This window comes from Trachypithecus francoisi, unplaced genomic scaffold (assembly GCF_009764315.1).
Source record: "Trachypithecus francoisi isolate TF-2019V2 unplaced genomic scaffold, Tfra_2.0 Lachesis_group13, whole genome shotgun sequence".
NCBI classification, from domain to species: Eukaryota; Metazoa; Chordata; class Mammalia; order Primates; family Cercopithecidae; genus Trachypithecus; species Trachypithecus francoisi.
The window spans coordinates 3,940,038-4,064,382 of record NW_022681458.1 but is presented as its reverse complement, the minus strand read 5'-3'; the positions used below and the strand labels follow the sequence as shown (position 1 = coordinate 4,064,382).

At 45.9% G+C, this 124,345-nt stretch overlaps 1 protein-coding gene and 2 non-coding genes across 9 annotated transcripts; 1 reads left to right on the top strand and 2 right to left on the bottom strand.

The window, feature by feature from the left end:
* The first annotated feature begins 32,092 nt into the window (after positions 1–32,092).
* UBE2F (ubiquitin conjugating enzyme E2 F (putative)) lies at positions 32,093–112,219 on the top strand. Of its 7 annotated transcripts, none has more exons than XM_033229699.1 (10): positions 32,103–32,275; positions 38,523–38,656; positions 54,534–54,563; positions 61,564–61,629; positions 84,302–84,369; positions 93,268–93,338; positions 99,497–99,554; positions 101,155–101,187; positions 105,487–105,549; positions 110,915–112,219. In XM_033229699.1, exons 2-10 carry the CDS (start codon positions 38,539–38,541, stop codon positions 110,963–110,965), a joined length of 558 nt encoding a protein of 185 aa, XP_033085590.1. In that variant the 5' UTR covers positions 32,103–32,275; positions 38,523–38,538; the 3' UTR covers positions 110,966–112,219. The 7 variants fall into 7 exon arrangements, with proteins under 7 accessions (XP_033085592.1, XP_033085593.1, XP_033085590.1 ...); XM_033229694.1 differs by having other exon boundaries at positions 110,892–112,219; XM_033229697.1 differs by having other exon boundaries at positions 32,118–32,311; positions 110,892–112,219.
* LOC117095473 lies at positions 96,908–97,010 on the bottom strand. Its single transcript, XR_004442013.1, has one exon. It is a non-coding gene; the product is annotated as a U6 spliceosomal RNA (small nuclear RNA).
* Positions 98,207–98,309, bottom strand: LOC117095472. Its single transcript, XR_004442012.1, has one exon. It is a non-coding gene; the product is annotated as a U6 spliceosomal RNA (small nuclear RNA).
* Positions 112,220–124,345: the final 12,126 nt, after the last annotated feature.

The following is a 124,345-nucleotide window of genomic DNA, read 5'->3' as shown; positions in this document are numbered from 1 at the left end:
CTGATCAATACCTGATGGATTCTTTGTTCTAGAATGGGCAGGTGGCACCAGGAAGATGACGGGTCCTGACCCCTGGAGCTGCACCAGAGCTCAGCCTATGGCAACCTATGAGCACCCTGTACTCTTCCTAGGAGGGATCAGGAGGAACACCAGGACCCCAAACCCCCAGAGCTAAAAGATGGTACCAGTCTCTAAGTGGAAACCCATGGCATGAGGACCAGAGCCATTGATACCTCTGGCTCTCCCCAGGGTACTCCATGGTTACAGGTGTGCACCCCACACCTGATCCCGCTAGGGGCTGGAACAGGAAAGGGGCTGGATAGGGGCTAGGGGAAATAGGCAGGAAGGGCAGGGCAGTCCATCTTTTGCAAGTAGCAGTGGATCTCTCTCCAGGAAGCAGAGAACTAGCTCTGGGGCAGCCTCTTTCTGTGCTTTGGGAGATTCACTTTGAGGGTTACAAACCCTCAAAGCTGCTCCTACAAGTCTTCTTGGGCAAACTGGGACTTTGGCATGGCTGGCAGTGTTACCGAAACAACAGGAATTTGGCCTAGGTTCTAGTGCTTGCCATGCCAATTCCTGAAGCCACTATTATTGTCAAGGAAGAAGGCTTTAATTGGGTGCTGCAGCCAAGGAGATGGGACTATGTCTCAAATCCTTCTTGACTGATTACAATTAGGGGTTGATATAGCAGAAACGTAACCACATGCAGGAAAGCAGGAATTAGGGAGGGGTAAGGAAGAGGAGTCGGTTAACAGGGAGCAGGTGGCCACTTAGGCAGTCATCAGAGGTGAAGGATTTGGCTTCTCATTGTCCAAATGCAGTGACTGATGAGTTTCAGCTTCTTGATACTATCTGGGAGACCAGCTGGTTGGTCTCCTGAGAAAGGAGCTCAGAAAAAACAAACATAACTTTCTCAAATTTCACAACTGGGAGGGGCAATTTCTATGTTTACTCAAAATAAACTATAAACATCAGTCTTGTTTTGTTTTGTTTTGAGACAGAGTTTCACTCTGTTGTTCAGTGACACCATCTTGGCTCGCTGCAACCTGGGTTCAAGTGATTCTCATGCCTCAGTCTCCCAAGTAGCTGGGATTACAGGCAGGCACCACCACACCCGGCTAATTTTTTTTATTTTTGTGCACTTTTAGTAGAGACGGAGTTTTGCCAAGTTGGCCAGGCTGTTCTCAAATTCCTGGCCTCAAGCCTACCTCAGCCTCCCAAAGTGCTGGGATTACAGGTGTGAGCCATTGCACCTGGCCTATAAACATCAGTTCTATGGGACAATTGGGCAGCTTTCAGCAGGAGCCTTCCAGGTTCTGGGGTGTGATTGACAGGGACTTGGCTTTGTCACCACAGAAAGTGAGGGTCAATAGCTTCAGCTCTGCATGAATTGAGACCATCTTGACCTTGAACCGAGGCTTGTTCTGGAAGATCATTTGAATGTTTTGCTGGGGCAGGCGAGGCAGGGAACCACGCGTCCACCAGTACAAAAGACAATCACGTAGCCACTAACAAGAACAGTGCAGATCTGTAAATACTGATGTGGAATTAACCCTGCAAAATTCTGTTAGGTGAAAGGAACATAAAAATAATCGAATTTGTCCACTGTAATTTTCGAGCAGGTCAAACCAGAAACAATGTTGGTTGACTCAGAGGAAAGTTACTGGGGTACTGGTTAGGAAGGAAATTTGTGTACCCTCTTAAGTATTGAAGTTTTACTTTGTGTATCATGTAACATTACATTATACTTTTTGTTTTCTTTTTTGAGACAGTCTCATTCTATCACCTAGGCTGGAGTGCACTGGCACAATCTCAGTTCACTGCAACCTCTGCCTCCTGGGTTCAAGTGATTCTCGTGCCTCAGCCTTCTGAGTAGCTGGAATTACCGGCACACACCACCACACCCACCTAATTTTTGTATTTTTTAGTAAAGATAGGGTTTTGCCATGTTGGCCAGGCTGGTTTCGAGCTCCTGGCCTCAAGTCACCCACCCACCTTGGCCTCCCAAAAGTGTTGGGATTATAGGCATGAACCACCATGCCCGGCCATGTAATGATTTTTAAAGTCTAACCTAACCAAACTATGTCAGAAAGTTAAAATGACAACCCTTTCATTCCAATTGATTGTACTAGAATGTTCCGAGCAAATATCCCCTTCCTTCCCCAGGCCAGGTCCCAGCCCTGCCTCCCACTCCTCCAGGCTACTGGGCTAGTTGCTGGGTCCTCGGGTGGCCCACAGGGACTTTGCCTACTGTAATTTCCACCAGCACCCCCAAGCCACCCCAAATAAACACAGAATTGAAGTACAAATTGCATGTTCACCATCTGAAGACAAGTCCTCTATTTTCTGCTTCCAACTGGACTGTTTTCTCAAGACCCTCTGCATTCATTTCTATTGCTGGGTAATATATTTCCTGGCTGGTGAAAAGTCCCGGCATAGTACAGCTATGTCCTCCGAGACGGCAGGGTCTCATGAGGCTGTCATCAGGTGTCCGCTGGGTCACATCCTCCTCTTGATAGATGCAGAAGGCAGATAAATGCCTAGGCAGATGGGGCGGAACCCCAGTGAAACCCTATCTCCAAGACAAAGACAGTTTAAAACCTGAAAGCCAAGCTACAAGTCAAATCTGCAGACTGGATTGAGAACCTGTCTTCCCGTTTGGTGCACTTTCCTCTGATTGATCCCCACCCTTTACCTATTTTACAGAAACCTACCCTACCCTAATTGGTTTTTTACACCGTCATGCCCACCTTTGAGCGGTGCCTTTGTTTTAACCTTTCTTGCATACTCACAAACCAATCAGCACACACTCCCCATTCTGAGCCTGTAAAAGCCTCAGATCCAGCCACACTGAGGGAGAGACTACCCAACTTAGAGTGGAGGACAACCCTTGCATCCCCTCTCCACTAAGAACTTTTCCATCACTCAATAAAGTTATTATCTGCCCTCCTCACCCTTCGATGGTCAGGGTAACCTCATTCTTCCTGGACATGAGACAAGAGCTCAGGAACACTGAACACGGGTAGGAGCTGTAACACAGGCAGGCTGAGGCACACACAGCCCAGCTATGGGCTGAGCTGGTGCACAAGCTCAGTGCAGCCCAGTGGACTGAATGGGTGGGACATGTGACCAAGGGGTCCTGGCTTTTGCTGCCTGCTGACTCAAGGTCCCCCTCGGGTCCTTGTTAGTGTTTTTTTTGTTAGGTGAACTTATAACATAACATGGTCCTTATTTCATCAAGCCAGGAAGGAAAATCTCCAATGTGTGCTGGTAAGATGGAGGCTTGTCTAGGTATCTACAGTAACTAAGTCATGGAGTGACATCCTGTCACCTGTGCTATATTCTACTGGTTATAAGCAAGTCACAGGTCCCATTCACACTCAAGAGGAAGGGATTATACAGGGCATGAAACTGGAGGCTACCCTTGGGTCTGTCTGCCATACCCTCCCACAGGGAGATTTTTGAGCTGGCACTGGCATGGCCCTGGGGAGGATTTATGGGATGCCACACTGCCAGGAGCAGAGGAACTGTGCAGGGTTTGTGCCCTCACAGACACTCAGATTCACAGTGGCTGGCCCAGAAAGCTGAAAGGCATTTAACATGGTAAAGCCACAGGGCTATAACTAGCCAGAGCTTTTGTCATGTGCCATTGTGTGTGATGTTAACACCGGCCCTGAGTTGTGCAGTGCACACCTGCACAACTGTTCCCAGCAGCCCTGACCTCCGCCTGTGGATGAGAGGCTTCTTCAGAGCACTCCCTCGCTGATGATCATTATCTGGTCAGACTCCAGTTCCACCAACAGACCATATGTCTGTGCAGCTGAGTTTACTTTACACTACATCCTCTTTTCCAGCCATTCTGTGACTTCTCAGTTCCTCAAACACACCCAAAGCTTGAAATATTTTCTCTGGAACTTTTGGCTCTATGCAATTCAAAACTCACAGCTTCTCGGAGTTTGTTTATTTTTTTACACTGCTGGGTGGGTCTCTAGAAGCGAAATATCAAAGCCAGCTGGAATCTCAAATGAGAAACCTGATTCTTCCAGAGCAATGATTGTCAAAGTTGTCAGGTAAGTGGGACAGCCCATCCCCCACAATGCATTGCAGTTGCAGTGCCACAATTACAGGTTAGGTATACATTCCAAACAGTTCAGTTCATCCCCAAGCATCCTTGGCACAGCTCAAGACTGTTTTACAATTAACAATAAATGTAGAAGGTGCTTGCCGGGTGCAGTGGCTCATGTGTATTCCCAGCACTTCGGGAGGCTGAGGTGGGCAGACCATCTGAAGTCAGAAGTTCGAGACCAGCCTGGCCAACATGGCGAAACCCCGTCACTTCTAAAAATACAAAAATTAGCCAGGTGTGGTGGCACGCACCTGTAGTCCTAGCTACCCAGGAGGCTGAGGCAAGAGAATTGCTTGAACCCAGGAAGCAGAGGTTGCAGTGAGCCAAAATTGTGCCACTGCACTCCAGCATGGGCAACAGAGGGACACTGTCTCAAACAATAAACAAACAAACAAAGAAGGTGCAGAATTTCAGAACAGCAATTGCTGAACTTGTATCTGGACCCATTTACAGAGGTAGACCACATTGTAGGCCAAGTTCATCCAATCCGCAGCCTGTGGGCCACATGTGGCCCAAGATGGCTTTGAATGTAGCCCAATGCAAATTCATAAACGTTCTTAAAACATTATGAGACACTTTGGGAGGCCAAGGTGGGTGGACCACTTGAGGTCAGGAGTTCGAGACCAGCCTGGCCAACATGGCAAAACCCTGTCTCTGCTAAAAACACAAAAATTAACTGGGCATGGTGACTGGGGCCTGTAGTCCCAGCTACTTGGGAGGCTGAGACACAAATATCAATTGAACCCGGGAGGTGGAGGTTGCAGTGAACTGAAATCATGCGACTGCACTCCAGCCTGGGTGACAGAGTGAGATTCTGTCTCAAAAATAATAATAGTGATAATAATATGTTTATTGCATTTTTTTTTTTTTTTAGCTCATCAGCTATTGTTAGTGTTAGTGTATTTTATGTGTGGCCCAAGACAATTCTCCTTCTTCCAAAGTGGCCCAGGGAAGCCAAAAGATTAGACACCCCTGTGTCCTAGAATGCAGCTCATAAAGCAAGTCTCAAAAATGTCTTTGAAGAATGCAAGCTGTACTAAGTATGTTTTCTGACCCAGTGGAATCAAATGATAAACCAGAAACAGAAAGATCTCTGGAAAATCCCCAAGTTTTTGAAACTGGATATCACACATCTAAATAATTTATGAGTCAATCAAAAATAAAATAAGAAAATATTTTGAACTGAATAAAAACGAAAATGCAACATACCAGGCCGGGCGCGGTGGCTCACGCTTGTAATCCCAGCACTTTGGGAGGCCAAGGTGGGCGGATCACGAGGTCAGGAGTTCCAGACCAGCTTGGCCAACACAGTGAAACCCCATCTCTACCAAAAATACAAAAAATTAGCTGGACTTGGTGGCAGGCACCTGTAATCCCAGCTACTTGGGAGGCTGAGGCACAAGAATTGCTTGAACCCTAGGAGGTAGAGGTTGCAGTGAGCTGTGATCATGCCACTGCACTCCAGTCTGGGCAACAGAGCCAGACTCAGTTTCAAAAAAACAAAAAAAAAACAAAAATAAAAACAAAAAAAATGGCAAACAAGTGGGGACAGATTCCCAGGGCCACCAGATGCTCTGCGTGGGCCCCAATGTGCTTGGCACCCCTGGAATCCTGAGTCATTCTGGGACCCAGTGGCAGTAGGGGCATGTTAATTAGTTGCCATCCCTTCAAATTAATATTCTCTAAATTTGTCAGAATTTAGGTGACAGAGAGCCGGGCATGGTGGCTCATGCCTATAATCCTAGCATTTTGGGAGGCTGAGGCAGGTGGATCACCTGAGGTCAGGAGTTCGACACCATCCTGGACAACATGGTGAAACCCTGTATCTACTAAAAATACAAAAATTAGCTGGGTGGCATGTGCCTCTAGTCCCAGCTACTCAGTAGGCTGAGGCAGGAGAATTGTTTGAACCCAGGAGGCAGAGGTTGCAGTGAGCCATGATCGTGCTACTGCACTCCAGCCCGGGCAACAGAGTGAGACTCCATCTCAAAAAAAAAAGAAAGAAAGAAAGAAAAAAATGGCCAGGTGCGGTGGCTCACGCCTGTAATCCCAGCACTTTGGGAGGCCGAGGCGGGCAGATCATGTGGTCAGGAGATTGAGACCATCCTGGCTAACACAGTGAAACCCTGTCTCTACTAAAAATACAAAAAATTAGCTGGGCATGGTGGCAGGCGCCTGTAGTTCTGGCTACTCGGGAGGCTGAGGCAGGAGAATGGCTTGCACTTGGGAGGTGGAGCTTGCAGTGAGCCGAGATCGTGCCACTGCACTCCAGCCTGAGCGACAGAGCGAGACTCCATCTCAAAAAAAAAAAAAAAATACAAAGATTAGCTGGGCATGGTGGCTCGCACCTGTAATCCCAGCTACTCAGGATGCTGAGGCAGGAGAATTGCTTGAACCTGGGAGGCAGCAGTTGCAGTGAGCCAAGATTGTGCCATTGCACTCCAGCCTGGGTGACAGAGGAAGGCTCCATTTCAAGAAAAAAAAAAAAAAAAAGAAATATATTCGGGGGCCGGGCCCAGTGGCTCACGCCTGTAATCCCAGCACTTTGGGAGGCTGAGGCAGGTGGATCACCTGAAGTCAGGAATTCAAGCCCAGCCTGAGCAACATGGTGAAACTCCATGTCTACTAAAAATACAAAAATTAGCCAGGTGTGGTGGTGGATGCCTGTAATCCCAGCTACTCGGGAGGCTGAGACAGGAGAATCACTTGAACCCAGGAGGTGGAGGCTGCAGTGAGCCGAGATTGTGCCACTGCACTCTAGTCTGGATGGCACAGTGAAACTCTGTCTCAAAATATATATATATGTGTGTGTGTGTATATATATATATGGATAAATATTTTGATTTCTTTCAGGGCACACTATATGTCAAGTGATGTTATACTAGAGTCAGGTTGGAATCTGGTATCTTATTACTATAAAGAGTCTTGTTTTGTCAATCTTAAGACCTCTGTTTTAATGTTAATGTTGGTCAGTTGTACCTGAACTCCAAAGGGAGGAGAATATAATGAGGCATGTCTGACCTCTCTTTCCTGTCATCACATGAAGTAGTTTTTCAGGTTTCTTTGGAATCCCGTGGTAGACAGGAGGGGTCTATTCAGTCAGTTGGGGGGCTTAGAATTGTATTTTTGGTTTACACAACAAACTGTATTACAAATGCATGCAACAACTTTGCTGGAGGGGATGGAGGTGTGAGGGGTGGAGGGGATGGGAAGTTGCTGAGCTAAGTAACTTGGAAATGAGTTGCACCTCTAAGACTAAAGACAGAAAGAATTGCACATGAGCACTGTACTCTACTTAATAAAGTTGTTTGCTATGGAGGTATGAGCTAATAATTCAGATACTGCTATACATATATACTGGAATAGAGCAATTATGTAAATAGCGGCAGATGGCAGAAGGTACATTTCTCAGTGTGTTTACACAAAAGCAAGGAGAGGAAGCTAGAATGATCCATGTGGTGATGGATTAAACATCAGTATGAATTCATTCTTAGCTTACTGTAGATGCAGATGGTTACATATAGAAATAGTTGTCGGCCGGGCGCGGTGGCTCAAGCCTGTAATCCCAGCACTTTGGGAGGCCGAGACGGGCGGATCATGAGGTCAGGAGATCGAGACCATCCTGGCTAACATGGTGAAACCCCGTCTCTACTAAAAATACAAAAAAAACTAGCTGGGCGAGGTGGCAGGCGCCTGTAGTCCCAGCTACTCGGGAGGCTGAGGCAGGAGAATGGCGTAAACCCGGGAGGCGGAGCTTGCAGTGAGCTGAGATCCGGCCACTGCACTCCAGTCCGGGCGACAGAGCGAGACTCCGCCTCAAAAAAAAAAAAAAAAAAAGAAATAGTTGTCGATACATGCTGCTGGTTACATATGTGACATGAGTTAGTATGAACACATATACAGGTATGTGTCACTTAATGGTGTTACAGTCTCGTCAATGCACCACAATGGAGCAGTCTCTCACTGTGAAGTATCACCTGGAGTTCTTTGTCTCGCAACCAAGAGAATTAAGGAGTGTGGACACAAAGGATGAAGTTGGAGCAAAAGTTTAACAAGTGAGAGAAAAAAGCTTTCTGCTGCAGAGAGGGGGCCTGAAGAGCGTTGCCATTTTCACAGCTGAATGCAAAGGCTTTCATAAGAAACCGGAGAGGGCTGGGTGTCTCATTTGCTTAAGGTGCAAACTTCTGGTAGCTCTACCCCGTCCTCCTAATGTGCATCTGTGCCCTTGGCTTGAGTTACTCCACATTGCTTTGTAACCCTTACTGTGCATGTGTCAGGGCACGGAATTTTCCACTGTGGGCATGTCTGGGAAAGTCACCTATGTAGTCTTTTTTTTTTTGAGACGGCGTTTCACTCTTGTTCCCCAGGCTGGAGTGCAATGGTGAGTGTTCCGTGTGTTCATGTGAAGAGTCCACCAAACAGGCTCTGTGTGAGCAACAAGGCTGTTTATTTCACCTGGGTGCAGGCGGGCTGAGTCTGAAAAAACAGTCAGCAAAGGGTGGTGGATTATCATTGGATTATCATTAAATCTTACAGGTTTTGGGATAGGCAGTGGAGTTAGGAGCAATGTTTTGTGGGCAGGGGGTGGATCTCTCAAAGTACATTCTCAAGGGTGGGGGAGATTACAAAGAACCTTCTTAAGGGTGGGGTAGATTACAAAGAACTTTCTTAAGGGTGGGAAAGATTACAAAGTACATTGATCAGTTAGGGTGGGGCAGAAACAAATCACAACAGTGGAATGTCATCGGTTAAGACTATTTTCACTTCTTTTGTGGATCCTCAGTTGCTTCAGGCCATCTGGATGTATATGTGCAGGTCACAGGGGATACGATGGCTTAGCTTGGGCTCAGAGGCCTGACAGTGAGATCTCTGCTCACTGCAACCTCCGCCTCCTGGGTTCAAGCAATTCTCCTGCCTCAGCCTCCCGAGTAGCTGGTTTTAAAAGAACGCGCCACCATGCCCAGCTAATTTTGTATTTTTAGTAGAGATGGAGTTTCTCCATGTTGATTAGCCTGGTCTCAAATTCCCAACCTCAGGTGATCCGCTGGCCTTTCTTATCTGTGCAGCTGTGGGCGTGTCTTAGGCAAACTCCCTTGTGTAAGTTCCCTTATCTATGCCTGCAGGCTGTTCTTTTGTTTGAAAGAATTCAACCAAGGACCCACCCTAACTGCCTGCCTGATCTGTTTCTTTCTCCTGTCTCAACATCAGGGACACCTTTTAAGAAATGTGTCTGGTGATTTTGTCACTGTGCGAATATCATAGAGTGTGCTCACACAAACATAGATGGTGTAGCCCACTACACAACCGATTGTGCCTAGGCTACAAATCTGTACAGCATGTTATTGTACTGAAGAGTGCAGGCCATTGTAACACAGTGGTATTCATGTATCTAAACATATCTTAACATAAAAAAGTACAGTAAAAACATGGTATTTGCTCCATAGCAGGCCAGTCTATGCAAACCTACCCCCAAAGTCCAAGGAAGCTGAGGGCTAAAGAAGAGGCTGACAAATCCAGCTCCTCAGAAACAAGCATTTAATAAAGACTTAGGAACAGAAGCCATGTCTCAGGTGGCCAAAAGATGGTGGACCCTCACACCATTCCTACCACAGGGAAGGAATCCGTAGGACAAGTGAAGCTGATCCCCTAGGGAAAGGCAAGAATGCTACAGGAATCTGCCTAAGGGCAGGATTTATGGTCAAGGTTGTTTTTGACCCAGGGCCAGGGTTTATGGTAATAGCAGATGAAATAGAAATCTTAGAGGCCTCCCTGAACCAGGGTTAATGAGAAGTCACCATGGTGGATTAGAATCCAAGATGAAATTGCTTTAGCCTCCACAGTCTTATAATCTTATGGGACCACCATCATATATATCATCCGTCATTGACCCGAACGTTGTCATGTGGTGCATGACTATTTTTTACCCTGCAGGCTGAAAGGGCATTTAAAAACCAATACCGGCCGGGCGCGGTGGCTCAAGCCTGTAATCCCAGCACTTTGGGAGGCCGAGACGGGCGGATCACGAGGTCAGGAGATCGAGACCATCCTGGCTAATACGGTGAAACCCCGTCTCTACTTAAAAAACTAGCCGGGCGACGAGGCGGCGCCTGTAGTCCCAGCTACTCGGGAGGCTGAGGCAGGAGAATGGCGTAAACCCGGGAGGCGGAGCTTGCGTGAGCTGAGATCTGGCCACTGCACTCCAGCCTGGGTGGCAGAGCAAGACTCCGTCTCAAACAAAAAAAAAAAAAACAAAACAAAACAAAAAAAAAAAAAAAAAAAAAAAACAATACCGTGAGCTGGGAATGGTGCATGAGTCTGTAATCCTAGCTACCTGGTCAGAGGATCACTTGAGTCCAGGAGTTCAAGACCAGCCTGGGCAACATAAAAAGACTCCCATCTCAAACACAAACACACACACACACACACAAACACCTTAGTGGCAATAAGCACACTGAGCACTCGGAAATTGGTTTTGAACACCATTTCCAATTAATGGAACAATTTCAATTAATTATTGTTTTTCTCAACTGTTATCTATTGCCTCAGGCAGCAACAACTAAAGCCTTTGGCTGTGTTTTTGACGAACATTCCCTGCATAAGTCTTCAACACTGGCAAAGTTCTGGGTCAAAAAAAATAAAGACAAGTGTTTTGAGCTGGTCTTCCAGGGAAGACAGGTCAAATAATGACAGTTCTTTGAGAATGAGGTCTGTTCTGCTCTCTCTGGTGCTGGGGATGTGTGCTGTTACCTGTACGGAAATAAAGAGAGAAGCAGAGGCTATTTATCTACTCAGAGGTTGCTTTAACAAGGGAGGAAGCCACTATCCTGTGTTTCAGCAGAGACTCAAAAGCAGGCAGGGGATTGGGGAAGCTTCATGGCGGAAAAAAGGGAAGTCTCAGGTGTGTGCAGACTGGAGGCTATTGACCTAGGGAAGCTGGAGGGCCCACAAGAAATGGGGCTCCTATATGATCGCTTAGGGGAGCAAATTGACTTTCTCTGTTTGGTCCTAAGCTGGAAGCAGGCACAAAAATTAGGCAAGTGGCTAGTTATTAATCAGTCAACTGGCTACTTGGGGCCAATTGTCACAGAAGTAATTGTTTTTACTTTGTGATTTGTTTCTAGAGAGAGCGATTGGACCTCCAGCAAGTCTGACTTGTAGCATGCTGGCTTCCTGAGTTGTTATGCAGATAAGGGTTTGGCTTCCTTCCTGGGCTTGTTGTTACCGGTTGTGGGTTAGAGTTCTGTTTGTATATATGGCCTGGCCATTGTCTGTATATTTGGTCTCTCTCTTTTTTTTTGAGATGGAGTCTCACTCTGTCATCCAGGCTGGAGTGCAGTGGTGTGATAGCTCACTGCAACCTCCACCTCCCAGATTCACGCAATTCTTGTACCTCAGCCTCCTGAGTAGCTGGGATAGCTGGGATTACAGGCACATGCCATCAGGCTAACTTTTGTATTTTTAGTAGAGCCGGGATTTCACCATGTTGGCCAGGATGGTCTCAAACTCCTGACCTCAGGTGATCCACCCATGTCGAACTTCCAAAGTGCTGGGATTACAGGCGTGAGCCACTGTGCCTGAACTGGCCTCTCATTTTCAAGTTTCCTGCTTTGCTGGGGAGCCAGGGAGAGGAATAGAGTTAACTGCCACAACGCCTACTGCTCTTACGGAGACCCCAGCCCTTCCTTCAGCTGTTCCTCTTATCAAGTGCTTCCTGACTTCTTACAAGTCTTTGTTTAATTTCCAGAGTTCCAAGAAGTTAACTCCAGCAGTTTGGGCCAATGTTTTGTGGCTTCTTAGAATGCACAAGATTTCAGGGTTCCTTATTGTAGTTTCACTAACATCACTTGCCGTATTAATTTTTTTCTTTTTTTTTCTTTTATTATATTAGAAATGGGGTGTCTCACTATATTGTCCAGGCTGGTCTCGAACTCCTGGGTTCAAGTGATCCTCCTGCCTCAGCCTCCCAAAGTGCTGGCATTGTAGGCATGAGCCACCACACCTGGCTATAAGTAGATTGTTCTTCAGAAGTTATTTTCAGCTGACTTTTGGTTTCCTATCTAATTTTGTAATGGTAGGTAACGAAGTCCCTCTGAACCAAGAAGTTTGTATGCAGCCCATTCTTGTCTTCTGTGATTTTCCTTTTTTTTCTCTCTGTCTTTCTTAAGTATAATTAGAGAGTTTATTTGGGCCAACTTGGAGGACTGCAACCCAGGAGACACATAGTCAAGTTGCCCTGAATCTATGTTCCCCTCTTTGATTTTCATCTGCCCTGCCCAGCTCCTATTAAGTACATAAACTGCCTGTCCCATGGTTTTACTTAAGGGGAGGTACATTTAATATCTTGTCTTTTCTAATCAAGACATCGGCCAGTGCTAGTACAGGGCCTGGCATAGGGTATTAAGCCTCCTCTTGGTTGACATATTTTTTTTCTAGAGACACAGCAAACACCAGTCATGTGGACAGGGAGCAAGTAGACATCATTGGCTTTGATGACAACATCCCATCTGGAGAGCCACTGTGAAAATGCTAGCTGCAGAGGGGGAGGTGCGGACAGGGCGGCAGGGTCCGCATAACAGGCGGGAGCCCTGGCCCCTACAGAGTTGGCAGCACGGAAGCTCCATGCTCCCAGGCGCAGCTGCAGCCGCTCAGCCTCAGCTCCAGACCCCAGGCATCCGTGTACTCTTGGGGACCCAGGAAGCCCCTTACCCCTGCAGGCTTGAAAGTGTCTGCTCCTGTTGCCTGGCTTCTCCCTGCTCCCAGTACCCACTCTGGGGTACAGCAAAGTTGTGGCCAAGCCTGGGCACTGTCATGACCTGGCTGAGTGATTGCGTTTGGGATGCTGCTGACATGCCAGCCCCCTGACACCTTGCCCCCTCTGGACTTTGGGTGTCAGCCAGCATGAGAGGGAAGCCAAAGGGGTGCTGAGGGCAGCTCAGTGTGGGCCTGCAGGTGCCCCTCAACATGAACAGCTTGGGGACCATGGGTGGCACGTTGATGGCAGCAGGAAGAAGACAGGCTCCTGAATGGGAAAAGGAGGGTCCCCAGTGAAGTCCCACATTCAAGCAAGAGACACCTGAAGCCTAGGGGCTGGATTGTCAGTTACAGATGGAGTCCACAGTCTCGAGTGAGAACTTACGGCACTTTTTCCAGGCCCACCTATGGCTGCCCATGGTCAGCACACACTTCCTCCCTTCTAAGCCCATAAAAACCCCAGACTCCCACAGACATCAGGACTACCAGCTGCAGGAAGGGATGACCTACTTTGGGTCTCCTTAACGCGTCAGGACAACCTGCCTGTGCACAGCAGCTACCCACTCTGGGTGTCCTCTCCACTGATAGCCGGACACTCATCAGGATGCCCTGCCTTCAGAAAGGAGCTACCCACTCTGGATCTCCCCTCTGCTGAGGCCTGCATTCATCAGGACTACCTCCCTGTGGAAACAAACTACCCACTTTGGGTCTCCTGAGAGCTGTTCTGTCACTCAGTAAAACTCCTGTCCATCTTGCTCACCCTCCAGTCGTCCATGTACCACATTCTTCCTGGACGTGGGACAAGAACTCACCACATGGTGTGACTGAAAGAGCTGTAACACAAACAGGGCTGAAACATGCCCCCCAACCCCCCACTCACCATGTTGTGGGCAACAAGAAGGAGAGAAGAGCTGTGGCCCTTCAGGAAGCCCAGACCCAGGGGCTCCCTGAGCCAGGGCTGTGACATCTTCTTTGGGGCTCTGTGGTTCCTGGCATCTCCAAGCTTCCAGATACCACCATGCTCCCCTTGTCCAGACACAGGTAATCACAGAGGAAGCTGCTTGCAGTACATCTGATCCAGGTGCAGCCTTGCATGGAGTCGGTGCCTGTGCCAGCGCCTGGAGCTGCCTGTCCCATAGCAGCAGCCAGTTCGCTTGGCTGTGCACAGTGGTCAGACCCCACGCTCACTCCACTTTGCTACTGGCTCACCCTTGGCAGGTATGAGATCCAGGCAAGTAGCATGAGCTGAGTGTAGCCTGCCAGGCCAAGTGGGCAGAATGAGCCAAGCAGGTCCAAGCAAAAACTCGGGCAAAGGCACCAGCAGCCACAGAGGTTTCCAACTGCAAAAGCAACACCCTAAGGATCCTGAGGTAGCTTCAGAGACAATGGAGAGTAAGACAGCAATAGACAGAGGCAGGGCTGTGGAGCAATGCAGACCTCCAAAGAACAGAGAAGTTTCTATTCCTGAAGCCTTCTGGAATCTGAAGTTTGCTGCCTGGCCTGCCCACTTTTAGCAGAAGTAAGCTTGCATGGGTCTCTGTTGCTACCAAAGACTCTTGGCTAGAGCAACGTGGCTCAAGGAAGGTTGAACCAAAGACATGACAGTGGTTCCGAGGGGCTGGGCAGCCTTTGTGGCCTCCCACCACCACCTCAATTAAGCCAAGTGATGGATGAAAAGACTCTTCTGGGTTCTCAAGTGTCTGCTTCTTACAATCACTTCGGAGAGCCCAGGGAGTGCAGGAGGCAAAGCAGTGCCCCCTACATGAGTCATCCCCATTTGAGCCACCTTCCCACCCAGAACTGAGATACAAGGCCACACTTAGCATTGAGGGAGACCAAGTGATGTGCCCAGCTTCAAGCTAGAGCTTTGTTACAGAGAAGAAAGGGAAGGGTAGATGTTGGCATAGCAACCAGCATTGTCTGCCACTCTCCTCTGTCTGCTGCGTGTCTCCCCATGAGATGCCCCCCTGGGAACAGGGTGCCTGAGTGCGACTCTTAGGACTGGATGATGAAACTGGACTTCTAATTCCCTCTTTCACGTAAATCAGAACCAGTCATATCATTTCTGCTCACAAGCCAACAGCCATAGCTAGGCATGGGGCCCTACCTGACTGCAGACGGCTGGATGCATAGGGAGCAGAAGGAAGGTAGTGAGCAACACCACCTCCAACAGCCTTTAACAGGAGTGACGTGGCTCCACACGCACTTACAAAAAAGGGCTTCAAGACCTGCTGTTAACTGGAAAAATAAGAAGAGCAAGCTACAAAACTCATGTAGAATATGATCCCACTTGGGTAGGAAATGGTTCAATTAACCCTTAATAGGCCAGGCATAGTGGCTCTTGCATGTAATTGCAGCACTTTGGGAGGCCAAGGTGGTGGACTGCTTGAGCTGAGGAGTTTGAGACCAGCCTGAGCAACATGGCAAAACCCATGTCTACAAAAAATACAAAAACAAGCCAGGGTTGGTGGCACATGCCTGTGGTCCAGCTACTCAGGAAGCTGAAGTGGGAGGATCACTTGAGCCCAGGAGGTGGAGGTTGCAGTGAGTCAAGAATGTGTCACCTCACTCCAGCCTGGGTAACAGAGCCAGACCCTGTCAAGAAAGGAAGGAAGGAAGGAAGGGAGGAAGGAAGGAAGGAAGGAAGGAAGGAAGGAAGGAAGAAAGAAGGGAGGGAGGGAGGGAGGAAGGAAGGAAGGAAGGAAGGAAGGAGAAAGAGAGAGAGAGATAGAAAGGAGGGAGGGAGGGAGGAAGGAAAAAGAAAGAGAGAGAAAGGAGGGAGGAAGGGAAGGAAGGAAGAAGGGAGGGAGGGAGAGGGGAAGGAAGGAAGGAAGGAAGGAAGGAGAGAGAGGAAGAAAGAAAGGAAGAAAGAAAAGAAAGAAAGAAAGAAAGAAAGAAAGAAAGAAAGAAAAAGAAAGAAAGAAAGAAAGAAAAAGAGAAAGAAAGAGAGCAAAAGGAAAGAACAAGAAAAAGAAAGAGAGAAAGAGAGAAAGGGTTCAAGATGCAGCTATGAACACATGGCTATATTAGCTTCCAATTGCTGCTGTGACAGATTACCACAAACCTGGTGAAAACAGCACACATTTGTTATCTTACAATTCTGGAGGTGAAACTTCTAAAATCGAGGTGTCACCAGGGTTGCATTCCTTCTGGAGGCTTCAGGGGAATCTGTTTCCTATGTTTTTCAGCCTCCAGAGGCTGCCCGAGTTCTTTGGCTTGTGGCCACTTCCTCCATCTTCACTAGCAGAGGGGCATCTTCAGAGTACCCACCCACCCTCCCTCCCTCCCTTTCTCTCTCTCTCTCTCGACAGGGTCTCACTCTGTCACCCAGACTATTATAGCACACTGCAATATGAATCCACTGGGCTCAAGTGATCCCTATCTCAGGGGATCACTACCTTCCGAGTAGCCAGAACTTCAGGTGTATGTCACCATGCCCAGCTAATTTTTCAATTTTTGGTAGAGATGGGAGTCTTGCTATGTTACCCAAGCTGTTCTCAAAATTCTGGGTTCAATCAGTCCTCCCACCTTGGGTTCCCAAAGTGCTGGGATTACAGGTGTGAGCCACCACGCCCAGCCTTCACATCTCTTTCTTTCTGACTCTGATTTCCTGTGTAGCTCATAGGAATATGCCACCCCAAAATACGCTATGTTGGTATAATGCTTAATTTGAGTTAGAGGCAAATGATAATCAGTAGATGCAGAAAACCATCTTCTTGGTGCTTTTCTTACCTGACAAAAAAGCAGAAACTTCTGGGGAATGAGGATTGCTATAAATTCCCTCTCCCAGGGAAGCTTTATGGCCGTGTAGAAGACGGAAAGTCAGCATCCAGATGGACCTGCCCAGGTAGCCCTACTCTTCTGTTAGCTTCCCTCATCTGGTCACCTTCTCACAGTTTGTCACCCTTGGAAACCTAAAACCCTTTCCCTGTGTTTCATCGCTTCTCTAAAAATGTATTGTTTCTTTGCTAAAATGCTACATAAACCCAGTTCTTCTTTTTTTTTTTTTTTTGAGATAAGAGTCTTGATCTGTCACCCAGGCTGGACTGCAGTGGCACAATCTCGTCTCACTGCAAACTCCACCTCCTGGGTTCAAGTGATTCTCCTGCCTCAGTCTCTCGAGTAGCTGGGATTACAGGCCCATGCCACCATACCCAGCTAATTTTTGTATTTTTAGTAGAGACGGGGTTTCACCATGTTGGACAGGCTGGTCTCAAACTCCTGACCTCAAATAATCCACCCACCTCGGCCTCCCAAGTGCTTGGATTACAGGCATGAGCCATCCTGCCCCGCCTACACAAACTCAGTTCTAAATATCCCCCTGAGTTACTCATCACCAAGGTTTCTCCCAAGTGATGTGTGCTGCACTTTCTAACAATTTGTTTGTTTTTTCTCTTGTTAGTCTGTCTTTTGTTAGCCCAATATTCAGGACCCCAGCTGGAAAACTTAAGATGAGCAGAAGAAAAAGATGTCCTCACACACCTGCCTCACTCTTTTTTTTTTTTTTTTCTTTTTGAGTCCGAGTCTTGCTCTGTAACCCAGGCTGGAGTGCAGTGGTGTGATCTCAGCTCACTGCAAGCTCCGCCTCCTGGGTTCTCACTATTCTCCTGCCTCAGCCTCCCGAGTAGCTGGGACTACAGGCGCCTGCCACCATGCCCAGCTAATTTTTTGTATTTTTGTAGAGATGGAGTTTCACCGTGTTAGCCAGGATGGTCTCAATCTCCTGACCTCATGATCTGCCCACCTCAGCCTCCCAAAGTGCTGGGATTACAGGCGTGAGCCACCATGCCTGGCCTGCCTCACTCTTATAAGGACCCTTGTGATGACATTGGACCCACCAGATAACACAAGATAATCTCCCAGCTCAAGGTCTTTAAGTTCATCACATCTGCCAAGTCCCTTTTGCATTGTGAGGTAACATATTCACAGGTTCCAGGGATCAGGATGTGGGCATTTGGGAGGAGGGCATTATTCTGCCCACGACAACGGTCAGTGGTCATAGAAAATTCTGGAGAGGTTTGTTATACAGCTTTGGGGTGGGGAGAGTTCCTTTAAGAAAAAGTACACTCAGCCGGGCGCGGTGGCTCAAGCCTGTAATCCCAGCACTTTGGGAGGCTGAGACGGGCGGATCATGAGGTCAGGAGTTTGAGACCATCCTGGCTAACACGGTGAAACCCCGTCTCTACTAAAAAATACAAAAAACTAGCCGGGCGAGGTGGCGGGCGCCTGCAGTCCCAGCTACTCGGGAGGCTGAGGCAGGAGAATGGCATAAACTTACCGGGAGGCGGAGCTTGCAGTGAGCTGAGATCTGGCCACTGCACTCCAGCCCGGGCGACAGAGCGAGACTCCGTCTCAAAAAAAAAAAAAGTACACTCAATTTTGACAAGTTAAGGATGAAAGTAAATATTACTGGTGGTGAGAAAGCAAATCACAAATACTACAAACTGGCAGGGGTGGTGGCTCACGTCTGTAACCCAGCACTTTGAGAGGCTGAGGTGGGCAAATCACCTGAGGTTAGGAGTTCAAGACCAGCCTGGCCAACATGGTAAAACCCCGTCTCGTGCCACGCGCGGACTTCCCAGCTTCCCCACTGCGGTCGGGACTGTCGGAACTCCGTCCGAGGGCAGCACGGAGAACTCTGTGGGCCTCATTTGCCGGAGGCCAACAGACCTCTCCTTACCCACCTTCTTCCCCTGAAGCTAGGTGACCAAAATAAACTTGCAGTTTTGCTCCTAAAAAAAAAAAAAAAAAAAAAAAACCCGTCTCTACTAAAAATACAAAAATTAGCCAGGCATGGTGGCACACACCTGCAGTCCCAGCTACTTGGGAGGCTGAGACAGGAGAATCGCTTGAACCCAGAAGGCGGAGGTTGCAGTGAGTCAAGATTGCACCACTGCACACCAGCCTGGGTGACAGAACAAGATTCTGTCTCAAGAAAAAAAAAAGAAAAAAGGATAATATTGTATATGTCACATTGTATCTATGATATGGTTTGGCATTGTGTCTCTCCTCCAAATCTCACCTCGAATTGCAATAATCCCCACCTGTCAAGAGTGGGGCCAGGTGGAGATAATTGAATCATGGAGACAGTTTCCCCCATACTGTTCTCGTGATAGTAAGTGAGTTTTGATGAGATCCGATGGTTTTATAAGGGGCTTCTCCCTTCACTGGGTTCTAATTCTCTCTACTGCCGCCCTGGGAAGAGGTGCCTCCATCACGATTATAAGTTTCCTTAGGCCTCCCAGCCATGCTGAACTGTGAGTAATTAAACCTCTTCCCTTTCTAAATTTCCCAGTCTCAGGTATGTCTTTATTAGCAGTACGAAAACAGACTAATATAATTTTTATTTTGTAAATAATATTACATATCATATATAATGTGATTATATTTTTCTGTATTTTGTCATTTTTGTGCTATTATTTTCTCACTGTAAATATTGACTTTCATCCCTGACTGTGCATTCTTTGAATATACAGCACTTGGTTTTGGTTTTGGTTTTGGTTTTGGTTTGGTTTGGTTTTTGAGACCGGGTCTCACTCTGTCGCCCAGGCTGGAGTGCAGCGGCACGACTTCGGCTCACTGCAACCTCCACCTCCTGCGTCCAAGCGATTCTCATGCCTCAGCCTCCTGAGTGGCTAGGACTACAGGCACATGCCACCACGCCCAGCTAAGTTTTGTATTTTTTGGTTGAGATGGGGTTTCATCATGTGGGCCAGGCTGGTCTCAAACTCCTCAAGTGATCTGCCTGCCTTGGCCTCCCAAAATGCTGGGATTACAGGAGTGAGCCACGGCACCCAGCCAAGTATATAGCACTTTGTATAATAACTTTATATAATTACGTTCTTTCTTTTTTTTTTTTTTTGAGACGGAGTCTTGCTCTGCCGCCCAGGCTGGAGTGCAGTGGCCGGATCTCAGCTCACTGCAAGCTCCGCCTCCCGGGTTGACGCCATTCTCCTGTCTCAGCCTCCCGAGTAGCTGGGACTACAGGCGCCCGCCTCGTCGCCCGGCTGGTTTTTTGTATTTTTTAGTAGAGACGGGGTTTCACCGTGTTAGCCAGGATGGTCTCGATTTCCTGACCTCGTGATCCGCCCGTCTTGGCCTCCCAAAGTGCTGGGATTACAGGCTTGAGCCACCGCGCCCGGCCTAATTATGTTCTTTCTTAAAGAGGACTCCTCATCTATGTATCAAGACAGAGACCCCACAAAACTGGATCTGTCCTGGAGTAGAAGAGCTTTTTTCCAAAGAAAATATGACTGTTTATTTGTCAGAGATTGACTTGAAAAAAACAAAAGGCTGAGCACAGTGGCTCATGCCTGTAATCCCAACACTTTGGGAGGCTGAGCCAGGTGGATCACTTGAGGTCAGGAGTTCGAGAAGAGCCTGGGAAACATGGCAAAACCCCATCTCTACCAAAAAAAAAAAATAGAAAAATTAGCCGGGCATGGTGGTGCACACCTGTAGCACCAGCTAACTGGGGGACTGAGGTGGAAAGATCACTTGAGCCTAGAAGGTCAAAGCTGCAGTGAGCCAAGATCATGCCACTGCACTCCAGCCTGGGAGACAGAGCCAATTAAACTTCTTTCCTTTATAAATTACCCAGTCTCCAGTAGTTCTTTATAGCAATGTGGGAATGAACTAATAAAAACACATAGGCCAGGTTGGGGGTCATGGCTCGCCCCTATAATTCCAGCACTTTGGGAGGTTAAGTGGGCAGATTGCTTGAACTCAGAAGTTCGAGACCAGCCTGGGCAAGATGGTGAAACCCCATCTCTACCAAAAATACAAAAGCTTAGTCAGGTGTGTTAGTGTATGTCTGTGGTCCCAGCTACTTGGAGGCTGAGGTGGGAGGATTGCTTAAGCCTGGGAGGCAGAGATTGCAGTGAGCCAAGATTGCACCACTGCACTCCCATGTGGGTGACAGAGTGAGACTCCATCTCAAAAAACAAAAACAAAAACAAAACAAAACAAAACAAAAAACTATAGGCCGGGTCCAGTGGCTCACAGCTGTAATCCTAACACTTTGGGAGGCCAAGGCAGGAGGATGGCTTGAGCCCAGGAATTCGAGACCAGCCTGGGCAACATGGTGAAACCCCTTCTCTACAAAAAATACAAAGAATTAGCTGGGCATTTTGGAGCATGCCTGTAATCCCAGCTACTTAGGAGGCTGAGGTGGGAGGATCACTTGAGCCCATGAGGTCAAGACTGTAGTGAGCTGAGATTGTGCCACTGCACTCCACCCTGGCTGTGGCTGACAGAGCAAGACACTGTCTCAAAAAAACAAACAAAAAACAAAAAAAACAACTGGGAGGCCAAGGTGAGCAGATTGCTTGAACCCAGGAGTTCAAGGCCAGCATGGGCAACATGGCAAAACTTCATCTCTACAAAACTACAACAATTAGCTGGGCGTAGTGGTTAGTGCCTGTGGTCCCAGCTACTGGGGAGGCTGAGGTGAATTTGAGACCAGCCTGGCCAACCTGGTGAAACCCTGTCTCTACTAAAAATACAAAAAATAGTTGGGTGTGGTGGCGCGCGCCTGTAATCCCAGCTACTCAGGAGGCTGAGGTAGGAGAATCACTTGAACCTGGGAGGCTGAGGTTGCAGTGAGCCGAGATCACACCACTGTACTCCAGCCTGGGCAACAGAGTGAGACTGTCTCAAAATAAAACAAAACAAAACAAAAAAACAAAGCTAAGGAACCAGCCACTGAATAGAAGATTTTGTACTACCTACACTATGTCTTATGTATTAGACACAGGATTTATTCCGGAATGCATACAGGACTTTTACAGATCAATAAGAGAAAGATAACAGAAAAAATGGGCAAAGAATATGAAGAGGCCATTTGCAGAAGGAAAACTGTGAATGGCCCATAGACAAGAGGAAAGCTGCACACACTCGCCGTTGAGGGATATGCAAAGGAGACCCACAGGGAGATATAATTTCATCCCCATCACATTGCCAGAATCAGCCTGTCAGTGCCAGGAGGTTACAGGGAAATGCAAATCCTCACATACTGCTTGTAGGCATGTTAAGTAATATGGCCACTCTAAAGACCAATGTGGCAATTCTAGCGAAGCTGCAATGTGTATACTCTCTCATCTAGCTATTTCACTTCTTGGGGCAGGCTTTAGAGAAACTCCTTACCTTATGTCAGGCGAGGTGTCAGAGGCCAGGCAAAGGAAAGTGATTGGCTCTTAGTAAGAAGAATTTACCAACAGTATAGGCTTGAAAAGGAGGCCAGGCGCGGTGGCGCACGCCTGTAATCCCAGCACTTTGGGAGGCTGAGGTGGGTGGATCACCTGAGGTCAGGAGTTTGAGACCAGCCTGACCAATATGGTGAAACTCCATCTCTACTAAAAATACAAAAATTAGTCGGGCGTGGTGGTAGATGCCTGTAATCCCAGCTACATGGGAGGCTGAGGCAGGAGAATTGCTTGAACCCGGAAGGCAGAGGTTGCAGTGAGCTGCAGTCCAGCCTGGGCAACAAGTGAGATTCCGAAAAGAAAGAGAGAAAGAAAGAAGGAAGGAAGGGAAGGAGGGAGGGAGGGAGGGAGGGAGGGAAAGAGAAAGTTTTATTAGATAAAAAATATGCTGCGGAAGAGTGCAGTGGGCGCTTCAGCAAGACAGGACAGCACACTGCAGTGGATTTTCCTTAGGGCTATTTACGGACCGTAAAGTGGGAGCTTAAGGGTAATTTGGACCATATTAGCCACGTAAGACATGACAGATAAATGATTACCTTTGTAGACATTTTGATGCTTTAATGCCAGCAAAGGTTGCACATTCTGCAGATGTATAGAAATTTGAATTACGTATACATTTTTGGGAAAAAAGCCTGGAACCAGATGCTGGCTTTAGATAACAAGGAAGTCTAATTTACTTCTAAGCTTCTCAGATAAGGAGTTTTTCCTCTGGGCCTTACTCCAGGTTACTTTCACCAGGCAGCGTGTTTGCTGCAGCACTGTTTATGATGGCAAATAATTGGAAGCAATGAAATGGAAATAGGAAACTGGACAAACAATCATGAAATATTCTTTGTTTAAAAAATTATTTTTTTATTTTTTATATATATTATATATATATGTAATTTTTTTGAGATGGTGTCTCACTCTGTGGCCCAGGCTGGAGTGCAGTGGCCAGATCTCAGCTCACTGCAAGCTCCGCCTCCCAGGTTTACGCCATTCTCCTACCTCAGCCTCCCGAGTAGCTGGGACTACAGGCGCCCGCTACCTCACCCGGCTAGTTTTTTGTACTTTTTTAGTAGAGACGGTTTCACCGTGTGAGTCAGGCTGGTCTCCATCTCCTGACCTCGCGATCCGCCCGTCTCGGCCTCCCAAAGTGCTGGGATTACAGGCTTGAGCCACCGCGCCCGGCCTTAGTTTTTGTATTTTTGATAGAGACGGGATTTCACTATGTTACCCAGGTTGATCTCAAACTCCTGAGCTCAAGTAATCCACCCACCTACCTCGGCCTCCCAAAGTGCTGGGATTACAGGTGTGAGCCACCACATGTGGCCAATTGTGAAATATTCTTATGAATGAATAATATATGCACTTATTAAAAGGAATAATATGGCCAAACACAGGGACTTACACCTGTAATCCTAGCACTTTGGAGATTGAGGTGGGAGAATTGCTTGAATCCGGGAGTTAGAGACCACATCTCTACAAAAAGTTTAAAAATTAGCTCGGTGTGGTGGCTCACCCGTGTAACCCCAGCACTTTGGGAGGCCGAGGCAGACAGATCACTTGAGGTCAGGAGCTCGAGACCAGCCTGACCAACATGGTGAAACCCCATCTCTACTAAAAATACAAAATTAACCAGGCGTGGTGGTGCATGCCTGTAATCCCAGCTACTCAGGAGGCTGAGGCAGGAGAATCACTTGAACCCGGGAGGCAGAGGTTGCGGTGAGCTGAGATCGCGCCATTGCACTCCAGCCTGGGCAGCAAGAGTGAAACTCTGTCTAATAAATAAATTAATTAATTAATTAAAAAAAATTAACCAGGTGGCACATGCCTGTAGTCCAAGCTACTTTGGAGGCTGAGTCAGAAGGATTGCTTGGGCCGGAAGATCAAGGCTGCAGTGAGCTGTGATTGCACCACTGCACTCCAACCTGAGTGACAGAGTAAAACTCAGTCTCAAAAAAAAAAAAAAAAAAAGATGAATAATACGGATTTCTATATATCAATATGAATAGATTTCAAAGCCATAGTATTAAGTTAAAGAACTAAGTTGTGGAATAAGTACTTTTTCTGGTGAATATATGTATATATACCTAAGAGTGAAATTGCTGGGTTGTAAACATTTCTTCAACTTTAGTGGATGCCACCTATTTTCCATAGCCAATGTGTAAAATATTCACTCCCATCTGCAGTGTATAAGAGTTGCATTTGCTCCACATCCTTACCTTCTTCTTCCTTGTAGCCATCCTGACAGGTGTGAAGCAATGTTGGATGGTTTCTTTTCCTGCTGACTAGAGAGCGGCCAATGACTGGCTGACGCCTGGAACTCCTGGTCTCAAGAGACCCTCCGGCCTGAGCCTCCAGGTAGATGGGACTTCAGGCGCCACCCCTCCCACGTTCACAGGCTTCTTGCCATTCGGCGAACCTCATTTGTGAAGTGCCCGATCAAATCACTGGATGATTTTTCTTGGGGAATTTCTGCCTTTTCTTGTTGACTTATAGAGTACGGTTCTGGCTATGAATTCTTTGTGAGATATGAGTGCCAAATATCTCCTCCCACCCTGCGGCTTGTCTTTTGATTGTCTTGATGGTGTCCTTTGATCAAGAGAGGTCCTGAGTTATGGTGTACTCTAATGTATCCTTTTTGTCCTTTATGACTAGTCCTTTTTTTGTGTTCTGCCTAAAGAAGCTTTGCCTTCTCCAAGGAACCATTTTCCTGTAAGCGCTAATAGAAGTGTAGTCTTACCTTTTACATTTAGAGCTACAATTCATCTGGAATCTGAATTCCTTTGTAATCTCTCCTTTAAGGTGGTGCGCAGTGGTGGAAGGGGACTGGGAGGGGGTAGCAGGCCACTCCGTGCAAAGGCAGCCCTGACCCCCAGTGTACCAAGCGTCTCCCCTCATTAATTTCTCCTGCTTTGCTCTGACCTTGGCTCCTTGAGATGCTCCCCCTCGGAGGCTGGCCCTACCCTGCAGTCAGCTCTTCGGGCTTCCTCGAAGGCCGGGCACTGTCCCGCTGCCGGTGCTCAGCCCTCCGGGGGCCCAGCGAGTTCCAGGGACTGCCAGGACCACCTGCCTGCGGGACCCGTGGAGCCAGGACCCCTGCAGGGGGAGCCTCACTCGCAGCCCAATGCCCGGGTGTCGCCCCCACCCAACTCTCCTGCCCCAGGACACCCAGGCTTCGGGCTTTGGGGAACCTGCGGCGCCTGGGCCACCCCCTGCGTGGACCCCTAGACCCCGGGCGAGGCCACGAGCTCCCACAATCCAAAGGGCGACAGGGAGTGGTCCCCCCAGCCCCAGCAGCGATGTCCCCTGCGTCCTGACTAACCACATGCCCTGGACCCCCGCACCCTCTGTAGCCCCACGCCGGGTGTAACCGCGCCCCGTGTCCTGGGATCCCGCGCGCTGGGTAATCTGGTCCCGTGTAACCGCAGCCTGGTGAAGCTGTGCGCCCTGGGCACGGCCACCTGGCCCTCCTGGCAAGGCGGAGATGTGAGGCCTCAGGATTCAGCCCCGCAGCACCGCTGAGTCCAAGGACCAAGTTGGGAGTGGGGGCGGAGCAACATCCCAGAAGCAAGCTAAGTAGTCCCCGTAGGGCCCTGGGGAATAGGTGATGGGGCATTAGTGAGAGTCTACACAGCTGCTCCAAAAACAAGGTAAACACACATTCCCTGCTGGAAAAGTATTCATCACACATGATAAAATGAGGACAGCAGTCTGTATTGGGTTAGGGCCTTTTCTAACGACCTCTTTTTAACTTAATTACGTTTTTATTTACCTTTTACATTTCAAATTTTTTCTCGCATACCAGCCTTCATGGATCACTTAATTACCTTTAAGGGCCCTCTCTTTAGATAAAGTCACATTCCAAGCTCCTGGGGTTAGAGCTTCAATGTATACACTTGGGGAAGGATACAGTTTAGCCCATAATGACAGGGCTGCATTCCTTCCGAAGGCTTCAAGGGAGCACCCGCTTCCCTGCTTTCTGTAGCCTCTAGAAGCCACCTGCATTCTGTGGCTTGCGCCCCTTCCTCGAATGCCCCCAACCTCTGCTTCCATCCTCACATCTCCTGTTGACAGATCTCTGACCTTCCTGGCATAAGGACCTTTGTGATTACCTTGGCCCCACCTGGATAATCTATGATAATCTCATCTCAAGATCCTGGATTTACTCACATCTGCAAAGTCCCTTTTACCATGTAAAGCCATATATTCACTGATTCCAGAAATCAGGATGAGGGCATCTTTGGGGGCCATTATTCAGCCCTCTGCATATGGTTATGACCTGTCATACCACACACACCTCCCACATAAGGCCTCTCCAGTGCTAAACCATAAAAGGCGGCACTTTTCTTTAGCTGCGTAGAAACACCTGAAAACTTAGCTGGGCGCAGTGGCTCACGCCTGTCACCCCAGCACTTTGGAAGGCCGAGGTGGACGGATCACTTGAGGTCTCTCTCTCTCTCTCTCTGTCTCTCTCTCTCTCTCTCTCTCTCTCTGCCCCAGCACATAGAGGCTGTGTGAGCACAGCCAGATGGTGGCTGCTTACAAGCAAGAGGAGGCCTCAGAATGAACCCTACCTTGCCAGACCTTGATCTTGAACTTCCCAGCCTCCAGGCTGTGAGATAATAAACATCTGTTGTGTAAGCCACCCAGTCTACGGTATTTTATGGCAGCCTAAGCACAATAAGATGCTGGCAGAGGCCACTTTTCCTGCCTAGGAGACCCTTCCCTCACCCAGCAGGTTCCCAGGTCCCTGCACCAGTCCAGGCCGAAGTGCCCACGGCCCTGGACCAGGCTGGAAAGACAGATAGCCCAGGCCATCTCCCCTTCCACATCCTAGCTGGAAGCCTCTGGGGTTGAACTTAAAGGGGTAAGGGAGGAAAGGATGCGAAGGACATCGTCTCCCCCTGCCCTTCCTTGGGCAACAAGATCCCTCTGTGGGGCTCACGGTTGAACCTCCACCCCACCCCCACCCCACTCCCATCCCACTCCCAACCTCCACCCCACCCCCACCCCACTCCCATCCCACTCCCACCCCACCCCACTCCCAACCTCCACCCCACTCCCACCCCAATCCCACCCCACTCCCAGCCTCCACCCCACTCCCACCCTCCACCCCACTCCCACCTCACTCCTACCCCACTCCCAACCTCCACCCCACTCCCACCCCACTCCCAACCTCCACCCCACTCCCATCCCACTCCCAATCTCCACCCCACTCCCACTCCACTCCCACCCCACTCCCACCCCACTCCTACCCCACTTTCACCCCATGCTCAACTTCCACCCCACTCCCACCCCACTCCCACATACACACACAGTGACTGTGACTCAAGTAGAGCCAGTCTCTCCCAGAGAACAGGAAATTCAGAGTTAGGGACACCAGCCTCCTCTATGTCCTGGATTGTGAAGATGTCTGAGCCCAGGTCCAAGATTCCTGGAGGCACCTGGGAGGGCAAGGCCAGCCCACAGAGGCCAGGACTCAGGTGACAGGCCTGCAGACAATATACTCATGGCACCATCTCCACCTTCCCAGAGCTAACCTCAAGTTCTTTGTATCGGCTGCCTCAAGGTGTGCTGGCTGAGGGCAAATATCAGAGTCAGACTGCCTGGTTTTAAATCCTAGCTCTGCCATTGTTGGAAATGGGTGTTTGCTGTGGGAAAATCAACACTGAGACACAGGATCCCTTGGTAAGGCTAATTTGCTTTCTGCAGAAAGGGTGCTGCTTGCTAGCAGTGTTGCCATGAAAGCACAACCAAACAAAGGAGATGGGGATATTTATCCTCTTTGTAACCTGATGCAATCGTCCTATGGCTGTGTCCCATTTCCATTGGCCAGAATGGGGCCTCACATTCTAAGCTTGACCTGATTGGCTAACAGCTTGAAACTTTTCTAAATAAGTAAAGGGGAAAGAGGACAAAGAAAAGAGGAAGCTAGTCATGAGAGGGTCAGGAGGGTTTCCAAACAAGGAGTGGCATGCACTATGGTCCGGGGCTCGCTCAACCCTGTCCAGGCATGCCAGGCCAAGTCAGAGCAGCTGCATTGGAACATATATAGATACGCATAAACCAAATAAATGACAAGCTCTTTATGGTTTTAAGAAACTTTGAAGAAGAACTTCTCTATTCCTCACAGTCATGTTGGACATGTAAACCAAAAATAAAATTCTAAACCCCCTAATCGACCGAATGGACCCCTCCTCTTGACCAAAGGGATTCCAAAGAAACCTGAAAAATTAGTTCAGGCCATTATGGGAAAGAGGGGTCAGACATGCCTCATTATGCCCCCCTCCCTTTGGCATTCAAACACAACTCACCAGCATTAACATTAAAACAGAGATCATAAGACTGACAAAACAGGCTCTTTGTACTAATAAGATCCCAAATTCCAACTGACTGTATGTAGTACAGCATCACATGACAGCAGGCCCTGAAAGAAAGAGAAATATTTTACCCCAAAATATATTTCTTTGACATATATATATATAGAGAGAGAGAGACGGAGTCTTGCTCTGTCGCACAGGCTGGACTGCAATGGCGCAATCTCAGCTCACTGCAACCTCTGCCTCTGGGGTTCAAGTGATTCTCCTGCCTCAGCCTCCTGAGTAGCTGAGATTACAGGCACCCGCCACCACACCAGTTAATTTTTGTATTTTAGTAGAGACAGGGTTTCACCATGTTGGCCAGGCTGGTCTTGAACTCCTGACCTCGTGATCCCAAAGTGCTGGGATTACAGGCGTGAGCCACCGTGCCCGGACTTCTTTGACATATTTTGAAATGGTCCTGCAAAGCTGTCTCTTGTGGGGAAAATCTACGTTCTGTAGATTTCCCTTTCCAGGTCTTTTCCTGATCCAAGGAGAGATTAACCAAGAGTCTGGCATCTTTTTAAGTCTGATAAGAAATACTTACCATCTATTCGGAGGCTTCATCTACATAAGAACGTTGGTCTACACAACACCTTTTCTTATCCCAGACACTCCTTTCTATTCATTCCAGTTCGTTAGACAATAACTATTTCAACCAATTGCCAATCAGAAAACCTTTGAATCTACCTATGACCTAGAAACCCCTACCTACTCTTCCCTGCTTCCAGTTGTCCTGCCCTTCTAGATTGAACTAATGTACATGTATTGATTGGTGTCTCCCTGTAACTTCTGTCCCCGTTACCGAAAAGGGGTCCCGATCCAGACCCCAAGAGAGGGTTACTGGATCACAAACAAGAAAGAATTCAAGGCGAATCCATAAAGTGAAAGCAAGTGTATTAGAGAAATAAGGAAGTAAAAGAATGGCTACTACACAGGCAGAGCAGCCCCAAGGGTTACTGACTGGTCACTTTTATGATCATTTCCTGATTGTATGCTAAACAAGGGGTTGATTATTCATGAGTTTTCCAGGAAAGGGCTGGGCAATTCCTGGAACTGAGGGCTCCTCCCATTTTTAGATCACATAGGATAACTTGCTGTCTTTGCCATGACATTTGTAAACTGTCATGGCACTGGTGAGAGTGTCTTTTAGCACACAGATGTATAGATGTATTATAATTAGTACATAATAGGCAGTGAGGATGAGCAGAGAACACTTTCGTCACTCTCTTGGTTTTGGCTGGCTTCTTTATGGCATCCTTTTATCAGCAAGGTCTTTGTGACCTGTACCTGTGCCAATCTCCTGTCTCATCCTGTGACTTAGAATGCCTAACCTCCTGTGAATGTAGCCCAGTAGGTCTTAGCCTTATTTTACCCAGCCCCCATTCAAGATGGAGTTGCTCTGGTTCAAACGCCTCTGACACCCTTAAAATTTATAAACATCGAGCTGCAATCCAACTACCTTGGGCACATGTTCTCAGGACCTCTTAAGGCTGTGACTCAGGCCTTCGTCACTCGTATTTGGCCCTGAATAAAATCTCTTCAAATATTTTACAGTTTGACCTTTTTTGTCAATAGACTACTTAACTTCTGTGTCAGTTTCCTCATCTATAAAATGGGGATAATACCTGTTTCATGGGGTTATTGTTTGGATTCATTGAGTTAATAAACTAGGAAGTCCTAAATAAGTCTTAGTGAAAGAATTAGGCAGCCTCATGAAATGGAGCTAGAAATGACTTCATTCATCCACGGCGGTGGAATTTGGGCCTATGTGGGCCAATGTGTGGTGCAATCCATTCTGCAGACAGTGATGCTTATGAGTAAGACAAGTGCTCACTCCTTTCCGGCTGCACCTTCGCACACTGCAATCTTCAAGCCCTTATCTCCTCTCACCAGGACTCATGCCGCCAGCTCATACAATCTCTATCCAGCAGATGTGTTTTCATCACCTGCATGTCCCAGGATAGGAAAGGGGGTGGCAGGAGGTGAGGCTGGAGGAAGAAGGAAGAGGCGGGCTGAGGAGCTGAGCTTAGTCAGGGAAACAGGCCATGACAATAAGGAAAAGGGAAGTGCAGGGCTCCAAGGAAGACACAGAGGGCATCTGCACTGCCCCACCCCACCCTCAGACTTTGAGGCCTCTGAGGAGGTGGTATCTTAGCTTAGAAAAACTTGTTAGCCGGGCAAGGAAGGGAGAGACATGGTCCCAAACACAAGAAATAACACGAGTTGTGTTCGTTCGTTCTTTTCTTTTTCTGGAAACAGAGTCTTGCTGTGTCACCCAGACTGGAGTGCAGTGTCGGGATCTCAGTTCACTGCAACCTCCGCCTCCCAGGTTCAAGCAAATCTGCCTCAGCCTCCCAAATAGCTGGGATTACAGGGGCACACCACCAAACCCGGCTTTTTTGTATTTTTAGTAGAGACGGGGTTTTGTCATGTTGGCCAGGCTGGTCTCGAACTCCTGACCTCAAGTGATCTGTCCGCCTTGGCCTCCCAAAATGCTAGGATTACAGGCCTGAGCCACTGTGCCTGGCCAAGTTGTGTTCTTGACCAGTTTTCCTGACTCCCCTCCCACTGACTCTCTTAGAGCCAAAGCCTTTATTATTATTATGGGGACAGGGTCTGGCCCTGTCACCCAAACTGAAGTGCAGTGATGCGATCACGGCTAACTGCAGCCTCAACCTCCTGGGCTCAGGTGATCCTCCCATCTCAGCCTCCTGAGTAGCTGGGACTACAGGCGCGCTCCACCATGCGGCTATTTTTTTTTTTTTTTGTAGCGATGGGGTCTTGCCACCATCAGGAGGCTGGTCTTGAATTCTTGGGCTCAAGGGATCTTCCCACTTTGGCCTCCCAAAGTGCCGGGATTACAGGCATGAGCCACCGGGCCCGCCAGCCTCTTTTAGGAAGAAAACCTGATACTGTCACTCCACTGTTAGAAACCTCTCAGTGGGGTTTTTGGAAAAAGTCTAACTTCTTGTCTCCTTCTTACCGTCTCCATGCTGAACCTCTTCTTTCCGATGGTCCACTCCTCCAGGGGCCTGCCTGACGCCCAGGGCGGCCCCTCGTCAATCACACAGGATGCACATGAGAGCGGGATGAATCTGGGCTCCTAAAAGAGGACAAGTTGAAATGGATTTTTAAGGCATTTTAAACACATTTAAGAGAGAAAATAAGGAATAGAAGGGACATGACAAGAACAGTGGGGCCTGCGGGCGCAGCACACGGTTTGGGGTTGGTCGTGGTTTGCGCGTCTGACCGCCCGGTCTCCCTCACCGCCCGCACTGCAGGCTGCGGGGCCGGGTCCAGTCCTTTGCACTCCAGGTGCGGTGCTGGACAGCGGGAGCTCCAGCCACGGAGGCCGCTTCTTAAGGAAGGATAACCCGGGCTCCTCCGAGCCCCTAAATCCTGAAGACCAATAAGTTAACTCCGGTTGGAACCAGGCGCAAAATCCCCAGCCCTCGGGCGCTCGGACTCTAGAGCCAACTGGGAAGCCCCGCCCCTAACGCTACTCGCCAATCAGCGGCGGTCGCGAAATCCGTGCCCGCCCCCCGGCCGCATCCTCTGCCAATGAGCGAGGTCCGAGCGGCCGGTCGCCCAGCCCAGTCCGGACCGGCGCACGCCGCTGTTCGCGTGTCTGGTTCCAATAAAGTTTTTCGCCACTTTGAATTTTTTTTTTAAAGCGCCCGCTGCAGTCTCTGCAGCCGCGGGCGAGAGCGGCCGACTCCCCGCCTCTCCACTTCCGGTCCCGCCGCCGGGAGCCGGTGCGGCTGTGAGGGGCCGCGTCTCGCAGCAGCCGCCCGGGCCGGGCATGGTGTTGGGCGCCGGACCCGCCTCGCCTGTCTCGGGGAGCCCAGGTGAGGAGCGACCGCGCGGCTCTGCGGCGGGGCGAAGTGCGGAAGCCGGTGCACGGGCTGGCCTGCGGGCCGGCGGTGGCGGGGCCGCCTCAGGCCCACCGGGTTCCTCACGCCGGGGGCCGGGCGGGCGCGGGCACCTGGACGCAAGGCCGAGCGGCGTGAATGGGAAGGGACTGCGGGCCGCGGGCAGCGAGCCGGGGGTCGGAGGCGGCGTCAGTGGCCAGGGCGCTGGCCTCGCCCGGCAGTGAGTGACCGCGGCGGCGCCTGGGGACGGCCCGCGCCGAGCACCTAGTGTGAACCAGGCCCCGGGTCGAGCGTGGCACAGACCTGGCCACACTCACGCCCCACTCGCGGGATCGGTTGCCTGCCTTGTAGGGAGGAAGCGGGGCGTCCAGCGCCTGGCCAAGGTCACCGGCCCGACGTGGCCGCAGAAAGCGGGACCGGACTCCCGATCGCGGCAGGAGTCACGCTAGGCCGTGAGGAGCGGGGGAGGTGAGGGGAGTGACAGCTCGCGCCCCGTCCGTGTACCTGCAGCGCGAAGAGTAAGTATGGGCGCTTACCTACAATTGGGGGCGGCCAGGCTAGTTTGGAAAATTTTTACCCCAGCAAAGGAGACGAGGAGGGAAGGGCATCTTGGAGCAATTAGTGCTGCAGAATCTTGGTTCCAGACCTGGTTCTGCTGGTGTGTCATCTTGGGTGTGACCTTCCCCTCCCTGGGCTCAGTTTCCTCATCTGTCCCAGGAGAGAATTGGGCCCCCCACCCTGCATTCCCGACCGCCTGAAAGTGGGGGCAGGATGGATTGGAACAGCCAGAGAAAGCTTCTTGGAGGAGGAGACGTTGGAATCTAGGTAGGAATCTTCCCCTTAAGGAGGGGGTAGGATTCGTTTGTGAAGGAAGGAGGGCATTCCAGACCTGGGTATCAGATTGAATAGAAGCTTCTGGAAATGAGCAGGGTGTTGTGAAGGAACAAAGAGGAAATTGGCCTGCCTGGTGCAGAGGAATCCTGGCTGAGGAGTGAGATGAAGGTAAGGGGGAGCATAGAGGTGGGAGAGAGATTGAGAGACAGAACCACACCAAGTGTAGTGCTGTCCCCCAACCTGGACATACCTGCCTTTCAGGTAGTAGGCAGTGCAGGAAGGGGCAGGTTCACTGCTGAAAATAGAAGGGGCTGGGCTCCAAAGATGGTCAATCAACCAGCGTACTCCTTTGCCAAGCAGGAGGTTCTTGGGCACTGGCATTCTGTGGAAGAGTAGGATATGGACTTTGTTGTGCCCTGATCTGGGCCCGTTTGACTGGGGAAGTTGAGTGTCCCCTAGTGACCTGCAGTCCCATCCTTGATGCTTGGATTGCGATGTCTCCATTAGGAAGGAATTGTAAATAAGTAGCCCCCTCACCTTGAGCTGACTGGCCCCTGGCGTCCCTGCACAAAGTGACATGGCCTGGTTTTGCCATTGCTTGCAGGGATGCTGAGTAAATATCACTTGATGGCACTAATACATTGCACACCAGATACTCTTTGGGCCGTCAGAAAGCAGGTCCCATCCAGAGGAAGAACCTAACTGGGCCAATTACAACTTGTGGAATTTAGAGACTGAGAATGCTGTTCAGAACAGCTGATCTGTTACCGGAATGCTGCCTTAGAGTGTAATTTGCAGGAAAGAGGAAGTTTTGTTTTAAACCAGATCTTCAAGAGTTGAAACATATTGAAGAAGGAAAAGAATTCTGAAGCAACTGCAGGTATTCAGCTAGCCGCTTGACAGTTTGAATACTTATTTTTTGTTAGAATCCTTTGGTATAGATTTAATTTTATAGCTATGGAAACATTCCCAAATTAGGCCTTGGGTTTATCCTTAAAGTGGCATGTGAAAATGATACACATGACAGAAAAATAGATGGTCACTGTATTAGATTTCTTAGAATGTTAGGGAAGTACATTTTTTATTACTTTCTATGGAAAACAAAACACCAGTGTTGAACATTCTTTTATATCTCGCAAGTCACAGACTTGAAGATAGTAAACCAGCAATCTGACTCTTCCAGTGGAATTGAATATTGGAGCATCTTCTGCCCACAGAGAGGATTTCGTCGTGGCATGATTGGGGGTATAAAAGCATTAAGCATAGCCTGCAGACTGTAGTGGTACAGAAGAGTTTCTTGGTGGTGAGCCTTTCAGTATGTGAGGGATCAGTCTCCCCAGGCACCCCTGAGCCTCCTTCAGTGCAGGTTCTCGGGGAGCTGGGTGTGGTCCCAGTGCTTGCTGTTCTATGGGACTCTTCATTCTTGGTTACTGCCTGCTGAACTCATGTTCAAGCATGTTGTGCTTTTATTTTTTACTCTTTGCTTCATTTGCATTCCCAAGGTCAGCCAGAGACCTGGTAGTCCTTGTGTAGGGCCTCTGGTGCATCCAGCTGACCCCCAGGTGATGGATGGATGCACGTCTTGGTCCATAATTGGGTGACCCTGATGATGTGGCAGGACTGATGTGATCGAGTCTGCACACGTGGCAGCAGACTTGGCTGGGAAGGGAAACACTGTTCCATGACAAGGAATCCTTGTGAGGGATTTTTGACAAGATCATTCCAGGTAGGGGCTGAAGCAGGAGAGCTTGGCTCTAGATGGTGCTAATGTCTGTGGTAGCTGAAGCCCCTACAGGTGTTTGTGACTTTTTCCCTATGAAGTAACTTCATCAGCTGAACCCAGCTGCTTTGCCCTGGGCGAAGCTGTGAAGATGTGCTCTTATGGAGGTCCACCTGAGGAGATGGCACAGTAGCGTAACAATGAAGAAAGTAATGTTGGCTTATTTTCACATTTTTGTCAACTTTATTGAGGCATAATTGAAATACACTAAACTGCCCATATTTAAATTGTGTAATTGATTAGTCTGAAACCATGACCACAATCGAGATAAAAACATGTCCTGCTGGGCGTGGTGGCTCACATCTGTAGTCCCAGCACTTTGGGAGGCTGAGGCAGGTGGATTGCTTCAGCTCAGGAGTTCAAGACCAGCCTGGGTAAATGGTGAAGCCCTGTCTCTACAAAAAAATTTAAAATTAACTGGGTGTAATGGTGCGTGCCTGTAATCCTAGCTGCTTTAGGGGGTCGGGGGTGCTGAGGTGGGAGGATCTCTTGAACCTAGCAGTTAGAGGCTGCACTGAGCTCAAGTCACGCCACTGCACTCCAGCCTGGGCTACAGAGCAAGACCTGTCTCAAAAAACAAAAAACATTTCTGTCATCCATGAGAGGGAAACTAGTGTGTCTTTGGTGACTGCTTCTAGCAGCTGAGTGGCTTTCGGCAGCCTGCCTTCTGGGCCCCTGTTGTCCTGGGGTCCACATGTTAAAATGGAATGGGAGTAGGAGAAGTCCATTCCAACTTTGCAATTCTAAGAGCTTATGACTGTGGAAGCGCAGAGCTGTCTCGGAAGCCTTTAGACCAGTGCTTCTTAAGGGGTTTACGGTATGTGTATGTCCGTGTCCTCTGAGTGGAAAAGACTGTGCAGTTCAGAAGATCGTATTCTATGAATTGTTTTCATTTTTTAAAAATTCTTTAATTTTGTTTTATTTTTTGAGATGCAGTTTCACTCTTGTTGCCCAGGCTGGAGTGCAATGGCACCATCACTTCAACCTCCACCTCGTGGGTTCAACCTGTTCTCCTGCCTCAGCCTCCTGAGTAGCTGGTACAGGCACCCGCCACCAGGCCCAGCTGATTTTTTTGGTATTTTTAGTAGAGATGGGGTTTCACCATGTTGGCCAGGCTGGTTTAGAACTCCCGACCTCAGGTGACCCACGCGCCTTGGCCTCCCAAAGTGCTGGGATTACAGGCATGAGCTACCATGCCCGGCCTATACTGTTTTCATGATACAAACAATAAAAAATAAAATCTGACAGCCTTTAGGAGATAGGCAGAAGATGATGTGAGAAACTGTGTAAGAGACCTGGGTGAAAAATGGTTTAAAATGCCAATGAGGAAAGGAATATTCTTATTTGACTTTCAGGATCTTAGTCTCAACCTAAAATTTCTGTGCTTATGTCAGGCTTTTCACATGGAATTTTTAGATCGTTTTCTGTTGAAATGATCAGAGTGCTATTGAAATAAAATGATATGAAAGCAATAAAGGAAATTATGGAAATATTGAACTGGTGACAATTTATTTTATTTTATTTTATTTTTGAGTCTCGCTCTGTTGCCAGGCTGGAGTGCAGTGGTACAGTCTCAGCTCACTGTAACCTCTGCCTCCCGGGTTCAAGCGATTCTCCTGCCTCAGCCTCCCCAGTAGCTGGGACTACAGGTGTGCGCCACCACACCCAGCTAATTTTTTGTATTTTAGTAGAGACAGGGTTTCGCCATGTTGGCCAGGATGGTCTCAATCTCCTAACCTCGTGATCCTCCTGCCTCATTCTCCTGAAGTGCTGGGATTACAGGCGTGAGCCACAGCGCCCGGCCCTAGTGACAAATATTTGTCCTCAGTCAAAAGAAGTTCCAGAGACTCTCTCTGACCATGGCAAAGTAAGTAAGAGTTAGGAGGAAGATTAATATCAGTTTGTGTTAGAAATAGAAGGCAGAGTCTAGAGGATAGTTACCCTTATAATTAGTGGGATCATAATGTAAGCTGTGGACTTTGAGTTATCATGTGTTGATGTGGGTTCATTAATTGTAACAAATGTACCCTCTGGTGGGAGATGTTGGTAATAGGGGAGGATGTCCATGTGTTGGGGCAGGGAGCATATGGGGAATCTCTGTACCTTCCTCTTAATTTTACTGTGTACTTAAAACTGCCCTTAAAAAATAAAATCTTAAACAAATTGTGGCATTTCTTCAACTGTCTCCCAGGCAGCAAGTGGCATCACCTGTGTTTGGTCTTTGTTGTCCCTCCCAGTGAGCTTACAGCAGGGGAACCTGCAACACAGATGGGGTGGAAGCCACCAATGAACATAATCTACTTTGGGACATTAATTTTAATTCAGTCTTGATGTTGAAATTGCCAAAAAATATAAATAAAACACAAACGTAAGTAAATGCAACACAGCATGAATAAAGGAGAAGATGCTTGTTAAGGCTCTAGCCACACCTTTATTAAAGGAGGAAGGAGAGCAAAGAGTGGTGCTCCTCTTCCACCAGAGGCTGTGCTGCTTCAGTTGGTGATGGGCCAGACCCTGGGACCATACCATGTGTATGCATGATCCCCTGCAGCAGGGCAGGGCAGACTTACTAGTGGACAGTAATGGACCCATGTGGAACCCGTTGGTGAGGGCATGCTGGTTGAGAAGCTGTGGAGGCACCCTAGACGTTGTGTTCCACGGGAGCTTCGTCACAACCACATCTCAGGGCCTGGCACCTAGTGGGTAACCAGTGAGTGTGAAATGCATGACTTTTTAATTTTAATTTTTTTTTTTTTTTTTTTTTTTGGAGACAGGGTCTCGCTCTGTCACCCAGGCCGGAGTGCAGTAGCACAATCACGGCTCACTGCATCCCCAGCCTCCCAGGCCCAAGGGATCCTCCCACCTCAGCTTCCCGAGTAGCTGGGACTACAGGCGCACGCCACCCCCCTGGTTCATTTTTTTGTATTTTTTGTAGAGACAGGGTTTTGCCATATTGCCCAGGCTGGTCTTGAGCTTTTAGGCTCAAGCGATCCTCCTACCTTGGCCTCCCAAAGTGCTGGGATTGTATTTTTGAGCCACTGTGCCCAGCCGTGACTCTCTTTTTAAAAAACTGTTTTAATTCATGGCCGGGCACGGTGGCTCATGCCTGTAATCCCAGCACTTTGGGAGGCCAAGGCGGGCGGATCACCTGAGGTCAGGAGTTTGAGACCAACCTCAACATGGAGAAACCCTGTCTCTGCTAAAAATACAAAATTAGCCAGGCATGGTGCTGCATGCCTGTAATCCCAGCTACTCAGGAGGCTGAGGCAGGAGAATTGCTTGAACCTGGGAGGTGGAGGTTTCGGTGAGCTGAGATTTCACCATTGCACTCCAGCCTGGGCGACAAGAGCAAAACTCCGTCTCAAGAAATAAAAAATAAAAATAAATAAATAAAGTTAATTCATAATTTTAAGTTAGGCTTATAGAGGATGGCATAGAGCTTTTCAAATGTATTATGAAGGAATCCAATCTTATTAATGTGTGCAAATTTTTTCCATAACTAAATTATGGGAAAAAATCAAAATACAAAAGCACCTGTACATTTTCCTCAATGTCTAATTAGTCTCTGGAGACCTGGTCCTTAACCCTGCTTTCATTGCTGTCTTTCAGGGTAAAGGCAGCAGTAATGCTAACGCTAGCAAGCAAACTGAAGCGTGACGATGGTCTCAAAGGGTCCCGGACGGCAGCCACAGCGTCCGACTCGACTCGGAGGGTTTCTGTGAGAGACAAATTGCTTGTTAAAGGTAATGATCATTCGTGTGAACTGTTTTTGTATCCTGTAACAAACGGAAGTTTGACTGGAGAGTCTTTGGGGATATAAAGCAACCCACTGCTGAATAGAAATACCTGTTTAAAAAGATTTTAAAATATAATTGGTTATCTCTTATGGTGGAAGGACATTGTACCATGCAGATGATGTGAGCACGCTGTTGCAGGGAGATGGTATGGGATGTTCTTTGTCACGTCTGCCAAAATGCTAGCAGAAAGAATAAGGTGCTGAGAGTTGGCAAGGCCTAAGACTGGTTTCAGAGCTGCCATTATCTTCCTTTCTTTCTGATTCTCAGCACTATAGTTTCTGCTCTGTAAAGGGGAAGGAGTCAAATTTTGTAGTCTCTTAGGATCTTTTCCTGTTTTATTCAGGTCAAAGCCTACGGCGAGTCTTGTGAAAAATTAGTTCTCTTCACGGAATTATTAACATGTAGTATTCTACAGTTTTAGTTGACTACTGCTATCCATGTTGGTGAGGAGAAACTTTATCCTGGAGAAGGGTTGGTAAAATGTGTGAGAGTATGTGTGCATGCAAATATGCATTCATTTGTATGTTTGAGCGTAAATTTTGCATTTATTCATTTAGCAAACTCTTAACATTTTCAAGTGCTTTGAAGTCGGTTTCTTGGGGGGGTCATAAGACCTATAAAAGATGAAGAAACAGTTGCAGCCTTTAAGGAGATTATAATTTGCTTGATTATAAAAAAGTTAACTTTGTATTTTATTTACTTATTTTTTTGAGACAGAGTCTCACTCTCACCCAGGCTGGAGTGCGGTGGAGCAATCTTGGCTCACTGCAACCTCCACCTCCCGGGTTCAAGTAGTTCTCCTGCCTCAGCCTCCTGAGTAGCTGAAATTACAGGCACCTGCCACCACGCCCAGCTTATTTTTTTTTTTTAAACAGAATTTTGCTCTTTTTGTCCAGGCTGGAGTGCAGTGGCACGATCTCGGCTCACCACAACCTCTGCCTCCCAGGTTCAAGCAATTCTGCCTCAGCCTCAAGTAGCTGGGATTACAGGCATGCGCTACTACGCCTGGCTAATTTTGTCTTTTCAGTAGAGACGGGGTTTCTCCATGTTGGTCAGGCTGGTCTTGAACTCCCGACCTCAGGTGATTTGCTTGCCTGGGCCTCCCAAAGTGCTGGGATTACAAGCATGAGCCCCTACGCCTGGCCAAATTTTTGTATTCTTTTTTTTTTTTGGGGGGGGGATGGAGGCTCTCCCTTGTCGCCCAGACTGGAGTACAGTGGTGCAGTCTTGGCTCACTGCAGCCTCTGCCCCCGGGGTTCAAGTGATTCTCCTGCCTTAGCCTCCCTAGTAGCTGGGATTACAGGCGCCTGCCACCACGCCCAGCTAATTTGTTGTATTTTTAGTAGAGATGAGGTTTTGCCAAGTTGGCCAGGCTGGTCTCAAACTCCTGACCTCAGGTGATCTGCCTGCCTCAGCTTCCCAAAGTGCTAGGATTACAAGCATGAGCCACTGTGCCTGGCCATTTTTGTATGCTTAATAGAGATGGAGTTTCACCATGTTAGCCAGGCTAGTCTTGAACTCCTGACCTCAGGTGATCCACCTGCCTTGGCCTCCCAAAGTGCTAGGATTACAAGCCTGAGCCACTGCGCCCAGCCATTAATAGAGACGAGGTTTCACCATGTTAGCCAGGCTAATCTCAGACTCCTGACCTCAGGTGATCCACCTGCTTTGGCCTCCCAAAGTGCTGGGATTACAGACGTGAGCCACTGTGCCCAGCTTTACTTTATAACAAGTGTTTACATTTCTTTAATTTTTTTTTTTTTTGAGACAGGGTCTTACTCTGTCACCAGGCTGGAGTGCAGTGGCACAATCATGGCTCACTGCAGCCTCAACCTCCTGGGCTCAGATGATCCTGTCACCTCAGCCTCCTGAGTAGCTGGGACTACAGGCGTGCACCACCATGCCCAGCTAATTTTTTTGTTTTTTATTTTTATTTTTAGCAGAGACGGGGTTTCATTATGTTTTCCAGGCTAGTCTTGAACTCCTGGGCTCAAGTGATCCACCCACCTCGGTTCTCCCAAAGTGTTGGGATTACAAGTGTGAGCCACCGCACCTGACAAGTGTTTACATTTCCTACATATAGAGCAGCTAGAAAGCAAATGGTTGATTAGTGTATTTGCACTCCCTGTTTTCATGTTGTATTAGGTTGAAAACATGGAGATTACAGGCATTTACATGTCCTGAAGGAATCTAACAGCAGAAAAGCTGCTGTATATAAATGTGCTGTGCTTGGCCTTCCCAGACACAATCACTGTTAAACTGGGATAGGAATGGGAACTGTGAGGGCACAGGGTTTGTGGGGACTTAACAATGCCCTCTTTTTCTTTTTCTTTTTTTTTTTTTTTTTTTTGAGGCGGAGTCTCGCTCTGTCGCCCAGGCTGGAGTGCAGTGGCGCGATCTCGGCTCACTGCAAGCTCCGCCTCCTGGGTTCGCGCCATTCTCCTGCCTCAGCCTCCCAAGTAGCTGGGACTACAGGCGCCCGCCACCTCGCCCGGCTAGTTTTTTGTATTTTTTAGTAGAGACGGGGTTTCACCGTGTAGACCAGGATGGTCTCGATCTCCTGACCTCATGATCCACCCGTCTCGGCCTCCCAAAGTGCTGGGATTACAGGCTTGAGCCACCGCGCCCGGCCTTTTTCTTTTTCTTTTTTGAGACAGAATGCAGTGGCACTATATCGGCCCACTGCAACTTTCACCTCCCAGGTTCGAGCGATTCTCATGCCTCAGCCTCCTGAGTAGCTGGAATTACAGGCATGCGCCACCACGCCCAGCTAATTTTTTTATTTTTAGTAGAGACAGGGTTTCAACATGTTGACCAGGCTGGTCTCAAACTCCTGACCTCAAGTGATTGCCTGCCTCGACCTCCCAAAGTGCTGGGGTAACAGGCATGAGCCACTGTTCCTGGCCTGTACTCTTTTTCTTATTCTCCCTCTGCCCCTGAGTTTGGACTTAGTTTTGGATTATCCAGCCTGTTGGATGATTGGTTGAAAGTGGAGTGAGGATGGTATTTCACATTTTGGCCTTACCTACTAAGCCTGTATTCAGCGTCTGTTGTGCTGGAGGCTTTACCCTAAGAGGCCCAGAGGGCGGGGCAAGAGCTGGAGCACCTTACTTGAGTGTGCCTGATAGGACTTGAGTGTCTTCTCAGATTCTGGGCTCCATTTGCAGCATAAGCCAGGAAAATGGTGTGTTGTTGCCGTACTTGGAGTAGACAGTGAGTGCTTCGGTGACTAAGGAGTTGCAGCTAGGAGGGCCTGGATGTTAGCTGAGGAGGAGTGGGTAGAAGCTGACAAATAGACTGTCCCATCTTTACCCAATCATCGTCATGGTTAATAGTAGCTAATAGTAGCTTTTGTATACTGAGCACTTAGGGCCAGGCCCTCTGTTGGGCACCTTCTTAGTTCATTTGTGCTGCTGTAACAAAATGCCACAAATTGGGTAATTTATAAACAATAGAGGTTTACTTCTCACAGTTTTGGAGGCTGGGAAGTCCAGGATCCTAGTAGGATTGGTATCTGGTACAGGTAGTACTCTGCTTCAAAGATAGCACCTTGTTGCTGTGTCTTCACATGGCAGAAGAGATCGAAGGGCAAAAAGGGCCTAAGCTCGTTTCCTCCTGCCCTTTTCTAAGGCACTAATCCATTCATAAGGCAGAGCCCTGGTGACCATCACTTCCCTGGAGGCCCCACCTCTTAATACTACCACAGTGGAGATTGAGCTTCAACAGGAATTTCCCCATTCAAGTCATAGTAGGCACTTAAGGGGTCATTCTTGTTTGACTTTTCAAAGCCTTACCAGATGGATGCTTCATTTTACCCATGAACTGCTGAGACTCAGGTTAAGAAACTTGCCCAGTTTGCGGCTTTATTGCAGCAAGACAGCCAGAACTACATACTGGGGTAGGACAGGCTCCGGGGGAGCAGATGCAAACAGCAGAAACCAAAGTAGCAGAGTAGAAGTGCAAGTCCACAGAAAAGAGAGTTCAAGGAGGCTCTGCGTCTCCATGTCTCCTGCCCTGCTCAGGAACTCACCCTGGAGCTCTCTGCTGGCTCCGGGGCCTGACAGAGCCCACTAAGACCCACCAACCTGGGCTCCCCTCCAGCTCCAAGGAAGGAAATATCTTTGTCTGGGTTGACAGGGCCCAGCTGAGGTTCTTTGACTTTGTGCGACCCATCAAGAACAAGAAGGGTCTCACAAGGAAAGGTGCAGAGCCAACTCTTGAGGCCACCATTTCCATCCTCCCCAGGCACTGGTGGCGATTAAGTTTCAGAGTCCAAAGCACTGGCCATAAATGGCAGTAGAACTCAGTGTAACCCCCCCTCTCATGGCCTTTCCCTCCACCTGCCTCAGGGGCTGCAGGCCAGGCTGAGTGGTGAGTAGTTTGGGCTTGTGGTGGAGGTTGGGTAGAGAAGGGTGTGCCTGATCTGAGAGAGGTGGCTGTATACACAGAGTGCAGCAAGAGTGCCTGACGGTTCATGCTTGTGGAGTCCGCACCTAGAGTGCTCCCTTGTTTAGCTTGCCCTGTGGGTGGCTTGTTGACCCTGGTGGCAGTCTGGCCTTCTGTCCTCTGGGAAGTTGTGGTGGAAGTGGTGCTGTGGAAGCTGGCGGAGTCTGTGGCTGTTGGAGGGCATGGCAAGGCACTTTGAGGGCTGATAAAGTAAGAATCCTTTCCAGGTGAAATCCACACTCCCTTTTGGGACCTTGAGAAAAGTGGGGTGTTGGAGTTCAGAAAGATTACTATAGTCAGAACTGTCATCTGGTACTGTGGCTTGTGTAAGGGTGTTATTCATGAGCATTCATAGGTGGTAGAAAGTTGTGTCAATATGTCTTTGGGACTTGATGCCATAGGCTGGGTTTCCTGAAGAGGAGGTAGCGAGTTTGTCATGCAGGATCCTTACTAAGGGGTACTTTTGGGCCAACACCTGTGGGGTAGGCACGGGAAGCAAGCGTGGGCAGAGGGAGGCTCAAGTGGCGAGGAAGGCCCCACGATAGCCTCTGCTATGGAGCAAGAGCAAGCACCAGCACAGCCCTTCAGAGCCGTCCCCAGTCTGGTGAGACAGTCAGGTCTTCCTGCTCTGCACCCTTCAGTGGTTAGATGAGGGTTGCCTGGGACGGGTGTCGTGTGGAGTGCAGATCTGTGCAGCCACCAAATCCCTGAAAGGGCTGATTGCTGAAGGCTGCCTGCCCACAGCCCTCACGGAGGGGATCTGGGTGCTGCTGTGTCACAGCACCTGGCTCATTGCCTTGCTCACCTGTGATGTGGGCTCTGGTGTGGTGCAGATGGCAGTAGGGCTGAGCTTGTGGGAGGCAGGAGCTTGTCCCTGGTGGGGGAGGTCCAATGGTATCTGCACAACAGAGGCCTCTTCTTTTTCTTGGAAGTGTGGGCCTGGTTCTGAACAGTGATGGGAGGCCAGAGTCAGCTGTCCTGGCTCGATTCCAGGTCTCTGGAAACGTGTGGCCTGCTTTGGAATGGCTGGCCATGGGGAGGCCTCCAGATGCCCACAAGGGCTCCCCCTCAGCCACACCCATATTTCCTCAGCATCCTCAGTCCAGTTCTGAGGGCACCCTCCAGGCTGGTGCTGGAGTGATGCTTGTAGCTGCATTACCTGGAGGGTGTGGAACGATGAGTATTTTGGGCTGCTGTCTGTCCTGACTCCAGAAGCTGGGGTCACTGAGGAGAGGGAGTCAGATCTGCATTTGAGCTGGCCCTGACTTGGGTCCAGGCCTGACTGGAGGGCTGGCCATTGTCAGTGTTGTCGGCATTCCCTGTGAACCTGTGTGTGACTGAGTCCATCAGGGTCTGAGTCCATGGTGCTCCCTACCTCCCAAACACCCCTCAGGGCAGAATTAGTTACTTTCTTGTCTGTCCGAAGTTTGGCACTGTTTCCATCTGATAGCCGAATGCCTGTCTGTCTCCCTGTTCTTTAACTTGTTCACCCAACACACATCATAGTTTCAGCATACAGTTAGTGACCCCCAAAGATCTCAAGGGACTCCAGGAGGTCTGACAGGACCCTTTGCCTGTGTCAGTCTTTGTTAAATGTGGGGATTTGGAATTGAGCCATTTCAGGGTCAAGTCTGGAGTTAGGGAAGCTAAACAGGGTTGATTCTGTGTGTACCCCTTGTCCCAATCAACCCCTGAGTCCCAGGTGGTTTCTAACCTTCTCTTGTTTTGGCTGATGGGGGCTGGGGCTGGGACCACTGCAGAGTGGGAGGGTCTGGCTGCCCATCTACCTGAGCTTCCCAGTGTCTAGGGGTGCAGGGGCCTCCCTCTGTGAGGGCGTCTGTGTCTGCCTGAGCAGTCCAGTCACAGGTGGGACCCCTTACCTTCCTATATGAGGTCTGCCACATGTTCCCATTTCAGTGTTGGGGGAGAAAGAGAAGCATTTACTATTTTCTGGAACCGCTGTCTCCAGCGTGTCCTGGCACGGGACTCTAGCAGGGCGGGCTCAGGGTGTGGCATGCCACATTGTCAGGATAGTCACAGCATTTAGCAGCGTGTGCAGCTGGGGGGTTCTATGCTACAATACATATTTTAAAAACTAGAGCAGGCTGGGCGCGGTGGCTCAAGCCTGTAATCCCAGCACTTTGGGAGGCCGAGACGGGCGGATCACGAGGTCAGGAGATCGAGACCATCCTGGCTAACACGGTGAAACCCCGTCTCTACTAAAAAATACAAAAAACTAGCCGGGCGAGGTGGCGGGCGCTTGTAGTCCCAGCTACTCGGGAGGCTGAGGCAGGAGAATGGCATAAACCCGGGAGGCGGAGCTTGCAGTGAGCTGAGATCCGGCCACTGCACTCCAGCCTGGGCAACAGAGCGAGACTCCGTCTCAAAAAAAAAAAAAAACTAGAGCAGTGGCCCAAGGGGAGGAATCCAGCTAGTGTGGATGTAAGGCAGTTGGCCACAGGCTGACCTTTACATGCTTTGTTGGAGGGTTAAATGCCAGTGGAGCTGCCCCGGGAAACTTGGCAGCCCCTCAGGTGTACACATAGCCCAGTGGGCAGGGAGGACCCTATGGAAGCGTAGGTGAGGGCTGAAGTTGACGTCATCTGCATTTGTGTTCAAAGTAAGTGGTAAGGGGCCTGTGGGCTCCATTCTTAGTGATACCAGACTCTGCTAGAGGGGCTGTGACTGCTTTTCAGGATTACAGCCTTGCTCCTCTGGAGTGTGGAGGGGACCATGAGCACTGTGGACCTGCGCTCTGTAGAGTGAGGCCTCAGCCGTGGTGGTGCTCTCTCTGGAGGGGCTGAAACCCTGTGTGTAAGTCGTCTCCCAGATGTGAGGCATGCAGAAAAGGTGGATTTGAGGATTTTAATGCATAGAGGCAGTGGGAAGCTAAGAAATAAAGTTCTAGTTCTAGAAATCTGTGAGGCAGTGATTCAGGTTTAAGGAAGTAATCAGGTCACCTGGAAAATGGCAGCTGTCTCTACCTAGGTTGAAGGGCTTGGCAGCTCTGCCTGGTGTTGTCTGATGGGGCTTGGAGCTGGCTTTTGCCAAGAGTCATCTGCCTGTGTGACCAGCCTTTTGTCGTTGTCAGCTTGGGCCGCTGTAACAAAGGACCATAGATGGTTTGGCCTAAACAATAGGCGTGTGTTTCTCTTCTGGAGGCTGGAAGGCTACAATCAAGTTCCTAGTGAGGGCTATCTTCCTGACTTGCAGATGGCCTCTTCCTGGCTGTGTCTTCACATGGAGGAGAGAAGGGGAGCTCTGGTCCCTCTTTGTTTTTTGTTTTTTTAAAATAATGGCATGAATCCCATCACAAGGCCTTCACCTCCATGACCTGATCTACACCTAATTACCTCCAAATACTATCACATTGGGGGTTAGGACTTCAGCATGAATTTAGGGGTGGAGCATAAATTCCGTCCACAGCGCCTTTGGAATGCCTCCTCAGTTCCCAGCTATGTGAAGAGAAACATTCTTGGGTCTTAGAGGAAACTCACAGCAGGGGCACTGCCACCCGGTAGGCAAGTATGCTTATGTGTCCCCCTTTTCCCGAGCACCCCATGTGTGCCCAGCCCCAGTGCCAGGTACTGAGCTCATAGGGCTGGGGCAGGTTACATAGTCCCTGCCCACAGGTGTGCAGTGTCAGGGAGCAGGTGGCAAGGAGCCAGCAGGAGCCCAGTGTTGTGAGGGTCAGGGCAGGAGGTGAGTACGTGCTGTGCGGGGGCCTTTGTGGTGATCAGGTGGATTTTGCAATCTGATATTTCAGTGTAGTCATGCTTCAAATGGGTCCTGTGGTTTGATCTTTAGTTAGAAAGGAAAAGAGTCTAATTTATCAGAAGGAAGTTATGCAGCCACAGAATTGTGCAAGGTGTCAGCCAGGTGCCTCCCAGAAATGCCGGGCCACTGAGTGGTAGACGTGTTAGCATCTTGGGATAGGCAAGACTTGAGCAATTTTAAAAGTATCTTCATTTCTCATTACCTTGTAGGTGGGTGGCGTTCTTCAGGTGGTAAGGGTGTGCAGAGAAGGGCCGCTGCTTTGCCCAGAGGCTGCCAAGCTTTGCTTATAGTCTTACTGTACCTTGACTCTAAGGTGATAACTGTTGATGTTAGTGAATTCTGATTTGCCCTCATTGGAAGTGCAGCAAAACTTCTTTCCATTTGTGACAACTCCCTGAGAGGAGCACTGTGGGAGTGTGCCTGGCTTATGTTATAGTCTGCCCCGGTGGAACTAAAATGCCAAGCATCTGTATTGAAATCCTCTGCCCCAGGATTGTAGTCCTTGCTTGCACTGTCTCTTGGAGCAGAAGCCTGCAGGGACTCTGACTGTGGTGGAGTCATTGGTAGGCTGGGTCCAAGAGCTCCCTCAGCCTGCCCTCCTTCTGTGACTGAATTGCACCAAACGTGCAAATGTGAGCCTGATGCTCATCTTGGAATTTGATTTTTTTTTTTTTTTTTTTTTTTTTTGGAGACAGGGCCTTACGCTGTCACCCAGGCTGGAGTGCAGTGGCATGAACTCAGCACACTGTAACCTCTGCCTCTCTGGCTCAAGTGATCCTCCCACTTCAGCCTCCTGAGTAGCTGGTGCTACAGATGCATGCCACCACACCTGGCTAATTTTTGTATCTTTTGTAGAGACAAGGTTTCACCATGTTGCCCAGGCTGGTCTCAAACTCCTGAGCTCATGCAATCTGGCCCCCTCGGCCTCCCAAAGTGCTGGCATTATAGGCATGAGCCACCGCGCCCAGTGCTGGGAGAGAATTTTAAAAATTCAGAGGTATAAGTTCTACCTGAAACTCTTGATATAATTGGTCAAAGTTAGGGATGGGGCATTAGGATTTTTAAAAGCTCAGCAGGTACTAGATTGTGGTGATGGATACATAGCTCCAAAATTTACTACAATTCACTGAATCATTTACTTAAAATGGGTCTATTTTACAGTATGTAAATTGGTCCCTGACAAAGTTGTCAAATGTCAAACCAGCAAAACACTCCCCAAATGACGAATGTGCAGCCAGGGCTTCCATTCCTTTCTTCGTCAGATGTTGTCTGGCATCTCTCTGGCTGTGACTTTGCTAACCCCTGAGTGCCTCTTGCTCCCGCACCCCTATCCCCATAGGAGAAGGGGCCTGGTTCTGTTGCCCATTTCTTCCCACTCCTCCGTCCTACCACATCACAGTGTTTAGCACTGGTCAGTGGCCTCACTCCTCATTGTCCCTCTGTGTCCAGACCTCGCCTCTTCCCTTGTCACTAGACTGTCCTCTTGAACCTTTTGCTTCTGTCATGCTGGCCCCTCTGCTTGCAATCCACAGTCGCTTACCATGCCCTCTGGACACATTTCTAAATTCCCTCAGGAAAAGCTGGATGACAGGAGTTATGACTCTCTACTGAGGTGGCTTGGGCCACTGCCACAGAGTCACACCGGGGAAAGCTGGATTCCAGTGGCCAGCATCAGTCTCTCAAAAGAAGGGCCCTTAAGAACAGTTTCTTGTAAATTCTAATCAACAAAATATAAATAATACAGAATAAAATATCTTAGTATTTGCTTTAAGATCAAGTTTAATTATATAGGTAGCCCTTATTTAAAAGTGATCACTATGAACAACTCATTTGGTCTTCACCTCTGTAGGTCACACCTGTCAGATGTGACCAGCGTTGGGTGGTGTGGTCCGAGGCTCTGTTGTCTTCCTCTGCCCTCTGCCTTTCCCACACATTGCTCTAAGGAAGGGCAAAATCTGGCCCATTGGAAAGGCAGCTATGTATCAGTGTGGGCATGAGAAGAATAATGGTGAACCTTTCCTAGGATCACCATCATTATATTTTGTTAATATACGTATATATTTTAAGTTTTTGTAGCGACAGTCTCACTATATTACCCAAGCTGGTTTGAAACTCCTGACCTCAGGCGATCCTCCTGCCTTAGCCTCCCAAAGTGCTGGGATTATAGATGTGAGCCACCGCACCCAGTCAAGGGAATATTTTTTAATGTAGGGGCCACTACATAAGACTGCCAGGAAGATAGACTCCCAGGATTGTATTTAGTCACAGAACTTGCTCAATTTCTTTTCTTTTTCTTTTTCTTTTTTTTGAGACAGAGTCTCACTCTGTTGCCCAGGCTGGAGTGCAGTGGTGCGATCTCGGCTCACTGCAAGCTCCGCTTCCGGGTTCACACCATTCTCCTGCCTCAGCCTCCCGAGTAACTGGGACTACAGGTGCCTGCCACCATGCCCGGCTAATTTTTTGTATTTTTAGTAGAGACGGGGTTTCACCGTGTTAGCCAGGATGGTCTGTATCTCCTGACTTCATGATCTGCTCGCCTCAGCCTCCCAAAGTGCTGGGATTACAGGCGTGAGCCACCGCGCCCTGCCGGAACTTGCTCTATTTCTAATCATGGCAAGTGGGTGATGAACTGTTTCTCCTCTTCTCCCCACACTCAGCTCCACTGAGGAGATCTGCCCTTTTTCTCAGTGTGAGAAGGCTTGCCCTGGCCAGAACATGTCCTGGCCCTGAGAGGGAGCAACTGTGGGTGGGCCTCTCCCTTTCTCTAGCTCCTCCACTGTCTTCACCTTTGGTGCCCCTTCCACATACCTGGGCCCTAGAACGAGTGCATTTAATGGGCCACTTGCCTCTATACAGGTGCTTAGTTGTTGCATGCTGGTCTCCTGAACCCCGAGCCTCGGAGTAGAGCCCTCAGCCAGCCTTCTCACTCCTCCTCTCAGTGGTCAGCTTTGCAAGCATTCTGGCCTCCATTGCCCCTTCCCCTTGCTGCCTTTCCCCACTTCATTTCTTGAAGGAATTGTTGTGCTGCAGCTATGTTGACCACACATTTGGTTCTTCATTTCATACTCTGGGTTCCATCTCTCTTCCTGCTTTCCTGCTATTTTGAATGCCAGTCAGCAAGGTCTGATCCACTTCCGATGGCCTTTCCCCTTGGAAGCCCTGTGCTGTTTCACTGAATCACCACGTTCCTGATGGCTCTCCTGCTTTTCGGCATGTTTCTCATCTGTAACTTCCACCGTTCCTTGGCCATTGCTTTCTCCAAGGTTCTTTTTTCTCCCTTTTGTTGACCTTACCCAGTCTCATGATGACAGGTGGCATCACTTTGCAGGTACCCCTCACCTTTGCCCTTTTTGTGCCCGCAGCCTTGTTCTCCTCCTCTTCCTCCCCCTGCCGTACTCCTCTTCCTCCCCCTCCCCTACTCCTCCTCTTTGTCTCTAGTGGCTTTCTGGCACTCCCACATCCCAGCTCATCACCCCTGGGTGCCATCTTTGACACCCTCCACCCACTTACGGTTGCCAGAACCTCTCCATTGTGTTTGCTCTGAATTCCCCCAAGCTTTTCTGCCTTTGCCAGGTGCTTGCTGCCCGTCTCTTAGGTCACCTGGCCTGCACTTTGCCCTTTCTAAGGTTGTCCTCTTTAGGCAAAGGTTAGCAACTTCTGTTCAGAAATCTCCAATGGCTCTCTCCATGCTCCTGTTTCTATCTTTCTACTTTGTTTCCCAGTGCTCTCCTGTTGTTTTGGGACCTTTCTTCTGGCCACACTGGATGCTGTCTGGTTTCTGTGCTTTTCTGTGCGCTGTGCTTTCTCACATTGCTAATTTGTCTGCTTGGAATACTCCTCTCTTCCCCTAACTCTGCAGGACTAAATTTTATTAACTTGCCGAAGCCCAACCCAGAAACCTCCTCCTTCCTTAGTCCCCACAGCTGGAGAGAATCTCCCTGGCCCAAAGACCCCAGAGCACACTACTTTCTGTCTGAGGCACAGAGGACTTTGCCAGCTCAGTTATTTCAGAGTGTACCCTTCCCCATGCCCTGCTAAACTGCAGGTTTTTATTTTTAATTAATTGGTTGTTTATTATAAATATTTAAGGTATACAACAAGAAGACCTTTTTTTTTTTGAGGTGATCTCACTTTGTTGCCCAGGCTGGAGCACAGTGGGGCGATGATTGCTCATTATAACCTCAAACTCGTGGATTCAAGTGATCTTCCCACCTCAGACTCCTGAGTAGTTGGGACTACAGGCATGTGCCACCATGCCTCACTCTTTGTTTGTTTTTTTTGTTTTAAGAGATTAGGAGGTTGTGGAAAAAGGCTAAAAAAAAAAAAAAAAAAAAATAGATCATGGTCTCACTGTGTTGCCCAGGCTGGTCTCAAACTCCTGGCCTGAAGCAATCGTCCTGCCTCGGCCTCCCAAATCACTGGGATTAGAGGCATTAGCCACAGTGCCTGGTCCAGTATGCTGCTTTGATAAACATAGTAGGTTGTTTACTACAGTCAATTAATATATTCATCTTCTCATATAGTTTACCTTTTTAAAAATGATAGCACCTGAATCTACTCTGTTGGCAAATTTCCAGCATATAAAACAATAATATGAACTATAGTCATCATGCTGTACTTCAGGTCTCTAGACTTACTCATCCTATATAACTATAACTTTGTATCCCCCCATTCTGCCCCCTTGCCCGCTCCCATGCCCTAGTCACCACCGTTTTCTGTTTCTTCGTTTTGACTTTAGAGTCTACATATACGTAAGATCATGTAGTATTTGTCTTTGTATGTCTGGCTTATTTTATATATCATAATGTCTAGATTTACCCATGTTGTTGCAAATGGCAGGATCTCTTTTTAAAGGCTGAACAGTGTTCCAACATATATACAGTGTATACCACAATTTCTTTATCCAGTTGTCAGTGACACTTAGGTTATTTCAGTATTTTGCCTATTGTGAGTAATGCTCCAATGAACATGGAAGCGCAGATATTTGTTCGACATACTGATTTTGTTTTCTTTGGGTAGATAACCACAGTGGGATTGCTGGGTGATATGGTAGTTCTATTTTTAATTTTTTGAGGAACTTCCATACTGTTTTCCCTTTTTTTTTTTTTTTTTTTTGAGACGGAATCTCGCTGTGTCGCCCAGGCTGGAGTGCAGTGGCGCGATCTGGGCTCACTGCAAGCTCCGCCTCCCGGGTTCCCGCCATTCTCCCGCCTCAGCCTCTGAGTAGCTGGGACTATAGGCGCCCGCCACCTCGCCCGGCTAGTTTTTTTTTTTTGTATTTTTAGTAGAGACAGGGTTTCATCGTGTTAGCCAGGAGGGTCTCGATCTCCTGACCTCATGATCCACCCGCCTCGGCCTCCCAAAGTGCTGGGATTACAGGCTTGAGCCACCGCGCCCGGCCGATACTGTTTTCCATAATGGCTATACCAAGTATACAGTCCTGCTATCAGTATACAAGGGTTCCCTTTTTTCCACCTTCTTGCCAACATTTGTCACTCTTTTTGATAGTAGCCATTCTAACAGGTGTGAGGTGATTTCTTATGATTTTGATTTGTGTTTCCCTGATGTTCAGTGATGTTGAGCACCTTTGCATATATCTGTTGGCCATTTTTATTTCTTCTTTGGATATGTGTCTATTCATGCTTTTTGCCCGTTTAAAAAAAATTTTTTTTTTTGCTATTGAGTTGTGTGATTTCCTTATATATTTTAGATATTAATCTCATTGAATATATGATTTGTAAATATTTTCTCCCAATTCATAGACTACCTTTTCTTTCTTTTTTTTTTTTTTTTTTTGAAACAGGGTCTCACTTTGTCACCCAGAGTGAGTGGTGTAGAGTGCAGTGGTGTGGTCCCAGCTCACTGCAGCCTCGACCTCCCAGGCTCAGGTGATCTTCCCACTTCATATCTTGAGCAGTTGGGACTATAGGTGTGTGCCACCACGCCCCATTAATTTTTGTATATTTTATTAAATACAAAAAAATTTTGCCGTGTTGCCCAGATGGGTCTTAAACTCCTGGGCTCAAGCTGTCTACCCACCTGACCTCGCAAAGTATTGGGAATACAGGTGTGAGCCACCGTGCCTGGCACATAGGCCACCTTTTTATTTTGCTGAGTGTTTCCTTTACTGTACAGAAGCTTTTTAGTTTGATGTAATCCCACTTGCTTATTTTTGCTTTTGTTCCCTGAGCTTTTGGTGTGATATCAAAAAAATCATTGCCAAGGCCCATGTCAAGGAACTTATTCCCTATCTTTTCTTCTAGGAGTTATATACTGTCAGGTCTTACATTTAAGTCTTTAATTCATTTTGAGTTGATTTTTTGTGTATGGTATAAGATAAGAAGCCAGTTTTATCCCCTTGCATGTGAATATCCACTTTTCCCAACACCATTTATTCAAGGAGCTATCCTTTCCCCGTGGTGTTTTCTTGGTACCTGTGTCGTAAATTAGTTGACTTGCATATGCTTAGGTTTACTTCTGGACTCTCTTTTCTGTTCTGTGTGTCTGTTTCTATGCCAGTACTGTGCTGTTTTGATTTCTATAGCTTGAAATCAGAAAGTATGATGCTTACAACTTTGTTCTTTCTCAAGTTGCTTTGGTTTTTCAGGGTGTTTTGTGATTCCAGACAAATTTTAGAATTTTTTTTTAATTTCTGTGAAAAATGCCATTGAAATTTTGATAGGGATTGCATTGAATCTGTAGATTGCTTTAGGTAGTACGGACATTTCAACAATATTAATTCTTCCAATATATGAACATGGTATATCTTTCCATATATTTATTTGTGTCTTCTTTAATGTCTTTCATTAATGTTTTAGAGTTTTCAGTATACATATCTTTTATCTCCTTAAATTTATTCCTAAGCGTTTTATTCTAAAGTGTGTGTGTGTCTGTGTGTGTGTGTGCGGGGGGGGGGGTCTTTAGGGCTTTCTGCATATAGGATCATGTCACCTGAAATTGGGATAATTTTCTTTCTTTCTAGTTTGAATGCCTTTTATTTCTTTTTCTTGTCTGATTGCTCTGGTTTAGACTTCTAGTACCGTGTTGAATAGAAGTGGTGAGCAGGATTGTGGTGGGGGTTTGCAGTTTTGTCCTGCAGAGGGGTGCTGGGCTTAAACACCAAATGAGTGGCTGGTGGAAGAGGGACTGCGATGTCTGAGGCACTTGGGCAGAGGACTGGGGCCAAGAAATGCAGCTATGAGGGGTAACTAGAAGATAGCATTGGGGACAGACATAGACACAAGGTGCATGTAGATCGGATTTTGAGAGGACTCGTTCCAGTGCTTGGAACCACTTTTAAAAACATTGTAGTAACTGGCTACCTGTAGGTCATTTCTGTGTTAATTTAAAATTTTTTTATTTTATATTAAAGTGAATATTCAAGGACTTTTGACTGAATTTGTTGGCCTTCTGCAGGTCACTTTGTATATTGAAAGCAACTAAATGGCTTAAAGTCTAAACTTTAGACTAGGTTTTATTCAGTTCATTCAGTTTATTTTTTTCTCTTCAGTGTTCTAGAGGAAATTGCCAATTTCGAACTGGTGATTTTATGTGGAGTAATCGACTAATATTAATAATAATAATTTCTTTGTTTCTACAGAGGTTGCAGAACTTGAAGCTAATTTACCTTGTAAGTATAGCATCCCCAAACGCTAAGTACTGTGAAATAATTGCATGAAGAAAACTTTTTATGTCTTAATAACCTTGTATAGTAAAAAGCCTGTTCTTCATGTATGTTAGGAATGAATTTTAATTTTCTGTGAAAAGGTAGGATTTTTTCAAATATCTAATAAGAACAAGGTAGGCCAGGCATGGTGGCTCACGCCGCTAATATCAGCACTTTGGGAGGTAGAGGCAGCTGGATCACTTGAGGTCAGGAGTTCGAAAACAGCCTGGCCAACATGGTGAAACCCTGTCTCTACTAAAGATACAGAAATTAGCTGAGCATGGTGGTGCATGCCTGTAGTCCCAGCTACTAGGGAGGCTGAGGCACTAGAGTCGCTTGAACCCAAGAGGCGGAGGTTGCAATGAGCCAAGATTGCGCCGTTGCACTCCAGCCTGGGTGACAGAACGAGACTCTGTCTTTAAAAAAAAAAAAAAGAAAAAGAGCAAGGTTCTGCCATCTTTTTGAGTGCTTTGTATCTCTCCTTAGCATAGCAGAGGTGTATTTGTTTAGGTTTTTGCCTCTTATGCATTCTGTCCCACATCCACTTTGAGTGAAAAAGTGTATAAATCAATAACCATTCCATTTTTGTTAGGGATGATACCAGTTTTTTGGCAAAGTGCTCATTTGTAACTCGTCTGCATGTTTGAGGGGTGGCTGCACTGCCTTGCTGTCAGTGGATGTCCATCTTGCTTGATTGTTTCTGCCCCAGACACACAGGGTCAGCATGCAGTCTTCACTCATGAGCACAGTACATTTGGAAAGCCCATTTATCAGGCAGTTCACTTTTGTAATATATGTCATATTTTATTTTTTTCCCTATCATTAATCTTCTTCCAAACCCTTGATTGTTTCAGAAGATCATTAGAGCCTGAAAGATTTGATCATTTTAGTATTTTTTGAAATACAACTTTTTATCATCATACTTCCTGTAAAATTCTGAGGCTGAGGATGTCTGTGGATGATGGTGAAGCATTTTATAAGTGGGTCTGCTGGTTTGGGTGAGTGCTAGAGAGAACTTAGGGTTGAATGTGGAGGTATCTCTGACATGGGGCAGGGCAGAGCCCATTCCAGTCTCCATCTGAAGTTGGAAAGATAATGGTGGGTTGCAACCTCTACATGGTTGTGAAATCAGTTTGAGAGGGTAAGTATGTAATGTTTCTTAAAAAATTATTATTATTTTCAAGGCAGAGTCTCACTCGGTCACCAAGGCTGGAGTCTGCTTCCTAGGTTCAAGCAATTCTTGTGCCTCAGCCTCCCGAGTAGCTGGGACCACAAGCACGCACCACCATGCCAGGCTAATTTTTGTATTTTTAGCACAGATGGGTTTTTGCCATGTTGGGCAGGCTGGTCTCAAACTCTGGGCTCAAGTGATCTGCCTGCCTCGGCCTCCCAAAGTGCTGGGATTACAGGCGTGAGCCACCGCGCCCAGCCAAAAGATTATTTTCAACATGGAACTTACGGGTAGGTATAGTGAGTTGTGGTATAAAATATGTTTCTTACTATGGATCTCAGTTGAAAGTGTTTTGAAAGACATTGGATTGCTGGACCTCAAAGTTTTCTTCAACTCAGAAATGAGGCAATATCTTGAGATTCTGTTAAAAGGTTATCTTTCTGGCTGGGTGCAGTGGCTCACACCTGTATTCCTAGCACTTTGGGAGGCTAAAGCGAGTGGATCATTTGAGGTCAGGAGTTTGAAACCAGGTTGGCTAACATGATGAAACCCTGTCTCTACTAAAAGTACAAATTTAGCTGGTCGTGGTGGTGTGCACCTGTAATCCCAGCTGCTTGGGAGGCTGAGGCAAGAGAATTGCTTGAACCCAGGAGGTGGAGGTTGCAGTGAGCTGAGATTGCGCCACTGCACTCCAGCCTGGGCAATGGAGTGAGACTGTCTCAAAAAAACAAAACAAAACAACCACAAAACACAAAAAGGTTATCTTTGTACACACTGAAATATTTACAGATGAAGTGGTTTGCTTTAAAATGCTACAGGAAGACAAACAAGTAAACTGTGTGGGGGCAGGATAGACAAGCAAGATTGGCAGAATGTTGAAGCTGGGGGATGGGTTCATTATACTCTTCTCTTTTATTAGGACATTTTCCTCATAAAAATAAAATAACTCCTCTGCTTTCCACTCCCATCTTATCTTCCCACAGACCCCCAGCTTGAGCCTGTATGTGTATGTAAACTTTTTTTTGTTTGTTTTTTTTGGTTTTTTTTTTGAGACGGAGTCTCGCTCTGTCGCCCAGGCGGAGTGCAGTGGCCGGATCTCAGCTCACTCTAAGCTCCGCCTCCCGGGTTTACACCATTCTCCTGCCTCAGCCTCCTGAGTAGCTGGAACTACAAGCGCCCGCCACCTCGCCCGGCTAGTTTTTTATATTTTTTTAGTAGAGACGGGGTTTCACCGGATTAGCCCGGATGGTCTCGATCTCCTGACCTTGTGATCCGCCCGTCTCGGCCTCCCAGAGTGCTGGGATTACAGGCTTGAGCCACCGCGCCCGGCCTTTTTTTTGTTTTTTTTATAGACAGGATCTCTCTTTGTTGCCCAAGTTGGAGTACAATGGCATGAGTGTGGCTCACTGCAGCCTCAACCTCCTGGGCTCAAGTGATCTTCCCACCTCAGTCTCCTGAGCAGCTGAGACATCAGACCTCAAGTGCATGCTACCACACCTAGCTAATTTTTTAAAATTATTATTATTTTTTTTGTAGAGATGGAGTCTCCTGTGTTGCCCAGGCTGATCTCAAACTCCTGGGCTCAAGTGATCCTTCCACCTTGGCCTCCCAAAGTGCTGAGATTACAGGCACGAGCCACTGTGCATGAACACATACAGACATTTAATCAAAATCACAGAAAAGGTCTCACTTATAAATGGTTCATTCATCCTTGTATGTATCTTACAGAGATTGTTGATTTTTAACTCATAGAGTATACTTTAAAAACCAGAAAATTTTATGACTGGCTTTCAAATCAGGATTGTAACTGCATACCTTAGGTTTTAAAGAACCATGGCACATCTTCCTAGCCCTATGGCTGTGGTGTCAGATAAAAAGACAGCATGTTCCCTGCTTCTTCTTTCGTTCTTTCTCCCTACCTTCTCTCCTAATCAAAGAAGGGGGAAATTATATCATTTTAAAAGCCATGATTTCCAAAAGTATGTCTCATTATTCTAAAGAGAAAAACAAGAAGCCACCAATGCATAACCCTTTACTATCTGTTTAATTATCTTTCTAACATATTTACAAAGGCTAACAAAATAACTTGCCTTGTATTAGTGCCACTTAGTAACTATTCATAACTAGTTTAGAGCTCTGTATGTGCAATTTTGTAGAGGTTTCTCTGCAAAAAGATTTAAAATGTTTCTTCCAGATAGACTGAAATATTATTAGAGGCTCAGATAGTGCATGCCTACATGTAGATAAAAAGCTTAATTCTAGTGAATTTAACTAGAACAAAAACCTGTTAACATTTTTTTTTTTTTAGAACTTAACCTTTCTTTTCTTTCTTTTTTTTTGAGATGGAGTCTTTCTCTGTCACCCAGGCTGGAATGCAGTGGTGTGGTCTCGGCTCACTGCGACCTCCACTTCCTGAATTCAAGTGACTCTCCTGCCTCAGCCTCCTGAGTAGCTGGGATTACAGATGCCTGCTACCACGCCTAGCCAATTTTTGTATTTTTAGTGGAGATAGGGTTTTGCCAGAATTACAGGCATGAGCCACTGCACCTGGCATAGTTTTATTGCTTTTTAATCCACTTTGGTAATTTCTTTTTTTTTTTTTTTTTTTTTGAGACAGAGTCACGCTCTTTCACCCAGGCTGGAGTGAAGTGGCGCAATCTCGGCTCACTGCAACCTCTGTCCCCCAGGTTCAAGCAGTTCTCCCACCTCAGCCTCCTGAGTAACTGGGATTACAGGCATGCACCATCACACCTGGCTAATTTTTTGTATTTTTAGTAGAGAGGGGGTTTTTACCATGTTGGGCAGGCTGGGCTTGAACTCTTAACCTCAGGTGATCCAACTGCCTTGGCCTCCCAAAGTGCTAGGATTACAGGCATGAGCCATCGCGCCCGGCCGATAATTTCTTTATTCTTGGTGGGCCAGCTTTTTCGGAGCTATTGATTTCCTCATCTGTCTATTAAAAAAAAGGAGAATGCTAGATATTAAAAACAAATACATGATGCCAACTTCAGTTAATCGTTGAAACATGACTAACATGATTAACATCCCAAGTCATAATCATATGTTTTTGTTACTTAGAACTCACTAGAAGGATGGCATTTATCTTTGCAAGTTAAGATTAGAAGAATAAAGCCCATTTTAAGTATTTCACACATAGTTCTAAATGTGTAATTTTGGGGAAAGTCTTGAACTCTTTGGCTCCAGTTTCTTTATTTCTAAAGTTATGACTGTGACATTGCCATCTCTAAGACTGCTTTTTGCTTTTCTTTTCTTTCTTTTTTTTTTTGAGACGGAGTCTTGCTTGTTGCCCAGGCTAGAGTGCAGTGGCGTGATCTCAGCTCACTGCAAGCTCTGCTGCCAGGTTCACGCCATTCTTCTGCCTCGGCCTCCCGAGTAGCTGGGACTACAGGCGCCCGCCAGTACGCCCAGCTAATTTTTTATGTTTTTAGTAGAGACGGGGTTTCACCGTGTTAGTTAACCGGAATAGTCTCGATCTCCGGATCTCGTGATCGGCCTGCCTCGGCCTCCCAAAGTGCTGGGATTACAGGCATGAGCCACTGCGCCCGGCCTGCTTCTTGCTTTTCTAGGCAGTTTTCACTCTGGAAAGGAAACCCTACTAACAGTCCTGTATTATTTGTTGTTTGTATGTACAGGTGTCCCATGTCTTAACATGTTCATTACGTATTGAAAGGAAATGAGGCATGCAGTAGGAGAAGGAGTCGTGAACTAGTTATTAATGTAGGAATTAACCTTGCTTCTGTTAATAACCTGTATGATCTTGGGCTAGTCACCAAACCTCTCTGGACCTTCTACTTATGTCTCCTAGTTGAGGACGTTGGACTAGATCGTCTCTAAGGTCACCTCTGATAGAAATTTGAATTATCCTGTTTTTGATAAAAATTTTTATCATTGTCAAACTAAACAAATACTTTTGGTGGAACTTGTAAGAAAACTTTAAAAAAACTTTTAAAAAGTCTTCTAAAAAAACTTTAAAAACTTAAAAAGACAAAATATCGTAGTAAACTCTGGGTGGGAGCTAACTCCTGGGCAGCACTCTTTTTTTTTTTTTTAAGATGGAGTCTCGCTTTGTTGCCCAGGCTGGAGTGCAGTGGCACAATCTCAGCTCATGGCAACCTCCACCTCCCAGGTTCAGGCAATTCTCCTGCCTCAGCCTCCCAAGTAGCTGGGACTACAGGCACCTACCACCTTGCCCAGCTAGTTTTTGTATTTTTAGTAGAGACGGGGTTTCACCTTGTTGGCCAGGCTGGTCTCGAACTACTGACCTCATGAACTGCACACCTTGGCCTCCCAAAGTTCTGGGATTACAGGCGTGAGCCACCGCGCCTGGCCAGCACTCTTCTTTTTAACTTCCATTTGCCATGGTGACTATGAATGTCTATGGTGCTAGGAGAACGGAGTAGAAATTTGACCTGGGTTCTTTCCTGGTTTTTCCATGTTTAGTTCACCACCAGTGGTGAACTGAGAAGTTTAGCATAGGCCTGGTGTGGTGGCCCACACCTGTAATCCTAACACTTTCAGAGGCCAAGGTGAGTGGATCACTTGCGCAAGGGAGTTTGAGACTAGCCTGGGTAACATGGCGAAAACCTGTCTCTACAAAAGATACAAAAATTAGCCAGGTGTGGTGGTGTGCACCTGTAGTCCCTGCTACTCAGGAGGCTGAGGTGGGAGGATCACCTGAGCCTTGGAGGCAAAGGTTGCGGTGAGCTGGAATCATGCCACTGTCCTCCAGCCCAGGCAACAGAGTGAGACCCTGTCTAAAAAAAAGTTTAGCATAGTATTTTCTGATTTTATAGATGTAGAAAATTTCTATATATATTCCTTCCAGATTCCTTGGGTATTTTTTCCATGGGTAATTAGCCATGTACCATTCATTTGAATGAGACGGGTGGGATGCAATCAACTTCCCTGGCCTGCACCAGCAGCCAGTAGCCCCTCTCCCAGGGGAACATTTTGTCCTGATTTAGGCCTCTTGTGACTTGGACCAGTGGGCACAGAACATTGGCACCTGGGTCAGTAGAGCATTATTTTACCAACAAAGCAAGCTGCTTTACCACTTAGGTAGTAAAGGTATTTTTTAAAAAGACAAAATATCATGGTAAACTCTAGCTGGGTGGGAGCTAAGTCCTGGGCGCACTCTTCCTTTTTTTTTTTTTTTTGAGACGGGGTTTCGCTCTTGTTGCCCAAGCTGGAGTGCAATGGCGCGATCTCGGCTCACTGCAACCTCCGTCTCCCCCATTCAAGTGGTTCTCCTGCCTCAGCCTCCCGAGTAGCTGGGATTACAGGCATAAGCCACCACACCCAGCCAGCACCCTTCTTTATAAAGAACTTCCATTTACCATGGTGACTGAATGTCTGTGGTGCCAGGGGAACAGAGTTGACCTGGGCTCTTTCCTGGTTTTTCCGTGTTTAGTTAGCCTTTGCCTGCATATATTAATCTCCCTGAGATATGGTTTCTTCTTGTCAAAGTACAGTAGCATAATTCTTTTGAAATAAATGGTTTAGTGACCACTTAAAGGTTGAAAGAAAACATCTCTATTTGGGATTAACTAGTAAAAGACTAAGGAGAAAAACACATGACAAAAACCACTGGTTTGCAGTTTTAGTGTATTGGCACCGTTATTATTAGACAAATAGGGAGGGAGATCTACCAGCTTTCCGTAAACCATACGGATCCCTCTAGCACCGCTAACTTTACATGTGTTCAAAAGTTAGCCTCATCATATGGACTGTTGCTCACTGCCAGGCCTTCCTGATGTGCTGTTTCTTTTACAGGTACATGTAAAGTGCATTTTCCTGATCCAAACAAGCTTCATTGTTTTCAGCTAACAGTAACCCCAGGTAACATTCTTACATACTTAAGTATTAAAGTTATTTCAAACAGCAAATTATAAAGGCTGCCCAAACCTGTATTCTTTGCCTTCGTTTGTCCTCTAGCTTTTAAAAAATTAACACATTAATAACAATTTCATATGAAGATAAGATATATACTTCATAGTGAATGAAATAAAGCATAGTAAAGTGAATTTGAGGCATTCAGTGTACACTCTCGATGATGTGTAAATGTAACTAAAGTTAATGACAGCTGAAGCAGTTGGTGTATAGTGAAGAGTGTGGGCTTTGAAGTCGTAAGTGGGTTCCAATCCTTTTCCCCCACAAAGCAATAGTGTGACCTTGGTTAAGTTGCTTGACCTTTTAGCCACAGCCTGCCTATCTATAAAGTGGGGTCAAATAGGACCTATCTCATAGGACAGTTGTGAGGATTAAACAGATAGTGTGGGTAAAGCACTTAAGCCCAGGGTCTGGCACACAGAAGCAGATTACCAGCTGACCTCGGAAAGACTGATAAGTGTCTAATCCCTAAGCTGCCCCAGCATGGCAACATATTTCTTCTTGGTTAAAGTAGACAGCAAGAGGAGGACTTGTATATTTTCTAGTTACAATGCAGCTCCAAGAGCTGCAGATTCCCACACTTCACAACCCACTGGTGTTTGTGTTGGACAGTGAGTAGCAACCAGTCGATGCTGCTGTGGGGAATTAACAAGAGGGAAGGATGTTTGGTGGTGGAAATATAGGGTATTATTTTATTTGGGGTATGGAAAGGTAGTGAGAAACTGAGAATTATTAGTCACTAGTTAATTAAAATGTGGAAAAGAATACAGGATTTTGGTAGGTGGCAATGAACCCACTAATAAGTCCTGGCCTTGTCTCTCTGTAGGTAGGATGGGCTTTTTCTGTGGAAGATGTTTGATAATAATAGCACAAGAAATCCTGGTTTCAAAGCACACCTGAAAACTTTAAAAAATTCCATTTTGTCTATGTGATGGTTCTACAAGGGGCTCTGGAAGTGTAAATCAATCTGATACTGATTCTTCTAAGATAAGGAGAGTACTTGGGTATAGTAGTTAATACTAGAGCATCATCATTATATATATATTTTTTTTCTTTTCTTTCTTGTTTTTTCTGTTAGCCGTACTTTATGCCAAATAGAACACCATCATTAGAAAGCAGAGTGTTCCGAGGCCGGGCGCGGTGGCTCAAGCCTGTAATCCCAGCACTTTGGGAGGCCGAGACGGGCGGATCACGAGGTCAGGAGATCGAGACCATCCTGGCTAATACGGTGAAACCCCATCTCTACTAAAAAATACAAAAAACTAGCCGGGCGACGAGGCGGGCACCTGTAGTCCCAGCTACTCGGGAGGCTGAGACAGGAGAATGGCGTGAACCCGGAGGCGGAGCTTGCAGTGAGCTGAGAGCCGGCCACTGCACTCCAGCCTGGGCGGCAGAGCAAGACTCCGTCTCAAAAAAAAAAAAAAAAAAAAAAAAGAAAGCAGAGTGTTCCACATGCCTGACATCTATAGATAAATGTAGTGAAGGACTTTAAACTGTGAAATGATGAAAACTCTCATGATCCTTTGGCTGCCTTCCTAAAGCACATTGCATATTGTGCTGTTGTTGATGAGAGGTATTGAGCACACTCTAATGCTTTCTTGGTGACTCAAGGTCACTGTTATGGACATCATTTACTATTCTGTTAAGTAATGTAGAATATTCTCAGAAATTATTGTAGTGATTAAGATTGGTTCTCTGTTTACTAATTTCAGACTTGTGTGTTAATAGTAAAATATTTTCTTTTTTTTTTTGAGACGGAATCTCGCTCTGTCACCCAAGCTGGAGTGCACTGGCCAGATCTCAGCTCACTGCAAGCTCGCCTCCCGGGTTCACGCTATTCTCCTGCCTCAGCCTCCCGAGTAGCTGGGACTACAGGCGCCCGCCACCTCGCCCGGCTAGTTTTTTGTATTTTTTAGTAGAGACGGGGTTTCACCATGTTAGCCAGGGTGGTCTCGATCTCCTGACCTTGTGATCCGCCCGCCTCGACCTCCCAAAGTGCTGGGATTACAGGCTTGAGCCACCGCGCCCGGCCAATAGTAAAATATTTTCTTTCATCTGCCTTTCTAGGGCATTTTCAATGGCTATCAGGGATTCTGTGGCTCTGCCCATCCCAAGCATGGGCTTTGTGGTCCTTGGCCACTCAAAGATGTTTGTTGATTTTTTCCAGGCTCTTTACTGTCACATGATTGGGTTTCTGGCAAGTCTAACTGCTGGATAAATGTTTCTTCCCCGCCTCTCCTCCACCTTTTTTTCTTTTTTTTTTTTCTGAGACGGAGTCTCACTCTGCCACCTAGGCTGGAGTGCCGTGGCACGATCTCAGCTCACTGCAACCTTCACCTTCCAGGTTCAAGTGATTCTCCTGCCTCAGCCTCCCAAGTAGCTGGGATTACAGGCATGCGCCACCAGGCCCAGCTCATTTTTGTACTTTTAGTAAAGATGGAATTTCACTCTTGGCCAGGCTGGTCTCAAACTCCTAACCTCAGGTGATCTGTCTTCCTCAGCTTTTCAAAGTGCTGGGATTACAGGTGTGAGCCACTGCGCCCAGCCCCCCTTATTTTTTAACTGAAATTTTTTACTGAATCACATTAATGTTGTGATTATTGAGATTATATATATGATAGCATCTTTGATATTGGTCTTATAATTGTCCTTGAAAATGGAGCATAATTGTTAGTTTTTCTATTCACTGTTCCATCAGATTAAAAAGTAACTTGTGGCTGGGCACGGTGGCTCATGCCTGTAATTCCAGCACTTTGGGAGGCTCAGGTGGGTGGATCACTTGAGGTCAGGAGTTCGAGACCAGCCTGGCCAATATAGTGAAACCTCGTTTCTACTAAACATACAAAAAAATTAGCCCGGCATGGTGGTCGCGCATGCCTGTGATCCCAGCTACTCAGGAGGCTGAGACAGGAGAATCGCTTGAACCCAGGAGGTGGAGGTTACAGTGAGCTGAGATCAGCCCAGTGCACTCTAGCCTGGGCGACAGAGCTGTCTCAAAAAAAAAAAAAAATAACAAATAACAAATAAAAAGTAACTTGTGTCTTGATACCTGTAAATACTTAATGCCTGAACATTCATATTTTTAATAAGTGTACTTCAGGGACATTAACATTGAGCTGTGCACAGCATGCTTTTTAGATACTGTGTATATGCCCTATTTTGTGATGTCTGTGAATTCGAAAGCTGTGGTGATGCCTGCTCTTTAATTATTAAGAGAAGTGTAGCCAAGGCATGCTAACCCTAAAAACTTGCCACATATCATGGTTTTTAAAAAATTTTTTGGAATCATGCTCCTCTTCATATTGAAAACAAATTACACTGATATGTCTAAGTTGTGAAGTTTTAACAGTATATGAAATAAAAATTTTGAAATGAACTTATTTATAGCCAGTAATCCTGGGACTAGGGCTGAAAACTCACTAATATCTATGATCTGGGGGTTAGAATGGTCAAGAGTGGAAGAATTGTATCTGCATTTTCAGCTCACACCTCTTTATCTGGCTCCTGTTCACACTTGCTAACATTTTCATAGTTTTGTTTGTTTTTGGAATGGTTACTCATGCTTGGGAATAAATACACTCTTTAGAGACAAACATGGAAATGTAATGTGGTGATGGGGAAAAGAAAGGGACCGAATTTAGAAAAAAAGTGTCCATGTCATCTCACAAAACAAGAAAAAGTAGTAATAAGTGAAGTGAAACAAAACAAAAACTTAGAAGATGGCCTGAAATATCCCATGGAGTCTTCTGTGAAGTTAGTGGGACAGTTTGAAAAACTGCACCTGTTCAGTGAGTGGCCTGGCTGACATGTTGATGGAGGTCACCTTAGCTTGCCTTGCTGTGATGGTGGTGATGGTTTTAGGCTGAAGGGAACATGGGTTTAAATAACAATGACAATTTTTTAAATTTAAATTTAAATTTTTTTTTTTTTTGAGAGGGAGTCTCACTCTGTTGCCCAGGCTGGAGTGCAGCGGTGCTATCTCAGCTCACTGCAAGCTCTGCCTCCTGGGTTCACGCCATTCTCCTGCCTCAACCTCCTGAGTAACTGGGACAACAGGCGCCTGCCACCACGCCTGGCTAATTTTTTGTATTTTTAGTAGAGACAGGGTTTCACCATATTAACCAGGATGGTCTCTATCTCCTGACCTTGTGATCCGCCCACCTCGGCCTCCCAAAGTACTGGGATTATAGGCGTGAGCCACCACGCCCAGCCTTAAATTTAAATTTTTAAAATCAGTTTTACTGAAGTATAAAAGTATAAACAATAAAATGTACTAATTTGAAATGTATAGCTTACATTTGGAAAATGTATACACGTATGTAACCATAACCCCAATAAATATGAAAAACATTTCCATCATTCCCAAAGTTTCCTTCTGCCTCTTTGTAGCCAGTTCCTTGCCCCCCACACCACCATCTAAAATTACTTGCTGATTTTTGTTTCCGTAGATTAGTTTTGCTTGTTCTTGAATTTTTTATATTTAAATGGAATGCTATATATGTACTCTTTGTCTCTGACTTCTTTCACTTAACATAGTTTAAAATTTACACGTGTGAATCAGTTTATTCCCCTTTTATGGAATTTTAATGAATATGCCATAATTTATCTTCCTAGTGATAGACATTTGAGTAGTTTCTAGTTTTTGGCTAATATTAGTAAACCAAAAGCAATGAGGTTTGACTGCTGTGAGCTTTTGTTTTACAAGCTTTTCGTGTTCTTAGTTTTCCTTTCTCTTTAATTCTACCTAAGAGTGGAATTTCTGAGTCATAGGAAAGATAACATGTTTAACTTTTTAAGAAACTTTCCACTGTGGTTGTGCCATACCCTGACCAGCACTGTATGAGAAGTTTCCGTTGTTCTACATATATATCAACATTTGGGTGTGAAGTGGTATGTCACTGGGGTTTTTATTTGCATTTTCCAGTGACAGATGATGTAGAGTATCTTTTCATGTATTTACCAGCCATTTATACGGCCGGGCGCGGTGGCTCAAGCCTGTAATCCCAGCACTTTGGGAGGCCGAGACGGGCGGATCACGAGGTCAGGAGATCGAGACCATCCTGGCTAACACGGTGAAACCCCGTCTCTACTAAAAATACAAAAACTAGCCGGGCGAGGTGGCGGGCGCCTGTAGTCTCAGCTACTCGGCAGGCTGAGGCAGGAGAATGGCGTGAACCTGGGAGGCGGAGCTTGCAGTGAGCTGAGATCTGGCCACTGCACTCCAGTCCTGGCGACAGAGCGAGACTCCGCCTCAAAAAAAAAAAAAAAAAAAAAACATGTATTTACCAGCCATTTATACATCATCCTTTCTGAAGTGCCCCAGTCTTTTGCCCTAAAAACACTTTTTATTTTATGCTGTGGTCTGAATACAAGTCCTTTGTCAGATGCACAAGCTGTGAATATTTTCTCCCATTCTGTGACTTCTCTGCTCATTTTTTAAAATGCTGTCTTTTGTTGAGGAGTAATTTTTTTTTTTTTTTTTAGACAGAGTCTTGCTCTGTCACCCAGGCTGGGAGTGCAGTGGTGCACCTTCACCTGACTGAAACCTCTGCCTCCTGGATTCTAATGATTCTCATGCCTCAGCCTCCTGAGTAGCTGGGGTTACAGGTGTGCGCCACCACACCCAGCTAATTTTTGTAATTTTAGTAGAGACAGGGTTTTGCTCTGTTGGCCAGGATGGTCTCAAACTCTTGGCCTCAAGTAATTCATCCACTCTGGCCCCCAAAGTGCTGAGATTACTGGCGTGAGCCACCACATCTGGCTGAAATTTTCATTTTTATGATGTGCAGTTTATCAATTTTTAAAATAGTTTGTGCCTTTTATGTCCTGTCCAAGAAATTTTTGCTTACCCGAAGCTTATAAATATATGCTCCTATGTTTTTTTCCTAGAAGCTTTATGATTGTAGGTTTTATGTTAAGGTCCATCATCCATCTTGAGCTGATTTTTGTATATGGAGTAAGACAGAGGTTGAGATTTACTTTATCTATATAGATATCCAACTGTTTCAATGAAAGGACTTTCCTTTCTTCATTGAATTACCTTGATACCTTGATATCTTGACCAAAAAGCATTGACTGTATATGTGTACCTCTGCTTTTTGGACTTGATTCTGTTCCATTGATCAGTGTTTACCCTTAGGCCCGTACCACACTGTTTTAATTGTCGTAGCTTTATATAGTACTTATTTGGAAATTCATAGTGTAAGTATTTTGATGTTACTCTTTTTTTTTTTTTTTTTTGAGATGGACTCTTGCTCTGTCACCTAGGCTGGAGTACAGGGGCGCGATCTCAGCTCACTGCAACCTCCACCTCCCAGGTTCAAGCGATTCTCCTGCCTCAGCCTCCTGAGTAGCTGGGATTACAGGCACACACCACTACACCCAGCTAATTTTTGTATTTTTAGCAGAAACAGGTTTCACCATGTTGGCCAGACTGGTCTCAATCTCCTGACCTTGTGATCCACCCACCTTGGCCTCCCAAAGTGCTTCGATTGCAAGTGTGAGCCACCGTGCCCAGCCCAGAATATTCTTACTAGTCTACTAATATCTGTAAGACTTATATTGATGTCTCCTTTTTCATTACTGATACAATAATTTGTGGCTTCTCATTTTTCTTGATCATGTTAGCTAAAGGTTTATGCAGTTGATTTTTGCAAAGAACTGACTTTTTTCTCAATTGTTTGCCCATTTCATTTATTTCTACTCTTTGTTATTTCCTTCCTAATGCTTTGGTTTTACTTTACTTTTTCTAGCTTCTTAAAGTAGAACCTAGATCATTGGTGTGTATATATCTATTTTAGTGTTTTTAAAAGTAAGGTTGATTGAGATATAAGTTACATTCTTTTATTTAGTGTAATGTTTTTGAGTTTCACCCATGTTGTTAATCAGTATTCTGTGTTTTGTATTGATGAGTTGTATTCTGTTGTATGGACGCAGACCAGTTTATTTACCCGTTCACCAGTGGATGAACCTTTGTGTTGTTTCCACTTTGGGGCTATTATTATACATGAAGCTGTTAAAGTATGTGCAGGTCCTCATTTGCCAGTGTGTTTTTATTTCTTCTGGATAAATACAAAGCAGTTGAATTACTGGGCCATGTGGTAAGAGTAAGTTTAACTTTATAAAACCACCACCATTAAGTTTTGCAAAGTTTTGCATTCCTACTAGCAATGAATGAGAATTCCAGTTACTCTATATTCCTACCAACAACTGGTATTGTCATTCTTTTCAATTTTAGCCATTCTAGTAAGTGTATATCTCATTATAATTTTAACTTGCATTTCCCTAATAACCAGTGATGGTGATCTTATTGTTTGCTTGTTTGCTATCTGTGTATCTTCTTTGTTCAAGCAAGTCTTCAAATATTTTGCCCACTTAAAAATATGATTGTCTTTTTTTCAAGATCAAGTTTCACTCTCCTTGCCCAGGCTGGAGTGCAGTGATGCAATCTCAGCTCACTGCAACCTCTGCCTCCTGGTTCAAGTGATTCTCCTGCCTCAGCCTCCTGAGTAGCTGGGATTACAGGCATGCGCCACCATGCCTGGCTAATTTTGTATTTTTACTAGAGACAGGGTTTCTCCATGTTGGTCAGGCAGGTCTCGAACTCCCAACCTCAGGTGATCTGCCCGCCTCAGCTTCCCAAAGTGCTGAGATTACAGGCGTGAGCCACTGCGCCCGGCCTGTGTTTCTCTAAATTTGTTTTAGAATGTATGTCATTAGATTATTGATGTTTTCTTATTTTGAAATTTTAATTTATAAAAACTCCCTGATACATGATAATAAATGTGCAGCTTACATTGAGTCATAAACATTTAATGGATTTATCTGCTATCCCCATCACTTTTGGTTTGTTTCAGAGCTTTGGAGCTATGGAAGGAGAAGTTTCTGAATGTGTAATAAAGGAATATCCCAAATTTTTTGTTTGTTTGTTTGAGATGGAGTCTTGCTCTGTCACCCAGGCTGGAGTGCAGTGGCCAGATCTCAGCTCACTGCAAGCTCCGCCTCCCAGGTTTACGCCATTCTCCTGCCTTAGCCTCCCGAGTAGCTGGGACTACAGGTGCCCGCCACCTCGCCCGGCTAGTTTCTTTTTGTATTTTTTAGTAGAGACAGGGTTTCACCGTGTTAGCCAGGATGGTATTGATCTCCTGACCTTGTGATCCGCCCGTCTCGGCCTCCCAAAGTGCTGGGATTACAGGCTTGAGCCACCGCGCCCGGCCCCAATTTTTTTTTTTTTTTTTTTTTTTGAGACAGAATCTCGCTCTGTTGCCCAGGCTGGAGTACAGTGGCGCAATCTCAGCTCACTGCAACCTCTGCCTCCCAGGTTCAAGCGATTCTCCTGCTTCAGGCTTCCCAGTAGCTGGGATTACGGGCATGTGCCACCACACCCAGCTAATTTTTATATTTTTAGTAGAGATGAGGTTTCACCATGTTGGCCAGGCTGGTCTCGAACTCCTGACCTCTGGTGATCTGCCTGCCTCAGCCTCCCAAAGTGCTGGGATTATAGGCATGAGCCACCGCACCCAGCCGGAATATCCCAATCTTTAAGCAAAGAATTACAGTTGGTGAACCTGAAACCCGAGTTCGTTCCACACATGCACATTTTGTTTTTATTGTTTGAGACGGAATCTCACTCTATCACCCAGGCTGGAGTGGAGTGGCGCGATCTTGACTCACTACAATCTCTGCCTCCTAGGTTCAAGCGATTCTTCTGCCTCAGGAGGCTGAGTAGCTGGGATTACATGTGTGTACCACCACGCCTGACTAATTTTTATTTTATTTATTTTTTTATTTTTAGTAGAGACAGGGTTTCCCCTGTTGGCCAGGCTGATCTCGAACTCCTGACCTCAAGTGATCCATCTGCCTTGGCTTCCCAATGTGCCGGAATTAAAGGCATGAGCCACCATGCCTGGCTGACACATGAATGTTTTGGAACAACATTTAAATAGTCATGGACATGTAAGAAGATAAGGAAATGGAGCAGAGCACTGGAGTAGTCCTATTGCCTTGACCAACATCCTGACCATGTAGTAGTTTATTGTTAATATGTAAAGGTTTCAGACACATAAAATTTATACTCTCATCCCTGGTTCTTTCTAGCTTGATTTTTAGTTTTAGTGTGGAAATAACCATTATAAGGGGGATAAAGTTGAAGAAGCACAAGTGTTTTTTTTTTGTTTTTTTCTTTTTGTGAAATCTTTTCTTTCAAATAATCTTAAAAATACAGATACCAATTTTCTTGTGATGTAGAATAGAAATGTGATGTGAGCTTTTAAAATGTCAGTTATCTGCCAAAGCATTCTCTTAACTTACGTCAGGAAAACATTCACTGCTGTCTCCTTGCCCCTTCCAAGAATTTGGCTGTTGTGATGCTTCTTTTTTTCCTGCGCCTACTGAGTAGGCCACCCCGTCATCTGATACAGAGACACCTGATCTGTTCTCACGCTGCTCGTCCCCTGCCTTCAACGTAACTCCAAGTCATATTCTCTCGTGGGATGCTCAGGCTTCCTGAAGCGAGTATGATAGGAATTGCTGTAAAAACCATTCACTTCCGTGGGCAAAAATAGATTCTGGTGGTCTCCAGTAAAAATGTATATAGTGTGTATAAAATCTCCAAAAATGACATAGTTTTTAAATCTTAAGTTTTTTGGCATTTAAAAAATTACCACCACTCTTTAAGTTTCCTGTTCCACCTGATGGTGTGTTTTATGTGGCACAGGCTTTTTATCTTTTTTAAGAACCATGTTTAGTGAGCTATAATTTACATACAGTAAGTTTACCATTCTTAGGTAGACAGCTCTCTGCCTTTTGACAGACCTACTCAGTCACATAACCACCACTGCAATTAAAATACAGAAAGTTTCCATCACCTCAAAAAGTTCCCTCGATCCCCTTTGTAGATCCCCTCTCCATCCCCAGCCCCTGGCAGTCATCAACCTGATTTCTTTCCCTATAGTTTTCCCTTTACCAGGATATTATTTAAATGAACCCAAACAGTATGCAACATTTTGTATGTGGCTTCTCCCACTTAGCGTAATGCCTTTGACATTCATCCATGTTGCTGCATGTATTGTTATTTCAGTTGTATGGATGTACCACAGTTTGATTATCCATTTATCAAATGACAGGCATTTGAGTTGCTCTCAGTTTTCTTAAATTATAAGAAACTACAAAATTGTTTTCTCCAAGTAGCTGTACTATTTTGCATTCCCACCAGCGCTGTATGAGAATTCTAATTGCTCTGTATTTTCACCAGCATTTAGTTTAAAAAACTTTACTCATGGTAATGGTTACATAGTGGTATTTAATTGTGGTATTAGTTTGCATATAATGACGATCTCTTTTTTGGAGATGCATCTGCTCAACTGTTTTGCTCATTAAAAAAAAATTGTTTTGCTCATTTAAAAAAAAAAAAAGTTTTTTTTTCTTATTGTGGAATTTTAAGAGTTCTTTACCCTAGATATGTCTTTTATCAGATGTGTTTTCTAAATGTTTTTTCCTAGTCTATGGCTCGTCTTTATTTCCTCAATACTGTCTTTTAAAGACCATGTATTTTAAATTCATTTGGGGATATCCAACTTACGATTTTTTTCTTTGTGGTAATGTTGTAGGCAGAATAATGGCTCTAAAAGATGTCTATGTCTTAATTCCTGGAACCTGTTGAATATGTTATGTTACATGGCAAAAGGGAATTAGAGTTACAGATAAATTAAGGTTGCTAGTCATCTGATCTTAAGGCAGGGAGATTGTCCTGGAGTTTCTAGGTGGACCCAATGTAATTACAGGGATTCTTAAAGTGGAAAGGGAGAGAGAAGCAGTTACAGCCAGAGAAGGTGATGTGACAATGGAAGCAGGAAGCAGGTGAGGTGATGCACTGGCAGAAAGACTCACCTGCCACTGCTACCTCTGGAGATGGAGGAAGGGCCCATGACCCCTGGTTGTGGGCAGCTTCTGACTGCTGGTAGTACAAGGAGACAGCCTTTTCTGGGGCATCCAGAAAGGAGTGCCCCCTTGCCAACTTCATGATCTTAGCCCAGTGGGACCCATTTTGGTATTCTGGCCTCCAGAAGATAATAAATTTGTATTGTTCAAGGCACAGAGTTTGTGAAAATTTATTATAGCAGCAATGCAAAACTAGTAAGAATAGTTTGTGTTTGTTGTGTCCTAAGAAATCTTTGTCTAAGAAATACAAAGATTTTCTCTTATTGTTAAAATTATTTTATTTTTTTGAGACAGGGTCTTGCTCTGCTGCCCCAGCTGGAATGCGGTGGCACGATCATGGCTCACTGTAACCTCCACCTCCTGGGCTCAAGTTATCCTTTCGCCTCAGTCTCCCGAGGTAGCTGGGTACATGGGAACATGCTACCACACCTGGCTGATTTTTTTATTTTTTGTAGAGACCGGGTTTCGCCATGTTGCGCAAGCTAGTCTTGAACTCCTGGGCTCAAGCAATCAGCCCACTTTGGCCTCCCAAAGTGCTGGGATTCCAGGCAGGAGCCACCATGCCTGGCTTTATTTTTTTTAAAGCAGAGGTTTTATAGCTCTAGGTTTTAGTTAGGTGTGTGATCCAGTTTGAGTTAATTTTCACATATTATACAAGAGAAGAGTGTAGGTTCTGTTATTTTGCTATCTCTTTTTGCATTGTTCGTTTCTAGCACCATTTGTTGAAAAGGTTTTTCCCATTGACTTACTTTGGCACCTTTGTTGACATTACATGACTATATGTGTGTGGGTCTGTTTCTGGACTCTGTTCCATTCCATTGTTCTGTATGTCGACACTTGTACAAATACCACTGCTTGATTATTATGGCTTTATAGCAAGTCTTGAAATCCCATCATGTGACCTCTAACTCCTTCAGCACTTTTCTGCTTTTTCAAAATTATTTTGGTAATTTTTGTTCCTTTACTTTTCCACATACACTTTAGAATCAGCCTGTCAAATTTGCCAAAAAACTTGCTGAGATTTTAATTAGGACTACACTGACTCTAATGTAAATCAATTTGGGGAGAATTGCTGTGTTCATTTATTTGCATTGCTATAAAGAAATACCTGAGGCCAGGTAATTTGTAAAGAAAAGAGGCTAATTTTGGCTTATGGCTGTGTAGGAAGTATGGTGCTGGCATCTGCCTCTAGTGAGGGCATCGGGAAGCTTATAATCCTAGTGGAAGGCAAAGTGGAGCTAGCTTGTCACATGGTGAGAGAGGGAGCAAAAGAGATGCAGACGCTTTTAAACAACCAACTCTTGCATGAACTAACGGTAAGAACTCACTAATTACCATGGCACTGAGCCATTCATAAAGGATCTGCCCCCATCACCCAGACACCTCCCACCAGGCCCCACCTCAAACATTGGGCATCACATTTCAACATGAGATTTGGAGGGGACACATGTCCAAAGCATATAATTGTCATCTTAATTATCACATCTTCTAATCCATGAACGTGGTTTATATATCTATTTTGAGTTTTCTGTTGCTAGTACATACAAATAACAGCTGATTTTCATATAGTGACCTTGTGTCCTACAACCTTGATAAACCTGCTTTTCATGGTGGTAGTTGTATTGTGGATTCTGTAGACTTTTCTATGTAAACGATCGTGCCATCTGTGCATAAAGACAATTTTTATCTCTCCCTTTCAGTCTGTATCCTTCTGTTTCCTCTTCTTGCCTTGTTTTCTTGTCTGAGACTTCCAGTACAATCGTGTATAGAAGTGGTTAGAGGGACATCCTTGGCGTGTTCCTTTTTTTTTTTTTTTTTTCTCCCGAGAACGAGTTTCGCTCTTGTTGCCAAGCTGGAGTACAGTGGCGCGATCTCGGGTCACCACAACCTCCGCCTCCCAGGTTGAAGCAATTCTCCTGCGAGTAGCTGGGATTACAGGCATGCACCACCACAACCAGCTAATTTTTGTATTTTTAGTAGAGATGAGGTTTCACCACGTTGGTCAGGCTGGTCTCAAACTCCCAACCTCAGGTGATCCGCCCGCCTCTGCCTCCCAAAGTGCTGGGATTACAGGTGTGACCCACTGCACCCAGCCGGCTTGTTTCTAATTTTATGGGGATGCTATCAGTCTTTCATCATTACGTGTATGGTTTGCTCTGTAGGGTTTTTGTTTTTGTTTTTTTTTTTGAGATGGAGTCTTGCTCTATCGCCCAGGCTGGATTGCAATGGTGTGATCTCGCTCACTGCATTCTCTGCCTCCCGGGTTCAGGCGATTCGTGTGCCTCAGCTTCCTGAGTAGCTGGGACTACAGGTACCCACCACCATGCCCAGCTAATTTTTATATTTTTAGTAGATATGGCATTTCACCATGTTGGCCAGGCTGGTCTTGAACTTCTGACCTCAGGTAATCTGCCTGCCTTGGTCTCCCAAAGTACTGGGATTACAGGCATGAGTTTTTGCCCCAAACCAAAAATGGTCAATAATGAATGGATGCTTAATTTGCCAAATGCTTTTGCTGCATCTACTGAGGTGATCATAATGGTTTTTCTATTTTGGTCTGTTGATAAGGTAAATTACATTGATAGATTGTTTTTCAAATGTTGAACCAAAGCTGCATTTGTGAGATAAACCATAATTCATCATGTATTATGTGTTAATGGTTTCATGTATCGCTCAGTTTGATATATTAGTATTTTATTAAGAATTTTTACAAATTCTTACCTGTCTGTGAGGGATATTTGTAATTTTTTTTTATAATGAGTTGCCTAATTTTGCTGTCAAGGTCATGTATTCTGGTCTTTGAATGGGGAGGTGTTCTAGTCTCTGGAAGAGCTTATGTAGAATTAATATTAATTAGTTAATTAATTATTTTTTTAGATAAGGTCTTACTCTCTTGCCCAGGCTGAATTGCAGTGGCATGATCATGCTTCACTGCAGCCTCAACCTCCTGGGCTCAAGCAGTCCTCCCGCCTCAGGCTTCCAGGTAACTGGGACTACAGATGCCCACCATCTGTAGTGGGCAGATGCACTACCATGCCCAGCTAATTATTTTTTGTAGAGACGGGGGTCTCACTTTGTTGCCCAGGCTGGTCTTGAACCTTTGGGCTCAAGCGATCCTCCCAAAGTGCTGGGATTACAGGTGTGAACCACTGTGCCTGGCCTGTTAATTCTTTATTCAGTGGTAGAATTCACCAGTGAAGCCACCTGTTTCTGGAATTTTGTTTTGTTGTGGTAAGATTTTAAGTATAAACAGATTTCTAATAGATAGAGGGCTGCCTAGGTTATTCTTGAGTGGGTTTCACTAATTTGTGTCCTTCAAGGGATTTGCTCATATCCTCTGCATTTTTCAATTTATTGATATAATGTTCTTAGTATCATCTTATCCTTTTAAGTTCTGTAGAGTCTGTGTTTTATCTCCTCTTTAATTACTGATATTGTAATTTTTGTCTTTTTTACCGTTGCAAAGAACCTACTTTTAGTTTCATTGATTTTGCTCTGTTATTTTTTGAATTTTGTTCATGTCTTTGTTATTTGCCTCCTCTTTATTTCCAGTTTAATTTGCTCTTTTTCTGATGTTTAAGATGGAAGCTTAGACAAACAGTAGTGTGTTTCCATTTCCCAGCCCAACCTTTATTCTGTAGCTCACATTTGTTTCACTTTTACATATGTTGTAACCCAGAATATATTATCTGTGCTCTACAGTCTATTTTAAAAATATGTGTCTCCACATACTTAACATTTATGACCCTCATTCCCTTTTGTAGATCTAGGTTTCTCTCTCGGTTATTTTCCTGCTGCCTAAAGAACATCCTTGAAGATTTTTCTGTAGTGCAGATTTGCTTGTGATGAATTCTGTCAGTGTTACTGAAGTTTGAATTCTTAAGTTGACAGTTTCAGCATTTTAAGGATGTCATTCTACTGCCTTCTGTATTTTTTTCCTTAGAAGAAGTTAGTAGTGGTTCCTTGTTCCACTTTATGCGATGTGCATTTTATTCTCTGGCTGCTTTTAAGATTTTCTCCTTATCACTGTTTTCAGCAGTTTGATTATAATGTGCTTTGAAGTGGTTTTTTCTTTTTTATCACATTTGGGATTTATTAAGCTTTTTGGATCTGTGAGTTATAGTTTTCATCCAATCTAGAAATAATTTGGCCAACATTTCTTTAAATATTTTTTCTGTGATCCTTTTCTGGCACTCTAGTTCATATATATATCATATATGTCTTACATATAGATTACTTCTACATGTAAATTATACCTCCATTGGGTCACAGGGCTTTGTTCGCTTTTCTTTCTGTGCCTCATTTTGGATAATTTCTTTTTCTGCAATGTCTCATTTGCTGTTAAGCGCATCCAGTGAATTTTTCATTTCAGATACTGTATTTTCTAGCTGTTGACATTCCATTTGGTGCTTTTCCCCAACCGTCCATTTCTTTCTTCATTATGTTCATGTTTTCCTCTAAGTCTCAGCATCTCTATACAATCGCTGTCATTGTGTCTTTGTCTGCAGCCCTGCATCCCAGAGTCCTGCCTGCTCCCTGTGCCCATGTCTGTCCTGCCTCCTGCCTCCTGCCTCCACTCGCACTCACTCCCTCTTCTCCACCATCTGTCTCTGTCTCTTCTCTTTCAACAGTCTGATTTGAGATGGATCAGAGCCTTTTAAGTTTAAAGTTTGCATAGGATGTAACTTCCAGTGTGCTGTAAATATTGACATTTAAAAATGAAAATATTGTATTACTCTTTGAAATGTTTCCAGTATAGAATCTAAATACCACAGATATGCCCACCACCAAGATATGCCCATCATCACACTTTTTTTTTTTATGTGTATAAGCTCTACGTCACTGGCTGGAAAACCTTTGCTACTTTTTCTCCTAGCGCTCATGTTTTCATTCCACTTGTTCCCTCGAATTGCACCATAATGTAAACATTTTTATGCTTGTAAGTATTTTATTTGTGATTTTTTTATACTCTTCTGTAACTAGATATACAGGTAGATAGATAGATTGAGCTTTTTTTAATTATTATTTTTGAGACAGAGTCTTGCTCTGTGGGCCAGGCTGGAGTGCAGTGATGCAATCTCAGCTCACTGCAACCTCTGCCTCCCGAGTTCAAGTAATTCTCCTGCCTCAGCCTCCTGAGTAGCTGGGAGTACAGGTACCCGCCACTATGCCTGGCTAATTTTTGTATTCTTAGTATTGACGGGTTTCACCATGTTGGCCAGGCTGGTCTCGAACTCTTGACCTTGTGATCCACGGGCCTCAGCCTCCCGAAGTGCTGGGATTATAGACGTGAGCCACCGCGCACAGCCCAGAACTCACTATTTGAAAAGTTCCTGTAACTAAGACTCTTAAGTGTTAAACATCTGCTTTTGAACGATTGTTGCAGTTGTTATTTGTACAGGCTCTGCTTCTGGTTTTTCTTCCGTTGTCCTGGCTGCCTATCCTTTGCCTCATCTCCCAGCCCCTCGAAGTGAGGGAGCCTCAAGGCTTTATCCTGTCTTTGGACCTGTATAGTCAGTTCCCTGGTATCCTGGTTATCTTGTGACAGAATGCTTTTATACCCCAAATGGCTCCCAAGCTGCCCTCTCTGTCCAACCTCTCCTAGCACTCAAGAATGATCTGTCAGCTGCCCACTCAACGCCTCCACTGGGATGCCAACTTGAAATCTCAAGTTAATGTGTTTGATTTGAACTTCACACAGTTGTGCCCTCTGCAGTCCTTTTATCTTCATGGTAACAACTCTGCCTTTTCCATTGCAAGGTCAAAGATCTTCTTTGACTCCTTCTCTCCTCCCCCCATGCCTAATCTGTCAGCAAATTCTGGTGTTGCTGCCTTCAAAATCTGTCCACTTCACCTGCTCCCACCCTGATCCTCACCATTACCATCTCTCACCTGGATGATTACAACGGATACCCACAACTGGGCTCCTGCTCTGTGATCCGTTTATATGCTCCTGTCCCTCCCCTACTGAGACCCCCTTTCATGGCCCCATCTCACTCTAAATCAGAGCCAGCTACATGCAGGGGTCTGCAGAGCCCAATACCCTTTGCATCTGCTCCCTCTTTGGGCTCAGATCCTCTTCCCCCACCTCACTCTCTGACTACACTGGCTTCTGCAGGATTCATGGAACATACTAGGCCTCTTACTGTACCCACCCTGTTTCATGTACGTGGAGTGTCCTTCACCCCAGTACTCTCCTCCTTCAAGTCATCATTTTCTCTGACCTCCCTGCTTAAAATTGCAGCCTCTCCCCACTTTCTACTCCTTCTGTTATGTAATTTATGTATTTTCTCTCCCTTCCACTAGAATATACGCTTCATAAGGGCGGGAATTATCTCTTATTGATGTGTCTCCAGGGCATAGAACTGTGTGTGGTACATGGTGGGCACTCATCAACTATTTGTGTAATGAATAATGAATTTAAGCAAATTCTGATGATAATTAAACATAAAATAACATTTCACCTGCAGTGTATCTCTGAAAATGATGATGGGGTTACTGTTAGCATTTTCCCTGATTAAATTGGTGCATTGGTAAATGAATATTATTTTATGCTAGAAACAAAGGTCCAATACCAGATTTCTTCCATCATTTTGTCTTTATAGATATAAACATTCAGGACTTCTTATTCATATAAATAAGTAGATGGGGATGGAAGTTGTCATGTTATGGCTGTGCCATTTTGTCTTCGGACTTCCAAGTTAAAGGCCAAAGATCATAAAGTTGTTTTTTTTTTTTTTTTGAGACAGGGTCTCACTCTGTTGCCCAGGCTGGAGTGAAGTGGTGCAGTCATGGCTCACTGCAGCCTCAAATTTCCAGGTTCAAGCAATCCTCTCACCTCAGCTTCCCAAGTAACTGGGACTGCAGGTGCATACCACCACACCCGGCTAATTTTTCTTTTTTTTGTGGAGATGGGGGTTTAGCCATGTTGCTCAGGCTGGTCTCGAACTCTTAAGCTCAAGCAAGCCACCTGCCTTGGCCTCCTAAAGTGCTGGGATTACAGGCATGAGCCACCTTGCCCGTCCTCATATAAAGTATTTTCATGATTTTTCCGCTATTAGATTAGGTTCCTTCTTCCATTTTGTTGAAAGTAGAGAATCGGAAGCCACCTGACTTGGAGAAGACTTTGTCACTCGGTCGTTGGAATCCTTTGCTTCAGTTTCTGAAATGTCCACCAGAATCACTTTACCAATCCCTGTCAGCTGCAGGGACATCATAATGCTTTTCTACCCTGAATAGTTACATCTGTCACCCCTCACTTCAGAGCAGCTTTGCAGGCTTTTGTTAGAAATGCTGAGGAAGAGTTGAGAAAAACAGCAGTATTATTAATTTCAGCATACTAATATGTATACCAGTGTAGTATTTTAAAAAATCTTATTACATTCTTCCTATTTTCACCCAAAACTTGGAGCTCCAGATTCAGCCCTTTCAGTTTATCAAAACAGTCTGCCATATACATTAATTGTCAAACTAGTCAGCGAAATCAGACTCTTTCTCTCAGGCAAAAGTCTTACTTCATTTTCATTCTAACAACATGCCTCTGACAGCCATCTCACTCTGCGCTCCTGTTCCTAGTTAGATGGGTGAGGCATGGAGCCAGTGCCCTGGGTAGAGGAAGGCAGCATGGCTGTTGGTTCTTGGCATCCTCTTTGCTTGGCTCTCAAAGGGGTGATGCCTGCTTTTACAGTGATTTAGGGTTTGAAGTTACTAGATGAAGTTTTCATCATCCATGCCATAAGACTCCACAATGTCTGAACCCAAAACACTTCAGCATTAACCAGGACATACTATTTATAATACCATGCTTTGTCCTTTACAGAAATGGGTATAGGCCAGGCGTGGTGGCTCATGCCTGTAATCCCAACACTTTGGGGAGGCCAAGATGGGCAGATCACTTGTGGTCAGGAGTTTGAACCCAGCCTGGGCAGCATGGTGAGACCCCATCTCTACAAAAAATTATCTGGGCGTGGTGGTGCACACCTGTAGTCCCAGCTACTTGGGTGGTTGAGGTGGGAAGATCACCTGAGTCCTGGAGTTCGAGGCTACAGTGAGCTGTGCATCCCAGTCTGAGCAGTGGAATGAGATGCTGTCTCAGAAGTAAATAATTTTTAAAAAGAAAGAAATGGGTACAGATAGGGAAAAGCAAATGGAGACGCAGACCCTACCTTAATGCGTCGCTTTGAGGTGGCTTTACCGTTATTAGTGTGTCACGGGTACTTTTGTCCCCTGGGAATGTCCACTCCTCGAGGCAGTTCATTCTAGTACAAGGGGAGATGGGAGGTAGGCCTTTTTTGCAGGGAGGAAGAAGGTTGTAAAAGAGGAGGTGGGATGGAGAGCTGGCATGACTCCTTGGCCTCAAGGGTGTTGTCCACAGATTTGTTACCAGACAGAGCATATGTGGATGTTGGCCATCTAGAATCTAGAAATGGATTCTGTCATGGTGATTTGTGCTGACATACCCCTTCAAAAAGTTTGTTTTCCCAGGGCTCCCAGTAGTCTTGAAGACACTGGAGTATGGTTCCTCAAAGGTAGTGGGGAGTGGGCTCTAAAGCACAAGGAAAGAGGAGGATAATTCCTCTAATTGTAACAGTGGGGCAGGGGCCAGGCTGGCTGATTGAGAGCTGAGTGCCAGGAACTTCCCTCAGTTGCATTCCATTATTGTATTTTAAAACCGAGTTGTCTGAGAAGTACAATGTTTTCAGCCCCAGCAGCCGTGGACAATAGTAACATATAATTGGCCCGTCCTGGACTTGTGTACTGTGCTCTGGGCCACGGTGCACGTGTAGTTACAGACATACTCAGTGAGTCCTCTACCTGCCAGCTCTGGAAGTAAGCAGGCCTTCCCTGAACCGTCTCCACCTTGGGCCAGGCACTCCCAGAGCCAGGTGCAGAAGGTGAATCAGAACTCTTAAGCTGGGGACATCATGAAGGAAACCTTGTAAATAAGAGATGCTCTTGCGTTTCATCACAGTCCAGTCTGCTCCCAAGCTGCTTTTTCAGTTGGACTGTGGAATTTCTGGGCAAATTCAATAATAAATAAGCAGCTTTGGATCAGGTCTCAAAGCTGTGCAACTTCAAAGAGGGAAAAAGAAGTACTGATGCGGAAGCAGATCATTTTCCTGAGAGAGATTTGTTTCATGAAAGAGAAAAAAATAGAACAGTCTGTTCTCACTTTTTAATGAGTTAAGAGAAGATATAATCCTAATAATTATTAAGTAAGAACTCGACTGGAGCAGAGGGAATAAGGTAAAGTGATCATCATCTTAGACCAAATAACATATTTGAAAGTGGTAGGCAATAGAGTTGAAACTCTGTAATCCATGAAATGGAAAGCCAACTAGAGAAAAAACATAGCATGGCAGGATGGAATGGCCAGAGCACAGCCATGTCCAAGGTGTCTCACATGGGTAGTAATCATTCCTAAGGAAAGGGAAAAGGACAGCACAGTGCAGCAGCAACGTCCAAAAGCTGTGGTAACAGGTCACAGAGTGGACTGCATGGTTTGTAACGTTAAGCTTGACGTTGGATTTCTGTGTCGTGCTACAGTGGTCAATATCAGAATACGTGTAAGACACCAACATCCACACATGCTTTGACGAACAAGGATATATACTCTGAGTATTTTATACCTAAGATGCCACTTATTTGAAAAGTTCTTATATCTGGAGTTAAAAATTTCCCCAAACAAATGTCTTTGCCAAAGACTTTATACTGCCAGTCACAAATCCAAGTGAGTTTATAAAACTTAGAAATATGTATCTCAAAGAAGTGGAGGAAGGCTAGAATAATAAATGCCATTGGGATGAGTAAGCAACTAGTTAGGAAAAAAAAATACGACCTTAGTCTGTAATCAGTTGATGAATGAATGAGCTGATTACATGTAATCTATGAAACCGTTAAATTACTAAAAGAAAATATAAGAGGGTATTGATATAATCTTCGTTGGGAAAAGCCTTTTTTAAGCATGACACCAAAGACAGAAACCCTAAAGAAAGATTAGCTTCTTAAAAATGGAAAACTAGTGTTCAGAAACCACAAAATCAAAATGCAAACAGCAGCCTAAGAAAAATTGCTTGTGGCCGGGCGCGGTGGCTCAAGCCTGTAATCCCAGCACTTTGGGAGGCCGAGACGGGCGGATCACGAGGTCAGGAGATCGAGACCATCCTGGCTAATACGGTGAAACCCCGTCTCTACTAAGAAAAATACAAAAAACTAGCCGGGCGACGAGGCGGGCGCCTGTAGTCCCAGCTACTCGGGAGGCTGAGACAGGAGAATGGCGTGAACCCGGGAGGCGGAGCTTGCAGTGAGCTGAGAGCCGGCCACTGCACTCCAGCCTGGGCGGCAGAGCAAGACTCCGTCTCAAAAAAAAAAAAAAAAAAAAAAAAAGAAAAATTGCTTGTAACATATAAAAAGCAAAGACTAATTTTCTTAAGAGATTTTTATATTAATAATTAAAAGATGAATACCTCAGTAATAAAAGGAGAGTTTCAGAACATTGATCATTCAGTTCTTAAAAGAAAAAACATAAATGACAAGTAATAATATAAATTTTAGCCTCACTGGTATTCATCAGAGAATGTAAAATAAAAGAGAACTAGTATTTCTCTTCTATCAGATTGGCAAAGAAAAAAAATGTCAGGGTCCAGGTAATGCCAGTTTTAACTGATAGATGACATAAATGTTGATACAGTCTCAACTCTTAAGGAATGGAATTTTTTTTTTAAATGTTGATTTGTTTGAGGCTAACAACTTGCTGTTATGCGTTCATTTCATATAAAAAATTGAGAAAAGTGGTAAGATGTAATATTGCTGGTTTGTTCATGATAAATATTTTAGGAGAAGTTGAATTTTAATTTTAAAATGGTGCTAATTCTGTCAAATTTGGAAATCGAGAATAATTTAATTTCTAGTGACTTTTCAAGCTCATTCATGCTGGAGTGCCCTCTGCTGGCACCAGCAGCCATTTAGTGTCCCCTGGCTGGGTACCATATGAGGAGAGGGACTGCCCCGTGGGATCTACAGGGTGTGGGGGGCAGGATAAAGAGGGAGTGGGGGTACACAGCATGTGGATGGCAATGTCAGTGATGCTCAGACCCTGGGCATCCTCCTTTGTGCCTACCAGCCCGCATTTCCAGAAGGTCTGCTCTGTTCTGAAGGCTGTGCCAAGCAATCACTGAGGCAGTGATCTATCAGGTTCACTGCTGTGTCCCCAACGCCTAGAACCATGCCCAGCAGAGGGTAGTTGCTCAGTAAGGGTTTGTTGGTCACGGTTAGTCTTGTGTCCTCCAATTGACATTCTCCTGGGGAGACCAGCAGTAAGCAGATAAAGAATTCACTTAAGGCATGAGATGTGTTCAGAGGGTTGTAGATTCCAGGAAGATGGTAGGATGCAAGGAGGCAAGGCAGATGGCCCCAGAAGGATGTCCCTTCCCTTCCCTGAGGGTGTGTTTGGCCCCATGAGAAGACAGCAGGCGGGTGACAGCATGGAGCCCATTTCTGTTCAGGCGGGGGCATGACTCCCACCAGTGTGTGTGCATTTGGTAATGGAACCGAGGAACTCCGCAGGCCTGTTTTTAAACTCCTGATTCTCTGTATTTGCCATATCCTAACAGAGTGTTTGCTTTTTGTTTCCTTTTTTTTTAATTTAAAGGATTTTTTTGTTTTGTTTTGTGTTTTTTGATAGATGAGGGTTACTACCAGGGTGGAAAATTTCAGTTTGAAACTGAAGTTCCCGATGCGTACAACATGGTGGTGAGTAGCCTGCGTTGAGCCTGTTGTTTTACTTCTCGGGCGGGGCTGCCTGTGGCTGTGGCCCGCCACTGGCACAGGGCCCTAGCACTCCTCTCTGCGTGTGTCCATGTGTGACTGAGTACTCACTTCAGTATTTTTGTGATGAATGTCACTCATCAGCAGTATTTAGAGTGTTAGTAGAGAATTTGTTTATTCAACAAATACTTATGAGTACTATGTGCCAGGCAGCCTGCCTGTGTATTTTCTATAACTCTTATCTGTTACAGTCTGGCACTGAAGAAAAAAAGCATTGTAGTTTTGTTCATGGTATGACACAAAAATTCCAGAAGTCTATAAAATGTGTATTTTAGAATTTCAGAGAACGGTGACTTGTAGTTTAAACTATAAGTAATTTATACCTATAGTTTCATGTTAATCCCTCAAAGATCCTTTTAGGCGATGATTATACCAAATACCATTACATTATGTCTTTGCTTTGGTGGAACTTGCAGACCAATTAGGAGAGAAAAAGTGTAGAAAGTTGATAAAGTGATAAAAATGGTAAGTAGAGGACAGTAGAGATACTGATCAATGATAGGAAACTAGTTTTTGAGAATTCAGAGAAGGGAAAGTAATGATCACTTTGGAAAGTGGTCAGGGCTAGTTAAGCTTTTAGGGGGAAATCTAATTGGAGTCACCCTGATGTGGCCCAGAACCAGGGGAGGGTGCTGTAGGTGACATGGAAACGTGGTGAACTGTGGTGACAGGTGTGGACATGAGAACTTGCAACCTGCAGAAGGCGGATGGGCCAGGTCAACTCGAGTGAAGAATTGGAGTTGGGGAAGAATAGAGGAAAAAATGAGAAAATTCAGATGTGTGGGTTTCGTTGGGCATTTTCGATTTGGCAGTGACAAACCATTGGAGATTCTGAATAATTCCACACCCCTGAGTTGGGGTATTAGAGGAGGTGTGGCTGCGCCTCAGAGACGGGTGTGATGTATCTAGACCCAAATTGCCAGGAGTTGGCGTACGGGCAGTTCAGTGTGCTTGTTTTATTGGCGTGCACCGTGGATATGTTTTCCTCCTCACGTGTTCTAACTAACCCTCTTGGCCCGTCCAGTGGGAAAGCACAAGCTGATGGTGCTGCCAGAGAAAAGGAAGCCTCACTCCCATCATGAGGATGTGGGCATTTGGGACACTGTGCCTGTGACTTCGCTTGTGGGAAGTGTGCTCCCACTGCCTGACGAGTGGAGTTGCCCTGACCCCAGCCACAGGGCTCCATTCAGTGGCTGCAACACTTGTTTGAGAAGCCAAAGCTTCATCTATGGAAATTGACGTTTTACCGGACTACTCCGTTTAGGCTTCTTTTTGAAATGTAATTTTTGGGGATGGGGAAGAGTAGGCAGTCCAAGTAATTTTTTAATTTGTAGACAAAGACGGGAAAATACACATTTCCAGTCTTTGTCCATCCACCACCTGCTGAGACTTTCCATTCTTCCCAAACCACACTGAGAAACCTGGTGACGGAGCACTGCACCGTGTCCAGTGCAAGGTGGTTTCAGAGGCTTGGTTTCAGTACAGATGTTTAGAATTTGGGGACTTTTTGGTGGTTTCTGGAAACAAGCAGGCATACAGTATCTAAAATTCTCTATTTAGATTTGCCTGTAAATACTTACGACACACCGTTCTGGGTGTCATAGCAGGGAGTTAAGTGTAAGCTGATAAACTTTCCAGATAAGTCATGAGGCATCAGAGAACCATTGTTTCAGGTATATCTGGCATCATCTAGTAGCAGAGCTCCTTGTTTTCACTATAGGAAGAAAGTAAACTAAGAGAAAATACCAGGTAAGGAATGGGCGTGATTGAGAGCCTCTGTGTGCCAGGTGTCTTCACTCACTTTACGTTATTCCATTCTTCTGATAGTTCTGTGGGTGGGTGGGTTGGTTGGTTGGTTGGTTAGTTTAGTTCGTTATCTGAGACGGATCTGGAGTGCAATGGTGTGATCTCAGCTCACTGCAACCTTCACCTCCCAGGTTCAAGCAATTCTCCTCCTCCTCCTGGGTTCAAGCAGTTCTCCTGCCCTAGCCTTCTGTCAGTGGATGATCTTAACATTTATATCTTTATACATTAGGAAGTTAGGGTTCTGAAAGCTAAAGTTAAAAATATTAGCTTTGCCAATGGAGACAGCTGAATTGTTGAAGTCACTTCATGTCCAGGGCCGCCCAGCTTTTAAGCATGTGCCCTTCCTACCACACCAGGTGGTGAGAAAATGTTTGTCATACTGTCTTGTCCCATTTGTGGCTTCAAGAAATAGGAAGGAAAATGGAATAAAGAATGACTTGAAAGCCACTGAGCCTTGAAGACTTGTTTCCCTTATTAGTTTGAGACTGGCACAGAGGTTGAGGTGGAGGATAAGGTTTTAGTTTTCCCAGTGATTTTCCTGTCCTTCTCTCAGACCTGCTATTCCTCAGCCCTGCCCCCCATTCCTCACTACCAGTCCCTATGGGAAAACATCATCCTGTGCAGCCTTTCTGAAGTTTGGTGTGCTGTGTTTGACCTTTAGCTCTGTAATGATGATCTTACATCTTACATTTTTCTATTTCCACTGCTGTCTCTTTTGGAAGTTTCGTATATGATGGGCTGGTCAGATTTCATCAGGAATAAAAACCCCATGTTCTCAAACCCAGAAGTACCGAGAGCAGCTGGTGGCTCTGCATGAACCATGTTCCTACTCTGCTTCTGTAGGGTCCTTTCCTCTCCTCTCCCCAGCCTTTCCTTCCTGTCCCACCAGCCTTTTTTTTTTTTTTTTTTTTTTTTAATGAGGCGGAGTTTCGCTCTTGTCACCCAGGCTGGAGTGCAGTGGCGTGATCTCGGCTTACTGCAACCTCCACCTCCTGGATTCAAGCGATTCTCCTGCCTCAGCCTCCTGAGTAGCTGGGATTACAGGTGCCCACCACTACGCCCAGCTAATTTTTGTAGTTTTAGTAGAGATGGGGTTTCACCATGTTGGCTGGGTTGGTTGTCGAACTCCTGACCTCAAGTGATCTGCCAGCCTTGGCCTCCCATAGTGCTGGGATTGTAGGCGTGAGCCACTGCACCCGGCCTCCCGTCCCTTTCTCATGTTTTCTTCCTGTCTGCCTCTCGTTCAGGCACGCGTGGGGCAACTTCCTTAGGGGCCAGCGTGTATCACTGGTGTCCCGTCCCCATCAGGGACCCTCCAGAAGATCATTAGGGGTGCAGTACTTGGTTGAACACAAAAGTAGTTGCATTTGCCATGTTTATAATGAATCATTGCTTAAAGACTCCCCCGAGCATCTCTTTCCCACTGGGCTGTGAGCCCTGAGGGAGTGCCAGCCATCTTGCCCACACTATTTCCAATGTGTAGCCTGTCATGCTAGGCAAAAAACACAGATTGTTCAGTGGTTGCCCCTCTCTCTGCCCCCTACAAACTTAGCAGTGTAGAAAAGAGATGAAATAATTCAGCCAGCATAGGGAGATCACATAGGCACAGGCATTCAGGACAGAGTGTGAGGGCACACTCTGAAGGCGCCACGTGGGTCAGTGAGAGTGGACACAGCGGCGGCCAGTGCGGAGCCTAGGGGTGGGCTGGGGCTTCCCAGGGTGCATCTGCTTCACTGCCATGACTGACTTGACACAATTTCTGTACTTCATAAGGACTTTTTTCCTAAGAGTTATAGTTCCTGCAGTGAAGGTCTATTAAGACTGTGAATGTGGAAAACCTTTAATAAAATCGATCATTATTTCAGAATAAATTTTTAAAAGAAAAATGTCTATTTGGAATCCCGCACCCCACCCAATATCCCAGCAGCTAAAATTCAAATTTTTTTGTGTTTTTGTCCCTTTGCCTCTGAAGTTTAACTCCCAGCCTAAAGCTTGCCTCGTAATTTGTCAATTTAGAAACTGGCCAAACGGATGTATAGACATTGAGTGAGCTCCTACATTGTGCCAGGCTCCATGTCAGACACTGGAGGGCCAAGGATGGGAACTTGGTGGCCTTTTCAGAATTTCAGTCTCTGGGGAGACAGACGCTGACATGATAATTAGGAGCCCGGGTGGTGATGTGGGTGACGGCTATTCCTCAGGCTGGTGGGGATGCCCAGAGGAGGAGCACATGACGTGGCCTGGGGATTCCTTGGAGGAGGAGAGAGCCTTAGCCCAGACCCTAGCTGGCCTGTGGTGTCACACAGCCCACAGGTGTGTCAGTCAGGACTGGTTGGAGGAAGCTATGTGCTGCAGCAGGAGAAAGGATTACTGCTCTTTGTTCTTGGCTCTGGTTTCCTCCTGGAAGTGAAGACACCACGTCTCCTCACATGTTGTTGGCCAAATCAGATAACATGACCATGGCCAGCCCGGAGGGACTAAGGAAGGCCAGTCCTGCCGTGGGCCCTGGAGGAGGAGAACCAGAGACACTTGTTGAATAGCAGTGATGATGACCACAAGTGACACATGAACTCCCACTCACCTTCTTCGTATGAAATTATCAGACTTTGTAGGGAATTGAGACAACACGGCCATGCAAAAATAGAATAATAATCACCCGTAATCTCTCCACTCAGAGATGATCACCATGACTCTCTAATGTCTGTTGCAGACAGTATAAATCTCACATACCAGTGGGGTGATGCTACACATAGTCTGGTAACTTGGGGCTTTCCCATCATAATATGATGGACGTACACATTCATGTCAGTCAATGCACGACTGCATCATCATTAATAAGAGTACTTCCTTGTATGATGTTTCATTTAAACCAGTCCTTTATCATTGGTCACTGGTGACCAACCTTTGTAGTATAAAGCAGACTTTCATTCTGTCCTAATGCGTAATCGGCTCACGCAAGCTGCCTCCCGACGCCATTCTATGAGTAGCTATACAGTAATTTTTTTGTATTTTTTTTCATTTTAGCAATGGGCTCGATCTTGATCGTACTCCGCTCTGGCCTCCCAAGTGCTGGTATTACAGTTGAGCCGCAGCAGACTTTCTGTAAAGGGCTAAGCAATAAATATTTTAGGCTCTGCGGACCATATATGGTCTCTGTCCCATATTCTTTTTTGTTTTTTCTTTTCTTTTTTTTTTTTTTGAGACGGAGTCTCGTTCTGTCGCCCAGGCTGGAGTGCAGTGGCCGGCTCTCAGCTCACTGCAAGCTCCGCCTCCTGGGTTTAACGCCATTCTCTCGCCTCAGCCTCCCGAGTAGCTAGGACTACAGGTGCCCGCCATCTGCCCGGCTAGTTTTTTTTGTATTTTTTTTAGTAGAGACGGGGTTTCACCATGTTAGCCAGGATGGTCTCGATCTCCTGACCTCGTGATCCGCCCGTCTCGGCCTCCCAAAGTGCTGGGATTACAGGCTTGAGCCACCGCGCCCGGCCTCTTTTTTGTTTTTTCAACAACCTTTTAGAAATGTGAAAACCAGTCTTTGACCATGTGAAAACAGTCCCAGCCTGGATTTGGTCTGTAGGCTGTGGTCTGCTGCCCCAGAATAAATAGGGCTGTGAGGTAAGTCTGGGGCATGCATCTTATGTCTGCCCGCCTCTTTCCTCTGGATCAGTTCCTAGACATGGCATTGTGGGTATTGAGTAATTGATGCTCCATTTTAAGGTTCTGGATAAATCCTATTAAATTACCTTCCAAAGAGGAATGTCAGTTGGCATCCTCACCATCAGTGTTTGAAATTTCCCTTTCCCTAAACACTTACCGAGGTAGAATGTTTGCCTTTTTGTTGTTGTTGTTGCCATTTTGGGAGGAAATGGTATCTCATTTAATATCCGGTTTGTCTTTTTTTTTTTTTTGAGACAGAGTCTTGCTCTGTCCCCCAGGCTGGAGCCCAGTGGCACAGTCTCAGCTCACTGTAACCTCTGTCTCCCGGGTTCAAGCAATTGCATTTTCATTTCTTAAGTCGGATGCTGAGTAATATTTCCCACTAATTAGCTGTTTATATTTTTTATGAGCTGCTATTATGTCTTTTGCCCATGTTTCCATTGGGGATGTTTGTTTTTCTTCTAGGTTTACTAGAGTCCTTACATGCAAAGTATGTGAAACTTTTTTCTTAGGTTTTTTAGCTATGCTATAAATTCTTTGTTTTGCATTTGCCGTCTTTACAAGTTTTGTTTTTTTGTTTCATTGCTTGAGTTTTGTATGTTATGAAATGCTTAAAGCAGCCTTCAGACCCCAAGATGGTCATCTACATTTTCTTCTAGTCCTCCTATAATTCTCTTTTATGTTCAATTTTAATGCATCTGGAACACTGTGTTTTTCCAAATGGGTAGCCAGTGGCCCACCAAATAACCTAGTTCTCTATTGGTTTGAAAGGCCAGATTTGTCATACATTAGACTCCTGGCAGGGTGAGTGATGGTGGCCATGCCAAGCACTGAGGGGAAATGTGGGAGGGCTGGGCATTGTTTGTCTAGCTGTGGGCCACTGGGGTTGGGGGGAAGGGGCTAGGGGCCTAATTCAGTTTGGAAAGTATGTGTGTGAGAAGCCAGGTGCAGAGTTTTGCCCTCTGTTCTGGAACCACAGTTAAGAGGACCGTTGACAAAAGTAGGTACCTGTGTTAACATCAAACTATGGAAGTTGTGAAGGGGACAGGAGGAAGGGCGAATACCCCCAAGCCTTTGGGAGATGTGGTAGCACCAGGCTGGGTGGTCATGTGTGAGGGCCTCCACAGAAGGGGCACCTGCTTGGGAGGGAGAGTGAGTTTGCCAATTTTCTAGGTTCCTGCAAAAACAGAGTTGGTGACTCGGCCTAGCGCTAGACTGCCACCATCCAGTGACCCAGGCGGGGGCACACAGCCCTGCCCCTCATGGCAGTCTGACCTTCCCTCTGCAGTCCAAATGCCTCAGTGGAAGGGAAAGATGCAGTTGCTCCTTTCTATTAAATACATTCCCATTTATTTGTAGAAAAGCACAATGTGAAATTTATTTAAACTCATTCTGAACCTAAATTCTTTGTCCTCAGACACGTGGATTTACAGTCAGTTTAATCAGTTTTTTGGAATCTCCTGATTTTGTGATATTTTGAAATTAGAAACAATGCTCATTAGCGTGTCAAAAAAGTATTTTTGCTTTATACAAATAAATAAAAAGATGAAACTATAAAAGTTTACTAGAAAGTTAAAGAGGATATTTGGATGGTGAAGTATTTTCTAAGTATGGCATCAAAGATAAAAATTTGATTACAAAAATAACCTCCTCAGAAAACATCGTAAATGAAAATTAATAGCAGAGGATACACAGGGAAAATGTTACCCATTTCACAAAGGGTTGATTCCTTTTTGAGATCACCTTTCTGATGAGATCCTGTGATCTGACACTTCTGCATGTTAACCAAGGGTACCTTGCTGTGGGAAGTCCTGGAGAAGAGGCCTCTCCCTCACTGCAGGTTGTAGGGGTGGTGGGTATCACGTCTTCTGAAGAACATGAGCAGTGTATCAGAAGCTAGGGTTTCTGACCAGCAGATCCTCTTGCTGGGCTTCATCCTGAGGAAACATTTCATCCAGGATGAACCCTGCATTGATAGAGCACGGTTGGGAGAAGAGGAAGCAGCCTGAGGCCCAGAGGTAGGGAAGTGCTTGTTCAACTCGGGCAGGTGTACCATGGAAGGCAGGACACCATCTGAAACGATGGCAGAAATAGCGAAAACACGTAGCACAGCTTTCTTCTATAAAGAAAAAATGAGTATGCTGCATGCACACTATGTGTGTGGCCTAGAAAAGAGGCATAAACACATGTACTTCAGGTGTCACATAATTTCTGGGTAGCATTTTGATGGAGTGTATATATTCTTACATAAAAAGCAAAAGTGAAAGACAGCATAATTTATTATATATTTACGTATTTCTTTTCATTTCTGTTGTCGTTTTCTCTTGAGTATGGATTGCCTTTGTAACAGAGACGTCTGTTTGGTTTGGTTTGGTTTGGTTTTCTGGTTTGGAGGCAGGGTCTCACTCTGTCACCCAGGCTGGAGTACAATGGTGCGATCATAGCTCACTGCATCCTACAACTTCTGAGCTCAAGTGATTCTCCCACCTCAGCCTCCTGAGTAGCTGGGACTACAAGCAGGAGCTACCATGCCCAGCTCCTTTTTTTTTTTTTTCCTAGGGAGACAGAGTCTTGCTATATTGCCCTGGCTGATATCAAGCCCTTGGCCTCAAGCGATCCTCCTACCTCAACCTCCCAAAATGCTGAGATTTTTTTCTCCTGGGCATTAATTATATTTTCTTCTCTTAGGTGGCCTCCCTAAGTGAGCCACAATGCCTGACCTAGAAAAATCTTAAAAGAACTTTATCCAAACATGCCAAGTCATAAATGATGTTGATATACTTTATCCCCACAAATTCATTTTCATTCTCTTTCTCTCCTTTAAATATTAAGTGGACTAGGGCTTTCATCTAGGAAAATGTATGTGATAGTAGCGTCTTCAGAAAAATCCAGCAAAGGGAACAGGCTGTTCTTGCAAGGAGCAGTAACTTTCAGCCATAGTAACTTGTAGTGCAAAGGAATCTGGGGCTTCTAATTGGATTTGGGCCCAGAGGATGCAGAACTATTCCCTAGAGTGCACTGTGGATACCTTCAGTCCCAAACCCAGGGGGTGTGGGAGGTAACAGAGGTCTAGTCACCAGCATTGTCAGCTGGCAGGACATTTGGGGCTTGTAGAGAGGTGCTCAGAAGCCCATGGGGTAGACTTTGCTGCTGAGACTAGCCCTTGTGGACGCAGCCCATCAACACATGCCTCGTGGGTGAGGTGAGCCAATATTCAAGGTTGAACACATGCTCAGCGAGTCAAACTGCACGCTGAGTAAGCCATGAAACAAGCGTCTAGATAGGGTATGTGGTAAGGCTCTGGCCTGGATATGTGATTTGCAGAGACTGTCAGCGTGATCTCTCATTCTCTCTGTGTTGCAGCCTCCCAAAGTGAAATGCCTGACCAAGATCTGGCACCCCAACATCACAGAGACAGGGGAAATATGTCTGAGGTAAGTTTCTTGTCTTTTCTTTCTTCTACATTCGTGAGTGTCACGTGTGAGCATTGGGCTTTTAAACATGTTGTCTCCTCTAAGAGAGGATTTTGAGGCATACCCAAGATTAGGACGGGCTTGAACTCAGCTGAAGTAGCTGTGGTTGCCTGCCTGCTCCCAAACCCTACCCTACCTTCTGCCTCTAGACCAGTGTCCTCTCATGGCCCTCTGGGGGCCACAGCCCTACCAAGTTCATAGTGCGGCCTCCTTGCTTGCCCAGGATGGACCTTGGGGTCCCTTGCCTTGTTCCCCCCTATTTAAATGAGAGACCACATTCCCTCCATGTGGCTGATTTTAGCTAAGATGAGAAAATATGATTAACAATAGATACCCAGGAGAAAAAATGTAGATAGCAGGCTTAAGACAACCTTGGGCACTTGTATTTAAGCTGCCTTCTCTCTACCAAAATGGTCCTAATAGGTGTCAGGGCACTTAGGGCAGGCAGCCTCTCAGACCTTCGTGTCCGCTGTGACTTGTGTCCCTGATCCCTGGCCTGGGCAGAACATCAGGGATCAGTGATTTCTCCTCCTAAGGCTGCTGGAAAAGATGTATGGGTGGATTGGTTGCTTTTTAAAGTAAGTTTCACGTTTGGGCTTTATTTTTTTTTTTTTTGCGTTTTGTCCCTTTCATCACTTTAAGGCAGCAAGGTTGATTACAGGGGCTTTGATATCAGACCACCTGGACCTGAGTCCAGCTTGCTGCCCCTGCCCCGCCACCCGGGGCAGCTGTAGGACTTTAGGCTAGGTATTTGACCTGTATGTGCCTCACACTTAGCCAGCTTGGAAAGTAGGCACAAAGTGTTTTCTTAGCACATTTCTCCTACTTTTGACATGAAATGCAATTAGTGGCCTAAGTCAGTTCTCATGCAATTAGTGGCCTAAGTCAGTTCTCATGCTCAACCTCCGTATCTCTTTTCTTTCATTCCTCTCTCCTTAGTAAACACTAGTCACCTTTGAAAGGAAATGTGTAAACTGTGGCTGCTGGAAATCTTACCTCAGGATGCCTTTCTCTTCACAAGTACAGTTAGTGCCCATTTGCCCCTTTCATTTTTGTATATACTGCTCCCTTTCTTCAGTATCAGCCTCATTTTTCATAGACAGTTAAACATACATTTTACCAGGCATACCTTTTTTAAAAAAGCATCTTCTCTTTGAAGTATCTGTCCTTTGCGTATTGAAATGTTAAAATTCCACCATCTTTAGTTGCAGGTTATAAATGTGTTTGGCCCAGGCCCCTACTGCCCCGCTTCCTCCTGTGCTTGTGAGGACACCTGGCTCACTTTCTGGGGGGCCATACTCTACTTACCTGTCTTGCCCCTTCCTCATTCAGAATTCGGTGCAGAATAGGAAGCTCTCTTGTCCTTTTTGCCATCTTCTGGGAAATCAGATGATTAGCAAAGCCTGATAAGGATAAACAGATGGTATCCTGATATAAAAGCCAGACATCTTAAGGAAAAAGATTGTCAGATTTGACCACATAAAAATTAAAAACACAAAATGGAAGGAGAAATGATCAGCTGGATTAAAATCCTTGGTATGTAAATAGTCCTTACTATTCATTAAAAAAAGATGGATACTTCCTCGGGAAAAATGTGGCATTGGCTACAAACAGGTGATTCATAAAAGGAGAAATAAAAGTGGGCAGTAAATATCTGAGGAGATGTTCACTCTCATCGGTAACCAGAGAAAGGTGCAGAAAACCATGAGGTGTGGCTTACCACTTATCAGATTGGCAGGCACAAAGGTAGATACTTGGTGGTGGGGCGGGGAGTGTGTGACAGAGAGCGAGCAGGCTCTCTCGTTGGAGGGTGCGTATATTTGCACACCTTTCATTGGCCCTTCAGCCATGTAGACTACCTTTAACTCATATGTACCCTTGGACTTGTCCGCTGCACTTCTAGGGATTTAATCTAAGGAAATAATGTGTCAGATTGATGTACAGGGACCACCTTGTTAGTGAAAAGCAGACAGTGTCCAGTGGCAGCTTTATGGTGTGTCCTGAATAAAGGGAAAGAAAAGCCCAGCCACACCTCTGGTTTGTGGTGACCACTGGACAGCAGCTAATCAGGCCCTTCCCACAGCAGGACTGATGGATGCCTGGTGCTCCACGGGCCTTTCATTTCTGGCACACAGGAGCACCTTCCTCTTTTAGAGAGATTTGCCGTGGCTCCACCTTGTTGTCCCAGCAGGGACCCTTCCCCTGCTCTGACACAAGGTCAGAGGCTCCATGTCTGTGGGACTGGAGGGCCTAGGTCAAGAGCTCTCCTAGAGCCTAAGCTTCTATTACAGTTCCTGGGGTGTCCTCTGTCTCCTTGCTTAATGACATCTCTGACAGCCGAGCGTCTCTGTCTCCTGAGCTGTTGCTGGGACTGTCCTCTGTGAGGCCAGGCCAGAACTTCCTCAGTGACTGGGGGCACTGCACCCCTGATGGGCCTCACTGCTGCCCAGACCAGTGGCCACCACATGCTGGGGCCGGCCTTGCCTCCCCATTCCCTACCCCAGCCAGATGCAAAGCCCTCCTGCTCTGGCTGTGCTGTTGACAGCAAAGCTCAGGGTGAGCTTCCTTCTCCTTCATTCAGCTAATGTTGATTGAACTTAGGCATTGGCAGAAGAATTAGAATTCCCTGCTTTTATGGATGAAATAGGCATTCAACAAATAAATGACAAATATATAACTGAAGGTTGCATTAAGATCTATATAAGAAAATGATTAGCTAGATCAGAAATAATTCTTCCACTCTAGTAACAAAATATAGCCACTAGGATTTGACTTGATTCCCAAAAAAGTTATTCAGAAGTTGACGATTCACATCCACAGGTCACCAATACCTCTATCGGGTAGAAAGACATCCACCCAGTTGGTAGGGTATGTGATTTGAGTTTTCCTTTTTTCTTTTTTTTTTGAGACGGAGTCTCGCTCTGTCGCCCAGGCTGGAGTGCAGTGGCCAGATCTCAGCTCACTGCAAGCTCAGCCTCCCAGGTTCACGCCATTCTCCTGCCTTAGCCTCCCGAGTAGCTGGGACTACAGGGGCCCACCACCTCGCCCGGCTAGTTTTTTGTATTTTTTAGTAGAGACGGGGTTTCACTGTGTTAGCCAGGATGGTCTCGATCTCCTGACCTCGTGATCCGCCCGTCTCGGCCTCCCAAAGTGCTGGGATTACAGGGTTGAGCCACCACGCCCGGCCTTCGTTTTTTCTTTTTAAGGCAAAAGTAAATTTTAATGGTCAATTTAAGGTTAGTTATCTGTTTTTTTTAACTGCTCTTCATAGACAATTAAGATTATAGCTTTGATTCAAACTCTACATATTTTTCTCCTGATCTAAATTGACTTTCGTGAATTTCAACATGCTCTAATTCAAAAAAGTTTATCAGAGGTAACAATTATGGCCTCTACAGCCTGATATTTTATGGACAGATCAAAGCCACAGCATAATAATTCAACAAATGCAAAAGTAGTTTTATCTCCAGAAGGAAGTTTGGCAATAAATTATACTTTTTCGAAGTATGGAATGATCGTTTAATCTTTTTAAAATTATTTAAATTTTTTTTTTTACTTTTTGAGATTATTGTGAAAATGCTAATCTTCTCTGTATCATCCCAGTTTGAGCATATGTGCTGTGGAAGTGAGCACTGGAATGATCATTTCCATGAGAGTATATGGTGTGCCTTACAGCGGATAGACAGTCAGGACCAGGACTCTCAGGTACCAGCTTCAGAAACGGGGCCTCACTGGACCTCTGAATCCTGGTGTGCCTTCCCTGAGCATGGGCCCCTCACCTAAGGAGTGATTGATATTCAGAATTGTGCATTAATCTTTTATCCTCAAGCATTTTCTTTTGAACTTAAAAAAAAAAACCCAGTTATTAAAACGTCATACGCTCAGAGCTCCCGTTGTTGTTAACCTGCATCAACAGTGTTTCAGAATGTTGGTGCCCGTGAGCTGCCTGGGTTGGAAGAACAACACTGTTCATGAGGCATGTGCCCTTGGGCCTGTCTTCTCTGTGCCTTGGTTTCCTCCTGTATAAGACAGGGAAACAGTGATCCTTCCTTCACGGGTGGTTATAGGCATTAAGTGAATTTAATGGCACAGCACCTAGGATTGTGCCTGACATACACATAATAAGCTCTAAGCTTCAGTTACTCCTGTTGTCATCTTGTCATTTTGTTGCCATTGTCATTTTCTTTTCTTTCTTTTTTTTTTTTTTTTTCCTTTTGGAGACAGGGCCTCACACTATTCCTAGGCTGGAGTACAGGGGCGCTGTCGCAGCTCACTGCAGCCTCGAACTCCTGGACTCAAGCAGTCCTCCCGCCTTTGGGACTACAGGCGTGTACTACTATGCCTGGCTAATTTTTAATTTTTAGTAGAGACAGGGTATCACTGTGTTGCCCAGGCTGGTTTCAAACTCCTGGACCCAAGCGATCCTCCCACCTTACCTCTGCCTCCCAGAATGCTGGGATTACAGGGTTGAGCCACCACGCCCGGCCTTCGTTTTTTCTTTTTAAGGCAAAAGTAAATTTTAATGGTCAATTTAAGGTTAGTTATCTGTTTTTTTTAACTGCTCTTCATAGACAATTAAGATTATAGCTTTGATTCAAACTCTACATATTTTTCTCCTGATCTAAATTGACTTTCGTGAATTTCAACATGCTCTAATTCAAAAAAGTTTATCAGAGGTAACAATTATGGCCTCTACAGCCTGATATTTTATGGACAGATCAAAGCCACAGCATAATAATTCAACAAATGCAAAAGTAGTTTTATCTCCAGAAGGAAGTTGGCAATAAATTATACTTTTTCGAAGTATGGAATGATCGTTTAATCTTTTTAAAATTATTTAAATTTTTTTTTTTACTTTTTGAGATTATTGTGAAAATGCTAATCTTCTCTGTATCATCCCAGTTTGAGCATATGTGCTGTGGAAGTGAGCACTGGAATGATCATTTCCATGAGAGTATATGGTATGCCTTACAGCTGATAGACAGTCAGGACCAGGACTCTCAGGTACCAGCTTCAGAAACGGGGCCTCACTGGACCTCTGAATCCTGGTGTGCCTTCCCTGAGCATGGGCCCCTCACCTAAGGAGTGATTGATATTCAGAATTGTGCATTAATCTTTTATCCTCAAGCATTTTCTTTTGAACTTAAAAAAAAAAACCCAGTTATTAAAATGTCATACGCTCAGAGCTCCCGTTGTTGTTAACCTGCATCAACAGTGTTTCAGAATGTTGGTGCCCGTGAGCTGCCTGGGTTGGAAGAACAACACTGTTCATGAGGCATGTGCCCTTGGGCCTGTCTTCTCTGTGCCTTGGTTTCCTCCTGTATAAGACAGGGAAACAGTGATCCTTCCTTCACGGGTGGTTATAGGCATTAAGTGAATTTAATGGCACAGCACCTAGGATTGTGCCTGACATACACATAATAAGCTCTAAGCTTCAGTTACTCCTGTTGTCATCTTGTCATTTTGTTGCCATTGTCATTTTCTTTCTTTTTTTTTTTTTTTTTTTTTCCTTTTGGAGACAGGGCCTCACACTATTCCTAGGCTGGAGTACAGGGGCGCTGTCGCAGCTCACTGCAGCCTCGAACTCCTGGACTCAAGCAGTCCTCCCGCCTTTGGGACTACAGGCGTGTACTACTATGCCTGGCTAATTTTTAATTTTTAGTAGAGACAGGGTATCACTGTGTTGCCCAGGCTGGTTTCAAACTCCTGGACCCAAGCGATCCTCCCACCTTACCTCTGCCTCCCAGAATGCTGGGATTACAGGCATAAGCCACCATATCCAGCCACCATTGTCATTTTCTGAACATTAAATTGACAGATGTTCTTTGTGTGTTGTTTTAAACATGCTTTTCCTCTGCCTAAAACTTCCATGTCAAGTATTACAACAAATAGACAAACATAACACAAGACGTTATACTTGAATATGTATATAACCTTGGAGGTAGAAATGCCTTCCTCAGCAAGAGGAAACTGAGAAGCCACAGGGGAAAAGATGGGTTTAATAAAAAGTAGTTCTCCTGCATGGCATAAAGACAAAACACGCACCGAGAGGACTAGTCGGCAGCGTGCAGGCACCTGTGGCTGCTCCTCACTAACCACTGTGTATTTGTCTGTTTCAGTTTACTGAGAGAACATTCGATTGATGGCACTGGCTGGGCTCCCACAAGAACATTAAAGGTAGAGTCTGTGCCTTGATCATAAGTTGTCCCTGTGGTCCTCTCCCTGCAGTAGCCAGCCTCCTGAGAAAGCAGCACATGTCCTTGCCTGTCACATCCACACCAATGGCCAGACACAGCCTGCCTCCTCTTCTCCCTGCTGCCTGGGCTACTTAGCCAGTCACTGACCTCAGTCAGTTTGGGCCAGATGAGCATCCTTGTTGGTTTTGCCAGGCACCATTCTAGAACCAGAGATAGGAGCCCAAACTGCAGGCTTCACCACCAAACCACTCGCCACATAGGAAACTTCATGGCCACCATTCATTCAACAGGAATGTCTTGAGCTCTTCTGGCCACTAGGTGTTGGAGAAAGAGCAGCAAATTGATGTGCAGACCACTCCCTATGGCCAGAGAAGACTGTCAGGTGTTGGGTACCTAACACCAAGCAGGGACCCTAGGGGAACAGCACAGGAAGGGGCTTTTGGCCCTGGCCCTGCATCAGGGAACACTGCAGACTGCATGCAGTCCTGACCGAGCTCCTCCAAGCTGTAGTCTCTGCCACCGTGGGCAACCCACACCCTTTTCTTAGCCTCTCCCCACGCTCTAGAAATGTCCTTCCCTCTCAAAACTTTCCCTCTGCAGGCCGTGTCTCTACCTGGAAGGCGGCCCTCTCCTCCAGCCCTCTCCCTGGCAGACTCCTGCTCTCCTGGGGCTCAGATGGCTGTCATGGCCTCTGGAGCCTCTCCTCCCAGGGTGGGTGCTCTGGGGAGGATGTCTCGTGAACAGTGCTGGCCTGCTGGCCTGCCCACCCATCCATTTCCCTTCCTCAGGCTGAGGGCTCACCTTGACCCACACTCCAACCCTAGGCCTGGCTCACATCGGAAGGTCAGGGATGGGTGGGTGGATGGATTGATGGACTAGAGAAAACAGAGAAGGGCAAATAAAATTACCAACTAGCAAAGAGTAGGGGAGGAGCGTGAGAATAGGCCTAAAAAGGATGAAACTCTTGAGTTGATGAAGAGGAAAATGGAGAATGAATTTGTGATTCACAGATGGCAAGTCAGTACAGATAGAACAACTCTGGCTTTCAGTTTTATTTAATGAAAATCTCTGATCCTTGAATTGTGAATCTTCCATTATTCTTTAAATAATGCAAAATCATTAAGAAAACTTAATAGGATAAGGTGTAATTAACTTATCTACGACCGCAAGGGGCAGTAGATGTAAAAACAACAGACTTTATTTTGAAGGTGACTTTTTAGAAGTCAGAACCATATTTGGTGGTAACAGCTAAGAGGTGATTCAAGGTAGAGCCCCTATGCAGACACTGGCCTGCGGGCCCTGTCGTGCAGGATTAGGCTTGTCAGGTCTGACTGGGAGGGCAGCTGATGCTGTCTTTGATTTTATATTCACTACCGGAGACTGCTCACCTCTTTGAATTTTCCAGAGTTTGTTGTTACACTTGAAGACAAGTTATTTTAATTTTCTATCTTGAGAAAAACAAGCCATGCTGAAGACAGGTTTTGATACAGTACAATGCATATTTCTTGATCATGGGTTTACACATGCATATAGGTGCACAATGGCCTGAAACTTGTTTTCTGTTTTCTTTTTTATTTCAGGATGTCGTTTGGGGATTAAACTCTTTGTTTACTGTAAGTACAGTGATCAAAATCCCAAGGTTTTCTCGATTTCCTTGTTGCTGGTTTTAGACATTACATTAACATTAACACAAAACCATGTTAAAAAATGAAATGTGGGCCGGGCGCGGTGGCTCAAGCCTGTAATCCCAGCACTTTGGGAGGCCGAGACGGGCGGATCATGAGGTCAGGAGATCGAGACCCTCCTGGCTAACACGGTGAAACCCCGTCTCTACTAAAAATACAAAAAAAACCTAGCCGGGCGAGGTGGCGGGCGCCTGTAGTCCCAGCTACTCGGGAGGCTGAGGCAGGAGAATGGCGTAAACCCGGGAGGCGGAGCTTGCAGTGAGCTGAGATCCGGCCACTGCACTCCAGCCTGGGCGACAGAGCGAGACTCCGCCTCAAAAAAAAAAAAAAAAAAAAAAAAAAAAAATGAAATGTGGACTGGGCACAATGGCTCAGGCCTGTAATCCTAGCACTTTGGGCGGATCCCCACTTGAGCCCAGGAGTTCGAGACCAGCCTGGGCAATGTAACAAAACCGGTCTCTACAAAAAATAGAAAAATTAGTTGGGCATAGTGTCACACGTCTGTAGTCCCAGCTACTTGGAAGGCTGAGGTGGGAGAATTGCTTGAGCCCGGGAGGCAGAGGTTGCAGTGAGCTGAGATTGCACCACTGTACTCCAGCCTGGGTAACAGAGATCTGCCTCAAAAACAGACAGATACACACAAAACCCCCCCAAAAACATGCTTGCTGGGCATGGTGGCTCACACCTGTAATCCTAGCACGTTGGGAGACTGAGGCAGGCAGATCACTTGAGCCCATGAGTTCAAGACCAGCCTGGGCAACATAGCAAGACCTGTCTCTAAAAAAAATAATAAATGAAAAAATAACCCCCCATGCAAATAGTTACATAGTTACCCCTTTTTTCTGTTTCTGTTTTATGAGTCAGAAGTAGAACAGTGAGGTGGGGAATGAGGGGCCTTTGGAGTGACACGTGGGGAGGTTGTCTGGGGCAGGGGCTACAGCAGTCTCACTTCTGCCCTGCTAAGGTGGCTGACCCCAGTTTCTAGGGTATGAGGTTGGTTCCACTTGCCTTAGCCCCTTCCAGCAGGGTGGCTGTTACCCTGGGGTCACTTGGCCCAGTCCATGTCTGTGCCTGTGGCTACACTAGCCAGCCCAAGGAGTGGCCCTGTCACCTCCCAGGTGTCCTGGTTGGGGTAGATGATTTTGTGGTTACCCAGCCTTGAAGGTTTTTTCACGAGTCCAGAACCTCAGAGTTGTTGTCTTTTTGTCAGTGATGAGCTGCTGAAGTTTGCTGTTCTCAGGAAATAGCATTTCTCAGACAATGGCCCTAGTGCAGGAAGAGGCTAAATGGACTCAGCTAAAAGCTGTTGGTTGGATTTTTTTTTATATAATATTATACATTCCTTTGAATTTGTACTTTTTAATTCATAAAGGTGCTTTTAAAGAAATAAGCTTCAGAGATCTGTTTGTGAAAAAAAAAAGTTTTTGCTATTTTGATAAAACCTAAGGGTGCCTCTGTGATCTTGGATAGTCCACCCAGGCCAGGGGGCTGTTTTAGGAGCATCCTCCTAGCCGGTGTCATGTGGGTCACTGGCTGTTGCCTACAGCAGAGGCACCTGCAGGACTCAGTTAAACTAGGGGCAGGTCTGCTCTTCCTTGTCCCATCATCTGAGGGCACAGTGTTCTTATCTTCAGCAAAAGCAGAGCCTCAAAGTAAACTGAGTCCCTGCCTACCTTTTGTCTTTCTGTCTGATGTTAGCTGGTGAATGTCTATCACACAAGCAGAGAAAAACCAAGCACTTCCAGTGATTTCAGGATCTCCCTGAATCTCCGTGGGAGGTCATACTTGATGGAGACCTGGACTTGACAGTTTCTGCTGGTCTCAGCCACTTTGTTCTGCTTCTGTCTTTGGCTTTTTCATTGAAGTGAAGTTTTATTTCTGGAGTCTAATTTGAAATCTGTCTGGCCGTTGTGCTCCATTGTAATATTGAGCCTTGGCATCTCTAGATTTGATTGAGAGAGCCAAAGAGAACAGGTGTGAACTCAGGCACTTCTAGGGGCCCACATGCCGTCATTGTCATCAGCCACCGTGATGATTTTTTCTGGAGCCCACCATGTCTGTCCCAGGTTCCTTGGCTCTGAGTAGGTTTTGCCTGGCAACTTGCTGCAGGGGAATTAATGGGAGGAAAGAAACACTGACTCCTTGAACTTAAAATTTTTTTGGCTGGGTGCGGTGACTTATGCCTGTGATTCCAGCACTTTGGGAGGCACCGAGGCCAGGAGATCACCTGAGGTCAGAAATTAGAGACCAGCCTGTACAATATGGTGAAATCTCATAGCTACTAAAAAAAAAAAGTACAAAAAATTAGCCAGGCACGGTGGCGGGCGCCTGTACTCTCAGCTACTTGGGAGGCTAAGGCAGGAAAATCGCTTGAATCCAGGAGGCAGAGGTTGCAGTGAGCCGAGATCACGCCATTGCACTCCAGCCTGGACAACAAGAGCGAAATTCCATCTCAAATTAAAAAAAAAAATTGAAGAGAAATCTGCTATAGCCACACTAACTTCCCATCTCTAAGTGCTCTCAGTAAATTCTAAAAAAGCCAATCAAAATTGCTAATTAAGTCTTTAATGGTTATTCTGATCAACTCATTTATCTTAGGTCTAACATACAGTAAAGAAGATAAGAAATTTTGTGTGTCTGATACAGTCTTTTTTTTTTTTTTTTTGAGGCGGAGTCTCGCTCTGTCGCCCGGACTGGAGTGCAGTGGCCGGTTCTCAGCTCACTGCAAGCTCCGCCTCCCGGGTTTACACCATTCTCCTGCCTCAACCTCCCGAGGAGCTGGGACTACAGGTGCCCGCCACCTCGCCCGGCTAGTTTTTGTATTTTTTTTAGTAGAGACGGGGTTTCACCGTGTTCGCCAGGATGGTCTCGATCTCCTGACCTCGTGATCCGCCTGTCTCGGCCTCCCAAAGTGCTGGGATTACAGGCTTGAGCCACCGCGCCCGGCCAGATACAGTCTTTATCTAATAATGTACTTTACATTTTTGCCTTTTTCTAGGACTTGGAATCTAATTTTCCAACTGTGAATGACTATAGAGATTTACAGTTTTTCTTTGCTATTTTATAACATTTTAATGGTCACAGCCATATTAATCTCCAGGAACATTGTCCCCAAATTTAACGTCATTCCTGAAGAGAAATATGGTTGTCTTGACAATGATCCATCCTATAGCCTGCGTTGGAAAGCCATGACTCATCATAAGGACAAATTGAGGCCCCCTGATTTTTTCTTTTTTTTTGTTTTTGAGACCAAGTCTTGCTCTGTCGCCCAGGCTGGAGTGCAGTGGTGCCATCTCGCCTCACTGCAACATCCCCCTCTGGGTTCAAGCAATTCTCCTGCCTCAGCCTCCTGGGTAGCTGGGATTATAGGCATGTGCCACCATGCCTGGCTAATTTTCGTAGTTTTAGTGGAGACAGGGTTCCACCATGCTGGCCAAACTGGTCTCAAACTCCTGACCTCAGGTGATCCGCCCGCCTCAGCCTCCCAGAGTGCTGGGATTATAGATATGCGCCACCATCCCCGGCCAAGCAAGCCCCTCTGATTCTCACCAAGAGATGTGAGCAGTGTGAAGATAAGATGCGGCCTTGGTCCAAAGTCCAGAGTGCTTCTTGGGCTGAGGGGCAAAGCCGTTGCAGTGTTTTTCTAGGGGAGAATGGGTCTGGCACCCTCTCCTGAGTCTGGAAACATGAGCCTAGTGACACTACCATGCAATTTGCTCGGGTTCCAGACGTTGTCCCTACTGACTGCATGGGAGGCTTGGTGAAGCAGAGAAAGGAAAGTCCAGGGAAGGCCCCAAGAGAACCCATGGGCTCAAAAAGTCAAAGCTGTTAATCACAAAACAAAAGAAAAAGATAATTTTTATGGAAAAGAAGGGAATTTTTATTTGGAAATACTTAATGAGAGTGGTTTTCATTCTCCAGTTATCACAAATAGCATCAGAAATGAATGCGATTGCAGTTTACTCCATCTTCACCAAACTTTGTAGAACTGCATGTCAACGTATCTCTGACTTCTTTCAGTCAGTTGTCAGTCACCATTTTGAAAAAAATGCCCACATGTTCGATACTTCCGTATCATAAGCACTTGAGTTCTTAGTGGGATTCTCAGCTCTTCAGTTTGGTCTGCCATTTGCTAATTAGACTTCTCTTACTGTGCCATGAAGAGAAGACTTTAACAGCAGAAAAGCAATTCTTCCAGTGTTTATTTTAAGTTTCTCTCTTTTTAAGGATCTTTTGAATTTTGATGATCCACTGAATATTGAAGCTGCAGAACATCATTTGCGGGACAAGGTGAGCCAGTAACAGGCTTATTCTAGGTTGATGTACTTGTCACAAAGATGATTACTACTGTCTCTTGATTGGATACATGAGAAATGGAGAGTGGTGGGATGCAAAGCTGGAATTCAAAGCAGTTTGTAAACAATATGGTATAGTAAATGTATGTAACCTCAGGAAAATGCTTTACCCAAGGTTAGAGAGAACTGGTGTGTGTTTGGATTTTTTGTTTTTTGTTTTGTTTTGTTTTGTTTTTTGAGACAAGGGTTCACTCTGTAACCCAGGCTGGAGTGCAGTGTTGTATTAGTGGCTCACTGCAGCCTCTACCTCCTGGGCTCAAGTGATCCTCCCACTTCAGCCTCCCAAGTAGCTGGGACTACAGGTGCATGACACCACACTCAGCTAATTTTTTTACTTTTATTTTTTGTAGAGACGGAGTCTTGCTTTGTTGCCCAGGCTGGTCTTGAACTGTTGGCCTCAGGCGATCCTCCTGCCTTGTCCTTCCAAAGTGCTGAGATTACAGGCATGAGCCCTGGCACCCAGCTGAGAAGTGCTTTTTATTTGATGTGATTTCCTAGTAGAATTTAGTATGAGTAATTTAAAACAGGTATAGCACTAGCATGGTGGCATTGTGATTATACCTGTAATTCCAACCTTTGGGAGGCCAAGGTGGGCAGATTGCTTGAGCTCAGGAGTTTGAGACCAGCCTGGGCAACATGGCAAAACTCTGTCTTTACAAAAATCAACCAGACATAGTGGCACATGCCTGTGGTCCCAGCTACTCAGGAGGCTAAGGTGGGAGTATTGCTTGTGCCCAGAAAGTTGAGTGAGCCAAGATGGTGCCACTGCACTCCAGCCGGGGTGACAGAGTGAGACCCCATCTTTAAATAAATAAATAAATGGTAGGAACAGAGACGGAGAATGGACGGTGTCACACCCACCAGCACCCTCCTGACCCCCAGCGGCCCACCTTATCCTTCCACACCTTTTACTGAGCTCATACACATTCATACAAACTTGACTGTGATTTTTACCCAAAAATAATGAGATCCTGTTCATTACTGTTTTTAATTTTTATTTATTTATTTAATTTTTAGGGCAGCACCCTGAGCTTGTAAAGGTTCAGAGAGCTCCCCCTATTCATTACTTTTAATCTTCAATTCCTCTTCTAAAAGGTTTTTTCCTCTAATGCAGAGCATAAATGATCAGTCATTCATTTCAGGAGCCACATTGAGGTCTTCCAGTAAGACACCTGTTAAGGAAGACAGTTTACCTAGAAACAGTATATTAAAATTCACTGGGAAGAAAAAAATACAACAAAACCAAGCTGAAAGAGTTATAGTCGGTGAATGTCACTTTTCCACTGTGCTTGAGTAGCAGGGCAGCAGTGGTTTTAACTGTCTGATAAAAGAAAGCATACAAGCCTTGAGGAAGGGAAGTGCTGTCAGGAAAGGGGGTCTGAAATGACTTTAACATTGGCCCAGTGCAAAGCACATGGAGCAGGAGCCTGCAGAGGCATGTCATGTGTGGCTAGCACCGAGGTAGCTCAGCTTAGGTGAAGGGTTCTGGCTGGATTTGGTGGTAGAACCTCACATTCCATTACCTGAACCAGATTCCCTACGGCAGCCTTGCCATTGTGGCAGCCTTGCCATTGTGGCAGTCGGTCAGCCACCATTGTTCGTTTGGCTGAAGTTGCTTTTTTTTTTTTTTTTTTTGAAACAGAGTCTGTTGCCCAGGCTGGAGTGTGCAGTGGTGCAATCTTGGCTCACCTCCATCTCCAGATGCAACCTCCATCTCCCGGGTTCAAGCAATTCTTGTGCCTCAGCCTCCCGAGTATCCGGGACTATGGGCGTGCGCCACCACACTGGGCTAATTTTTGTATTCTTACTAGTAGAGACAGGGTTTTACCATGTTGCCCATGCTGGTCTCAAACTCCTGGCCTCAAGCAACCCACCCTCCTCAGCCTCCCAAAATGCTGGGATTACTGCACCCGACCTGATGTAGCTTTGAACACCCTTCTAAAACCCCTCTATCTAGTTCTAGACATCGTGCAGAATGTTCAGCGCCTTGGCTTCTGTTAATGTTAGTTAGACCTACTATGTGCCACTACCGAATAGGGTGTTTGAAATGTGCTCTGCCAAGTCCTCGCTACAGTCTTGAGCCTAAGTTCAGACCAGGAGGTGCTGTCTGACCACGGCCCCAAAGAGTGGGCAGGAGCACCTCCGACAGGGAGGCGAGAGAAGTGCCACCCAGCATGCATCCTGCTGAGACTCACAAAACAAGTGGCAGGCACAGTGGGCACGGGGAGTGGTGCAGTACAAGCAGGCGGGCAGAGCAGACCATCTACTGAGGCTGGTGTTCTGCCGAGGAGGTGAGCTCTGTCTTGAGGGCTGGGGCAGCAGGGGTCCTCAAGAGAAATAACAGTGGTGTGAGGCAGCCCTGTGCCCACAGCTCCCCATGAGAGCAGTCAGTCCCTGACCCCTGCCGTCCGTCAGTGGTTCTGATGGGCTTGTGTTGTCTGGCAAAGCCTTGGGCTTGGTACTGCAGTGACAAGCCCTGGGCAAATGTGCCCCTTGGCCCACCCCTTGCAGGCATTCGTGGCTGTACTCCTGTCTGCTGTTGCTGGCGATGACTAGCCCTTGTGGACCAAGCCTTGTCAGATAGAAAGTGATGGCAATAGGGGCACTCCCACAGCTCCAGGTGGAGAGATGTCTTCCATTTTACCTTTCTTTGTATGAAATAAGATTTCATATTCCTGATTTGTATGAAATAAGACTTTGCAACTGATACACTTTTAGCCCCAGTAAAATGGACCTAATATCTCCAAACAGTGATGCCTCCACATGAAGCCTAAGCAGTGCCGCAGCCCCACCCACGTCTTCATGCGGAGTAATAGTCACAGTTATTGAGCGCTGCTTCATTATGTCCACTCGTTCATCACCTGTTTGGCTGGTGGCCACTTATGTGCCAGGGGACGTGCGAACTGCTCGGGATGACTGGGAATGACAGTCCCTGTCCCTGTGGCGCACACATTCCAGCAGGAGGAGGCGGAGCATAGGCGAACAAACACGGCCAGATGCGGTGGCTCACGCCTGTAATCTCAGCACTTTGGGAAGCCAAGGTGGGCAGATCACCTGAGGTCAGGAGTTCAAGACCAGCCTGGCCAATGTGGTGAAACCCCGTCTCTAGTAAAAATACAAAAATTAGCCAGGCATGGTGGCAGGCACCTGTAATTGCAGCTACTTGGGAGACTGAGTCAGGAGAATCGCTTGAACCCAGGAGGCGGAGGGTGCAGTGAACTGAGATTGCACCATTGCACTCCTGCCTGGGCAAAAAGGGCGAAACTCCATCTCAAAAAAAAAAAAAAATGATGAAAATGAAAATGAAAAAAATAGGTGAACAAACAGCATGTGAGGTGGAGAGCGGGCCACAGAGGGCCAGGTGGTGAGAGAGGAGCGCTCCAGAAAACCTTGGCTGCTAGTGCAAAGCCCCTGAGGCAGGAACGTGCTGCAGAGGTCAGGGCAGAGAAAAGAGGCCATTATGACTGGCGCAGGTCAGAGGAATGGAATAGTAGGAGCCGGGCACGCTTCCATGCACTTGACACAGAGTGCACTTGTTTCTCACAACAGCCCCTTGGGCCGGATACTATTATGATCCCTGTTTTGCTGCTGAGGACACAGCTGCCAAGAAGCTGAGATTCGCCATGGTTGAGTAGCCCGTTGGAGGCAGAGCCCAGGACTTGGATCCTCCTCTGTGTGGCTCCAGAGTCTGTGGTTTTCACTTGGGCCCTGTGCTTTGTGTCCCTTGCAGTAGGAAAGGAGGAGGGAGGCAACAGAGGCTGGAGCATGGGGCCTGCTGCAGGCATGGATGCTGGGCTCTATGCTGGGTGAGGTGAACAGGGCAACTAAGAGTACATGGCGTCTTTTGTCCTCCGAAACATGGAGAGGCAGGGGCATTTATGGGGTCTTCATTTTACATCCTGTAAGCGTTTGCAGGGTCCTTGTGAGCTGACAGTATTGTCTGGCTCTGGGGACTGTGGAAATGGCCTTGAGAAGGTTTTGTAAAAGGGCAGGTAGGGTTTCTGCAGAGCTCCCCTTTGTTGTGAGGTAAAGGCCCATGTGGGAGGCTGCAAATGCCATCCTGTAGACAAATAGGGAAGTTGGCAGGGCAGAGGCACCTGGGTAGACTCAGAGCACTCCACTTTCTCACCCTGAGACCAGAGAAAATCATGAGACCATATCCATAGCTTCAAATTGGGAACTTGCCGGCCCTGGAAAGGGTCACTGTGCTAATTAAGGGTGTGGCAGGAGGGCAGGCACCTGGTGCCCAGCTGGCCAGGACCATGCTCCAGGCAGGGTCTCCCCTGCGAGAGGGCATCGTGGCAGCAGTGAGGTATACACCAAGTGCCTGGGTTTGCCCTGCATATTGCCAGGTGTCGGGATTATGCAGTGGAATCAGCAAAGAGGCTAGACTGAGGCTTACGCAGGAGGACTGAGGCTTAGCTAAGGAAATGGAACTCATGCCCACTAAGAACTGTGGTACCTGTGCTGTGTTCCCTGTGCAGTGGGGGCTGCATGGCATTGATGTGACTGAAGTAGTGTGATCCTGCGGGGACATCCGAGACCCAGCAGCTGTGTTGTAGGAGTGAGAGGGTTAAGAGCTCCAAGTCACTCTTATGGCTCATACAATCCCATGGGATTTTACTCGTAACCTTGGGGATACCAGATCCAGGGACAAACCTGACAGTGGCCCAGATCTGAGATTGTTCCACCCATACTGGCCTGGGGTGATTCCTAGGTCCACACCGCCTTTGGTCACTGGCCACCTGCACTTCAATGCATGAGGATGGAGCTGGTGGCACACCCAGCTCTCTTCCGGGCAGGGTGTAGTCATCCTGCCCAGAAGAGATGGGGGCTGTACATGGGCTGTGAAGAGCAGGCACATTTTAAATAGGTAGCAGCATCCAGGGAAATCATTCTAGCAAGACAAATACAGAAACAAGGGTCTTCCTGAGAGCAGTAGCTGTGACTCAGACCCATTGTGGCCAAAGGAGTCTTGGCTTTGTGACCTTGACCACACTTTTCTGGGCTCCACTTTCCCCATCTGGAAATGAGGAGGGATAGGTGCCCCCTGAGGGTCCCTCCCACTCAGGCCTTCCGCATGCTCCCCACCTCAGCACACCCAGCACTGTGTCTTGCATGCAGTAGGCACCTAGGTCGTGGCAAATGGCACTCAGACTCCGCAAGGTCCCAGTCCTTCTACCACCTTGGCGACCACAGGGGGCCTTGGTGCTGATGGATCTGACTTGTCCCTGAAGCGCTGCTTTACTCACTCACTCACTCTTCCTGTTCTTTCTGTCCCCAATGCTTTTACTCCACAGGAGGACTTCCGGAATAAAGTGGATGACTACATCAAGCGTTATGCCAGATGATAAAAGGGGATGATTGCAGGCCCATGGACTGTGTTACAGTTTGTCTCTAACGTGAAACAGCAAGAGGTAGCCCCCTCTCCCGTCCTCATGCTCCCTCTCAGTCCCCTGGATTGCCCCAGTCCTGTGACCATGTTGCCCTGAAGAAGACCATCTTCATGACTGCTCATTGTAGATGGAGAATTCAACATAAATACAGCAAGAAAATGTGTTTGGGCTTCTGAAGAGTTGTCTGCTTACCTTAACATGTTTACTTTTTTGAACTTGTACTGTATAGGCTGTTGGTGAAATTCTTAAGAAGTTGTAATGAACTCAAAATTGAGGCCAGAGCTTGCTTTCCCTTTTCCCAAACAAAATTGGTTTTCTGCACAAGCGATGCTAATGATGTGTTCAGTGTAACCTGCAGATTGGCAATAAGATACCCGCTACAAACTGTGATTGGATGCAAAATCTCTTAGCTTCTTTCACGAATGTTGGCCCTGCCTAGATGTTGTGAAGCTTCCCAGAATGCATAGTCATTCACTGTAGATCTCTTATTGAAATGCGTATTTTATTTAATGTAAGTATATTTTGGAACAGATTTGTAATTTGTACAATTTAATGCTTTAATTATTTTTTCTATTCTCATTTAGTTTGTATTTTCATTGTATAGAGCAGACAGAAAGATGTTGGGTCAAGCAACTATTGAAGAGAAATACAAAGAAAATATGAAAGGCACATTATTCATTTTGTCCAAATGCAATGAGAATCTCACTCTTAAAAATCAGCTCTTGCTTTCAGGTCCAGATGTGGCGAGGACGTTTTGGAGCCCTTTGAAGCTAGTTGGATGATCAAAACAAAAAGGCAGGGAGCCCATTGGTAACATGCTGCCCAGAGGAAACTGGCTGGAACCTGGACCAGCTGGGGTTGATGTTTCTGCAGTGGTCATGTGATTGTGACCTGGTAGCTACTTACCAGAGCATCAGACCCTGCTGTCCTGGGAGACAGGAGCGATGCCTCAGGAATCAGCCTAATGTCTGATGTCACTGAGACTGTACCTATGGCCTTCTTCTGAGTTTGCTATGGCTCCAGGCCCTGCCTGTGGGGTGAGCCTCCTAGGCCTTGGAGGACCAGGAGTCAACAGTGGCATATGCCATCCTCGGCCAAGTTAATGTACCGCAGAGGAAGAGCCCTGAAGAGAGGCAAGTGGGTTTATTCCAGCATGTAGACATTTGAACCAGTGAAATCAAACACAAAATAAATGTCTGTCTAGTTTCATTTGCTGCCTGCCTAACACTCAGATTTAACTGCCAGCTTCCTTAGACCTCTAGATTCCCCTGTCTGCCATCTACTGGGTTTAGTTTGTTTTTCTTAATTTATAGAATCTCTGATTCACGGAGATTCTGTCACGGAGACCCAGCAGGTGAGGAATGTAGGCCTTGCTTTGTCTTTGCACCCATTAGACTTGAGGGTGGCCCCTGGGCAACGGGCCACACAGAGCAGGAAGGGTGAGATTAGATAAAGAGAATGACGGCATCTCAGGAACTCAGGGCTTTTCCAGGAGACACATTAATCCCCGCCTCTCAGGGCCTAGGAGAGGGAGGTGCTGCAGCTTCACACTTTTCCTCTGCCTAGTGTCAGAGGAACTTGCCGGCTGAGCACTAGGCATCCTCTCTAGTCAGGGCAGGCGGCCAGCAGCTAATTCCTGCCCCCTGTGACCCAGGAAATAAGGTTCTCTGCCTGGTGCCATTCCCAGGCCCAAGGCAGGGCACATCCCATAGTAGTTGTTCGGGCTCCCTGGAGTTCCCCGGCTGGTGGTGCAGGTGTTGATGCAGGACTTTTCAGAAGAGCACTTCTGTGGAAGAAATGCCAGTGCCTGCTGTCCAGTGGAAACATTTATGCAGTGTGCGTGAAAGACAGTGTGCTCTCTGGACACACTGAAAGTGGTAATATCAGTTATTCTAACATCAAAGTGTCTGCACAGTAGAAAATCACTTTGCTCATTATCAGGGATTAAGCAATTCTTTTAAAATGTCCAGATAACTGAATCATCCCATTCTGTCTAGTGGAAATCCCCCAGAAATATTTTGCACACACACCCCATCTTAGGAGCACACTCAGATGCAGCCCATCGGAGTAAGTAGCTGGTGTTGTCCTGGGTGCTCGGCCAGTGGGGCCCTTGGGATCTGTTGGGTGACTGTGGGACCTGGTTTCCTTCCAGACTTTTTGACTTCTTGGCATTCCCCTTCCTCTTTCACAGGCCAAAGTCACATTTCTGGCTCCAGTGCATATGCCCCCAACCAACCTGGTACTAGTTGGTGATTTCTGATCTGTCAGGGAATGGGAATCCCTAGACTTGGCCGAAAGACCAGTCCTGGAAATAGGTGGGAGTGGGCAGGCCCTTGGGGAACTGAAGCTCTTGGGAAGCTCTGACATCCAGTTGGACATCCAGAACCTTTGCTTCCTGAATCCTGGTTCTTGGCTAGACTCCAGAGGGGCCTTATGACTATTGCTTAGAATTGGATGCGTAAGCTATATATTTTTCAAGCACTCCTAGAAGGAAACACTTCCAGGGTAAGCCTCTCAGAAGAAGGCTCCCATCTTACCTCTGATCTTCCCGTAAATAACCACCAGCAGGTGACCACCCCTTTGCTGTCTTTCTACTAAGGAGCCAAGGCAAGAGTATTATTACTCAGATATTGGAAATGGATCTCGCTGTGCCCCTCGCCTTTCCTCCCACGACTCGTATGTGGTGTTTCCACCAGCTTTATTTGCAGAGCACAGACCACAGGGAGCCAGGGTCTTGGGTTAGGGTTGTCTTCACCTGCCCTCGTCTCCAAGCACGGGGAGGCCTGAGAGGCTGCTCGGGAGCTAAAACATTGTGAATATCCGTTCTTTTAAAGGATCATGTACCTTAGTATTTGGCCGTTCACATGATTCAAAGCACCTGTGCATATTTTCCTCTGTCTCTAGTTACTTGCACACTTGTCTGGAAAGACCTTGTGGGGTGTAGAGCACAACAGTGTTCATAGCTCGGCCAGTCTCAGCAGAGTCCTAGCCCATTCAGAGGCCATCTGGTGATAGGCCCAGCATGTTTTTTTTCTTACGGCAGCAGAAAGATTGAATAGCCCTTCTGCTGGATTCTAGACCCCCAAAAAAGAAAGATAAAATCCCAGACGGCAAACTCCCAGGCGGTGGTGATCACAAAAATCTGTCACAGTCTGCAGTGAACAAACCCCACTTGCTCTTCCTGGGGTTGCTCTGCTGCCACTCCCCACCCCCACTTACTTAAAGAACTGCTGTGGAAAATCAGTTCCAGTTTCTTCTGTAAAACCCACGGCACTACTGGTGCATTCTGATTTACCTTTGTTAAGTAGAACCTTCTTATTCCCTAAGAGATTTTCAAAATAAGTCTCATATTCCTGTTAACATCACCCTTTTTGCCAATAATCAAATCAAGCAGATTGTGTTTTTTTCATGTAAGAATTCCAACAAGAAGATGTAAACCACCAATTCAGGATTGTTTTCACTTTCTTTTTTTCTTTTTTTGAGATGGGACCTCACTCTGTCACCCGGGCTGGAGCTAGAGTATAGTGGTGTAATCTCAGCTTACTGTAACGTCCACCTCCTGGGCTCAAGCAATCCTCCCACCTCAACCTCCCAAGTAGCTGGGACCACAGGCTTCTGCCACCATTTCCAGCTAATTTTTTGTATTTTTGGTAGAGACGGGGTTTCACCATGTTAGCCAGGCTGGTCCCAAACTCCAGAGCTCAAGCAGTCCGCCCGCCTTGGCCTCCCAAAGTGCTGGGATTACAGGTGTGAGCCACCCCACCCAGCTTTCACTTTCATCCATATGTTTCACTTTGGAAATTCAAGTTTGCTACACATTCACTATTCATAAAATAAGTCTAGTAAAGTGTTGATACATAGTCTTAGTAAAATGTTTAACTCGTTCTTTGCCAAAGAATAATTTGAAAAATGAGAAAACTGTCACTCCCCTCTTTCCTCCCCCATAACCCTGTCTAAAATAAAAAATACTGAACAGCTGAGAGGGGCTGGTTCAGAGGCGTCTATGTCACCTGTTTACACCACCTCTCTTACCTCAGGTTTCCATGGGTTACAGAAATTTATTTATTGAAAGAATTGTGGTTTGAAAAAATAAACTTCTTCAAGAAACCCACTGATGGGAGCATTTGGGGACCCTGCATTGTTAAGAATATCTATTTGTGGCCGGGCGCGGTGGCTCAAGCCTGTAATCCCAGCACTTTGGGAGGCCAAGACGGGCGGATCACAAGGTCAGGAGATCGAGACCATCCTGGCAAACACAGTGAAACCCTGTCTCTACTAAAAATACAAAAACCTAGCCGGGCGAGGTGGCGGGTGCCTGTAGTCCCAGCTACTTGGGAGGCTGAGGCAGGAGAATGGCGGGAACCCGGGGGGCGGAGCTTGCAGTGAACTGAGATCTGGCCACTGCACTCCAGCCTGGGCGACAGAGCAAGACTCCGCCTCCAAAAAAAAAAAAAAAAAAAAGAATATCTATTTGTTCACACAGGTAGATAAAGAACTGAATGATCTCTTCAAAAAATTCAGCTTAGGCCTTGTTGATTCTCATTGGCAAATTCACTGAGCCAGAGTTCTTCCAGTAAATTCACTGCTTTTTTTTTTTTTTTTTTTTTTTTAAGCTTATGCCAGGGCCAACTGGAAATGACAGTGCCTGCCCCAAGAGTTCCCTATGCTGGGGAAGAGAACACCTGTGAACAGGGCCTCCATGCACAGCTGACTGGGGTAAATACTTGTCAGGGGGGCACCATTAACCAGGAGAGACTTACATAGTAGCCATAGTGACTTAGCACTTCCATTTCGTCTCTTCCTTGCGCCTCTGGTCCACAGTTCATGTATGGGTGTTTCCCCTTCTCTGATAATCTAGGTGATGCCCAGGTGATGCTCTTGTGGCCTACAAGGCCTCCTCCGTCTGTATTTGTTGTATTTTTCAGAGTTGGGTTTTCATCACCTCAGTGTCCAACTTCATGACGTTCCTAGCAGCTCATCACTCCTATGTCATCCCTGATGCTTAATGTTGAAAGATTACTTTGTTTCAAACCAGTCATTGATATTACCAGATATCCCTTTCTAAAAATATGTATTCCAGCCTCAGTGACCCCATACCTGTGTGCTTCTGCCCTCTCCTAACCATGGTGAGGTGGAGGAGCTGTAGCTGGGTGCAGCCCTGTGGGGCAGTCGTCTTCTTTCCTATTCCTAAGAGGTTTCCGCCTCAAGTTAGTCTGAAAAGAGAAAACCTGTATCCCTGGGGAATGCTGTGGCAAGGAGCCCCAGACAGACCAGAAGACACAGGTGGAGCCCAGTGACTTCGTGGATCCCACTCACATGACCATGTGCTCTGCCACACCAGTCACAGTGGCATGTGACAGAAACCATGGTCATTGTAGGAAGGGCAGTGGGATGTGGAAGAGCTGGCGAGATATCCAGGCGAGACTAAAACCCGTGGGGATGGCCTCCCCACCCACATCCTCTCCACTTTACTGCCATAGAGGTTTCTGAAACACCTTTGACCATTCCACCTCTTCTTCTTGCCTTCAGAATAAGCATTCCTGTGCCTGGCATACAGAGCCCATTGTCACTGGGCCCCTGTCCACCCTGCCAGCCACTGTCCTGAAGACCCTGGCCTCAAAGTAGTGCTTCCATGCTCTGAGATGAGGTCCACTCTTCCAAGACACTCAGCCTCCCTCTTGGGACTCCTTCAAGATTTAGTTCATACAGTGCCACTGCTATGAAACTGTTCCTGCTCTTACAGGTAGACGAACACTTCCTGAGTATCCTCATCTTTCCCAGTACCACAAAGGTGTGTACTGCACTTACTCACATATGTATTCCTGTCTCTCCCAGGAGTCAGCATCTGGAGTACAGGCCTTAGCCAGCTGCAGTAACTGAGCAGGTTACTACAATGTGATTTTTGGCTGTTGAGTAAATATGTAGTAGCTTAAGAGCACAGTACACCAGCTACAAGCCTGCTTGTGGCAGTTAACCAGGAGCTGGGTGCACTGACCAGCCCAGGCAATAGCTGAGTTTGGCATCTGGCACCACCCAAGCGGGGTAACTGCCTTCCATCAGCTAACAGATGCCAAGGCTGAGCAGAGTTTCCTTTGCTTGAGTAAAGCTTGTGGGAAAATGCTTCAGAAAAGAAGTAATATCCTGTAAATTCTAAGGGTAAACATGATTTTGGAAATGAAGTGTAGGATCAAAAAAATATTTTAGGGAAGAAAAATCCACATATTTAGGAAAATGCAGTAAATTGTACCTTTGACTAAAAATTTAAAAGCCCTAAGTAGGCAATAGGCCAAAGTGAAAAGGAAGCAGAATGAAACTATAAAAAAAACCTAGATGAGGAAACTAAAATCATCATTATAAAGTGCACAGCAAAGGGCAGGATTGATGCTGAGAAAGTAGATCAATGATATGGAGGCAAACTTGAGGGATTCTCCCAGAATGCAGAAGAAAACAGACAAAAGCCATCAGAAGGAAGATAACAGAAAGGACAGAGGGGACTTGTGCTTGCAGCTTGAGTAACAAGGATTGAATCTACCCTCCTATATGAAATAAGCAAAAACCCAACGGTATCTATGGGTTTTCAGGCTTTCAGACATGACATCAGGCAGTTCATGACAGCGATTTTAATTAACAATCTCCTAACAGAAAAGTCCAAGATACAAATGAAAATCACTCATCATACCAAGAACCAGGAAAATTGCAACTTAAATTAGAAAATACAATAAACTGACACTAATCATGAGCTGAATCAGATGGAATTTTCTTACAAGTATTTTAAAGTACCCATCATAAAAATGTTTCAAAAGCTGATTATGAATTGTTCTGAGACAAATGAAAAAAACAGAATATCTCTACAAGGATATAGAACTTAGAAAACCAAATGGAAATTATTGAACTAAAATGTGTAGTAACAGAAACTTGAAAATTTTACTGGATGGGCTCAATAGTAGAGTAGAAATAACAGAAGATACAATCAGCAAATCTGAGGACAGATCAATAGAATTTACTAAGTCTGAAGAGAGAAAAACCAAAAAGGGGGAGTCCAGGAGGACAAAGCCTCAATGGAACAATGACGAAACATTCTATTTCCTATTGACTTCCAAAAGGAGAGGAGAAAGGGAATTAACACTAAAAGAGTATTTGAAACAGTAAAGGTGAAAACTTTGCAAATTTTATGGAAAGACTGAAACACAGATTCATGAAGCTGAGTGATGCCCACACAGGATACACTCAAAGAAATCCATGCCAAGAGGCCAGGCATGGTGGCTCACGCCTGTAATCCCAGCATTCTGGGAGACCGAGGCGGGCAGATACCTGAGGTCAAGAGTTTGAGACCAGCCTGACCAACATGGAGAAACCCCATCTCTACTAAAAATAAAAATTAGCTGGGCATGGTGGTGTATGCCTATAATCCCAGCTACTTGGGAGGCGAAGGTTGTGGTAAGCTGAGATCGTGCCATTGCACTCCACCCTGGGCAACAGGAGTGAAACTCTGTCTCAAAAACAAAAAACAAAAAACAAAAAAAATCCATGCCAAGGAAAATAATAAATTAACTGTCTAAAAACTGAAAACAAAAAGTTCTAAAAGCAGCCAGAGGAAAATAGTGCATCACCTATAGGGGGACACCAGTTTGAAAGCAGTGAATTTCTCCTCAGAAATCATGGAGGCCAGAAGGAAGTGGCATGGTATTATAAAAGTGTTGAAAGAAAAATAACTGTTAACCATGAATTCTATATACAGCAAAAGTTACTTTTAGGAATGAGTGAAATCAAAACATTCTTGGATGAAATAAAACAAGAAGAATTGGTTACTAGCAGATCTACCCATAAAGTTTAGCTAAAGGAAGTTCTTCAAACAAAAGAAGTGATAAAATAATCTTCATAAATTGTATGTGTTGATTAAATTAAAAATCATGCTGTCAGATGCTCAACATAATGATATTTAAAGGTAGAGGAAATAGGGCAGGGTGTAGTGGCTCATGCCTGTAATCCCAACACTTTGGGAGGCCAAGGCAGGAGGATTGCTTGAGAGCAGCAGTTTGAGACCAGCATGGGCAACATAGCAAGACCCCATCTCTAAAAAATTAGCCTGTCATGGGGCCTTGTGTGGTGGCTCACACCTGTAATCCCAGCACTTTGGGAGGCTGAGGCGGGTGGATCACTAGGTCAGGAGATCGAGACCATCCTGGCCAACACAGTGAAATCCCGTCTATACTAAAAATACAAAAAAAGTAGCCGGGTGTGGTGTTGGGCGCCTGTAGTCCCAGCTACTCAGGAGGCTGAGGCAGGAGAATGGTGTGAACGCAGGAGGCGGAGCTTGCAGTGAGCCGAGATTGCGCCACTGCACTCCAGCCTGGGCGACAGAGCGAGACTCCGTCTCAGAAAAAAAAAAAAAAAAAAAAAAAAAAGCCCGTCACGGTGGTGTATGCCTGTAGTGATACCTACTCAGGAGGGTGAGGCAGGAGGATGAATTGAACTCAGGAGCTAGACGTTACAGTGAGCTATGACTTGCTGCTGCACTCCAGCCTGGCCAACAGCAAGACCCTCTCTCTTTAAAAAGAATAAAATTAAATGCAAGTAAGATTTCCTTATTTCATTAGAAGTGGTAAAAGACACTAGCAGACTTAATAAGTCACATATGTATATTGTAATACCAGAGCCACTAAGGAAACTACAGAGACACACTAAAAGACAGTATGAATAGAAATGATATCAGTGAAATTGGCAAAGAATTTCTTTTGTTTTTTTTTAAGACAGGGTCTTGCACTGTCACCTAGGTTGGAGTTCAGTGGCTTGATCTCAGCTCACTGCAACCTCCGCTTTCCGGATTCAACCAATTCTCGTGCCTCAGTCTCCTGGGTAACTGGGATTTCAGGCATGCACCACCACACCTGGCTAATTTTTCTATTTTTAGTAGGGACAGGGTCTCACCATGTTGGCCAGGCTGGTTTCGAACTCTTAATCTAAAGTGATCCACCTACCTCAGCCTCCCAAAGTGCTTGGATTACAGGCGTGAGCCACCGCGTCCAGCCAAGAACTTCTTAATCAAGCGATTCTCCTGCCTCAGCCTCCCGAGTAGCTGGGATTACAGGCATGCACCACCACACCCGGCTAATTTTGTATTTTTAGTAGAGACAGGGTTTCTCCATGTTGGTCAGGCTGGTCTTGAACTCCTGACCTTAGGTGATCCACCCATCTCGGCCTCCCAAAGTGCTGGAATTATAGGCGTGAGCCACCATGCCTGGCACACTATCCCTCTTTCACATCCTCAAACTCCACATTAGCCTTAAACACATTCACAATGAAAATGCACAGCCTGGACACCACTGGAGGGAGCAGAACGTGGCTGGAGACCCTTCAAAGCCTCATTCCTGGAGAAATTTGTCTTTTTCTTGCTATGCTGCCCAGGCTGGAGTGCAGTGGCATGATCTCACCTCACTGCAACCTCCACCTCCCAGGTTCAAGTGATTCTTCTGCCTCAGCCTCCTGAGTAGCTGGACTACGGGTGCGCGCCACCACACCCTGCTAATTTTTGTAGTTTTGGTAGAGACGGGGTTTGACCATGTTGGCCAGGCTGGTCTGAAACTCCTGACTTCAGGTGATCCGTCCACCTCAGCCTCCCAAAAGGCTGGGATTACAGGCATGAGCCATCTCGCCCAGCTGAGAAATGTGTCATTTAACAAATCTTGTAGTTCCATGAAAGACCCCACTTGCAAGGCTGTATTTGACTTGAGTTAGAGCTTACTGAGGACAAAACTGCTTTTCCCAGGTTGCAATATATAAGTTCAATATACTGTAATCATTAGCAATAAACAATCTAAAAATGAAATGAAGAAAAGCAATTCCATTTGCAATGGCATACAAAATACTTAGTGATAAATTTAATAAAAGAAGACTTAGAGACAAAAACTACAAAATACCACTGGAAGAAATTGAAGACAAATAAATGGAAAGCCATTCTGTGTTTATGCTTTGCAAGAGTTAATATTGTTAAGATAACAGTACTCCCTAAATGATATGGTTTGGCTGTGTCCCCACCCAAATCTCATTTTAAATTCCCACGTGTTGTGGGAGGGACCCAGTGGGAGGTAATTGAATCATGGTGGCAGGTCTTTCCCGTGCTGTCCTCATGGTGATGGGTGAGTCTCACGAGATCTGATGGTTTTATAAGGGAGAGTTTCCCTACACAAGCTCTCTCTTTGCCTGCTGCCATCCACATAAGATGTGACTTGCTCCTCCTTGCCTTCCACCATGATTGTGAGGCCTCCCCAGCCATGTGGAACTGTGAGTCCATTAAACCTCTTTCTTTTGTAAATTGCCCAGTCTCAGATGTGTCTATCAGCAGCGTGACATAGGACTAATACACTAAATAAACATACAGATTTACTGCAAGCCCTCTCAAGCTAATCCTAACAGTCTTGAGAAAATTTAAGGGGTCCTGAATAGCCAACACAATCTTGAAAAGGGACAAATTTAGAGGACTCACACTTTGTGATTGCAAAACTTAACTATAAAGTCATAGTAATCAAGACAGTGACATAAGGAGACATGTATAGATTAATAGAGAATAAAGAGTCCAGAAATAAACCTATACATCTATGGTCAATTGAGTTGTTTTTTTTCAAGTGACAGGGGTCTCACTATGTTGCCCAGGCTGAACTTGCACTCCTGGGCTCAAAAGATTTTCCCACTTCAGCCTCCTGAGTATCTGGGACTATGCCTGACTTGATCAATTTTTTTTTTTCTTTGAGGCAAGGTCTGGCTGTATTACCCAGGATGCAGTGCAGTGGTACGATCTCAGTTCACTGCAACCTCTGGCCTCCCAGGTTCAAGCCATCCTCCCGCCTCAGCCTCCCACATAGCTGTGACTATAGGCATGCACCACCATGCCTGGCTAATTTTTTTGTATTTTTTGTAAAGACAGGGTTTCACTGTGTTGTCCAGGCTATTCTCGAACTTGTGAACTCAAAGCAGTCCACCCACCTCGGCCTGCCAAAGTGCTGAGATTAGAGGCATGAGCCACTGCACCTGGCCTACAGTCAATAGATATTTGATGAGTATCAAGACAATTAAATGGTAGAAAGAATTGTCTTTTCTTACCTCATGTCATATAATACAAAGATTAAGTCAAATGAATTAAAGACCTAAATACAAGAGCCTGGCCAACATGGAAACCACGTCTACTAGAAGTACAAAAATTAGCTGGGTGTGGTGGTGCACGCCTGTAATCCCAGCTACTTGGGAGGCTGAGGCATAAGAATTGCTTGAACCCGGAAGACAGAGGTTGCAGTGAGCCAAGATCGAGCCACTGCACTCCAGGCTGGGCAACAGAGCGAGACTCCATCTCACACACAAAAAAAGTTTACTGGTTGCTCAGGTATGGGAAATGAATACTAATTAGCACAGTTATTTCTTTTTGTGGTGATGAAAATATTCTGGAATTAGTGGTGCTGGTCACACAACCTTGGGAGTAGATGAAAATCCACTGAATTGTGTACTCTAAAAGGGTGAAGGTTATGGTATGTGGATTATATCTCAGTTTTTGAAAACAGTATAAAGAAATCAAGACAGAAACTGAAAACTGTTCGGGTAACCCAAATTAAGGCGAGTAAGAGATACAGGCTGAAAACCGGATGAAACAAACAGAAAACGGTAGATTTAAGAGCTAACGTATCAGTAATTCTCCTAAAAAGTCAAAGATTGGCAGAGTGGATTAAAAGACACAACTCAATTATATTCTGTTTAGTAGAAACTCCCATCAAATTAAAAAACATTTGTAGATAGAATGAAAACAGATATGTGGAATTTAATTTAAAAAAAAAGCAGCAGTGACTATATTGATATCTGATCACTTAGACTTCAGAGCAAAGAAAATTGGCAGAGACAAAGAGGGATATTACATAACAGAAGATTCACCACCAGACAGTCCTACGTGTGCCTTTACCAACATCAGACTCAAAACACATGAAGTAAAAACTGATAGAGCTGAGACAAATCTGCAGTCATAGTTGGAAATGTCAGTTGCTGAGTCATTACAGTGAACATGCAATTACTGTATGTCCCAGCTACTACATTCCTGACCATTTATCCCAGAGAAATGAAAACTTATGTTCACACAAAAACCTTTACACCAATGTTTGTAGCAGCCTTATTTATTACAGCTATAATCTGGAATCAGCCCAGGTGTCCTTCAACCTGTGAATGGTTAAACAAACTGGTACACATATACCCTGGAATACTACTCAGCAATGAAAAGGAATAAGCTATTCACAACAACTTGGGTGAGTCTCCAGGAATTACACTGAGTTAAAAAAATAAAAATAAAAATCTCAAGAAATAACATGCTGTATGTTTTTTGTTTATATAACACATTTGGAAAAACAAAATTTTAGAAACAGAAGAGTTTAGTGGCTGCCAGGAGTTAGAGGCAGGAATGGGCAGGAGGAGGGGGTGGATTTGTTTTTAAGACTAATACAAGGACCACTGTAATGATGGAAATGTGTCTTGATTGTGGTAGTGGATACACAAATGTACACATCAAAAAATTGCATAGGGCTAAACACCCCACAAATGAGTAAAGCTGGGGAAATCTGAACAAAAACAATGAATTGTATCAATGTCAATATCCTGGTTGTGAGATGTATATATATATATATTTTAATACAAAATATTGCTCTGTCGCCCAGGCTGGAGTGCAGTGGTGATCTCGGCTCACTGCAACCTCTGCCTCCTGGGTTCAAGTGATTCTTCTGCTTCAGCCTCCTGAGTAGCTGAGACTACAGACACACTCCACCATGCCTGGCTAATTTTCATATTTTTAGCAGAGGCGGGGTTTCACCATATTGACCAGGATGGTCTTGAACTCCTGACCTCGTGACCCGCCCACCTCGACCTCCGAAAGTACTGGAATTACAGGCATGAGCTACCTCACCTGCCCCTGGTTGTGATGTTATACTATAGTTTTCAAGATGCTAATCATTGTGGACAACTGGGTAAAGGATCTCTTTTTTTTTTTTTTTTTTTTTTTTTTGAGACAGAGTTTCACTCTTGTTGCCCAGGCTGGAGTACAATGGCACGATCTCGGCTCACTGCAACCTCTGCCTCCCGGGTTCAAATGATTCTTCTGCCTCAGCCTCCCAAGTAGCTGAGATTACAGGCATGCACCACCACACCTGGCTAAGTTTTTGTATTTTTAGTAGAGATGGGGTTTCTCCATGTTGGTCAGGCTGGTCTCGAACTCCCGACCTCAGGTGATTCTTCCACCTGGGCCTCCCAAAGTGCTGGGATTACAGGCATGAGCCACCACGCCTGGCCAGGATCTCTCATTTATTTACATCT

Bases quoted from the DNA above. Each gene is read 5' to 3' on its own strand.
- UBE2F (XM_033229694.1), top strand. From the start codon at position 38,539: ATGCTAACGCTAGCAAGCAAACTGAAGCGTGACGATGGTCTCAAAGGG. The intron at 61,630-84,301 runs GTAACATTCTTA...GTTTTTTGATAG, and splicing joins TCAGCTAACAGTAACCCCAG to ATGAGGGTTACTACCAGGGT. The intron at 93,339-99,496 runs GTAAGTTTCTTG...TGTCTGTTTCAG, and splicing joins ACAGGGGAAATATGTCTGAG to TTTACTGAGAGAACATTCGA.